General features: G+C 37.6%; 1 protein-coding gene and 1 pseudogene across 1 annotated transcript; both read left to right on the plus strand.

Annotated features, from left to right (window-relative positions):
• The first annotated feature begins 6,797 nt into the window (after positions 1 to 6,797).
• LOC118998861 (keratin, type I cytoskeletal 18-like) lies at positions 6,798 to 7,941 on the plus strand (annotated as a pseudogene).
• Positions 7,942 to 40,500: 32,559 nt separating this feature from the next.
• LEMD3 (LEM domain containing 3) lies at positions 40,501 to 108,442 on the plus strand. The gene is made up of 13 exons (XM_037063083.1): positions 40,501 to 42,078; positions 76,766 to 76,803; positions 81,574 to 81,640; positions 83,712 to 83,779; positions 94,203 to 94,282; positions 94,369 to 94,514; positions 95,461 to 95,562; positions 95,667 to 95,769; positions 96,427 to 96,605; positions 104,792 to 104,873; positions 105,783 to 105,888; positions 105,974 to 106,052; positions 106,265 to 108,442. The coding sequence occupies exons 1-13, from the start codon at positions 40,539 to 40,541 to the stop codon at positions 106,426 to 106,428; spliced, it is 2,754 nt and encodes a 917-aa protein (XP_036918978.1). The 5' UTR covers positions 40,501 to 40,538; the 3' UTR covers positions 106,429 to 108,442.
• The last annotated feature ends 7,576 nt before the right edge of the window (positions 108,443 to 116,018 follow it).

The following is a 116,018-nucleotide window of genomic DNA, read 5'->3' on the forward strand; positions in this document are numbered from 1 at the left end:
TATGCAAATTAAGACTGAGATAACATCTTTAATTTACAAAATCAGAACAGACTTGTTTTTTAAAACTCATATGCAAAGTTAGCAAGAATTCCATCAGATTGGCAGCTTTGCCACTGCTGGTAAAAGTGTGTCTTTGTAAGTTTTTTAAAATGAAAAAGCAACTTGCTGATATGTATTAAAATGCATAAAATTGTTCATGTTTTTGATCCTATAATTCTAAGTTCAGAGATTGAGCTATTCTTCTTTTGCCCCTTCATGTCACACTCCACCCCCCCAGGTCCTGCTATTTCTTATCCATGTGTTGGTTCCCTGGGCTGCCTTGCTTGTTAGCTTCTAGTTGGGTTTAGCCAATGAAGACACTGAAAGAGAGAGAAGGAAGAAGAAGGGAAATTTGGGGACATTTACTTCCCACCTGCCCCCCACCCCCCATTTCCATGGTTTTATGAGTTTGAAACCAGTGGTTCTCAAACTTCAGCCCATCCGAATCACTTGGGGGCTTTGGTTCTGATTTGGTAGGGATGGGGTAGGGCCTGGGAATTTATATCCCTAACAGATTCCCAGGTGTTCTTGATGCTGCTGGTGCAAGGACCACGGTTTGAGAAGCACAGCTGTAAGGCCACAGTGCCCTGTGGGGCAGCCTGTATTGCTCAGCCTGTATTGCTCAGCGGAGGCTTTCTCTGTGCTCCACAAATACTGTGTCCTTCCCCTCTCCACCCCTCACCACCCACACCCTTTCTCCCCTCCTTGTCACACACACCCCTCCTCCCTAAGGTCCAGGAAAGCCCAGGGCTTGTTTGCCAGTCCTGCCCGAGTGCTTCACCATTCCTTGTTGATGTCCCTCAACCCTGCCCACATCACTTGTAATCAGCCCCTTTATTAAAGGAAGAAAGTGCATTAAATTGAATTAAACACTTGGACCTCGCCATCAATTTCCTTCTAAAATCCTGGCTGATGTAGGGATTTATAACGGAAGATACAGACACAGACTAAGGGGCAAGACTCTTCTTTGCAGTATAATTCACAATAGCAAAAACATTAGATAAGATACAAGTTCAACCATCGGGGAAGACAGACTAGCACACGGTTAAAATGACTAACAGCACTGACTAACCTACGGACTGCTAAAGATGCGATGTTTGAGTGAGAATAAGATACAAAACCATAGACAGAGAATGTCTGATTTAGTAATTATGTGTAGTTGTGCTTGGGACAAACTGAGGTTAAAAATTGAGAAGTGAGAGTAGTTCAAGTGACAGTGACCACATACGTAGTTTCTTGGAGGAGGATTTGATTAGCTGGAATATTTCTAGTCTTCTGATAGGACATTTTGAACTACAAGTGTAATTCCAATTTAAGTTCTTCCTCCTTTATTTCTAGTGGGTTTCAGAATTATTACCATGTTTAATATTAGGTAAATATTTGGTATTACACTTAGTTGACAAATTAAAATATGCTTAAATATAAAGGGATAGGAATTATATTCCAGCAATGGAATTAATTCTTCATGTCACAACCACTTTCTACACAAGTCCTTTTAAACACAGACTCAGGTAGATTTCAGCCACAAATATAATGAGTGCCTGCCCTCAAGGAAGTTACAGTCTCAGAGGACACATAAGACACAAATAAAATTACAATGTAGAATAGTAGAAAGGATACAATTTGGAATTTAAACACCAGAGTTTGTCACAATCACAGTTAAGCAGTCCATGAAATCTTCTGCAGGGTATGTAGTTGAACATAAATTATAAAGTCCAATTATATAATCAGGAAATCATGAAGAGGTTTTTCATTAGTCTGAATGCTCTGTGGTTTGCATAACAAGTATGCATTTACCAAGTTGAAGTTAACATTAGTCTATTTTTTAAATAAAGTTTTAAAGATTTATTTACTTATTTATCTTTAGAGAGGAAGGGAAGAAGAGAAATATCAATGTATGGTTGCCTCTCGTGAGTCCCCTGCTGAGAACTGGCCCGAAACCCAGGCATGTGCCCTGACTGGGAATCGAACCGCGATCGTGTGGTTCGCAGGCCCGTGCTCAATCCACTGAGCTACACCAGCCAGGGCAACATTAGTCTATTTTTTTAATTCTCCTCCACTTCAGAACTGACATACACGTTGTTCTCCTGCATATACATCATTACAAAAAACTTTGGTATATTTGTTACACTGAGAATGAAAATGTAAAGACCAAAGCTCATGGTTAAAACAGAGGTGGCATCATTCTCAGAGGGGAAAATAGGTATCTCATCCCTGACTCTTACAATAATTAGAGTAGAAAATAAGAAAGCTCAAAAGGCTGGTTAGGAATCTAACTTACATAAAATAAGCAACAAGTATAAGCAATATTTGTATAAGCAAGAATAAAATGATTAAAAAATTACACAATAGAAAGAAAGACAACCCAATAATGGGCTAATGGCATTAAACTGATAATGACTGTGGCATTCAAATAAAATTTGAATGTTTTAAATTAAGGGAAATAAGCAACTAAGATGCAATGAGAGTTTCAATTCTGACATTTCCTTCTCTGATCACAATATTGCACTGAGCTTAACTGTTTGTCCAATAATAAATTCAGTTCTTTACATTTCTCTGTTCTTTCAGAACATCTACCTTCTGCAACTTCATTTACCTTCCTATCCAGTATAACTCTATAAACAACTTACCAGTGGTGCTCTTGTTTGAACACCATACTGAACTCTCTCATCAGTATATAAACTCGTGCCATAGCCTACTTGCCAGACTTCAAGCTTAGGAAATCTCTAACATCCATTTTCTTTATTTATACTCTGATGCTCCCAAACCCAGCTGTACAGTCACAGAACTACTCTCACTTTGTGTTTAAAATGGTGCAAAGAATACAATTTTATTTTATTTTTTAAATTTAATTCTTATTCAAGTACAGCAAAGAATACAATTTTAAAAAGCCCTTCCAATTAACTAGGATAATATATCAAATAAGGAAAATCTTCTATGAACATATGGTAAAATAAAAAAAATTGTCAGATTCTGTTAAGAAACAAAATAATCCTGCCTATGTGTCTGTGAAGTAGGATTTAAAAATAAAAACCTTGCCTTTGTTCATGACTTGTTGCCACAGAGACTAAAGAAATGGACATTCATTTTTAGGTGTCCAAGGACTCAAAGACCAGATTGCCTTCCCAAATAAATGTCCCAAAGGCCTGTTTCAGAACCCCAACCTATTAATAATAATTTAGATTCAAGAAAACTAGAACAGCAGCCGAAGGGAATGGAGCATAATTAAGTTAACTGTATAGAGGTACATTGAATTTATACAAATAATGTATAAATTTGAAATAAAGTTACTGGAAACAGATGATTTATACTCTTTAACACAAAGACAATGATGCAGTTTATGACTACAGTCTAATTGAAAAAGAAAAAAAAACAGAGAAGAGAAAGGAGAAGCTTCACTAAAGGAAACTGAAGTCCTGGGTTTCACATCCTTCATAAAGGGAAGTAAAGGTCTTATGTTGCTCTCGACTTTAATAATTATATGGAAAAGTCTAAGGATGGTTTATTTGAAACAGGATGCTTTCCTTCTTAATTATTGCAGAGGATAAGAACAGTCCACATCTAAAAAGAGAAAAGGGATTAAAACCTAGGTAGTGTAAAATGAGACCTTTTATTTATGTCACAATTTAATTGGTCATTTACCTCTTTTTCTGCTCAGTATCCCTGCATTTTTCTGAGCCAAGTCTCCCTGCCCCCCACCCCGCCTCTAACCACAGATTCCAAATGGAGATACCATCATTTGACATGATCTTACTCACCTGGTCTAGATTATCTGGTAGCGAGTATCTAAGTTAAGATGCGTCAGACTTAGAACCTCATCCTCCCCACTCCTCACCACCCAGCCTTGGAAACTGGTCTGGAAGACAGGCACACAGACATCCAGCACAAACTGAGCATCATACTCCTCCTCCAGGGTCTGTTCACCTGGACCTGTGTGAAAGTCTTACCTCACTTTGAAGGTGAGGCTAGATGTGTGTGGACCAAAGTAGTCGGAGAGAAGAACAGGGAGGCAGAGCAATGGAACTGTGCTGTCAAGTCTCTCTGGTCAGTAAGTCTCCAGCTGTGCGCTTGCCTTTTCTGATTGCAGGAGCCACTGAATTTGTGTTTTGCCTAAGCTGGTGATTCAAGTTGAGTTTCTACATCCTCCAACCAAATACAAATAAGAATATGATCATAAATGTAGATGAGTTTAATCTCTTAGTAAAAAGTCAAAACTCAGATTGGAATGGAAAAATAAAATCAGGATATTTTTTTAAAAGATACCTAAAATAAAAGAGTAGAGTAGAATAATTTGCAGATAGAAACCAGACAGATATATATAACATATCATCTAAAGCTGAAATCATTTAACAGAAACAATGTCTCTTTGTCTTGATAAATTTCAGAATCTACAGAAAAGACACAGCAGGGCAGTGTATCTGCTCAATAATGTCTTCGAGGGATGTTTGTATTTCTGTCTCATTCTCATCATGTGGCTTTCATTCTGGTCACAAGATGGATGTTTCAGCTTCAGACATCATGTCTGTGTCCCAGTGATTAAAGGGCATATTATAACTCCTTTAACACTTTTTAATTCACATTAAATCTCTATTTTATTAACCGACAACTGGAGGGAATCAGCATCCTCTGAAAAAAACATGAACTTCGATCCTCTTTCCTTATCCCTTCTATGGTCCCCTCCTCACTACTTGACATCTTGAAATCATCTGGAGTCTACTTCTAAAAATTAATTTCTTATACTATGTATTAATGATTAATTAGTCATAATGGTAACTTTTATAGATTCCTTTATTGTGCTAATTGAATGAGCTAAAACATACCAAGTGTTTGGCATGATACTCATTCAGTAGTGTTTGTAATGATGCTGGGGACTATCAATCTCATCATCACCGGGCACAGAGCCCTCTCTCTCCACAAGCTCTTTCAGTGATCTTATCCTCAGCTATCACCGTCGCTGCTACCTGGATGGTTCCCAAACCTGTATCGCCTAATTAAACACTGCTCCTGGATTCCCCTGTTTTATTTTCAATTTCTATTAAAGATTAACACCTAAATATTGCACCAGAGCATCAAGCTCAACACATCTGAGTTAAACTGGCCCCTAATGTCTTAATTTCTCTTAATGGAACAAGCATTCTCCCTGTTCCTTAGTCCGGAAAGCTTTCCCTCTTATCTCTCCTGATTTCCCCAGCAAGATAGTTGAGCCCACTGCCTGTATCATGTAACAGCTCATTCAAAGTTAGTCTTCTTTCTTCTCTTTTAATACATTGCTAAGCCCTGTAGAAACCTTTTAAAACACCGTTTCTATTTACCTTTCTCTTTATGACTCTCTCCTCCCAATGTATTACTTTCATCCAGTATTGAGATATACTCCTCGCTTTTCCTCCTTAGTTTCTGAGGTCTCCTCCCTTCTTGTATTCTCACAGGTGAACTCTCCTTGAACATCATGCCAATCGTGCATGTATTATGTACTACCTCACAGGCTCCTTGCTTTGGATGTAAGTCTAAATCCCTCAGCCCGCTGCTCCAGGCTTTCTAGTGACAGGGGTCTAACTCACCTCACTAACTACCCCCCACTGTGGACAGTATGGATCAGTCAGCCTGGCACACTCATTCCTCCTGAAAACCCCAACCACTCTCTGAACTCTGGTTTCATCCTCCTGCCTAGGAAACTTCCTTGAACCATCTCTGCCTGTCAAAATCCTACCTATCCTTCCTGTCAAAGGCCTCATCAGAAAGCCTTGATTCGCACACCAGTTAGGATTTGTCCTTCCTTTGAGCCACTGTAGCATTTCGTATGCCTTTATAGCAATGAAAGTATTTTTATTTTAAGATTTTCAGGATTCATTATCTTGACTTTCACCAGACTGTAAGATGGTTAAAGGTCAACTTTTAATTTTTTGTCAGACCTTATTAGTGTAGCATATTTCACAGTTTGTCCTCAATTACAATTACTACAGATTGTATCATGTAAGACAAAGAAAAGTTATTCTGAGAGCATAACCAAGATTTCTTAGACTATGTAAAACAAGGACTTGTTCAAGTTCAAAAGGCTATTTTCTGTATATGAATCTTTGTTTAGAGATTGAATTAGCTAAATAAGTCTCCAAATAACACAGAAAAGGCACACACCGTTTTTATGGTGGTAGACCTGAAGGAAACACGTACTTTGCAAGAAAACCAGACCACAGAAACATCTGTGGGATATGAATGGGGTCTTTCTGAATATTTGATGAAGTGCCAGAGGTTTCTCTTTGCGTACAGCTTATTTAAAAACATTTGGCTTTCCATGTTGCTTTTGTTAATACAGAAGTAATAATAACAGCTTTCAACTACTACACTGTACAACGTGAGTAGATATAAGAAAATAATGGAATATAAATCTAGAAACACAGATCAAATCCCAGTTCTGGAGTATCTTGAATGCTAATATTGGGAGTTTAGTTAGTAAGCAGCCCATTGAAATTTTGTTGTTGTTGCTTCTTGCTTGTTTTTAATGCTGTGAGCACCATTGTAGAAATGTGCTTCAGGAAAATTGACTATAGTGCTGCCTGAACCAGAGCCTCGGCTTCTGGCTTTCCACCCTGAACAATAGGAGCTTCAGCACTGGATCCAGCTTCTCCACAAACTAGACCCTGGTCTCTGTGCAGTCATGCAGCCACTGGGCCTGGCCAGCCGGCAGCTTGAGCTCTCAGATCTCAGTGTCCCATTTCACGAGCACGTGGGGCAGCTGTGAATCCAGGGGCCTGGCTATGGGAATGGCAGGGAGTTTGGCAGGCATCGGAAGCATCCAGAGCAAGGAGACAATGCAATGTTTGAATGATCACCTGGCCTCCTACCTGGAGAGGGTAAGAAACCTGGAGGCTGATAATCAGAGACTGGAGAGAAAAATAAGGGAACACCTGGAGAAGAAGGAACCCCAGGTCAGAGACTGGGGACATTATTTCAAGACCATTGAGAACCTGAGAGCTAAAATCTTTGCAAATTCTGTGGACAATGCCCGCATTGTTCTGCAGATTAACAGTGCCCAGTTTGCTGCTGATGACTTCAGAGTCCAGTAAGAGACAGAGCTGGCCATGAGCCAGTGTGTTGAGAATGATATTTGTGGGCTCACTGATGACACCAGTATCACTTGGCTGCAGCTAGAGACAAAGATGAAGGCTTTGAAGGAGGAGCTGCTCTTCATGAAGAAGAACCATGAGGAGGAAACAAATGCTCTACAAAACCAGATTGCCAACTCTGTGCTGACCGTAAAGTTGGATGCCCCCAAATCTCAGCACCTCAGCAAGATCATGGTAAACATCTGGGCCCAGTAAGATGAGCTGGCTCAGAAGAACTGAGAGGAGCTAGACAGGAACTGGTCCCAGCAGAAGGAGGAGAACACCATAGTGGTCACCTCGCAGACTGCTGAGATAAGAGCTGCTGAGATGACACTCACGGAGCTGAGATGTTCAGTCTAGTCGTTGGAGATTGACATGGACTCAATGAGGAATCTGAAGGTCAGTTTGGAGAACAGCCTGAGGGGGGTGGAGCCACACAGTGCCATGCAGATGGAACAGCTCAATGGGATCCTGCTGCACCTGGATTCAGAGCTGGCCCAACCCGGGCAGAGGGGCAGCGCCAGGCCCAGGAGTATGAGGCCCTGCTGAACACCAAGGTCAGGCTGGAGGCTGACCTTGCCACCTACCACTGCCTGCTAAAACAAGGGGAGGACTTCAATCTTGGTGACGCCCTGGACAACAGCCACTCCATACATCTACCTAAAAGACCACCACCTGCAGGACTGTGGATGGCACTGTGGCGTCTGAGGTAATGAAGCCAGAGTTCTGCATCATTAAAAGCAGCAGAAATGGGGCACCTTGGAAGGGGCAGGAGGCCAATAAAAAGTTCATATATCATTGAGCATTTTAAAAAAAAGAAAATTAACTGCAGAGAGGAGAATAGGTTGGGCTGAAAGGAGAACTTAGAGGTAAGGACTTAGCTGGTCTGCTTATAATAAAGTAGAAAGAGGGCAAATGAACTAAAGTTGCAGAAGTAATGAAGAAGAGGGAAGTGATGCTGATGCCAGGACTATTACAAAGGACTTAGCAACTGCCCTGTAAATGATTCTGTTGGTCAGGGTAAGGAAAACCCAAAAATAGCTGCTAAAGTTTTGGCTTGGGGAGAGGAGAGAAACAATAATACTGTGGAGGGAGGGAAGAAGAGAGAGAGAGAGAAAGACTGACTGACTAGGAGTTAAAAGGTTATTCCCTTTACTCCAGTGAAAATGGATTTTGTTCTTATCTTTCTCGTTGTTCCTTCTCAGTCTTATATATTGCTTTCTTTTCCTTTGTTTGCCCCTTTAAAAATTAGCATTTCCACGGCAGGGTGGGATCAGAGGAAGGAGGTAGGGATGGGGGGGGCAGATGGGAGAAAAAGACAGACAACTGTACTTGAACAACAATTAAATTAAAAAAATAAAAAAAGAAGAAGAAGAAAAAATTAGCATTTCAGATAAGCCACTAGTGTCTGGGAAATGCAAGTCACCTAGATACCTCTTTTAGCATAAGGAAATGGAACAACATTTAAAAGGGTTAATCATCTCCAGTGTTATTATCAGTATTGAAAACAACAACAATAAAAGACACAGTTACATGCTCCTGGGAGGGAGTATAAACTGGGAATTAGTTTGAAGAACAGAGGTACATATATTGGATAGTTTGGGATTTTACAGTTTAAATCAACTTGATTGATATATAACTTACGTATAATAAAATATACCCTTTTAGGATGTATTTTAATATGTAAATTATTTAAAAACTGACAGTAAGATTTTTTAATTCTCACCTGAGGATATATTTATTGACTTTAGAGGGAGAGGAAGGGGGGAGAGAGAGAGAGAAACATCAATGTGAGAGAAAAACATCGATTGGTTGCCTCCCATACATGCCTGAACCGGGGCTGAACCCATTACCTAGTTATGTGCCCTGACCAGGAATCCAACCAGCAACCTTTTGGCACACAGGACGATGCTCCAATCGGCTGAGCCACCTGGTCAGAGCAGTAAGCTTTAACAAAAGTATAACTACTAAAGAAAATTTCCGTCACCCAAGAAAATTCACTCACATTCCTTTGCTGTCATTCTCTCTCCATCCCTCACTAGCAGCAAACATTATATCCTATTATAATAAACTGGTAATCTGGTAAGTAAAATGTATTTCTAAGTTCTGTGAATAGCCCTAGAAAATGAATCAAAACCAAGAAGGAGACTGCAGGAACCTCTGATCTATAGCCAGCTGGTCTGTAGCACAAGGTATGGGTGTCCAGGTAGATAGTGTCAGAATTGAGCTGAGTGTTCAGACGCCCTGATGATGCCAGAGAATTGCTTGCTTTGTGAGGGAACTGTGCCCGCCCAAACACACATGCACTTTCGAACTGGGCCCAGGACCCCAAAAGAGTCTTTAAGTCTAGTGTGTAAGACATCCAAGTTTGTGGTGTTTCTTTTAACAATGTCTTGACTATGCAGGTCCTTTGCATTTCCATATATATTTAAAAATCAAATTATTAATGTCTTTTTGAAAACTTGCTAAGATTTTGATTGAACTTGCATTGAATTTAAACATCAATTTGAGGAGGATGTACACCTTAAGAGTAAGTCATCCAATTTGTGAATGTGATGTATCTCTCCATTTAATTAGGTCTTCTTTCAGTTCTCCCTGCAATATTTTATAGTTTTCAGTGCATAAATCTTATGCATGCTTTATAAAATCCATCCCTGAGTATTTCATATTTTCTAAATGGTATTATAAATGGTATTTAAAAATTTAAATTTACCACTGCTCATATAGAGAAATGCAATGAAACTTTTTTATATTGACCTTATATCTGGGACCTCGATAGACATACTTAATTTTTCCAGTTTTTTTGGTAGGTTTCTGATAATTTTCCTTGTACAAATCAAAGGATCTGTGAATAAGAACAGTTTTCTTCCTCCCTTCCTTTCTTTCTGACTATATGACTTATTATTTTTCTTGCTTTGATTGCACTGGTTGGGACTTCCAGTACAACGTGGGCATGGTATATCGAACATGGCACTCGGCACTTACTGGCACTTCCTTTTAGTCTGAGTTTCTGTACTGAAGTAGATGAAAAAGCTAAATACTAAATTTCCCAGGCTTCCTTGCCAAAAGAGTTCTACATTTGATTAAATTCCACTAGCTAGATGCACCTAGTTACATTTGAGAAGATGGAGTTAAAATGGAGGCTTTCTTACTGCAGAATCTGTTTACTGATGACAAACACAGTCGTGGAACTGGGTTTCCTCCAGTCTCCATGGATTTCAAGAGGCAGTTGCAGTGACAGCAGCATTTGCTTTCTGACCTCTGGATCGCAGCTATCATTTCTTTTGTGCAAGAGAGACATCCATCCATTGCTTCTTGCACACCTCCCATCAAGGACTGAACTCACAACCCAGGCATGTGTCCTGACCAGGAATTGAACCAGCAACCTTTCCCTTTGTGGGACAATGCCCAGCCCACTGAGCCACACCAGCCAGGGCTGTTAGTGTGCTTTTAATGTGAACAGCTCTGGTGGCAGACTCCTGATTCCCTACCTTCCTGTTCATGGCAGAGGAGGTAACTTCCCTGGCTGGTCAGTTTCTCATGGCATTTGGGAGTCATTCCTGGACCTTAGTTTATAACCCAATCTTCCAGCCCTTCCAGTGATTTTTGTAATGATCTAATTGCATGGATTAATTTTTTTCTGCTTAAAACACTTCAAGTAGTATTTGTTTCCAGCAGCAAACACTGAAGGATACAGTCAAGACAGACATTTGAGAGAAGGCTTAATTGACAAAAGTGGAGAGGCAGTTCAGGGACAAGGACTTAACTCTGGGGGGACATAGATGTGCCAGACAAAGTCTTCATCACAAGAAAACAGCACAGGACCCTAGTTATGAGGGGACCGAATACCGACATCATGACAAGCTGTGCTGCAACACAGTGTGTGTTGACTTGGTAAACCTCTGTCCTAGAGCTCTGGTGATACCCCTTGTTCCCTAGTCTGGGAACAAATTTGATCCCAAAGTGCAGGACGAGACTGTACCTTTAGCTCAAGGTACAGCTATCTCAGCAATGACAGAGAGGTACAAAGATAGGGGAGTAAGAAAGGGAGTTTAAAATTTAAAAGAATAATTTCAAGGCAAAGAAAAGGCAGAACTACTTCATAAAGTATTTAGTAAGTATATAGTGAAATATAGATATGTGGCTTTAAATGTTTTCTTTATATACTATTAAGAACTATAAGTTGTCAGTCAAGTCATTGAGCCCAGTGGTCATCTAATTTAGGAATATCGCCCCCCCACCAATGTTGCTGACTAATGGTTTCCTAACTCTTGCTTGAACAGTTAGAGTGACAGACATTATTTCACAGACTTGGCTATTTTATTTCTCTGATCATCAGAACATTAACTATCTTTCATATCAACAACATAATTCTGTTGATATACTAATGTATAACAACAGTGATGAGGCTTAACTTATGATTACTGAATAAATCATAAACTCATGATTATATTGTAGCACCAAATTATTTCTATCAATTACTAAGAATACTCATAAAGTGACAAAAATCAGCCCATTATTATAATACTTTAAAAAGCTGGAGTTCTCCTGTGCTTTTATGTTAGTCTTGCTTTCAGCCCACATTCCAATTCTCCTCCAAGTGCCATAGGTATGGTTTTTATGTCCTCCAAGTTTGATTTCAATTACTTTCCCATCAGACCATTTTGAGGTAGGAAGATGTGTCCATCTTTACCCTTGCTGTTCATTTTCTTATTGCATTTTCTGTTTTGTAGTTGTAAAGTACAAGAAGTGATTATAGGAGGAATGGGGATGTGAGGTGGTGGTGGTCATTCAAACTGCTTGGAATTAGTAATTCTAAGTGACTCCTCAAGCATAGTCTTTCTTTATATTCCATATATACAATTTATTTTTAATTTTTGATTTTAGAGAGAGGGGATGAGAGGGAGAAAGAGAGGAAGAGAAACGTCAACGTGAGAAGCATCAGTTGGCTGCCTTCTGTACATAGCCCTGACTGGGAATTGAACCGCAGCCCAAGCATGTACCCTGACCAGGAATTGAATTGGCAACCTTACGGTTTGCAAGATGATGCCAACTGAGCTACACTGGCAAGGGCCTCCCTTTATGTATTTTTTTTAAATTGTGTTGTTTTTACGTAATTGTATAACAAATATAATAGGCTTTGTGTTTTCTGATTTATATTGCTAATTTTATAAAGTTTTAAAAATTCTATAATATTTCTAATAGTTATAAACTTTTTCTCCCTCTCTGACACTGGGTCAAAATGATACGATATTTGAGGGAGAGAGGCATGTTCAAGCTCTTCCTACCCCCACCCACTTCCTCTCTCTACCATTGAAAGATCCACCAACTCGCCCTGGCTGGTGTGGCTCAGTGGATTGAGCACGGGCCTATGAACTAAAGGGTTGCTGGTTCAATTTGCAGTCAGGGCACATGCCTGGGTTGTGGGCCAGGTACCTCATAGGGGGTGTGAGAGAAGCAACCACACAGCTGACGTTTCTCTGCCTCTCCTTCTGCTTCCCTTCCCCTCTCTCTAAAAATAAATAAATAAAATCTTTTTTTTTAAAAAAAAGAAAGAAAGATCTACCAACTGGCACATTCGTCTTCCTGCTCCCATTCCCCTTCCTAACACCATCCATGAGCTCTGTTGCTATCCTCTGAAAACACAAAGATTAAATTAAGTTTAACCTATTTTTTAAAAATAATCTTCTCATCACTTATATGAATATATCTCAAATTCAAAATATATCCAAATTCCAATCATTTCTTTTTTCCTCCACTGCTACCACCCTGGCTCATACAGTATCTGCCCTTGCCTGAATCGTTGCGATAACCTCTTGACTTGTCTCCATGCTTCCACGCTTGCCACACCTCCAAACAGCCTGTTCTTACTGCAGCTCCCGGAATGATGCTTGAACACATGCCAGATACTTTCACTCCTCTCCCTAAGATCTTTCACATGGCTCCCCAACACATTCAGGTACTTGGCAAGTTCTTTGTAGCGAACTAAACCCTATTGGGCACTCAATAAATTTTTGGTTGAGTGCATGAATAAATTTAAAGAACATGTAATTCTCCCAATTTTCAAATTAATACCCTAATTTCTTCAAAAATTCATCTGAAGAAATGGCTTTCAGACTTGCATTCTGGTCATCCTTCTATATAAAACTTAGTTTTTTAATATCTTCTTAACATGTGGCACCAAGATGTGAATATAATGATCCAGCTCTTAAATAATCAGTGAAGTCTACTCCATACATCTTCTATCAGTGCAGCCTGGGAATGCATTAGCTTTTATGGCAGCCATGTCACAACATTGGGTCACATTCTGTTTTCAGTGATCAAAAATTCCCACATCTTACCCCAAAACTGATGTCAATTCAAATCTAGTCATCCTTGTGCAGTTGGTGTTTTGAAACTATGTTAAGGACTGACCAAAAATTTTCTTCTTTCATAGAATTTGATTCTTTTTGTTCAAAGAAATTTGCATCAATGCCTGTAATTGCTCAGTTTTGCTACTATGGCAACACTGTTAGTTACTATTTTTTCTAACATTCCATTTCCCGTCATCAGCTTGTCCCTTTTGTCTTCCAACTGGTGTGTAACACAAAAGTGGGTTGTTTCCCTCTGAGATTATTTTGTTAGATCATTTAAATATTTCTCCTGATATGACTAATTGTAGAAAGACATTAAATAGAATTTGGAAGACCTGGGTACTGTCCTATTTACCAGTTCTGTGAAATTGGAGAAATAACTGAAAATCTATGCCTTGATTTTATCACCTATATAAAAGGAGAATGATGGTAACTTGCATCTGTCATTTAGTAGTGTTATTTTCAAGTTCAGTGAGATCACAAAAGTTTACATGAAAGAAGTATTGATGTGAAGCCAGGAAAATGGCCAGAGGCCCTAAGTCAAGTTATAATCAGATTAGCTTCTCTTATCCTCATTATATTTCTTTCCTTTAAATGATATAGCTCCATGGTATAGAGAGAAGATCTGGAAGGTAGGATACTTGGGTTCTAAAGCATGATTTTCTCACTGGATGAGGCACCTTGGATAAAAAATATAGCCTGATGCCCTGGCTGGTGTAGCTCAGTGGATTGAGCACGGGCCTGTGAAGCAAAGGGCCGCTGGTTCAATTCCCAGTTAGGGCACATGCCTGGGTTGCAGGCCACGTCCCCAATAAGGGACACATGAGAGGCAACCACACATTGATGTTTCTCTCCCACTCTTTGTCTTCCCCTTCTCCTCTCACTAAAAATTATATATATATATAATATATATAACATATATAATTTTTAGTGATATATATAATATATAGCCTGATATATATATATATATATATATATATATAGCCTGATAAGATTCATATGCTTAACCTAAAAAACAATAGAATTTGCCTCCATACATTCTAAGATCCCTCTCACCTTTTTGAATTTTTAAAAATCTGTCATGCTGGCCTACAGTCAGGAGCAACACATCTTATTTGCACATTTGTCTTCATTAAGGTACATGTCTGGTGGCTTTTATGATACTCATACTGCATTTCAAACAGGAGCAGAAGTGCAGTGCCTATAAGAGCCAAAGGCTTTAAACAAGTCCTGAGACACCAAATGGAAATCAATATGATTTAGTTCAAGTCATCAAAGAATGACTTGAGCTAAACTGGAAAAAAAATTCTAGTTACTGAATATGAGTTTCATAACTCATTTCCTCACACAAGCCCAGGGGTATTAAAGACTTTACTGGTAATAACACATCTTTCATAAATAAATATAGTTAATCTTTCTATGTGAGGTTTGAGAGATGCAGACATGAACAGTCAGTTATGTCTTCTTTCCATGAGAAAAAAAGCACCAGTTAAACTTTTACATTAAACTATCAAAATGCTAATGAGAATCTAAACTAATGTGTACAATAGAAAAGAATGACAGGTTGAGACATTAATTCAAAAGTTTTAAATGAAGATTATTTTCAATGAAAACATAATTAAGTATTTAAGATGATTATAATACAGTTAATATTATATTATTATAATCCCACTACCATAATGCAACTTAAAAATTTTATTACCTCTTAACTTATAGGCATATATTTAAATTCCTTAACTTTTCAGAAGTATTCAGCCATAGGTCTTCATGGGAAGAATTCTTATCCTCAGGGAGAGTGTCTGATTGGGGGGAATTGTCTGACATTGGGCTCAGTAGCTTCCAAGATATCACTCTCTTGGTTTTACTCCATTTCCCCATCAGCTTATTTTCAGTCTCCATCGTCATTCTTCAAGGCTCATTTTTCATCTTTTCTCCTTTCTAACCTGCTAATTTCCCTGGCTTTAAATTTTATCTATCTGCTGTTGATGCTCTCACTTAGAACTTGAGCCCAGGGCATCTTTGAACTCCAGACTGGTGTATACAGCCGCTTACCAGTCTCCTTTCCTTACAAGTCCCTGACATAACATATCCAAACAAATCTCTTCACTCTCCCCAAAACTCACCATAGTCCCAGGTCTGCTACATCTTAGTAAATAGCAACTCCTTTCTTCTGGGTACTCAGCCCCAAAATGTTAGAGTCATTTTTGACTCCTTCATCTCATGCAATTTGTAAGCAAATCCCACGTAGCTCTACCTTTAGTATATATTCAGAATCCAAATGCTGTTCACTTCCTCCCACTAGCACTCTGTTCCAAATTATAATCTTTTTACCTAGCTTTTGCAATAGCCTCTTACTTGTCTCTTTTCTTTCCCAATTCTCCTCCTAAAGTCTATTCTCGACACAATGGTTTAAACTAGATCACATTGCTCTTCTCCTCAAAACCCTACAACGGCTTCCTATCTCAGTCAGAGTGAAATCCATGGCCTTACCATGGCCTAAAAGACCCTCCAAGATCTGTACTCCTTCACCCCTGATCAGACTTCATCCCTGCTCCCTACACCAGCTATACCGGCCTCCTCTCTGTTCCAAGCATGATCCCACCTTACACATTCTCAAACTTGATTTTTACTCTTGCCGTTCCCTTCTCCCTTAGATATCGACCTGGTTTACTTCCTCAGTTCCTTCAGATGCCTGTTCATAGGTTACTTTATCAGAAAGGTCTTCCTAAACACCCGTATAAAACAGTATCAGCTATCTGTTGTCTTTACTCTCTATCCTATTTAACTTGATTTGTTTCTTCTTAGCTCCTATCACCGACATGTCATGTGTTACTTGTTTAATGTCTATTTTCTCTTCTAAGCTAAAATGTAAGGTCTATGATGTCTATTTTGTTCATTGTAGTATCTGTATCACTTAGAACATTGTTTGGCCCAGAGTAAGCACTCAATAAATATTTTATGAACAAATCAGGTAGTCCTAATCAAGAGACTTGACAAAATATACATGGCCAACTAAAAAGTAAACATGCAATTCACTGATTGGATACAGTGAAAATGACTGAACTAGAGTAACATATGTCTACATCTCACAAAGAAAATGTTGAACAAAAATGTAGAAAAAAATATAGAAAATGAATGTATATCGTATTTAAAATTTAAAATAACTTAGACATCTTTTATATATTATGTTTATATATATATATAGTATATATGAAGTCTGTCTAGAAGATGTCCAGCTATGTAATATGAAAAGTAGAGACATGTCTTGAAGATAATACAAAATACAAGAAACATTATACATAGGATAGTGATGCCTCAGTCCTCTTCAAAGTAGGCATTTTGGGACCTCACACAGTTCTCCCAATCACCATCAACTGCCCTGTTGTATTTTCCTGAATCTCACTGACAGTCTGAAATCTCTTCTCTTTCAAACATGATTTTAGTTTTGGGAAAAGCCAGAAGTTGCAGGGTGTCAAATCTGGGCTGTAGGGGGCCTGAGTCACTTGGGTCTCTTGATGATTCACCAAAATAGATCTAGTGATCTATTTTGATCTAGTGATCTATGTGATCTAGTTTGGTGTCATCTGCATGACACATGATGCGTGAGCAGGTACATTGTTGTGATAAAGCTGCCAATCACCAGTTGCCCATAGCTGCAGCCTTCTGAATAATCTGAATAGTTACTACAGAGGAATATTCAAGCCTAATGCAAAATTTGATGCAGATTCATTGCTGTACTTGCTCAGTCATTTTGAATATGACAGCCACATAGTATACTTGCTCGCTCAATGGTGTCTACTGCCCCCACTGACTAGTACAGTGAAGTTGTCACTGTTCACACATGTGCATTCCAGTCCACTCTCCTTGGCTGCCACGTTATATTGATGTTGCACAAACCATTCTCATTATATTAATAATAGCTGGACTTTTTCTGGACAGACCTCATATATATCTTAAACTATATCTGTCTATATCTATATCTCTATAGATCAGACTCTATATATCTCTATCTCTATCTCTATAGATATAGATATAGATGGGTATAGGTATAGATATATATGGAGAGAGGAACAGAGAAAGACAGAGAGGAATTAAATGATTTATAACAGTCATAAATATCAAATCCAGATGCCAAAATGGTAGTTATTTGAGGAGGGTAGTATCAGCACAGGTGTTTATGATATTACTCTAATTTTTTGTGTGTTTAAATAAAATTAGTTATGACTATTTAGTCTTATTAGTGGGCTTACTAAAGAATTCTTGGGGGGTGGGTCAAAGGACAGAATTTTTATAATTTATGGACAATACAACCAAATAAAATTCCCATTACATACCACTGTTTTCCTTCAAGAACCTTCTGTACTACCAGACATTGTATTTTGAAAATTTTCAAACACATAAAAAAATAGAGAGAGATTACAGGATTAAACCACCTTTTACTGGGACTTATGTTCCTTGTCAAGATGGAGTAACAATGATTAGATTTATCCTGTAAACTGGAACAACTGAACATAAACTGAAACAATGGTATCATGATAATGGACATCAGGCAACAAAGGACAGTGATTTCTCAAGAAAAGGGGGAATGAAGGAGATGACCCTGAGATATCCCCAGCTCTGTCTGTAGAGAAGTTTGAGGCCTGCAGCAGGGAAACCCAAGGAGGGAAACCCAAGGAGGATTGCTGCTCCTGTGGACCTGTTCTTCAGGGGCTGAACGAACAATGAAAAGCCACACACCCATCAGAAACCCTTCTCTTATGTGGATGGGCAGGAAATGTTCTCACAGAGAGGCAAGCAGCAGAGGTCAGGAGCAAATTCTCAATCCTATCAACAAAAACTAACAGCGGCTCTCTCTTTCTGCTCTCCTCTCTGTCCGTGCTGAAGCTTCTGGGAAGAACAGCCAGGAGACTTGGAAGGATACATACACCAAAGTCTGAAAATACTATAAAACACAAACCTGATGATTCTCTACGTGTTTTTCATACGAAGTTCTCTTACTTCAGATAAAGGGACATTTAAAGAAATGATTACATTGAAAAGAAGGAATAATCATAAAGTGAGGAGTTCAGATCTCTGTTTACGTCATTGGTTATATGATGTGGGACAGGAAATCATTGACATGCTTTTTGCTGCTTTAGTAAGACCAAATCTGTAGAGCAGCCTGGGCCAGGAGCCTCTTTGCAGGTGTATTCTCTAAACTTCCTGCTCAACTTAGACAAGCCTTTTTTCCTATTTTTAAATGTTGTTTATTGTTCTGAGGTGGAGAGATTGGAATTTCTTATTCCACTTATTGATGCATTCATTGGTTGATTCTTGCATGTGCCCTGACTGGGGATCAAACCCCAGACCTTGACATAGCTGGACGATGTTCTAACCTTGCCAGGGCTTTCTCTCCTATTTTGAGATAATCTCACAGGAGTCCTATCCCTAACATATTTCTTGTTTACGTGTCACCATAAAGTCTTCCTAATGCTATTTTGTAACATATGGGGGCAGTTTACTAGTTATTCAACACATTCAGCAATAAGCTAGGAGCTAGAGAAATACAAATTTCTACATGACACAGATCCTTATAGCAAGGAGCATAGAGTATAAAGGGAGAAATAAAGCAAGTGTATAAGTAACTATAATAAAAAGTACAATGATGAATACAATAAGATAGGGCTTTCAGAAAGTTTTGGATTTGTAAGAGATCTTAATGATCAAGTATTCTTACTTCCCCATTTTAGAGATGAAGAAACTAAAAGAAAAAAAGTTAAATGACTCATCCTGTGCAGCACAATCTACCACGTGAAGCATCGTGGGAGGATGGGAAGAACAATGAACTTGGAGTCAGACAACCTAGGAGTAGTTTTGGGATTTCAGATCTAAGTAGCTCTCACACAGGCCAATTGATTGAAAATTTTTAGAGGCTTAGTCTTCTCATTTATAGTTTTATTTATAGAATTTGGATTATAATGATTTCTTTTGGGCTTAGTGTAAAGAGTGAGAAAATGAAAAGGTTTTGTAGGCTATGAGCAACACAAAAATGTAAACTGTTGCTATAATTAATTAATTATAGAACTGGGACTACAACTCAAAACTTCTAACTTTGAAACCCGGTCCATCATGCATAACGTAAAATGTTCCCATGATTTTTAGTATATGATTTAGCAATGTACTTTTTGTGCATAGTTAGAGTTAAATATAATTATCAACCATATGTATGTTGTTTATTTGAATCACATGACTATTCCTTACCTGTTTAAGTTATATACAGAAATATAAAACAGATGCTCTTGCTGTGAAACTTTTTTGGTGAAGAGTCATAGTAGCGTAGGATAAAAATTTTGTCCAACATTTCTCAATACCATGTTGTATTTTCATCCTGTTTATTCTAGCTACTTCTTTAGAAGCAGTGTTAGTGTTGAATAAAATTTTAGCAATTAAAAAGAAAAATAAACATCAAGGAATCTTACAGATTAAAAGTAGTGAATACTTCACCCTGACTGGTATGGCTCTGTTGGTTAGGCTGTATCCTGCAAGGCATAAGGTCACCAGTTCAATTCCTGGTCAGGGCATATGCCTGGGTTGTGGGTTTGGTCTCCTTGGAGTACAAAGGAGAGGCAACCAGTCAATGTTTTTTCTCATCAATTTTTTTATCCCTCTCTTTCTATTTCCCTTTTCCTCCCTCTAAAAATAACTAACTAAATAAATAAATCTTTAAAAATATTTTTAAAAACTAGCAAATACATCATTGAGGCACATTAAGAGAAGTTAAGTGATAACATAATTAAAATATTGTGTTATCTTTTTTTTTGGTATCTCCTAACTCAGATCTATTTCTATCCATCATTCTCACTTATTCCAAGAGTTTCCTACTGGTCTCTTTGCAAATTATGTTTTCTTCACTGTTACTTTTCTGATATGCTAAAAATTAAGTGATATAATCTGCTTTATAGTTCTGAGTTTTCTTTCCAGTTGCTGCATATATCAACAAAACTAAGAAATAGAATAACTGTAAAAACTTTGGTCTTCTTCCTCACTCCATTGTGTACTTTTTCCTCTTAAGCTGGTTGACAAATAAGGGAGCTAAGTTCATTTTTTACACATATTACTGTGTGGTTAAGAAAGGTATTCAAGAGGTAGTATGCTGTAGTGCAAAGAACAACAAATTTGGACTCCAAGGTCATGGATTTCAGTTTCCCATCTGAGTATTTTTTTATTTATTTATCTTTAGAGGGGAAGGGAAGGAGAGAGGGGGAGAAATATCAATGTATGGTTGCCTCTGGTATGTCCCCTGCCAGGAACTGGCCTGCAACCCAGGCACTTGCCCTGACTGGGAATCGAACCGTGATCATGTGGTTCTCAGGCCTGGGCTCAATCCACTGAGCTACACCAGCCAGGGCTTACTTTAAGAGTTATTTTAAAAAGTTTTGCCAGTCAGAGAAAGGTAAATACCATATGATTTCACTCATGTGTAGAATCTAAATAAAAACTGAACCAATAAGCAAAATAAAGACAGATTCCTAGATAGGGAGCCAGATGACAGCTATGGGTGGGGTTAGGGGTAGAGAGATCAGGCAAAAAGAAAAAAGGACTCATAGACATGGACAACAGTGTGGCAATTATACAGGTGGAGAGCAGTAAAAAGGGAATAAGTGGCAGCAGAAAAATACAATAAAAAATGTTTTGGAGATGGAGATCCAGTATGGTGGAGGAGTAAGTGGAAGCTACACTAACCTTCTCCCAGGACCTATGAGGAATTACAACTAAATTATAGAGAAATCATCCTGAATTACCAACTGAACACTAGCTGGAGAGAAGCCTTACAACCATGGACAGACAGAAGAAAATACTTTACCACAAAAAGACCGGTAGGTAGACATGAAAGGGGTGGCTGGGTTTCCACAGGTGGCAGCTGAAGTGCCGGGGATATTTCAGTGGCCACAGGTTCCCCGTGGGAAGTGTAGGGTCTAAACCCCAATGGGGGTTTCCTGGCTTACAGCAGTAGAGCTGGAAAGGAAGCCAGGTAACATCTAGCTATAAAAAAACAACAGAGTTTCTGTCAGCCAGGGAGAGATAGATGAAGATGCAGAAGGTCTCTTAAAGGGCGAATGCACAAAATTTTGTTTTCAGTCATTTACCCTGGGCTCCCACAGAGGCAAGACAGAGTGGGAGAGTGAGGAGAGTCTGGGGCTGGTGGCTCTGGGGAGAAAACTAAAGGAACAGCCATGAGGATCCCTGTGATGAGTCATGTCCCATCCTGCAGAAGCCATCTTTCTCAGACAGAGCACTCCCCTCCTGTAGGAATTACTCTCCCCACCACCCCCACTCTGGAGCTTCAACCAGGCTGCTGATTACAGCTTGATTAATTTAACAACAGATGAGTCCAGCAACTGATTAGTTTAATGACTAAGGCATAAAATAAAAGAAACAGTGAAAATGGGAAGACAAAGAAACAGATCCCAAATGAAAGAACAAGATCCCAATTCTCCAGAAGAAGAACTAGATGAAATGGAGGCAAGCAATTTATTACATAAAGAGTTTAGAGTAATGATTATAAGGATACTCAACAGTATGAGAAATAATATAGAAGACATAAAAAGGACCATTCAGAGATAAAAATGCAATATATGAAATAAATAATATACTGGAAGGAATAAAACAGTGATTTGAAAGACAAGGTGGAAAAAAACACCTAGGCAGAGCAGCCAAAAAAAAAAAAAATTAATGTAAGTGAGGAGAGTATAAGAAACATTCTGGACAACATGAAGCATAACAATATCTACATCATGGGAATACTGGAAAGAGAAGAGAGCAAGCAAGAGATTGCGAGACTATTTGAAGAAATAATGACTGAAAATTTCCCTAATCTGGTAAAGAAAAAAGACACACAAGTCCAGGAAACTCAGAGAGCCCCAAACAATTTAGACCTAAAGAAGCTTGCACTGAGACACAACATAATTAAAGTGACAGGACTTAAAGGACAAGGAGAGAATTCTAAAACCTGCAAGAGAAAAGCAAGTAGTTACCTAAAAGGGAGCATCAATTAGACTGTCATCTGATTACTCAAAAGAAACATTTTAGGCCAAAAAGGAGTGCATGAAATATTCAAGGTGGTGAAAATGAAGGACTTACAACCAAGGCTACTTTACCTAGCAAGGCTATCATTTAAAATGCAAGGAGAAATAAGGAGCTTCCCCCAAAAGAAAAGGCTAAAGGAGTTTGTTAACGCTAAATCAGTACTGCAACAAGTGTTAAAGGACTTGCCAGAAAGAGAATGAGGAGGAGGAAGAGGAGGAGATAAGAAAACAGTCTATCAATAAAATGGCACTACATGTGTATCTGTCAATAATTACCTTAAATGTAAATGGCTTAAGTGCTCCAACCAAAAGACATAGAATAGCTGAATGAATAAGAAAACAAGACCTTTATATATGCTGCCTCCAAGAGACACATCTCGGATCAAAAGATACACACAGACTAAAAGTAAAGGGGTGCAAAGACATTTCATGCAAATGGAAAAGAAAAAAAAGCTGGGGTAGCAGTATCTATATCCAACAAAAATAGACTTTAAAACCAAGGCTATAGGCTATAATAAGAGACAACGAAGGACATTACATAATGACAAAGGGAACGATCCAACAAGAGGATATAACCCTAGTAAACATTTACACACCCAACACAGGAGCACCTAAATATGTAAAGCAAATATTGATGGACATAAAGGGAGAGATTGACAGAAATACAGTCATAGTTGGGAATTTTAACACATCATTGACTTCAATGGACAGATCTTCCAGGCAGAAAATCAACAAACAAACAGCACCCTTAAATGATATCCTTAATTGATATCCTCAGAGCATTTCACACCAAAGCAGCAGAATATACATACTTTTTGAGTGCACATGGAACATTTTCTAGGATAGACCACATGTTAGGACAAAAAACAAGACTCAATAAATTTAAGAAGATTGAAATCATATCAAGCATCTTCTCTGACCACAATGCTATGAAACTAGAAATCAATCACAAGAAGAACACTGAAAAACATGCAAAGACATGGAAGCCAAATAACATGCTCTTAAACAATGAATGGATCAGCAAAAAGATCAAGGAAGAAATCAAAAGATACCTTGAAACAAATGAAAATGTGGACACAATAATCCAAAATCTGTGGGACACTTGGAAAGTAATCTTAAATGCATAGCATTACAGGTGTATCTCAAAGCAAAACAAAACAAAAAAAAACAAGAAAAAGCTGATATAAATGATTAAACTTCACATTTAAGGGAACTTCGAAAAGAAAACAAAGTTAAAAGTGAGTAGAAGCAAGGAAGTAATAAAGATCAGAGCAGAAATAAACAAAATAAAATCTTAAAAAAAAAAAAAAACAGAAAAGATCCAGGAGCTGGTTCTTGTAAACCTTTGTAAATCCAGGAGCTGGTTCTTTGAAAAGAGAAACAGGATTGACAAACCTTTAACCAGACTCATCAAGAGAAAATAGAAGGAACCCAAATAAATAAAATCAGAAATGTGAGAGGAGAAATAACAACTGACACTAAAGGAATACAAAGAACTGTAAAAAATATTATGAACAACTATATGCCAACAAACTGGACAATATGAATGAAATAGATAAATTCCTAGAAACATACAATCTTTCAAAAATACATCAGAAAGAATCAGAGAACCTGAATAGACAGATTACACCTATAAAAATTGAAGCAATAATATAAAAAACTTCCAACAAACAAAAGCCCTGGACTCAATGGCTTTACAGGCAAATTTTACCAAACATTCCAAGAAGAACTAATACCTCTCCATCTCAAACTATTTCATAAAATTCAAGAGAAGGGAACACTCCCAAACTCATTTTAAAAAGCCAGCATTATCCTGATTCCAAAACCAGATGAAGATGTGAGAGGGACTCTGTCCAGGGGAGCTCTTCACAGCTGCCCCAAATGAGAAATAAATTGTCCCAGTCACAGTCTTGCTGTTCTGGTGGGAAAGGGGGTGGCAGTTCTCTCTAGTGGGGAATGCCCCAGGCCTTTCTCCCAAATGGTTTTTGTCGGGAATGGTTTGTGTAGGTGTATACAGCATATATGCATAGCTTATCAATCAATGTCAAAAGCCTATAGTCATACAAAAAGAGATATTATCTATAGATAACAATTGAAGAAACACAGAGATCTGTCATAGGTCAGTGTCTATGAGACATGCTGTCGCCAGATGGTCTTTAAGATGTGTTTCATCAGATAAGGAGTTTACTCCTTATGCATTGAACTTAAACATTCAGTTTATATCAACAGGGTTATGGAAGGCAGAGCAAGCTTCAAAGGACAAAATGTACATTCTTTCTCAAGCCAGATTTGCCCCAGAGGGTCACACATTCCAGTATGAGGCCATAGCTGCCTCTGGCAATGTTTTCAGGCTGAGTCAGGCATGGGGAGCAAAGCAGCCAAGAGATTAGGAGACTTTACAGATAGAATGAGAACTCAGGCTATGACAAAGCTGAGGCATGAGGGTCTTTCTGCCCCTTCTCTATATTCCCTAGGTCCTTCCCTGATGGGCCCTTCACAATTGTGCTTGTCCTAGGTTTTCCTCCCTTGAGGAATCTTACCCATTATTGGCTAACCAGTCATTCACCCAGGCCAAACAGGGGGAAGTGAGGGAGTCAGGGGCTGTGCTCCTGACAGGAGGATATGTTCTGTCTCCTCAGTGGCTCATGGCTCCAAGGCCCTTTCACTCTTTCATCCATTAATGAGGCTACAGTCCCTGAAACCAGGCAGGACAGCTCCCAACATTATCCTAATTCCAAAACCAGATAAAGATACTGCCAAGAAAAAAAATTATAGCCACATAGCCCTGATGAACATAGACACCAAAATCTTCAACAAAATGTTAGCAAACCAAATCCAGTAATTCATCAAAAAGACCATACACCATGATCAAGTGGGACTTATTCTGGGAATGCAAGGTTGGTACAACATTCGCAAATCAATAAATGTGATTCACCATAAGGATCCAGTCAGCAATGCAATGGTAGTTCGTCCCTGGTTTGGAAAACCAGCAGGCGTGAGGTGGCAAACAGGAGCTAGGCCCACAGATCGGCTTTCTCATGGAGAACCAGGCCTGCACTGTACCTAGGTGCCTTGAGGCTTGCTTTTGCAAAAACTTTCTCACCCTGAGTTAAGGCAGAAGATGTTTAATGTATATCTTCAAAGTAACTTCCCAAAGTCTGTGCTAAACCTCCCAAGGATGGAGCATAACCAGTTCAACCACTTTTTCCCAGGCATTTGCAACATCTTTTTCTTTGTTATCTGTAAAGAGTAATCACCTAAAGCAAACCTGTGCATAATGAATGAGGACCTTCCTTGATGTAATGCTCCCAGAAAGGCAATAAAAGCCTGTCCAGGCAAGAGTTGGGGCCCTCTCTCTCTCTCTCTCTCAGAGAGTGGCCATGCCACCCCTTTTAAGACAGGACTTCTGCAGTCCATATGTATTTGTTCATTGCATCCACAATACCACGGACCCTGCTGGTTGGAGTCTGCATCAATTCACCACATAAAGAAATTGAAGGGTAAAAACCACACGATCATATCAATAGATGCAGAAAAAGCATTTATAAAATGCAACACTCCTTTATGATCAAAAGTCCCAGCAAAGTGGGAATAGAGGGAATGTACCTAAACATAATAAAGGCCATATATGACAAACCCACTGCCCGCATCATACTCAACAGGCAAAAACTACAAGAGTTGCCCTTAAAATCAGGAACAAGACAGAAATGTCCACTTTTGAAACTGGAAAGGACACTGGAGTTCAGGCTGCCTGTCACTACCAAACCCAGTAAGCAGAGACAGGGATTGAATCTTTATGGATGCTTTTTCAGACGGCTGGTGATCTGAGAAGATGCTGGGTTTATACCCTAACAAACCACCTTTCTTTTCTTTCCAAGCCAAGGTTTTTATAGCAGGGAATAAACAAGGTGTGGAGAGGGGTTTTGAAAGTCAGGGAAAAGTTAATTGGATTAAAAAAACAACTTCGGCACTCTTGTCCCGGGTGTTGGTCTTAAGCTGTGCCCCAGGCGGTGGTCATCTCACCCTGCAGTATAGTGGCTCAGATACCATCTGGAGTTGCTTGCATTCCTCCTGAGGGCCAAAGGTGGAACTGCTTATGGTCTCCTGGAGTTAGGGTGGGTCATACCTTCAGTTCCTGGAACGAAAGCTTTTACATGCATTGATTATGAAGCTTATAGCTATTACTTAAACTAAAGTTTTCCAACTCTTAAGTCCCTTATCATTCCCCACCATTAGTATTAAAGTATCTCATTTCTGTGAGATCAGCTTCATGTGGAAGTATTCATTTTGTTGTTGGGCATGTAACTTAGCATTGGACTGTCCATTGGGGGGTTTAGGAATGCACCTCATTGCAGCCACACATGAGGAGGCACATTGTATGCAACAGCAAGCTACGATACTGAAGAAAATGACAAGGGTGAAAACAACACATGCCTCTCAGAGACCGGTGATACTTGGCAGCCAGGAGGTTAGTGTAGGCAAGTCAATACCAAAGAATACCTGTCTCTGTTTTATATTGGACACCACATCACTTACTTGCTTTATTCTCTGTGAGCTGTGAACTATCAGTTAGGTTAAAACAGCAGAGCCCTTTCAATTATTCAGGGCTAGAAAAGGAGTAAATCACTGTTGCAATTGGGTATAAGGGAGAGGTCCCGTTGAACCTGGGTCAGGTGGGGCTTCTGAGGCATAAACACTGTCAGTCTTCCCAGAGAGCATGGTCCCCCAGAGCTGTTCGCTGGAACATAGGAATAGACAGTCATTCCACACATCAGAAACCATTCTGTTGCAGTTTAACATGAGCATAGTGTAAGATACATTAGTGGTGGTGGTGTGATTTATCTTCACACCTGCTGAGGACACAAGACAGTTTTTAGTACATTTGACAAAAGTTGCACACTCTCTAGCTGGGGCTACATTAGTGACTTTCAATGAAAACATTTCCCTGTCTTTTATAGTTACCACTGGTCTCCAATTAGAAATATCAGAGTAAGTCATTTTCTGTTCAATATGCTCAAACATGGTATAATTTCTAAGGCTTTCCAAAAGAGTAGACACCCATAAGACATGAAGTGAAAGTTTATTCAACATAAGTTCCTCCTGCAAATCAAAAGTCAAAAATATTCAGAACATCTTTTGCTAAATATACTCAAATATTTTCATCCTATTTGAAGGGAATAAGTTGCCTATAACATGGGGTTAAACAAGACTTAAAGAAAAGAATATAATAAGTCATTGTTTCTGAAAGATGACTTTCAGGTCTCCCTCCAGTGCTTTCTTTATTTTGGTGTGGTGAGCCCAAGGTTTTATTTCTGCCAGCTTTGCCATGGTGGGGTGGTGAAGAGTCCAGTCTACTTTTTTTCTAGTTGGCTCTCTGGAGATGCTGTCATCCAAGTCTTGAGTAGTACCTTGTCTGCGGGCTCAAAGGAATGCAGCAAACCTGTGGGGGACAAGTCTCTAATACAGGCAAGGTCATTAGTTGCAGCTAAGGTCTGACTTAAATGTGGTACATTTTCTTTACTTTCATTTTTTTTCTATATACACATCTCCCACCCCAATTGTGACCTGAAATGGCTGCCCATACACAGTTGCATAAGGACTCAACTGAATCCTGCTTCAAAAAGCCACCCTTAACCCTGAGCAGGGCAATAGGGAAAGCTTGATCCTAATGGAGATGAGTTTCTTGACAGAGCTTGGCCATATTTTTTTCTTCAAGGTATGATTCATCTTCTCTACCTTCCCTGAAGCCTGAGTTCTCCATGCCATGTGGAGTCTCCACATGATCCCTAAAATTTACTGACCTCCTATGTCATTTCTGAAACAAAAGCAGGTCTGTCATCAATCTGGATGCTGCGAGGAAGGCCAAAGTAAGGGATTATCTCCTTCAGTAAAGCTTTCACTTTCCTCCAAGAATTTCTCCATTCTAGTAGGATAAGCTTCTATCCATCCTGAAAAAGGTGTCAACAATGACTAATATTTCCACTGTCAGACCCTTGGCACCTGAGTAAAGTCTATTTGCCAGTCCTGAAGTGGACACTGTCCTTGGTATTGCTTTCTTTCTCCCCTTTGATGGGGATCTGTCTTGGGGGTGACAGGGATCTTCTGGCACACAGCACATCTAGCAGTTACTTTTCTTATGGCTCTAGAAATTCCAGGACCTGGGAGCCACAGTTCGACATAGGTGGTTAATGAGTCTCTTCCATAGTGTGTGGCCTCAAGCAAATGCTTCATGACTGGCTCTACTAAATGTTCAGGAAAACAATATAGCTCCTTTCTCATTCTTTTTCCATCTGCTATCAGGACCATCTTCATCAAAACCCCAACCCTTAGCTTTCTCTAAGTCTGAAGTTGAAATTGTGACAAGTCCAGAACAGGTATCAAAGGGATTATGAACATTCTTTTAGCAGCTTCTTTTGCTTCCCATTCAGCCAGACTGCTTCCTCTAGCCACCTCAGTGTCCTCTTTCTGATACCCTGGGCGGTGCATAACTGCCACCTGTAAAGGTACCTGAACAGTCTCTAATAATTTTAAAATTTCTGTTGCATGCTTAATCTCCTTTTTATTTGGAGGTTAACAGTTCTTTGTCTTCCCAGATGAAACCATGTGCATGCAAAATCAGAAAAGCTTACCTTGAGTCGATACACACATTCACTCTCTTTTCATGCAACAATTCCAGTACCCTCGTCAATGCAATCAGTTCAGCTTTCTGAGCAGAGGTTCCTGGCAGCAAGGCCTTGGCCTCCACTACTTCAAGAGTCACAACTCCATACCCAGCCTTTTTGCTTTCTTTGTCCACATAACTGTTTCCATCTGTATAGAGAGTCTAGTCTGCTTTTTCTAGAAAATAGTCCTGTAAATCAATTCTGCTAGAATACACTTCATCAATTATTTCAGCACTATCATGCATCAGTGCAGCTGAACTGGGCTCTGGGAGAAGAGAGGTAGGATTTAACTTAAGGTTTTTAGAGAGACCTTGGGATTGTCAAGAAGGATGGCTTGGTACCTGCGCACTCTTCCAGCAGTGAGCCATATATTTCCTTTGTGCTCCAGCAAGCTCAACACTTGATGAGGTGCATAAAAGGTGATAGGCTGTCCTAAGGAAAAGTTTTCAGCTTCCTGCAAGAGCTCGCAGGTGGCTGCCACTCTCAAGCAGGCTGGCCACCCCTGGACAGTGTGATCTAATTTCCTTGACAATTATACAATGGGCTGCAAATGTCACTAAACATTTGGGTGAGGAATCCTAGGACAACACCCTGTCTCTCACACACATATTACTGAAAGGGCTTCAGTAGGTTTGGAAGCCCCAAGGCCAGTGCTGAAGCCAGGTGAGCCTTCAGGGACTCAAAAGCCTGAGACTGCTTCATCCACTCTAAAGGGCTATATTCCAGTCCTTTCAAAGCCTCATACAGTGGGGCTTAGCAATGAGCCCAAAGTTTGGAATTCAAATGTGGCAGTTGCTTGCCAACCCCAGGAACCTGTTTACCTGTTTCCTGGTGTTGGGAGGGGTCCTCCGTGGACTTTTGCTTCACGGCCTGCACCATACTCAGACTTTTCTGCTCAGGGACGCCTTTCTCTATTCCCTCAAAGAGGTATCTCCTATAATGCTCTAAGAGAGGAAGGCCATCCCCATCAGGGTCCCAGTTGGACTTGGTTGGAGGTGTTGTCCTGGGATGGCCCAGGACCCCACCTGGATTTTCTTGGTGCAACCTCTGATCCTCTTCATTTGCCTTATCCAACACCAGCTCTGCTCATCCCCTGTAAGCAAAGAATTCAATAAGGCTTGAATTCTAAGACCCAATTGGTCTACCCAATTGGAATGGTGAGTTCCAAAAACTGATGTAACCAAATCAGTCATTTTAACAGGATCAACTCTATAAGAAGGGTTTGAGCTTTTTTAGTTTAACAGATCCGATGTAGAAAACATAGTATGTGCCCAATAATATCCAGCAGGCTGGCCTTCTGGCCCTACTCCCACTGGAAGTCTCTGAAAAGGATGTTGCCCTGCCCTGGCGGGGCTTTTCCTCCACCACATCTGGTTCCATCGCTTCTAGACAGCGAGGCCAGTTCAGGTGCATTTTCCCCATTCCTCTCATCTGAGTAGATCCCCTGGGGCTGTGGGAACTCTGACCAGCTTGCAGCAGTCATGATATCTAGATCTTCCTGGTCCCTCCCCCAGATCTGAGCTTCTGTCTTTCACATGAAAACTGTCTTTTTTTTTTAACCATTAACTTATATCCTTTTAATTTTGCCTCATTATCATGTAATCTCAACAAAACTTCTAGGTAAAGCATTTTGTCCCACTTCCCTAATTTTTGACAAAACAACTCTAGTTACAGTATAATACAGTAATTTAAAGACCCAGTCAGTGACCAGCGCTCTCCTGAGTCTAAATTATACAATACCTAAGCTGAACAGTATTACAATAAAACCACATACACTCTAGATATAAACTTGTAAGTCAACAAATTAGTCAGAACTGGCCCCAAAGGGCTGCTTCCCTCAATGAAGGTTTTTCCTCCCATTCTACCAGAGGGAGCTCCAAACAGAGGGTGCCCAAAACAAATCAAAAGACATCCTTTTCCAGACAGAGCCCCTTCAGACAGAGGGTACTCAAACCAGATCAGACATTCTTTTTTCAGATGGAGCTCTGAAAACCAGAATGGTACCTTTACCAGATGACCTAAGTTGTGACCCGGGGTTTTAACCTGAACCAGAAAGCACAATGATTCAATCAAATGTTGCACAATTATCTCAATCAGATAAACGATGAGAAATGCCGGGAGTTGGGGGAAGAATCCCCAAGTGAAATCACTTGACCGCTGCTTGGGATTCTCCAAATCCAAACCCCCAGGGCCTCTCAGCCTAGGCAGCCAATAGGTCTCCCAGATACCAAATACCCAGACTTACCAGAGACTCCCAAAATCTGTCCCACCAGAGTCACCAAAATATGAAACCAGGAAAGACACTGGAGTTCAGGCTGCCTGTCACTACCAAACCCAATAAGTAGAGACAGGTTTTGTATCTTTATGGACACTTTATTCAGATCGCTGGTGATCTGAGAAGATGGCGGGTTCATACCCTAACAGACCACCTTTCTTTTCTTTCCAAGCCAAGGTTTTTATAGCAGGGAATAAACAAGGTGTGGAGAGGGGTTTTGAAAGTCAGGGAAAAGTTAATTGGATTAAAAAACAACTTCAGCACTCTTGTCCCGGGTGTTGGTCTTAAGCTGTGCCCCAGGCGGTGGTCATCTCACCCTGCAGTACAGTGGCTCAGATACCATCTGGAGTTGCTTGCATTCCTCCTGAGGGCCAAAGGTGGAACTGCTTATGGTCTCCTGGAGTTAGGGTGGGTCATACCTTCAGTTCCTGGAACGAAAGCTTTTACATGCATTGATTATGAAGCTTATAGCTATTACTTAAACTAAAGTTTTCCAACTCTTAAGTCCCCTATCACTTTCATCTCTCTTGTTCAACATAGCACTGGAAGTCCTAGCCACAGCAATCAGACAAGCAGAAGAAATACAAGGTATCCAAATTAGAAAGGAAGAAGTAAAACTGTTTTATTTGCAGATGACATGGTACTTACTGTACATAGAGAACCCCAAATATTCCACCAAAAAGCTACTAGAACTGATCAATAAATTCAATAAAGTAGCAGGATACAAAATTAATATACAGAAATCAATTGCATTTTATATGCCAATAACAAATGAGCAGAAAGGGAAATTAAGAAAACAATGCCATTCACAATTAGTTTACAAAGAATAAAATAGTTCAGAATAAACCTCAGCCAAGATGGAGGCATAGGTGGAAACACTGTACCTCCTTGTACAACCAAGTTTATGAACAACAAATATTTAAAAACCAGAACACAACCAAAACAGAGAAAATTAAACTGTACTGAAGTCCGACAACAACGAACCATTCATCCAGACCTGTGAGAGGGACAGAGTCAGCAGCTGGCAGAGAGGGGTTGCGCAGGAAAAAGTGGCTGGACCAACCCAGGCACCCAGGACAAGGATGGCAGATCCCAGGCATGGGGTGGCAACGGGCAGACCCACTGAGGGTGCAAGGTGGCTGGCTGACCACAGTCACGCATTTGCGCACAGATAAACCAGGCAAAGGAGCGAGCAGTGAGACAGACCACACAAGCCAGGGCCCCAGGGCCCCAGTGCCAGGAGATAAAGCCTAAAAGCACCAAATGGGAAAACAAATGGGTCCACCAGTTGCCGCAGGTGTGGGGTAGCAACTGGTGGACCTAAAGAGGGCGCAAGGCAGCTGACTGACCACAGTCACACAGTTGCGTGCAGATAAACCAGGCAAAAAAACAAGTAGTGAGACAGACTGTGCAAACCAGAGCCCCAGTGCCGGGAGTTAAAGCCTAAAAGCACCTATCGGAGAAACTTTCAGGGATCGAGGTGCCGGGAGAGGCTCCTGGGCTCACAGAAAGTTTGTTCGAGAGATGCACAGGGTTCTGGAGGGTGCACATCTGGGAACTAGCACCAGAAGGGCCCAATTTGCTTGTCGGAAGCAGCAGAGGGGACTGAAATCTGAGAGAGAGCAGAAAAGAACGCCATCGCCCCTCTCTGACCCCACCCCCACATACAGCATCACAACCCAGTCACCTGAGTTGCCCCGCCCTGGTGAACACCTAAGGCTCCACCCCTCATACATAATAGGTGCAAAAAGACCAAAACATTATGGCTCAAAAAGAAGAACAGAGCCCTGGCTGGTGTAGCTCAGTGGATTGAGCGCGGGCCTGTGAACCATACGATCGTGGTTCGATTCCCAGTCAGGGCACATGCCTGGGTTGCAGGCCAGTTCCCAGCAGGGGACTCATGAGAGGCAACCATACATTGATATTTCTCTCCTTCTCTCCTTCCCTTCCTCTCTAAAGATAAATAAATAAAATCTTAAAAAAAAAGAAGAAGAACAGCTCAAAGCCCCAGAGCCAATACTTATAATCGACCAAGAGGTAGCCAACCTATTGGATGCACAGTTCAAAATACTGGTGATCAGGATGCTCACAGAACTGGTTGATTTTAGTCACAAATTAGAGGAACAAATGAAGGCTAAACTAAGTGAAATGAAGCAAAATGCACAGGGAAACAATAGTGATGGAGAGGAAACTGGAACTCAAATCAATGGAGTGGACCAGAAGGAAGAAAGAAACAACCAAATAGAAAAGAAGGAAGAAACAAGAATTCAAAAAAATGAGGAGAGGCTTAGGAACCTCCAGAACTTCTTTAAACGTTCCAACATCCAAATTATAGGGGTACCAGAAGTGGAAAACTTATTTGAACAAACAATAAAGGAGAACTTCCCCAATCTGGCCAAGGAAATAGACTTCCAAGAAGTTCAGGAAGCTCTGAGAGTCCCAAAGAAGGTGGACCCAAGAAGGAACACACCAAGGCACATCATAATTACATTAGCCAAGATTAAAATGAAGGAGAGAATCCTAGAAGCAGCAAGAGATAAGGGACAGTCACCTACAAAGGAGTTCCCATCAGACTGTCAGCTGATTTCTCAAAAGAGACCATCCAGGCAAGAAGGGGCTGGAAAGAAGTATTCCAAGTCATGAAATCCAAAGACCTACAGCCAAGATTGCTCTATCCAACAAAGCTTTCATTTAGAGTGGAAGGGCAGATAAAGTGCTTCTCAGATAGGGTCAAGTTCAAGGAGTTCATCATCACCAAGCCCTTATTATATGAAATGTTAAAGGGACTTATCTAAGAAAAAGAAGATAAAAATATCTTCAATGAAAGAACAGCAAACTCACAGTTATTAACAACCACACCTAAAACAAAAGCAAACTAGGCTAACATCTAGAACAGGAGCGGAGCCACAGAAATGGAGATGACATGGAGGGTTAGAGACAGGGGAGTGGGAGGAGGAGGGGGGGAGAAGGTACAGAGATTAAGTAGTGTAGACAGTAGGTAGAAAATAGGGGGGAGGGCAAGAATAGTATGGGAGATATAGAATCTAAAGAATTTGTGACACATGGACATGAATTAAAGGGCAGGCAATGGGGGGAGTGGGTGTGCAGGGTGGAGGGTAATGAAGGGGGAAAATGGGACAACTTTAATGGCATAATCAATAAAACATATTAGAAAAACAAACAAAAACACACAAACAAAAAGAATAAATTTAACCAAGGATATAAAAGACATATACTTGGAAAATTATAAGATGATGAAGAAAGAAATTGAAGAAGATATCATGGAAACACATACCATGTTCATAATTAGTAAGAATTAATATCATTAAATGTTCATACTACCCAAAGCAATCTAGAGATTCAATGCAATTTCTAGCAAGATTTCAATGACATATTTCAAAGAAGTAGAACAAATATTTCAAAAGTTTATATGGAACCACAAAAGGCTCCACATAGCAACAGTGATCCCAAGAGAGGATAGCAAAGTTGGTGAAATCATGCTACCTAATATCAAACTATACTATAAGGCCATAGTAATCAAAACAGCATGATAATGGCATAAAAAGATACATATATCAATGGAACAGAACAGAGAGCCCCACAATAAACCCACACTTTTATACTCAATTAATATTTGACAGAGGAAGCAAGCACATGCAGTGGGCTAATCAATAAATGGTATTGGGAAAGTTGGACAGATATGTGCAGAAAAATGAAACTAGACCATCTTCTTACACCGCATACAAAATAAAGTCAAAATGGATCAAAGACTTAAATGTTAGACTTGAAACTGTAAAAATCCTAGAAGAAAACATAGCAAAATATGAGGCATTGCTCGTAGTAATTTTTTATCAGATTTATCTCCCCAGGTAAGGAAAACAAAAGAAAAAAAACACAAATGGAATGTACATCAAACTAAAAACTTTTACAAAGCAGAGGAAATCACCAACAAAATAAAAAGACAACCCACAGAATGGGAGAACACATTTGATGATACATCTAATAAGTGGTTAATATCCAAAATTTATAAAATAATTACAAAATTCAACACCAAAAATACAAGCAACCTGATTAAAATGTGGGAAAGAACCTGAATAGACACCCCTCCAAGGAGGACATATGGATGGCCAATAGCCATATGGAAAGATACTCAACATCACTAACTGTGGGGGGAGGGTCTGCAGGCAGAACCTCCCACCCCCTGCCGCCATCCTCCACAGATGAGAATAAGTCGACCAAGACATGATCTGCTTGGGGAGTAAAGGTGGCCCATCTCTCAAAGGAGAAGGACCAGGAGCCTGTTCCTCAATGGGCTTTTATTGGGTTCAGTTTGCACAGGAATACAGGTAAAGCTCATCAATCATTGTCAGGCAGTAGGATCAAACAAAAAATAACACACAAAGAACTATGAGGGATTATTCTATGAGGGTCAGATAGCTAAAGGGCTATAAAACTTTGGGAAACAAACTCATTTCATGCTTGGACCCTTATCAGAAAATTGAGCATTCTTAGCAAAGCAGGTCTCACAGGATTTTATGCATTCTTTCTTAAGCCTGATTGCCCCAGGGATCCTGCCCTTTCCAGCACAGGGCTGCACCCACCTCCAACATTGTTTCAGGCTTAAGTCAGGCAGGGGAAGTAAGGCAGCCAGGAGATTAGGAGACTTCCTGCAGACAGAATGAAGACTCAGGCGATTCAAAGCTGAGGTGGAAGGTTCCATCATCCCCCAAGTCCTTCCCTGAGGGCCTCTTAAAGGCTGTGCCCATCTTAGGTCGCCCCTCCCTTGAGGAATCTTACCCGTCATTGGCTAACCAGTTATCTGCCCTGGGCCAAGCAGGGTGAAGTAAAAGGGGGCAGAATCGGTACCCCTGCCTGGGAGATAAGCTTTGTCTAAACTTTGTCTCTTTAGTGGCTTATGGTCCCAAGATCTCTCACTCAGCCTTAGTCTTGGAGGGTTACAGCTACTGAAACCAGGCAGGGCGTTTCCAATAACTAAACATCAGGGAAATGCAAATTACAACCACCAATGAGAATCTATCTCACACATCAGAATGACTATCATCAATAAATCAACAAACAAGTGGTGGTTAGGATATGGTGGAAAGGGAATTGTTTTGCACTGTTGGTGGGAATGCAGACTGGTGCAGCCACTGTGGGAAGCAATATGGAGATACCTCAAAAAATAAAAAATGGATCTGCCTTTTAACCCAGCAATCCCACTTCTGGGAATATATCTGAAGGAACCTAACACACTAATTCGAAAGAACATAAGTACCCCTATGTTCATTGCAGCATTATTTACAATCATCAAGATATGGAAGCAGCCCAAGTGTCCATCAATAGATGAGTGGATAAAACAACTATTGAACATTAACACAATAGAATACTACTCAACCATAAAAAAGAAGATTTTACCCTTTGCAACAGTATGGATGGACCTGGAGAACCTATGCTAAGGGAAATAAGCCAGTCAGAGAAAGACAAATACCATATGATTTCATTCATATGTGGAATCTAATGAATAAACTGAATTAATAAGGAAAACAGAGACAGACTCATACTGGAGAGCAGATGGCAGCTAATGGTGGATGGGTCTTAGGAGGTAGAATAATTCAGCACAAAAAGAAATGACTCATGGACATAAACAACAGTGTGGTGATTGCTGGGAGGGAGAGAGTATAATGGGGCTAACTGGTAATGGAAACAATACAATAAAGATGAAACAAAAAATGTTTTGAAAATAGAAAGAGGTGATCAGTGCACTGTATTGTAAATGTACTAAAAACCACTGATTGTACACTTTACAATGGTTAATTTTATGTTATGTGAATTTCATGTCCATTAAAAAGTAAATAAAGCAAAAACAAAACAAAAACAAATGAGTTATTTGGAAAAGTACAATTACTTCTAATACTGAGACCAGAAAAGATATTCTTCAAGGAAATGAACACTCAGCAATATCTTTATTTGAACACATTGTTGGGTTTCATAGCATTCTTTAGAAGGTCCTTGCAATATAAGCTGATGTCATGACTATAAAGGGCAACACAAGGAAAGGTATTCTACTAGGAACCAGGGGGAGCTCACAGTTAGTAATGTGGTCCAAGCTATGCTAGTTACTGATAAGCAGTCTTAAAGGCAGAGATAAAATGAAAAACATCTAGAGGGAAAGATGGACTGGCAATTTTTTCTGGAATCCATCATAAATGTTTCCCTTAGTCAAATTTTTGGAAGCAGGAGTGTGCTTGAGATTTCATTTTTTATGAATATGTGGTTGCAGATAGACCACTTACAGTCTTGTGCTCTAAACTTAACAGCCAATCTGGAAGCAGGAGTGAGATCCATTGGTAAATGAGAAGGAAGTTGGAGGTGAGTAGTAATGATGCTGAGACAGTGAATGTTCTCCAAAGTGCCAGGTATGTTCAAACATCCAAATAAAGGGTAATTATAACTTCATATACTTCTGTGGAATAAATCATGCCCTTGGGATCTTTAGAGGTAAAATTTCTTGCAGACTAAATGAGGCCATGCATCTGAAAGCTCATTGTAAAGTGTAAAGTTCATATCAATTGTAGTTTTCATTGTTATTAGTATCTGGCTATAATATGTAAGATGTAAACAACATATTTGAGTAGCATTTTCACAGATGCTGTTCATTCATTGTTCTCAACAAATACTTATTAAATACTAATTGTGTGCCAAAAATGGTAGGCAGTATCAACATTTTAGAAAAGAATAAATTGAGGTTCACAGAGCCTCTGTGATTTGTCATATAACTTGGAGACTTAAGATCTTTGTTTCCTAATTCATTACAAAACTTGCTGCCCCCAAGGGTTAAAATGACCAAGAACTATAGTTTGCAAAGCCTTTCATCATCATTAATTTAGAAATCTGATTATTTAATTCTTTGGGCAAAGTTTCACCATTTTTATTTCTGTCAGTGCAATGGCAGTTTCTTTATCTGCTGTTACAGGGAATTCTCAGGAACTGTGCTACCAAACATACATACGATGCTCAGATTTACATTATTGGCCAATATTTCATGAGTGCACATTGTGTGTTAGGCATGGTGATAAGTATTACGCAGACACACTCTTATTTAATCCTTAAAATAGACTTCTGAGAAAGGCTTATCATTCTTCTTTTGTTCATACAAAATCTAAGGCTCAGAAAGATTACCAGTAAATAACTTGCCCAAATATAGAGGCAGAAATGTAAATGGTCTTACAATCTTTACAGAAGTAAGTACATTTTCAGATTCATGAAAATCAGAGGCTGAGCCAACAGACTTCTACGATTCCTATCTGAAGAGCCAGTATGGCATGGGACAAGTGTTGAACTAAGAATAAAAAGTAAGGGGACAGAGCTGGGTCTATATCCAGTTTTATTGAACACCAAAAGCTCACAGTTTAACCACCCAGCTATTCTGAGACACAGGTCCGGTAAGTTTGTTCTAATTTGATTCCCCACCCAGACAATTATGGTAATAAATTCTGGGTCATTATGATCAGAGTGGCTAAAATTTACTGTGTTGATCACCTTAGAAGTGATTAACAGTAATAGACTCAGAAGCATTGTAAAATTTTAAAGTCTCCTGATAAAGAACAAGGAGGTGACCAGCAACATAAGCTTTTGTTTTGTTTTGTTTTAAGGTAATGGCAAGCATTTGCTAAGAGTAGTTGGGGGCTCAGGTTACTGAGTATTATTCTGCTGTTGGATTCAGGATATTAAAAACCTAGTATCTGAGTTCTTACCTACCACTTTTCTGTACAGATGTGTCTAATGCAATACAGTGAAATAATTCATTCGACCAAAAATTACTTCAGTGTGCCAGACTTTGTGCTAGATGCTGCTGTGTAGCTCCTGGAATTCAAATACTCAAGAAGTGTTAGCTCTGCCCAAGTTTGAGCAAAAGGGAAGCAATCTTTAGGAACTGGGCAGATTTCACCTCTCTGGGATTCATTTCTCATTTTGCAAATGAGAGGGTTGGATATCTAGGTCTTAACTGGTTTTTTTTGGACTTTTTGTGAAGGTTTCCTCTCATCTGCCGCTATTCCCATGTCAGAATATTCACCTCATATTATCTTAGCTTTGCAATCCATTAATTATTTCAAATGTTTATTGAACTTCTAGGCACACAGGGCTGGACTGAGAATTATAAAAGCAATATTTTATTGAAAGACAAAAAATAATTTAAAAAGCATAAAAGTAATCATTAATAGTTATGTAAACAACTATAGGTTGGAGAGGTGCTAAGATAAGTAGAATGGCGTTATGTCTTTTTTTTTTTTTTGGCATAGTATGAAGCAAATGATACTCTCCCTCAATTACAAAAATGACCTATTGAAGTCATTAGATTTTTAAAAGGACGGACACATAATACCTTACAACCAAATAAAGAATAAATAGTCCTTACTCTTAAAATTGTACTGTGACTGGTCTACTCAGTATTTTCTCCCTAGAATAGAGGGAGAGAGGCTTCTCAAAAAGAGCAGCGAGGGAAACGCACTTTTTTTCTCCTTTTTTGTAATTCAAGCAGAAACACAAAATGAAAAGAGAATTTGGAGTCAAGCAGGGAATCACCAATCTATTCCGACCATTTCTTTTCCAGTGTGGCTAGGCTTCCCTCGGCAGAAGGAATCTGGATGAAAAGAAAATTAATGCCAGGAACTTCAGGGGAGATTTTATTTCAATTATTACTGCCTAGTGGCAGGAGCCTGAGAAGAGCAGGTCAAGGTGCGTACCCGAAGAGGCAGCCCCCGGGAAAGGCACTAGAAAGGGGAGGGCAGAGAACAGCTGGGAAAGAAGAGAAGGAGGGGACCAGTGAGCCGGCACCCCCAGGTGAGAACGTACAAAAACTCTGTGACGCGAGAGTCCCGTGGTGCTCAGGTGGCCCTTTCCCGCTCAGGTGAGCTCCTCCCGCGCCTCCTATTGGACCAGGATTCCGTGGCGCTGGGAGGGCGACGCAGCCCGGTCTAGTTCAGGGTCTAGGGCGTCGCGTCACTTCCGGTAGCGCGGAGCTTGTAAAACACCCTAGAGAGAAAATGGCGGCGGCGGCGGCGGCAGCGGCTTCGGCGCCTCAGCAGCTCTCGGATGAAGAGCTTTTCTCTCAGCTCCGCCGTTACGGCCTGTCTCCTGGCCCAGTGACGGAGAGCACCCGCCCGGTCTACCTCAAAAAGCTGAAAAAGCTTCGAGAGGAAGAGCAGCAGCGGCAGCACCAGTCGGGGGGCCGCGGCAACAAGACGCGGAACAGTAATAACAATAACACGGCAGCCGCCACGGTCGCCGCTGCAGGACCGGCTTCGGCGGCCGTCGGCGTGGGGGTCCGGCCGGTCTCCGGAGATCTCTCCCACTTTCGGACTCCTGGGGGCCTGGGCCGAGTCTCGGCCTCCGGCCCGGATGGCCCCTCGGGAGGGCCCGGGGGCGCCTCGGCCGCCCCCTCGGCTGGCAGCAAAGTGCTTCTGGGCTTCAGCTCGGACGAGTCGGACGTGGAGGCCAGTCCTCGGGACCAGGCCGGCGGCGGGAGCGGCAGGAAAGACCGGGCTTCGCTCCAGTACCGCGGACTCAAACCGCCGTCGGCGCCCCTGGCCGCCAGCGAAGTGACTAACAGCACCTTGGCCGAGCGGAGGAAGCCCCACTCCTGGTGGGGGGCCAGGAGGCCGGCGGCCCCCGAGCTGCAGACCCCGTCGGGGAGAGATGGAGCTGCGGAGGACGAGGAAGAGGAGGGCGAAGAGCGGGAGGACAGGGACCCGGAGGCGGAGGAGCCGCTGTGGTCCGGCCGGACGGTGAACGGCAGCCGGCTTCTCTCCTACAGCTGCAGGGAAAACTACTCGGACTCGGAGGAAGAGGAGGACGTCGACGTGGCCTCAGGCAGACAGGTATTAAAGGACGACTCCCTTTCCCGGCATCGGCCCAGACGGAGCCATAGTAAGCCTCTTCCCCTGCCGTCTTCTAAATCGGCCGGCGGCCGGCTGGAGCCCTCGGTTCACGGAGGGGGAGGAATCGGGATGAATGACAGGGCGGCGGCCGCGGGGAGTCTAGACAGGAGTCGAAACCTCGAAGAGCCCGCTGTGGCGGCGGCGGAGCTGGGAGGAGGGTGTGATCAACTGGACTCCAGCCCTATTCCTAGATACCGTGTTAACGCGAAGAAACTGGCCCCCTTTCTGCCCCCGCCACTGACTGACATGGACGCAACCATGGATCCGTCCACAGGCTCTCGTCTTAAAACCAATAATCATATCGGCGGTGGGGCCTTCAGTGTGGACTCCCCCAGGATTTTCTCCAACAGCCTCCCGCCCAGTGCGGCGGTGGCCGGCTCTGCTCCACTCAGGATCAATCACTCCAATCATACGGGCTCCAATCACACCTACCTGAAAAACACATACAGCAAGCCGAAGCTTTCCGAACCTGAGGAAGAACTTCTCCAGCAGTTTAAACGGGAGGAGGTGTCCCCAACCTCGGGTTTCAGTGCCCACTACTTGTCGATGTTTCTCTTAACTGCTGCCTGCTTATTTTTCCTATTATTGGGACTGACTTACCTAGGAATGAGAGGGACAGGAGTATCCGAGGATGGGGCACTCAGCAGTAAGTATTAAACCCCCTGGCTTAGATAACAAAGGGGGTGTTTGTAATTTGCTCTGACTGTGCTGGACATTTTACATGTGGTGACTTCTGTCTTCAAGAACATGGTTTAATAGTGAGTGCAAAAAATTGAGTGCAGTTGGGTCATCTTTCTTTAAGAAAGAACATTATTGCCATTATCAGAATGATAATCCCGTGGCCGATTAAAAGATTTTTGTGAATGACATGTTGGGAAATCCAAAACAAATTTTAAAAAGGATTATTTTACAAACCTGTTAGTAAAATGAATTTATTTAAGTTTTCTTTAGTCTTAAATAACTGTATGTATAGATGCCAATTACTGAATAGTTTTGAAGTAGTATGATTGTTAACAGGCATCATAAATGCAGTGGTTTTTTTTTAACTTTAGTTGTGATTCTGAAAGGCAGTGTAGAATTTCTTGAAATTGCTGTTATTTTGTAGTATTAAGTACGTGTGTAGGTAGTTCTGCAATTTTTAAAAAGTGAGTGAAAATAGAAAGTAGGAAGATACAGTCCTAAGTTAATTTCCCAGCCCAAAGCATCGCTCTTCTCACCACTGAAAAAAGTAGTGGTATCTGGATTGGTTTCTAGGCCCTGCCATTTACTTGTTAAATGACTTTAGGGAAGTCTGTGCATTCATTCACTGAGCTAGCATCATCATCTCTGTGCTGAGCAGTCAGGATACAGTAGTGAAAAGTCAAAGTATTCCTGTCCTTCAACACGAGAAGATGAATACAGATCATTTTGTGTTTATGAAGGAAGTAAGGATGGAGTAATTGGTGTATGCTACTTTAGAGTTGGTAAGAGTAGGTACTGTTTGAGGCAAGACCTGAAGCAGGAGGAGACAGCATTGTCGGGATATAGGGAAACATTCTGGGTGGAGATTTTAAGAGGAAAGGCCTCGAGCTGAGCAAGAGCTTTCCTGTAGATTAGAGTGGTTGGAGCACTTTGAGCCAGGGGGAGTGAGCAAGAATTTGAGCTTCCCTTTTTTAATCTCTAAATGATGCTAATATTGAGTAGAATGATGCTTTGAAGATTAAAAGAAAGTAAATTTAGTGCATGATACACTGCTGAATACGTAATTTCTCAATGTAAGTCTGTTTCCTCACTCCCCCTGAAACTTCCTACCCTTTTCAACCCAACGTGAATTCACTGTATCATATTTTGTATTTCTAAAATTGGCTTAGTATTATTAGATTTATTTCAAAGTAGTGAATGATGCACCTAGACTCAGATAAAGAGTAGAAGTAAAAATAGTGTAAGCTTGGATTTGGATACAGCCAGTTCTAACATAATGAAATGATAGATTTACTATTCAGAATTACTATATTGCTTGAATAGAGGGTTTAGAAGAGGACTGAAATATAGCACTCACTTAATTGGTACCCTGGGAGCAAGTACGATTTATTCTGTCCTGCCCCAAATACTTGGGAGAAAAAAGAATTAAGGTCACCCTAGGAATTAAACCAGTAAAGTTCATGTAAGTTAAATGACATTACCTATCAACAGTACTTAATCTGCATCTGTTTTTTTTGGGGGGGGGGTTGGTCTAACAACAACTTTATGACCTGGACCTAAAGAGCTAAGTGCTTTACACATATTAACTCATTGACTCTTCCCAACAACTCACAGAGGTGGGTAGTGTTTATCCTCATTTTGTAGATGAGAACAGTGAGACCCAAGGAAGTTAAGAAAGGTACCCACAGTTGAACAGCTAATGAATAATATTTTGTTTCAAAATTTTTTCAACTATGAAAAAATAGTCTGTATTCCTAACATTACTTTGGATATCGTTTGTAGAGAGTGTTCTAAATAAGAGGATATTTTAATTTTATTAGGATTAATAAAACAATTGAATATTTGGTAGGATTCCAAACAGAATTGCTGATGAGCACAATTCTCAATTAAGATGACTATCACATCTTTTTCCATACTGTGACGAAAAATGACTAATATTTTCTTAGGTATCAAAAATTTCAAATAGGATAGAAAGGGATAAGACTGGTAAGGTTTTGGTACCCTCTTCACCTTCACCAACGCGGAATTCTGGAAGGAAATTAGAAAGTGTTTTGCCTTTTAATACATAGTGAATGTGAGGTAGCCTGAGGGTCATGAAAGAACAGTGGCTAAGAGGTGTAAGATCTGGGTATAAGGACTTGTGAAAATGACCAAAGTCAGGTTCCTTAATTTTTGAGCTTCATTCTATGTATTAAATGAGCGTAGTAATTTCTGTTGTCTGTGGGGTTGTTAATATCAAATGAGATAATTTGTTGAACATAAATTGGTATTAGCTCAACTCAAAAGTTTAGGTAAAAGTTGTACACCTGGTAAACTATAGTATATACAGTGTCTGGCAGAAGTAAGGCCTGCCTAAGTGTGGTTGGTAGGGTAGTAATATGGGTGTAATAACTTATAGTTTTTTAAAAAAATATTTATTTATTTTTAGAGAGAGGGGACAGGAAGGAGAAAGAGAGGGAGAGAAACATCAATGTGTGGTTGCCTCTCATGTGTCCCCCACTGGGGACCTGGCCCCCAACCCAGGCATGTGCCCTGACTGGGAATCGAACCAGCGATCCTTTGCTTCACTGGCCCGTGCCCAATCCACTGAGCTACACCAGCCAGGGCTAATAACTTATAGTTTTAATTTGAACATTTCACCTAAAATGTCATGTGGTCCACTTGAGTGGGATATTGTTATATTACAGAATTACATGCTTATGATTTTGTAATAAAAGATTTTATAATAAAAAGGGGGCATTATTTCTGCCTGACTCTGTATGTAAAGAGAAATAGTTAAGTCATTTCTGTAAGTGGCATTTAGTGTATTTCTTATCTATTCAACATTTAATTTTTATTAAGTTCCATTAAATACACATTGTAGACATTGATACAGAAATTTGAATCAAAGTGTAATGAATCCTTAAATGTATCATGTCCTTGACTTACACTACACCCTGGTTGAAAGCTGTGCCTGCTAGTTGTTAGTCTGCATACTTAACGGTGAATAATTTTCACTCCCTATATTTATGTATCCTGATCCTTTGTCATATTATAATGGTTAACTGATGCTTAACCATAGGGTTCAAATAGTGTGCTTAAGGGAATAGTTTTACTTTGAGTAATTATTTATGAGAAGATTGTAGGTTATATGTGAGAGTAAGCTTTAGTACGTTTTTATTAGTTATTTAAATTATGTATAACATGTAATAGATTAGCCTTTTAAGTAGTTCTTAATCATTTGGTCTTTGAAAAGTTTTCATCAATGCCTAGTTTTATTAATTAAATTACTGTGAGTTTCTACTTCCTCATCCATAAAACTGTGGGGTTGGATTAGATGATCTTGAAGCTTTTTTTCAATTCTAAGTTTTAAGATTCTAACTTTGAACTGCCCTACCAAAATAACTCAAAGATCAGTCTACAGTCAGATCATGGCAATCCATCCAAAGAAAATAGGCAGAATTTACTATCTTAGGCTCATATGATCATTATTTTAGATACTGGTTTTTAATTACAAAAGACATGATTTTTGTAGGAAATGTGAATAGAGATCTATGGAGCAAAAGATGAATGGGTATTGTATCCCTCTCTTCTTACTCTCATGATCACCTCAATATAAGTTCAAATAATAATCTTTTAAGAAATTTATTAATGTTTTCCAGGTAATGCATACATTTATATATATACATGTGTATACATTTTTATCCAACAACAGAGTGCTTACTATGTGCCAAGCAATATTTTAAGCAGCAGAGAGATGTGTTGAACAAGACAGATGAAATCTCTTCTCATGGAGCTTACTTTCTGATGGAGAAGATGGACAAATAAACAAAAGTTTCAGATAGTGATAGTTGCTAAGACAAAGTAATGATAGTAACTTTGGAGGCTGGGCTAGAGGGAAATGCGCTATTATAAGCAGTTGGGGCAGGCCTCTCTGAGAATTGAGAACTGAATTGTTCAAAGGAACTAGCCAGTCATAGGGAGAAGAGAAATTTAGGCAGAAGTAACAGCAAGTGTGAAGACCCTGATGCAAAAAACAAGTTTACCATGTTGAAGCATCAGAATAGAATGGCCAGTGTGTCTGGGGCATGGCATATGATGATGACGTCAGAAGTAGGCATGGGCTAGGTCATAAATGATGTAAAGGCCGTAGAAAGGAATCTGAATTTTATTTTAAGTGACATACTGTACATATTCTGAAACTTGTTTTTTTTTTACTTAATGGTATATCATTGGTAACTTTCCATGTATTAAGTTTAAGTACAAAAGCAAAATAAAAAATCTCATTCTCTACTAGTTCCTCTCTAAACCTATAAAAATGCTAGAATATCTACCATCCAGAAAATGTTGTTCTTCAACCCTTTATTCTCCTCTTACCAAGATTCACTAACCCTTTTCTCTTCTGCCATTCACTCAACCCCTCTGTAGTTTAGCTTTCTTTACTATCCATTCCTCTCTGCCTCAAGTCATCAACTACTGAGTTGCCTAATCCAAGAAAGACTTCAAGTTCTTATCTTCATCTCTTCCATACTTTTAATACACTGAGAACTCCGTTCTTCACAAAACTCTCCAAATTTCTATATTGCCACTTTCTCCTGCCTCATTTTTGTTTACTCCAGTCCACGTTTGTTTTAAATATAGTAGTTTATTTATATAATAAATAAATAAACCTATTTATTTATTTATTTATTCTGTATTACTTATTTTTGGCTCTGTTCTTTTGTACAGTTTCCCTGGGTAGTTTTATCCATTCTCCAAACTTACACCTTTGAATTTTGTATTTTCACATTAGCTTTTTTCTCTCCTGAGTTCTAGATTTATTTGTTTATTAGATGACTTTTGGATATACCAGAAGTACCAAAAACCATCTGTACTCATCAGCTTTGTATACTTTCACTTCATTTCTCCCCTTGTTACTTGTTTTAGTTTTATTTAATTCATTATGCTATTATATAGTTGTCCCATTTTTTTCCTCCATTTTCTCTGGCTCTGCCCTGCAGCCCCTTCCCACCAGCACCCCCCACCTCCCTTAGGTCATGTCCATAGGTTGAACATGTTAAGTTCTTTGGCTTCTCCATTTCTTATATTAACCTCTCCCTGTCTATTTTGTGCCTACCAATTATGCTGCTTATTCTCTCTTCCTTTCCCCCATTCTTTCCCCCTCGCTGATAACCTCCATATGATCTCCATTTCTGTAATTCTGTTCTAGTTGTTTGCTTAGCTTGTTTTTGTTTTGTTTTTTAGGTTTAGTTGTTGATAGTTGCAAGTGTGTTGTCATTTTAGTGTTCGTAGTTTTGATGTTCTTTTTCTTAGGGAGAAGTCCCTCTAACATTTCATATAATAAGGACTTGGTGATGATGAACTCCTTTAACTTTACCTTACCTGGGAAGTACTTTATCTGCCCTTCCATTCTAATTGAGAGCTTTGCTGAATAGAATAAACTTGAATGTAGGCCCTTGCCTTTCATGACTTCTAGTACTTCATTCCAGCCCCTTCTTGCCTGCAAGGTTTCTTTTGAGAAATCAGCTGACAGTCTTAGGGGAACTCCCTTGTAGGTAACTGTCTCCTTTTCTCTTGCTGCTTTTAAGATTCTGTCCTTATCTTTAATCTTGGGTAATGTAGTTATGATGTGTCTTGGTGTGTTCCTCCTTGGGCCCAATTTCCTTGGGATTTTCTGAGCTTCTTGGTTTCCTGAAAGTCTGTTTCCTTTGCCAAATTGGGAAAGTTCTTCTTCATTACTTTTTCAAGTAAGTTTTCAGTTTCTTGCTGTTTTTCTTCTTTTGGCACCCCTGTGTTCCCACATTGAAACGTTTAAAGTTGTTCCAGAGGTTTGTAAGCCCCTCCTCATCTTTTGAATTCTTGTTTCTTCATTCTGTTCTGGTTGAATGCTTATTTCTTCCAAATCATTGCTTTGAATCCCAATATCCTTTCCTTCACTGTTGGTTCCTTGTATATTTCTCTTTATTTTACTTTGTATAGCCTTCACTTTCTCCTCTATTTTGCAATGATACTCAATCATTTCTGTAAGGATCTGATTACCAGTGTTTTGAATTCTGCAGCTGATAGGTTGGCTCCCCTCATTGCTTAGTACTTTTTATGGAGTTTTGATATGTTTTATTTGGGCCATATTTCTGTGTCTCAGTGAATCTGTTATGTTGTAAGTGGTAGAGCCTTAGGTATTCACCAGGGTAGGTAACCCACTTTGCTAGGTTGTGGCACTGTATGTGGGGGAGGGGTCAGAGAGAATAATGCTGCTTGCTCAGCTCTTGTCCTGCTACCCACAAACAAAGTCGGCCCTTCTGGTGCTGATTTCTGGGTGGGTGGGTTTGTGTACGTTCTAGAACCCTGTAGGTCTCTACAACAGACTCTTCCTGCAAGGCTGGGAGTTTGCCATTTCATTCCCCACAGGTTCTTAAAGCCAGAAGTTTTGAGGCTTTAGTTTCCTGTGCTGGAACCCATGGGTCACGCAGTCTATCTTGCACCCTAGTTGTTCCCTCTGGCTTATCTGCATATGAATGTGCAAGTTCTTGGCCCACCAGCCTCTGTGGCCTTGCCTACTCAGTCTGTGGCCTTGCCACATGTCCTCTCCACCCCTCATACCAGTGTGGATGAATGTTTCTTCTTTAACTCCTTGGTTGTCGAACTTCCATACAATTCCATTTTCTGGCAGTTCTGGTTGTTTTTTGTTTTTAAGTTTGTTGTTGTCCTTTTGATTGTGCAAGGAAGTAAAGTGTATCAGCCTATGCCTCCATCTTGGCTAGAAGTCCTGTTACCTGTTTTAGTTAATGGCACTTCTATCCACCAGTGCCTAAGCTAGAAACCTTGATTTGCTTGGATTTCTTCCTTTCTTTCATCTTCCTACCAAACCTCAAACCTTAATCTAATTGGTTCCTGAGCCCAGTAGTTCCATATCCTGTGATTCTTTTGAATCTGTTTCTCTCAGTCACCACTGCTCTAGGTTAGTCTCTAGTCCAGGGGTGTCAAACTCATTTTCACTGGGGGCCACATCAACCTTGTGGTTGCCTTCAAAGGGCCAAATGTAATTTTAGAACTATAAATGTAACTACTCCTTAACTAGGGGCAAGGAGCTTGGCGCTGCCGCCAGGTAGAAACAAGGTGCTGGGCTGGATAAAACAAAGTGGAGGGCTAGATTTGGCCCATGGGCCTTGTGTTTGCTACCTGTGCTCTAGCCTGAACTGTTTCAGTAGCATTCTAAGAGGTGTTCTTACTTCTAGGATGTAGCTCTTTCAGTCCATTTTTCTGTGCCAGAGGAATATTTCTAAAACATAACTGCAATAATTCACTCTCTTGCTTAAAATTACTCAGTTGCTTTCTCTAATTGGATAAAATCTAAAATCCTTGGCTAAACAACTAACAGTCTGGCTATACCTGCTCTTCTACTTTGATTTCTTACCGATCCCTCTTATATTTTACTTTCTAGAACATTGGAATTTTCTGAAATGCTACTTGGTGTTCACTGAATACAGCGAGAAATTTTGTACCTTTATGCCTTTGCACATTATTCCTTTCTTTGGGATTGTTTCTTCCTATTAACTGCTATTTATTTATTTTGTTTTTTAGAAACTGTCATCTGTACATATCTTTTCTCCCTTCTTTACCCTAGAGTTTACCCATTATTCTTTGCCTAAATAAGATCTTATATGTCATTCCATAGCATTTATTACAGTGTATTACAATTGTGTGTGTCCTTTGTGTCCTTGAAGTAGTATCTCTATAGGAGGAATTGAATGCACTGGCAAAGGGCACAGACTTTTCACAATTTCTGAGTTTGATATTTATTTCTGTCTCTTATACCTGCTCTGTGACTTTACTAGATACTCACTTGCCTCATATTAAACGTGAAGATCATAATACCAGCCTCCAGGTGGCTTTAGGCATTATGTGAGATAATATATGTAACATTTTAGTGTTGTTGCCTAGCATATGGAAATCACTTAATAGGTGGAAGTCACATATATTCTTGGCACAAATTTGTTACTCAGTAAATATTTATTGAACAAATGATCACCTATCAGGTACCCAATATACACGCACTGATTAACTCATTATCTAACTTGGGAATTGGTTAACTGCTCAGTACCTAACTTAATACTCTGTAGTGGGAAGGATACAAAGGAAATATTCCTACAGAATCTTCCACTTCACTAATAATAGTCACAGGAGATGGTTAAGAAACATAGAAGACATTATGCGATATCTTTAAGTGCCACACTTTTAAAAATGAGGAATGTTTGCTGTGAGTTGGATCAATGTTAAATGATCAAAAGCCCTGATTCCAAATTTGGACTTTGTTCTGCAGATTGAGCAATGAGAATCCATGGAAGTTTTAAAGTAGAGGACTAGTATGGTCACATTGATTTTTTTTTTTTTTTAAGAAAGATAAACTGGTGGTGGTATAGGTAATGGAGTGACAGAATTGGAGAGAAGGAATGGGGTGATAGGAACTGGAGGCAGACATGGAGTAATGAAAACCTAAAGGAGGTTTATAACTACAGGGATGGAGTAGGGTCTGTGATTGAGAGAATACATTCAAAGACAGAAATACTTGGTGACTATTTGGATACAGAGAATAAAGGAGAGGAGTCAAAGATTATTCTGTGGTCATGAGCCTGGATGGTTGATAGACTAGGGATACCATTGAGAAGAATTAGAGATGTGGAAAAGAGATTTTGTTTGGGAAAAGGTAGTACAGAGAAAATTATTTGGGGTTTATTTTTTTAATTGTTCGAGTAGAAATATCCAGTAGGCTCTTGCTGATGCTCAATGTGAGTACTACCACTGTTTACTAAAGAAATAGACACCTTGACATTACAAAGGTATGTCATACCTTTGGGGTGCCATAGTATTTTTAAAAGTATATTTTTACTTTTTCAAGTAATTAGACTAAACAGAAGGCCCGGCATTTGGTATCTATAGTTGTGGGGTGGCTCTGCTTGTAGAGCCCCCCACCCCACTCTGTCCACCCGGATGAATATAAATCTACCAAGACATGATCTGCTTGGGAAGGAAAGGTGGCCTATCTCTCAAAGGTGAAGGACCAGGAGCCTTTTCTTCAATGGGCTTTTATTGGGTTCAGTTTGCACAGGAATACAGGTAAAGCTCATCAATCATTGTCAGGAAGTAAGGATCAAACAATAGATAACATACAAAAAACTATGAGGGATTATTCTGAGTCAGGGTCAGATAGCTAAAGAGCCATAAAACTTTGGGGAAACAAACTCATTCTATGCTTGGACCCTTATTATTTATTATTTTTTTCCTTTTTTTAGAAATATATTTTATTGATTATGCCATTACAGTTATCCTATTTCCTCCCTTCATTCCCCTCCACCCTGCACACCCCCTCCCCCACCATTCCCCCCCTTTAGTTTATGTCCATATGTCACAAGTTCTTTAGAGTCTGTATTTCCCCTACTATTCTGGCCCTCCTCCCTATCTATTTTTTACCTACTGTCTATGCTACTTATTCTCTGTACCTTCTCCCCCCTTCTCCTCCCATGCCCCTATTGCTAACCCTCCATGTGATCTCCATTTCTATGGTTTTGTTCCTAATCTAGCTGTCCTCTTAGATTGTTTTTGTTTTAGGTGTGGTTGTTAATAACTGTGTGTTTGCTGTCCTTTCACTGTTCATATTTTTTATCTTCTTTTTCTTAGATAAGTCCCTTTAGCATTTCATATAATACGGGCTTGGTGATGATGAACTCCTTGAATTTGACCTTATCTGAGAAGCACTTTATATCTGCCCTTCCATTCTAAATGAAAGCTTTGCTGGATAAAGCAATCTTGGCTGTAGGTCTTTGGATTTCATGACTTGGAATACTTCTTTCCTGTAAGGTCTCTTTTGGAAAATCAGCTGACAGTCTGATGGGCACTCCTTTGTAGGTGACTGTCCCCTTATCTCTTGCTGCTTCTAGGATTCTCTCCTTCATTTTAATCTTGGCTAATGTAATTATGATGTGCCTTGGTGTGTTCCTTCTTGGGTCCACCTTCTTTGGGACTCTCTGAGCTTCCTGGACTTCCTGGAAGTCTATTTCCTTTGCCAGATTGGGGAAGTTCTCCTTTATTGCTTGTTGAAATAAGTTTTCCACTGATGGCTGTTCCTCTTCTCCTTCTGGTACCCCTATAATGCAGGTGTTGGAATGTTTAAAGATGTCCTGGAGGTTCCTAAGCCTCTCCTCATTTTTCTGAATTCTTGTTTCTTCATTCTTTTCTGTTTGATCATTTTTTTCTTCCTCTGGTCCACTCCCTTGATTTGAGTCCCAGTTTCCTTTTCATCACTATTGGTTTCCTGTGCATTTCCCTTCATTTTAATTAGTTTAGCCTTTATATGTTCCTCTACTTTGTGACTAAAATCAACCAGTTCTGTGAGCAATCTTGATCAGCAGTGTTTTGAACTGTGCATCTGAAAGGTTGGCTCTTTCTTGGTTGCTTAGAATTATAGGCTCTGGGGCTTTGAGCTTGTTCTTGAGCTATAATGTTTTGATCTGTTCACACCTGTTATGTATGAGGGGCGGAGCCTTAGGTGTTCACCAGGGTGGGGTGACCCAGTAGCTGGGTTGTGATTCTGTACATGGGGGCGGTGTCAGAGAGGAAAAAAGTGGCGCTTTGCTCTGCTCTCTCTCAGATTTCTGCCCCCTCTGTGGTTTCCCAAAAGCAAATTGGGCCCTTCTGGTGCTGGTTCCTGGGTGTGTGGGCTTGTGTACCCTCTAGGACCCTGTGGGCCTCTCCAGCTCTCTGTGAGCCTGGGAGCCTCTCCCGACACCTCGACACCTCGACCCCGAAAGTCTTTCCAATTGGTGCTTTCTGGCTCTGATTCCCGTTGCTAGGGCCCTAGCCGGAGCGGTCTGTCTCACTGTTCACTCCTTCACTTGGTTTATCTGCGTGCGAATGTGTGACCATGGTCAGCCAGCCACCCTGCACCCTCACTGGGTCCGCCTGTTGCCACCCCATGCCTGGGATCTGCCAACCACCGCCGCCTACGCTCCTGGGTCTGTCCCACCCAACTATCTTTCCTCCACGACGACCTGGCTCTGCTGCTGACTCCGCCCCTCTTACCCACTGACTCCGCCCTTCTTACTGGTCTGGCTGAATGGTTCGGTTGTTGTCCAACTTCCGTACAGTTCAATTTTCTGTGTTGTGGCTGCATTTCTGTTACTAAAACTTCGTTGTCTTTAAACTTAGTTGTGCGAGGAGGCACAGTGTTTCCACCTACTCCTCCTTGGCCAGAAGTCGGACCCTTATCATTTAAATTGAGGGTGTTAACAAAGCAAGTCTCACAGGATTTTATGCATTCTTTCTTAGGCCTGATTGCCCCAGGGAACCTGTCCTTTCCAGCAGGGGGCTGCACTCACCTCCAACATTGTTTTAGGCTTAAGTCAGGCAGGGGAAGTAAGGGAGCCAGGAGATTAGGAGACTTCCTGCAGACAGAATGAAGACTCAGGCTATGTCAAAGCTGAGGGAGAAGGGTCTATCACCCCCTTTTTCTGTAGCCCCCTCAAGTTCTTCCCTAAGGGCCCCTTGAAGACTGTGCCCATCTTAGGTCACCCCTCCCTTGAGGAATCTTACCCATCATTGGCTAACCAGTCATCTGCCCTGGGCCAAGCAGGGTGAAGTAAAAGGAGGAAGAAGTGGTGCCCCTGCCTGGGAGATATGCTTTGTCTAAGCTTTGTCTCCTTAGTGGCTTATGGTCCTGAGGTCTGTCATTCAGCCTTAGTCTTGGAGGGTTATAGCTTCTGAATCCAGGCAGGGCGGTTCCCTACATATAATGAAATAGACATGAGAATGTTGAGAAATAGGTTATGCTGTCATTCTGGAAGAGTGAAAGCCGACTGTTACATTTGAAATTCCTCAAAGTTGACTACTATGTAAAGAAAGATCCCTGGGAACACCATGGTTTGAATATCCCAGTTTGATGATTTAAGAAATTAAAATTCACTCTTGAAATTTTCATTTGAAAATTATCTTTAGAATAATTTAAAAATCATCAGAGCAGAAACTATGGATTCCCTGTGAGAATATCCATAGAGCTTCTTTTGAGGAAACACAGCTATCAGGATTTAGAGGCAATATTGGCCTCTAAGAACAGAGTTAAGAGAATTAATAAAGTACTTGGCTTTGCACATGAGACATAATAATAATAGTAGCAGCTAACCCTATATAAGCACCCTGTGTGAGATACTAAGAAAAACAACTAAAATTGTTACTTCATCTTCATGAGACCGGTATGTATCCCATTTTGTAGGAATACAGAAACTGAGACATGCAGACAAGTTAAGTAACTTGCCCGCGGTCCTGTGGCTAGTAAGTGTAGAGATGGTATTTGGATTCAGTTGCTCTTAACCACTCCGCTAGATTGATTGCCTTTTAATCTGTGTAAGTACATAAGGACTTTGTACATTCTCTATTGTTATTTTCAAGAAAATTATGAAAGATATGGATGGATGAAACAGATTAATGCACAGTCTCAAATCTGGTGGGGAAAGTAGTCTTCTGGTTTGCATTACCACTTTAAAACTTGTGTTTTTCATTATTAATTCTCAAAATAGTAAAGAATATAGTACATTTTTTCTCCCTTTTTTGCTTGTTTTAAATAAACTTTATATGTATTTTCCCTATACATATATTTGTTTCAATGGGAATGAATTATTATACAATTTCAGGGATCAGGGATACTTAAAAAATTAGATATTTTCATAGTTCCTCAGTAGAGTTGTGCTGTTTTAAAACTAGCTTCTTATTGCTCAATACTTATTCTGTATTAACTTTACCTATCTGAAAAATATTTTTATATAAATAAAAGAACCTCAGTGCAAAGAGATATTTAATCTGGTGTATAAGTAGTTTAAAAATAAAGTATAGTTTAAACTACCAGAAATCTCCAAAATATATGGTAAACTGTAGTAGCAACTTATTTATAAAAATTATATTGCTAATGGTATATCTTTATTCTAATACTGTATTGATTTATTGTACTCTAAGAATTGATGCCGTTTAATCTGAAAACCTAGCCCAATTGTGGAAATTCTTATAACAACTATTGCCTCATAACTTTAGATTTTGACTTTTATACTCAGTTTATTTTGAACAGATTGTAAAGTGAGCCAGCAACAGTATATTTGAATAATCTTTGAATTTCGTTGTTTTAATAATGCATACTTTAACCTGACTCATCCAAGTGATTGGTTAAAATAACATATACCTTTAACAACAGGATTTACTTTTAGTATTTATATATCTAATATTTTATAGTTAAGTTTTACATACTTGCCATCATTCCTTTGTAAATATATTTCTAAGGCCATTAACTTTTTAAAAAGATTATAAAAATTTGTGCTAATGGAGGTAATGTCAAAAAATAGGAAAACATCTATTGTGTGGAAGTCATCATGTATTACTTTTACACTGTCTTAATTTTTGTTTTCCTTAGAGGTATAGAGTTTAAAATTATACTACTTTTGTTTGGGTAACAGATTTATGCTCTATCTATGTCTGTAGACTTTTGTTTAAAATGTTTTTGCAAGATGACTTCTGAATTCATTTTTACAGCCATGTTGATATTAAATGGCAAGCTAACATTTAGGAACAAGGCTTCTATGCAAAGCTATGCAAGAGTTGAGTTCAGCTGTTCTAAACTAATTGAGTGATAAGTGTGCACCAACAATTACTCTCCTGCCCAGAATGTGCTATGAATAGAAAAAAAATCCTTTAGTAGCTATGAGCGTTTTAACATATATCAGAACATTATTTTGTTTTGCACTTAGACTCCTTTTATACATATCAATATATAGGTACAGAAGGAATTTGCTTATGGTGGCTAATTTCCGAAAACATTTTATATGTTTAAAGGAAGCTTTGCTCTGTAGGAATTGACCTAGGTGTAATTTTTAAACTTAGGTATAAGTTTACATAAAGAAAAGGCCATTGAAATTGATTAGGAAGGGGAAATTTTAGAATATCTGTTTCTTCTAGTTCCTGGGCTATGGCTGGAACTAGAGCTTTAGAGCCATGGCCAGCCTTATAATGACTTCTTAGGTTTATAAGGGTTCCTTCTGTGGTATCACAAATGCTTTAGTTTGTTTAGTTCACTTGAAGAAATATTTGTTAAGGTTCTATTTATCTTTATACTCACTCATCATAAATTATTTATTGGGCACTAGCCATGTGCCAAGCAATACTATGAGTATATACTTTCTAGAATGATACGAGTGACACTCTTCCCCCAGACACTGCCTCCCTTCCCTGTACATAGTGGTGTCATTCTATTCATTTAAAAAAATATTTATGCAGTAGCCAGTTTTCAGAATTAAGATTTGGTTACAGTGCAGTGCTATTTCATATTTGTATATTGTGACTTGGGAAACAACTTTAAAGATTAGATTCTGCAAATTTGAGTATGTCCTATGGTACACTCTACCAAATGTGTACTCTACACAAAAGAAGTAGTTTCATTTCTTGGAGGTTTTTGGAAGTAATTATAAAGTAAAAAAGGAAGAGACATGCAGAGTGAGTTTGCCAAAAATTAAAATGTTATCAACATGAAGTGTTTATGATTAGGGTTCAAGAGGTTCTAGAAATATCCTATGTTTATGACAAGAAGTCTTGTTTTGTTTTTTTTAAACCGTCATTTTCAAATGTTCTCTCCTTCAGATTCTAGAGCTTTAAGTGCTAAAAGCATTTGTTGAGAGTTTCTATGTGTGAGCAATTTATCTTAATTTTCATGAGGGAAAAAGTTTATATTATCTTCATGAGAAAACTGAAATATAAAGAGAATAAGATTACAAAATATCTTGTCTGCAGTCACACAGCCATTAAGTTTTAGAGCCAGCACCTGAACCCACAGCGTGACTTCAGAGTTCACAATCTTTTTTTTTTTTTCAAGATTTTATTTATTTATTTTTATAGGGGAAGGGAAGGAGAGAGGGAGAGAAATATCAGTGTATCCTCTTGTNGAGTTTCTATGTGTGAGCAATTTATCTTAATTTTCATGAGGGAAAAAGTTTATATTATCTTCATGAGAAAACTGAAATATAAAGAGAATAAGATTACAAAATGTCTTGTCTGCAGTCACACAGCCATTAAGTTTTAGAGCCAGCACCTGAACCCACAGCGTGACTTCAGAGTTCACAATCTTTTTTTTCTTCAAGATTTTATTTATTTATTTTTATAGGGGAAGGGAAGGAGAGAGGGAGAGAAATATCAATGTATCCTCTTGTGTGTCCCCTGCTGGGAACTGGCCTGCAACCCAGGCATGTGCCCTGACTTGGAATCGAACCGTGATCCTTTGGTTCACAGGCCCTGCACTCAATCCACTGAGCTACACCAGCCAGGGCCAGAGTCCACAATCTTAACCACCAGGCAGCAGTAGATTCTCTTATGTATCTTCTCTCACCTACTAACTTTATTTGGGTAGGTAAGTCACTTCACAATCTCTGGACCTTGGTTTTTGGCATTTGTCAAATGAGGGGATAGAAAAAATCAACCTATTTCTAGCCAGTGACTTTTGTAGGAACTAATGTGATGATAATGTTTATGTAAATGCTTTGGAGGAATTTCAAGTGATATATAACTATATATTTTTCATATTGTAAGTTAGAATTTCTCAGCTATAGTAGTCTCATTTAAGTAACACATGTTCAGCACTCTGGCATGTCCTGTCAGTAATGCTAATAAGTGATAGGAGAGTGGGTTAAATTTATAGTCCTTATCAGTATTTTTACACCTTTTTCTCAAGTTGTTCGAGCGGGTGAAAAGAGTCATCTTTTTATATTACCAGTTGGTGCCTTCTCTCTAGGCACTGAAAAAGAATATTCTTATTTTTTTTCAGTTATATTTATTTAATAGAGTATGATGCACAATTTGAAACTAGATTTTAGCCTCATTGTACACTTGAAGGTAGATTTGCTGATAGGGAAGTCAGAGATGGGATATGTTGCTTTATTCCAAAATACAGTAGTGGATTTGAGACAGGAAAACATTTCTTAGGAACGTGGATGGGTCTTAGAGTAAGCTTGTGTTAACAGTATCTGAAGAACAGGCAGTGCATGCAGCTGGTAGAGAAGGATGGTCTTGTCACATGCTGTTCTTCATTCAGTTAGTTTGTAAGGTAAATAATAGTGCATAAGTACTGTTATTGCTAAAGTGGGAAGATGAAGTGTGTCTCTATGAATAGGCAATCAATTGAATGGAGATAATTGAGAAATTGGGGTATAAAATAATAAAATGGATTTGATAAATGGGATATTAAAAATCATACTTCCTAGGAAGTATAACGAATTTATAGCAGAGTAGGATTTTAGTCTCCTAAACAATTTATACGAAACACATAATGGAATTTTCATCTCATTTTGCATTTGAAACTATCAAATATGTGATTTGTTTAGACCAGAGCTGATAGAAATATAATATAAGCCACTTGTAAATTTAATTTTTCTACTGGCCATATTAAAAACTAAAAAAGAAACAGGTGAAAATAGTTTTATTAATGCATTTGATTTAATCCTGTATATTTAGAATATTATCATTTCAACATCCAGTCGGCATAAAATTATTGTCTGAGACTGATTTAAGGTCAGAATCTTTGTAGCAGAACAAGGATTTAATACTAAGTCTGATTCTAAAATCTTGTCCTGTTCTCTCTACTGTTCTAAAAGCATGGTCACCTAGTATAGGTAGGTGAGTGAGATATTTAGTTCTGCCATTGCTCACCTATTTTTGATTCACTGCAGTGACTTATGATTTAATGACTCCTTATTAAGATACAAAGATCTTCTTAGCTTGAAGTAGAAGTGATATTCCCTAAATTCCCTCTCATATTTTTTATTGGGAATATTCCTTTTTATTCTTTTCACCATTTCCTATTGTAAACTGCTTTGTACAGCTTTTCAAACTAGAATTGTAGGAGGGAGAGATGGCCTTTTGATTCTGGCATGTGATTGTCCTGGGAGATTAAGGAAAAATCAGCTCCTTTTGAGAAAAATGAAAACAGAAAACTTTTTTGGACATAAAATAAAAATTTTAAGGGTTTCAATACCTCCCTTTGAGAAAGATTTTGAGATACTTTTATTTATCACAGACTTTGAATTAAAAAATTATGTGTGGGTTGTTTTTTTTTGTTTTTTGTTTGCAAGATGTTGATTTGTGGTGGTTTTGTGAATGTTTGTGCACAAAGACAGGCTATTTGCTTCCAAAAGGAAAATGAGCAGTCCTTAATTTCTGAATAGGTTGTCTTAGTCTAGATCACATATAAAATAGTTGTTTGAACTTACAACGTGTTTAACTCACTGTTTTTAAGTTTAAGTTCAAGTTCCTAGACTAGCCCATAGAAGCCTATTTTAGCATTAATGTAGTATTGGTTTAAGTTTTGGATCCTAAGAGCAGTGGATCATGTTCTGTGGAAGTTGGGTGAGGAGGAAGCAAGTTTATTTTTAGCTCTTTATGTTTGTTTGTTATACTTCTTCATTTCTTAATTCCTGTCTGTATACTGGGCTAAGTTTTTTACTGTTCTATGATCTTGGCCAAACATCTAGGTGCTCAATAATTCATTTTTTAAAAATTGAGATTTAACTAACATAAACATTGTATTAATTTTAGCTGCTTAGTGATTTGATATATGTGTATATTGTGAAATGATTACCACAATAAATTTTAGTTAACATCTATCACTATACTTTATTACAGTTATTTTTCTCGTGCCAAGAACTTTTAAGATCTATTCTCTTGGCAACTTTCAGATATACAGTATAGCATGTATTAACTATAATCACCATACATTACATCTCCAGGAACTTATTTATTTTATAACTGGAAGTTTGTACCTTTTGACCACCTTCACTCATTCCATACAACCCTCTACCCCACCTCTGGCAAACAATAGTCTTTTCTCTGAACCTATGAGTTCATTTTTGTTTTGTTTTTTTAGATTCCACATGTAAGTGAGATAATTATTTTTTTTCTCTGACTTACTTCACTTAGCATAGTGCCCTGTAAATAGTAGGTCTGATTATTGGGTGCTTGGCAAATGTAAATATCTTGTCATCTTAAGCATTTTTTACGTCATTTTACAATTGAGGGGTTTTAATGGAGGATGAGATTAATCACTTTGTCCAAGGTTACAGATCCGAGAGGGGAGTTACGGGGTTGTGTTGACAGAATGACTTGGAAGCCCATCCTCTAATGATTATACTAGACTGCGTTCCACTTTCATACACTTCCCCCTTTACCAAATCAACTCCGTTTATTACTTCAGCTACTTTTAGTTAAATATTAAGGAAGGCCACTTGAATTAGTTGTAGAATCCTGATAATACAATTATAATTTTATAGTAAAATTTGATAAAATGTGATTATCTTTAGTAAGGACTGAGCCAATGGAATCAGTTTAGCCTGGTTTCTTTAAATTATCTTTCATCCTTGTATGTGTAGTAGTTGAGTTGCCTACATTTTTCAGTTAGAATTTATGTCAGTAGTTCTTAACTTACAGGCTAAGAACATTGTGGGGAAGTGCATTACAAAGTATTGTCTGAGGCGCTAACAAATGATTTGCCCTTTTCATTTTGCACTAGTATTTTTCAACTGCATATTAATATTGCTATAATTATATAAAAATTATATTTATGGTAGGATTTTGTCATATTTTCTTAGTAAATTAATATACAATATTGTGGGGATATTAATGAAGGGGTCCTTTTACTTAAAGAGTAGAGAACCAGTAATTTCAGCATGCTGTAAGGAGAATATATGTATTGTTCATATTTTAAAATTTGTTTTCAGAACATTCATAGTGAATGTCAGGGGATCAGTTATAATATTTAAATGAGTGACCAAACTACCAAATGGTAAAAGCCCCTTAATCTTAGAGATGATTGTACTTTAAGTATAAGATCTTTATTAACTGACATTCTGTCTTTGATTACTGAAATTTTTGGCATTTTGTGAAAATTAAGGCATTATAAAAGATTTTTTTGGCAGGAGCCTTGCTTTGGGGTTTTCCTTTTCATCTCTTAGGATCCCAGCTCACAGATTTTCTAAGAACCCTGTCATTTCTCCTCAGTACCTCTATGCCGGAGACAAATGAAGAATGGAGTAGTGATAATGTTGTGTTAATTTGTAAACTGAATGCCTCTTTTTTACATGCTAGGATTGGAAAGAGAAGGAAAAGCTAAGATTTACTAATTCCTTTCTCATATTGCTGTGCAGAGTCACAAAACATCCCATTTTATATTAGGTTATTAGAGGCTCAGAAAAGGCAACTTGCATAAGATCATGAGGCATAAATCTTTGCTCCAGAGATGTTTTTTCATTTTACCTCACAGCCTTTCAGTGTGGAGGGATACTTTTCAGTTATCTAAATGATGTAACTTCAAGAGTAAAGATTACTTAGAGGAAAATTTGTACTTTATTTAAACTTAAAAAATTTCACTAGGTTGAAATCAATACAAAACTGGTGTGAATTACACTTATATTCTGCCATCCAGGAAGGAAAAAGGAAATGTCACTCGATTACTTGAAAAACATTTGATACCTTTTTGAAACTGCTGTAACTTAGGGGCTGGAAAGTGAGAGAAATTATGGTAATATAGTGTCCTCGCCTGGATTTTGTCTTAGGCAGAATATCAGTTCAAATGCAGGTTTTAAAAGTCAGAGTGTAACATTCTGTTGGGTTGGTTTAGATTGCTAATTTTATTTATTTTTTTCAAGCAACCATGTCCTATCTTCTTTAAAGTTTTTTTGGTTAAATTTTGTTGGGATTATAATGTAGTAAAAGACAGATTCATCAGTAGTTGCTTAGTGATGAAGAACTATAGTGTAACTACTGTAGTTAAATAAAAACCTATACATGTGTTTAAAGAGCAAGAATTGCTCTTTAGTAGGGTATACAGTTTGAGGGGAGAAAAGAATAAAGACCTTAAATAGTAAATCAAAATTCTGGTAAATTAATCTGCTAGCTAGAGCATGAATGTAAATGAGTAAGTTACTTTGTGCTTTGATTTACAAGATTTTTTCTTCTAATTGACTACAGGGTTGTTGCCATACTTTTTGTCTATTTTTGGTAAAGAATCTTGGTTCTGAAGGAAGGGAGGTCACACTACATGAATAAAAGCAGATAAAGTTAAAGTCAACATTTTTGGCATATAAAATCATCAGAATTAAAGGAGTTTTAGAAGTCACTTGCTACTTTGGCCAATGGAGTTTGAGAAAAGATGCTTTAGCTGGTGGATGCTCTTTTGATCATAAAGACAGTTTTAAACTGATGGTTTACTCTGGGGGTGTATGGTGTATGTGGACTGGGACTAGAAAGACTTCAGGAATCAATGCAACTCAAGGGACTCTAGGTCTGTTCTCAGAACTGTGCTAAATTTTGCATGCATGCTTTCATTTCTTAAACAGTCCTGAGAGCAATGGGGGGAAAATCGGGACAATTGTAATTGAACAACAATAAACAAACTAACGAACAAAAAAACAGTCCTAAGAGCCAGGTAAGTTATCATTCCCTTTAGATGAGGAAACAGAGACTTAGGGAGGTGAAGAAACTTGTCCAGCCAAGATTTGAATGCAGATAATCTGACTCCCAACACAGATATTTGTTTCTATAGAATATTGTCTACATGGTTTATATTAACTCAGTATATTTGTTTTGGCTTTCTTTTGAAATTATCCCACCTCTCCATTTAAAAAAAGTCTTATATTTTACTGGACCAAGATTTCTTAATCCCAATGCCCCACGACTCTTAAAGAAGCTATAAATGGACTCCAGGTGGATAGGAACTCCTTGAAATTACATGCACATTTCTTAATGTATATGCAGATTTCTGGGGAGAGAATCAAAATCTAAAAATGGTCTGTGATCCTCCAAAGTAGTGATGATCACTCCACTATTAAGCTGCTCTAGGGAAGATACAATGAATTTGCATCTTGTATTCCTTAGCACCTTATTGTGTGGAATTTAACGAGAGGTGTTATATGGGGAAATTAGTAATAATTTGGGAGTTTTAAGATGCCTTGAATATTTACTAAGTGGGTATTATTAAAACATCAGTTTTATTTACTTGGTTTAGAAAATGTTTTTGTTACTGACTGGTTCAGATTTCCAACTTTATAGTAGTTCTACAAAGTTAGGTTTTTGAAGTCAGAGCATAAAGCAAAAACTAAGCATAGTCACAAATGTCATTAAGTCTCCTAGACTTAGAGCTGCCATATGGTTTCTCATAAAGACCAGGGTTTTTTTGCCTTCCATTTTAAGAATAGACTGTTTTAGTACCTAATGAAGTATTAAGGCCCATAGATGTTAAAGATTGTAACATCTTTAAATGTTACAATTATACTAAGTGTTTGAAGCGTTTACAGTATAAGTGTTTGAAGCGTTTACAGTACAGTGACAGTATAAGAGGCACAGGGAAACTGAGAGTAGGTGAGGGAATAGCATCATCATTTCTCTCATTTCAGGTTTTGTCAGGGGCATATGCTTATTTATTGACCATAATAGCCAATAGTATGTGGGGAATTGCACACATTATTTTTTAGCATTCATTCACACATATTTGTTCTGTTACAAGTAAAATTTGTGAAGTTAGATATAGACAGGTGAAAATCTGATATGATTTCAGTGCATGTTGTACTTTCTGGCTGTTGTGTTTACGTGGAAGCATGGGTTTCACTGTTAAGGTTCCATGTATTGTAACTAACAAAAGTCTTATTTAGCCTAGTTTAGTTTACTGAATGTAATGACTGCTCACATTTTGTTTTATTCAGTGGTTTTATTTGTACCTAATGATGACTTACTTAAATTCTATTTCTCAAGTGACTTTTCATTTCTGTCTGGTTTCTTCCCAAGTGAAAAGTCAAGATAGATCTTTTAAGCACCTTGCTCATAAAGTCAGTGATGGGGATTTCCTTTTTACCTTCAAATTCAGTGTATATTTATTTCAATCTGTGTGCTTTGTCTATATCTGTAATGCCATTTTCCCTTTTATCAGACCTGTGCTCCTCATCACCATTTGATGAAGGGAATGAGCACTCTTATCATCAAAAAAAATATTTTACTTCTATTTGCCTTTACATTGCACTGCAGGTTTTTTCTCTCCACTTTTTTTATTTGCAGATTGTCTTTGTATTACACAAAACTATACTGGTAGTATTTATTATCTCTAGTCATTAAAAATGTTATACACATGTATTTTGATTGAGAATGTTACTAAGTAGAAGACCTCTTGTATTTAATTGTATTGGACATGCATGTTGCTTTATTACATTGATAGGTTGTACAGTGTGTCACAGATCCTTTTTGGATCTCCAAATTCTCATTTAGTAGTAGTCTTTCAGAATAGACCTTGTTATAATAGAGTTTCATTCGTATTATTTGCCATGTAAACCTTGAGGAAGTGTTACAGTCAGTCTCTAGTATGTTTAACAGTTAATGTTTAAAATCTCTTAATACAGTGAGCTGTCACCATGTTTAATAAATTACAATATTGCGTTAGCATAAATTCCTTTGGGTGCCAAGTTATCTATTATTTCACAGATGCTTGGTTTTATTTATGGGTTTGTGTCTAAACTTTGTGGGTTGTCCTGCTTTTATTTTTTTATTCACTTGTCACTATGCAGTAGCATAATTCTTTAAGTGGCATATGTGTAAAAATAGTTTTCAAGAGTTCTTTGAAAGTATTGAAAAAGTAGATCCATCAAACCTCTGAACTTTAAGCAGTGGAATAAGATAAAGCTCCCATAATTTATGTGGACACACTAGTTTGTTTATATTTGAATGGAATGCGTTCTTATACTACGTTTCATCCCCAACATTGGGGAAACTATAGGAGTACCTTTAGCTGACAAAATTAGATGGAGGTAGCAGCCTTATTGTTTTCCTCTGAAGTTTTGAACCACTAAAGACAAGAGAAGTGTGTACGTGTTGGGGAGGGATTCATTATTAACTTTATATTCTGTTTTAGAGTAAGCTGTTGATACTTCGTAAAGTCTTCTCTTGTATTAAACATTTTTTTGAATGGGAACTTTAATTTTAGTTACTAGTTGGATTCAGTAATCAATAGTTGTATCAAATATTTTTTGAGTCTTGGGGGCTCTATTAAAGTATCAGAATTTATTTTTGGAAAGGATAAACTATCATTGAAGTCTTTTAAATGTGAATATATATATATATATATATATATATATTCTTGATTTGCTAGTGATCTAATTTTCTACTTTATTAATAATTTTATTTTAAGTAAGTGAAGCCAGTATTGTTACATTATTGTTATGCAGATTGCCTCCAACTCCATAGGTCAAGCTTTAAGAAAGTAATTTTGAAAATTTTTAAAAAGTAAAAGCAAACATTTACTTTTTATTTTTTATAGCTTTAAAAAAAAAGATTTTATTTATTTATTTATCTTTAGAGGGTAAGGAGAGAGGGAGAGAAACATCAATGTATGGTTGCCTTTCGTGCGTCCCCTGCTGGGAGTTGGCCTGCAGGGAACTGGCCTGCAACCCAGGCATGTGCCCTAACTGGGAATTGAACCGTGATCCTCTGGTTCGGAGGCCTGTGCTCAATCCACTGAGCTACGGCAGCCAGGGCAACATTTACTTTTTAAAAATTATTAGACATAAGCTTGTATATTTTGGCTGTTTTTCTATGTGCCAGGTTTCTGACATTATTTTAGTAAGAAAGATAACTTAAAATCTTATTTGTAGATGTAAATTGTATGAATTTAAAAAATAAGATTATATAGGTCTTTCTAAAGTAAAACAAAAGCTTACATCACAATAACTTCTAGTTTTGGGGGGGGTTGCTTTGTTCTTTTGCTAAAAACAGGGAAATTTTTGATTTGTCAAGAATCTAGATTGAAGTGAAAGGATGTTTTTTTCTTATACAATAAGCTGCAGCTCTTCAAAACAAATTTTTTTTACTCCAACATACTCAAGTATTGAAGTTATCTTTCACTGGTTCTCTTGATAGGATTTTAATACCACCAACAAATATTTTTGTTTTGTTCTTTATTCTTTTTTTTCTCTAGCATTTTACTATAAAAATTTTCAAATCAAAAATTGAAAGAATTGTGTTGTGAGCACTGATATACCCACACCTAGATTCTATAGTTAACATGTTCTTTATTTGATTTATTATATACCTTATCCATCACTCTACCCATTATTCCCTCTTGTTAAAAAATGTATTTCAGCCCTGGCTGGCGTAGCTCAGTGGGTTGAGCGCGGGCCTACAAATCAAGGGATTGCGGTTTGATTCCCAGTCAGGGCACATGCCTGGGTTGCAGGCCAGTTCCCAGCAGGGGATGCATGAGAAGCAACCATACATTAATATTTCTCTCCCTCTCTCCTTCCCTTCCCCTCCAAATATAAATAAATAAAATCTTTAAAAAATGTATTTCAGAGTAAGTTGAGTATATTAGGATAATTTTTTCTTACGTATTTCATACATGGTATTAACTAGAGTGAGGTGTGTTTTTTTTACTGCATATCTTTATTTCTTAAATTTATTATGTATTATTTTTTTACTTTTTTAAATATATTTTATTGATTATACCATTAGAGTTGTTCTATTCCCCCCCTTCATTCCCCTCTACCCCTGCACACCCCCTCCCCCACCATTGCCCCCCTTTGGTTTATGACCACGTATCTCAAGTTCTTTAGATTCTATATTTCCCCCACTATTCTCACCCTCCCCCCTATTTTCTACCTACTGTCTATGCTATTTTCTGTACCTTCTCCCCCCTTCTCCTCCTCCCACTCCCCAGTTGCTAACCCTCCATGTGTTCTTCATTTCTATGGTTCCACTCCTGATCTAGCTGTCCTCTTGCTTTGCTTTGCTTTTGTTTTAGGTGTGGTTGTTAATAACTGTGTGTTTGCTGTCCTTTCACTGTTCATATTTTTCATCTTCTTTTTCTTATATAAGTCCCTTTAGCATTTCATATAATAAGGGCTTGGTGATGATGAACTCCTTGAACTTGACCTTATCTGAGAAGCACTTTATCTGTCCTTCCATTCTAAATGAAAGTTTTGCTGGATAAAGCAATCTTGGCTGTAGGTCTTTGGATTTCATGACTTGGAATACTTCTTTCCAGCCCCTTCTTGCCTGGCAGGTCTCTTTTGAGAAATCAGCTGACAGTCTGATGGGTACTCCTTTGTAGGTGACTGTCCCTTATCTCTTGCTGCTTCTAGGATTCTTTCCTTCATTTTAGTCTTGGGTAATGTCATTATGATGTGCCTTGGTGTGTTCCTTCTTGGGTCCAACTTCTTTGGGACTCTCTGAGCTTCCTGGACTTCCTGGAAGTCTCTTTCCTTTGCCAGACTGGGGAAGTGTCCTCCTTTATTATTTGTTCAAATACGTTTTCCACCTGTGGCTGTTTCTTTTACCCTTCTGATACCCCTATAATCCGGATGTTGGAGCATTTAAAGATGTCCTGGAGGTTCCTAAGCCTCTCCTCATTTCTTCGAATTCTCATTTCTTCATTCCTTTCTGGTCGAATGTTTTGTTCTTCCTTCTGGTCCATTCCATTGATTTGAGTCCTGGTTTCCTTTCCATCACTATTGGTTTCCTGTGCATTTCCCTTCATTTCAATTAGTTTAGCCTTCATATGTTCCTCTAATTTATGACTATAATCAACCACTTCTGTGAGCATCCCAATCAGCAGTTTTGAACTGTGCATCTGATAGGTTGGCTATTTCTTGGTTGCTTAGAGTTATTGGCTCTGGGGCTGTGAGTTCTTCTTGAGCCATATTTTGGACTGTTCATGCCTGTTACGTATGAGGAGTGGGGCCCTAGGTGTTCACCAGAGCGGGGCAACTTAGTCACAGGGTTGTGACACTGTATGTGGGTGCAGGGTCGAAGAGGAGCAATGGTGGTCTCGTCTGCCTCCTCCCGCAGCAGCCGCTGCCACTGTCCTCGGGGCTCGCGCGTTCAGTCCCACTGCTCGCGAATGTGCTACCATGGTCAGCCCTCTGATGCTGGGTTTGCCTACTGGGGCCTGCGAGGTCCGTCTCACTGCTCACTGTGCTGGTTTATCTGTGCGCGAATGTGTGACTGAGGTCAGTCTGTCCCACGCCCTCACTGAGTCCTCACTGCTACCCCAGCTGCCTTTGTGCCTTGGTCGGGGTATCTTTCCTCCCCAACCCTGCTCTGCTTCTGGCTCCGCCCCTCTTACCAGTCCCAGTTGAATGGTTCTTTGTTGTCGGACTTCCGTATAGTTTAGTTTTCTGTTCTTTGGCTGTGTCTTTGTTTATTAAACCTTTGTTGTATTCAAACTTGATTGTGGGAGAAGGCACAGTGTTTCCACCTACACCTCCATCTTGGTGGCAGTCCGTTACTGCATCAGGTTTTTTTTTTTTTTTTTAGGTAAACTTTGCATAGAGTCAGGTGCATAAATCTTTAATGTACCATCAGATTAGTTTTGACAAATCATCCAGCTGTGTAACTTAAATCTCTACAGATATAGAACATTACATTCAACTCCAAAAACTTCCACGTCCAGTCAGTACTCATCACCTCATTACTATTCTGATTCTTTTCACCATTGATTAGTTTTGCCTGTTCTAAACCTTCATATAATTGGATTCACCAAATACTCTTGTATAAAGCTTTTTTCATGCAGCATGATATTTTTAAGATTCATCAATTTTTGACTTTCCAGTTGTTCATTTCATTTTTATTACTTACTCTTGGTTTATTTTTAGGGCTCAAATGTATTGTAGATAGAAATTATTTGCTCTTTCCTGATTCTTAAAGTACACTATACTAAACTCCAAAGGTGGTATTGATTACATTATATATCTTTGCTTCTTGTTCATCTCCCCCACTCTTAAAGAAGCATGCTCTCAGAACATAGTAGAATATGCTGCATCAATATTTGTTGGCCAGTTTGTGATTAGAAGTCTTTCTCACAGCTTTTGTTACAGAGATTCCAAACATGGGATACAACTATAAATGTAATTAGCATTTGAATAAAGACAAATTTCTATCCTTTTTTTCTTCACTAGGTAGGGAATCTTCATTTTTACAGTGAGTAAATGTGAAACTTAAATGACTACAAAGTTGAAAAAGATTATATAATGTTCTTTATCATATAGAGAGATGAAGACTAAGAACCAACCATATATTCAGTTGGCCAAAAAGTCCGTGTGTTTTTTTTCCATAAAATAAAATGCATGTTTTCCACTTTACCAATAATTTTATTGATTTGGATATTTTGAGAATGTTGGCTATCTCCTGCGTGGTATAATGTTGATTCATTTAATTCCTCAATTTGATCACTATCCACTTCAACTGCTTTACACAACTGTGGAGCATTGTCCAGTGAGAAACCTCCAGGACGAAACTTGCAAACCACTTTTGACATGTTTGATCAGTCACACCACCTTCTCCAAAACTGCACAAATCTTTTTTGTGTTTCAGTTGTGTTTTCACCTTTCTTGAAATAAAGCATATGCGAAATGATTATTTTCTTCCACCTTCATTATTAAAATGGCTACACAAAAATTCACCAGTTTTGATTACTTTTTTTAAAAAATGCATGCTGATATGATTGGTGTCACAGTACAGTCTAACAGAATTGTTTCAAATACAGTTAAAGACAATTAAGCACTACTAGAGCTATCTTATGAAAAAAATCAAAAGTGCTTTTTGGCCAACCTAATAATAAAGCTGTTCACAAACTAATTGTGTTTTGACCCTTTATTCTCTTAGACACATTTCATTTTTCGTTATGTCCTTAGTACTTTGATGTCCAAATTTAAAGCCCTTTTATTTTTATTTTATAGAACCTGTGTGTTTCTGTCATTATAAAAAATTCAAATAGAAAATTGAAAGAATTTTACTGTGAGCACTTATTCTTTAAGAATAACTTATTCGGAAGTAGCACAGAATTATTGCCTCTCATAAAACATGGCAACTAGAAAGTTGGGAGTCTTATCAGGTAAGAGAAGTGGAGGAGCTTTTGAGTTTTTGGTCTCCTTTTTGTTTCATTCATTATCTCTATGTATGTCTTTACCTCTGCAAATCCAGATAGATTGGTAGGGTTAAAATGGAAAAGTTATTTATGAGTAGAACAGGGTGGTACAAGAGTTTTACATTAGGCAAGCTTTAGTAGACAGTCTTATCCACAAAACTTTTGTTTGTTTTGATTGTTGATTTCATGTCAGTATTCACAGTAATATATTAAATATGGTTGAAGTGAATAGTTCCTGTCTTTCAGAATGACCATATATTTAATAGAGCCATGAAACAGTCTGAGAACTTTCAGAGAACAAATGTGCAATGTGCTCTGTGGCAAAAGAATGTTCACCCTGTCCCGTTTTTAGATTAGTCTGGCTGATGGTGAAATGCAAAAGTGTCTGCCACACAGGTGCAGTGTTCTGCAGCTGTTGGAAACATTTGTCCCCCACCCGCTACCACCTCCTACTTCTTCATGTATAATTATGCTCTGTTTAAACAATTAATGCCAGAAGATGGGATTTCAGAATTTGAATATCTGCTTGCAAAAAGGTACAACTTAGAGAGATAATTGGTCATTTAGGCAGCTGAATTTAACTGCCCAGATGACTTGAATTTTCCAAAGACTAAAACCTAGGTTTAAGGTCATGGAATTACAAAATTACAAGAGACTGCCTGTGAAAGCATATGTCTGCAGAGTTACTGCCATGAAGACTGAAGATGAAGTTAGAATGTTGTTTAGATGTAGTATGGTACTTAACAGAAAAATTATGATTTTTTTAAAGAAAACGATGCCTTGTGGTAAGTTTTATCACAGTATTATGAAAAAGTACCATGGAAGCAGAGAGAAGGGGAGGGACTGATGCTATCCCGTGGTCACGGGATACTTTCTATTTTGATATATCATGAAAAATCTTTTCCGAACTACTGTTAGAGAACTTGGTTTTGAACTTTTCCTCACCCAACTACAATAGTATATTCTCCAACAGCAGTGTCTTTCCTCCTTATACCCATTTTGGGCATTTTTCATATATTACATCATGAGAGTAAAGTTCCATGATTCCAGATCTGAAGGTTCTAGAGAAGAATGCTTTCCTTAAACCAAATATTTTTTTCTCCTGTAGTTTTTTTATAATGAAAAGAATGTAAGCTTTGGAGTCATACATAGATTTAAATCCCATCTTTTTGAAGCCCAGCTCTGAAAACTACAATTACATTAAGGAAGCAACTTAACTTTGTCATGCATCAGATTTCTCTGTCCATGGCTTGTTGCCTCTGCTCCCCTGGGTTCTGTTCAAATGCAGTCTTTTTAGTGTGGTCTTCTCTGATTATCTTATTTACTATTGCTTCCCTTCCTCACATGTCAAGCACCATCCTTACTGTTTTATTTTTAAGGGAGTAGAAGCATTTGACATAACTATACATTTAAAAAAATGTATTTATTCATTGTCTCTTCCAACTCCTCTAGAACAAAAGCTCCTTGAGGGTAGGGATATTTTTTATTTTGGTCACTGCCATATTTCTGGTACCTAGCACAAAAAGTACCTTATAAATATTTGCTAAATGTTTTTTTTTCTTTGTGAGTTATAAAAGAACAGGTCACCACAGACTTTTCTTCCATTTACTGCCACCAGGTGTGCAAAATGGAGCTTTTCTGAGGAGAACAATCTGCTTAGTTGATTCACATATTTTGTGAATATATTTATTGGTTTATACACTTCATTTCCCCCATTTATCTGAGAATTCATAATGGTTGATTAATTTGATCTTATACTAATAGAATTTTTTAAAAGTTTACATATAACAAAAAGAATCAGTAAAACTAGTAACATTTTTAGAATTGATGAGACAGAAAAAGAGAGGTTTGGAGAAGAGTTAATATGTCTTAGACTTCTGCCAAGATGGAGGCATAGGTGGAAACACTGTGCCTTCTCCCACAACCAAGTTTGAATACAACAAAGGTTTGGAGAACAAAGACACAGCCAAAGCCCAGAAAATTGAATTATATGGAAGTCCGACAACGACGAACCGTTCAACCAGGACGGCAAGAGGGGCGGAGCCACCAGCGGAGCAGGGTCAGGCAGGAAAGATCCCCCGACCTAGGTGAGCAGGCAGCCTGGAACCATTTGGGGTGTGGGGCAGACTGACCATGGTCGCACATTCGTGCACAGTGAGATGGACCACGCAGGCCCCAGGGGGTGAGGGCTGACGTCGGTGGCACACTCGTGTGCAGTGGGACGAAACTCGTGGGCTCGGTGACGGTGGCAGCTGCAGCACCTGTGGGGGCCGCGGCAGCAGGCGGCAGACGGGATGCCATTGTTCCTCTTTGACCCCGCCCCCACATACAACGTCACAACCCAGCGACTGAGTTGCCCTGCTCTGGTGAACACCTAGGGCCCCACTCCTCATACGTAACAGGCACGAACAGCCCGAAAGATGGCGAAAGAAGAACTCAAAGTCCCAGAGCCCATAACTCTCAGCGACCAAGAAATTGCCAGCCTCTCAGAAGCACAATTCAAGACACTATTTATCAGGATGCTCACAGAACTGGTTGATTATAGTCACAAATTAGAGGAACATATGAAGGCTAAACTAATTGAAATGAAGGGAAATACACAGGAAACCAATAGTGATGGAAAGGAAACCAGGACTCAAATCAATGGAATGGACCAGAAGGAAGAACAAAACATTCGACCAGAAAGGAATGAAGAAATGAGAATTCGAAGAAATGAGAATTCAAAAAATGAGGAGAGGCTTAGGAACCTCCAGGACATCTTTAAACATTCCAACATCCAGATTATAGGGGTACCAGAAGGGGGAAAGAAACAGCCACGAGTGGAAAACGTATTTGAACAAATAATAAAGGAGAACTTCCCCAGTCTGGCAAAGGAAATAGACTTCCAGGAAATCCAGGAAGCTCAGAGAGTGCCAAAGAAGTTGGACCCAAGAAGGAACACACCAAGGCACATCATAATTACATTAGCCAAGACCAAAATGAAGGAGAGAATCCTAGAAGCATCAAGGGATAAGGGGACAGTCACCTACAAAGGAGTACCCATCAGACTGTCAGCGGATTTCTCAAAAGAGACCTTCCAGGCAAGAAGGGGCTGGAAAGAAGTATTCCAAGTCATGAAATCCAAAGACCTACAGCCAAGATTGCTTTATCCAGCAAAACTTTCATTTAGAATGGAAGGACAGATAAAGTGCTTCTCAGATAAGGTCAAGTTCAAGGAGTTCATCATCACCAAGCCCTTATTATATGAAATGCTAAAGGGACTTATCTAAGAAAAAGAAGATAAAAAATATGAACAGTGAAAGGACAGCAAACTCACAGTTATTAACAACCACACCTAAAACAAAAGCAAAGCAAGAGGACAGCTAGATCAGGAGTGGAACCATAGAAATGAAGAACACATGGAGGGTTAGAAACAGGGGGGTGGGAGGAGGGGAAGGGGGGAGAAGGCACAGAAAATAGCATAGACAGTAGGTAGAAAATAGGGGGGAGGGTGAGAATAGTGGGGGAAATACAGAATCTAAAGAACTTGAGACGTGGTTGTAAACTAAGGGGGACGAGAATGGTGGTGGAGGGGGATGAGGGGGGGGAATAGAACAACTGTAATGGTATAATCAATAAGATATATTTTTAAAAAAAGAGTTAATATGTCTTGCAAGTCAGTATGAAAGTATCGCAAGATTAGAATTAGTTCCTTGACGCAAAATATGATGGGAAGTCACTGGACAATTTTGAGGACTCTACTTGTATAATTAAAGGAACATTTTTGGAAGCTTGACCTCTCCAGTCATTAGGATGGTTTAAATGAAAGATAAGTCGAAATATTAAGGACATTTACAAAAAAAAGTTGGTGTATTTGAGGTTTGAAATAATCTGAATGAGAAAGTTAAAGGAGAAATGGTCAAAGGGGAGAATTTGAGAAAAAGCAATAATGTTGCTGGTATAGAGTATAAAAGAGAACAGTAACCGGTCTACAAACACTTAAAGGTTGTGCCTTTTGGGGGTGGAAGAGTCAAGTTTGAAGTAGCAACTTGGAATTATCATTGCCTTAGGATAAAGAATAAGAACTATAATTTACTCTCAGGTCCACTCCTAGAAAAGAGACTAATAAATAAGGAGGAATAAATGAAGTTTTGTGGTGGGATGATTTTGGAATATCATTTCTCCTCTGCTGTTGCCTGATAAGCAGAGGAGGAAGGAATATTTCATTAGGAACATGGGAACATATGTTGTTCCCATTAAAGTTTTAGGTAATTTGGTTGAGATAAAAGATACTGATGTAGTTTTAGAAATACTAAAATAATTTGGCAGAATTAAAATTAGATGTATAAAGCTACTTCTTTTAGAAATGAGGGCTTTGGTTTGTTAGAATTGCTATTTTTAGATGTAATTTTCTTTCTAAAAGTTAACCATAAGGCTACATTTTGCTTCTATAATTCCGTAAAATTCTATAGGTCTGTCTGTTAATTTAATAGGAGACCATTGTCATAGGAGATTGGGGGGAATTTTTTTAACAGAAAATGTGTAGGATGGAAAGTATATTGTTGGCTTTTTATACGTGTTTCACTCTAGGGTATTTTTAGCCCATTAGATAAGAGGCAGAAATCTAGAAAGGTACAGAGGACAGCTTAATGTTTTTCAACAGAATTATTGTTCTGCTCTTTGGCTTTCTCTTTGTTATCTTATCCCCCCTCTCCATTCCCACTTGTCCAGAACATAGCCTTCTCCAACTTCCTGCAGAATTTAACACTTTCCCTTCAGTGTTAACACAGAGTAGAATAAAGAAGAGTGGATTTCACTTAGGTAGCACTAGCAGTACTTTTCAAGCCCCAGTGCTTAGCGCTAGGCATACAGGACACATGGTCCCTGTCATGAGAAACTCAACTGCAGAGCAGTCTAGTAGGAGAACATCTACAATCCATAGCAATACTTTCATAGTGATACTGGAGCTAGTTTTCCATTTAATAATCTGGGCAAAAAACCGTTTTGTATATAGTAAAAAATAATGCATAGCTTTTTTTATAGACACTAAAACCTGTGTTTTAGAACTGAATGTTTTAGTATATTTTAGAACTATTCTTGTAAAGAGCATGTAAAAGATCTGTTTTTTAGTATTATTTGACCAATTTTTTAACCAGAGTTTTGTTTTAACTAGATTGACAGGGCATCTTTTGGCAGTATATTTAACTAAATATAGCTTAATTTTAAATTGCTCAAATTTTACTTAATAAAAATTAATGTTATTAAAAAATGTCTTTTTAGTCTGAGCATGTTTCAGTTCTTAACATTTTATTTAATCTTCAAGTTACATCATTCTTTCTATTCCCCTATTGAGTCCTTTTGATCTTCTTCAAAAATTTTTTTTTCCCAGCATTAAAACCCTATAGAAAAATATTGTCTAAAAATCCATTAGCAAATCCCTTTAGATGATGGCAGGAGACATTTTTTTCCTTGCTTTTTTTAATTGTACCTTGTTAAACTGGTCTCACACATGAACTTTCTTACAATCGGGCAGTTCCTGGTTCCTATGGGACTTCCTGTTTTCTCAAATAAAAATAGAAAAGCACCTCAGAAAGGAAACCTGGTGAGTGTGAAGTACTTTGTAGGCTCAGTTTTCATTGTGACCTGCATTATAGGGATCCAGGTATCAGTGATTTAAATATTTTCACATGTGACTTAAAAATAGATGATAAGGATGATATTCTAAGTAATAATCATGAGAGGTGCTACATAATTCAGCCATAAACTTGTATGTATCTTTTGGGGAGGTGTATAGGGAGGTTGGAGAGAAGGTGGTAAATCCTCTTTATAATATATATTGGAAATCCAAAGTTGTTTAATACTGAAACTTAATTCTCAGCTGCTTTGATCTATATATTTGTTTCTTGCTACTTTTCCAGATAGTAGCAATGCTTAGGAAGATTTTCTTTAGTTCTTAGAAATCAGAGTTCTAAATAAATTATTCATTGTTTTAAAAATGTTTATTTATTTTTAGAGAGGGGTGAGGGAGAAGAAGACTGAGAGAAACATCAATGTGTGAGGGATGACCTGAAACCTAGGCATGTGCTCTGACTGGGAATCAAACCAGCAACCCTTAAGTCTGCAGGCTGATGCTCAATCCACTGAGCCACATCAATCAGAACATGAATTACTCGTTTTTAAAGCATGTTATAGACCGCACAAGTAGACACTACTCTTAGAAGTTTTTTGAAGAGAAACTAAGGTGGAAACAAATGATATAGTTATTAATAGTAACAACAGTTGGTAACATGTATTAAGTGTTTGAGGCAAAGCCAAGAATTTTTAATGATCTATCTCATTTAATCCTCATAACAATACGAGGTAGGTGTCATTGTTACATTCTTCCTTTATAGAAGAGGAAACTATAACTTAGAGTGGCAACGTAGATATTGGTTCATGTTGCTAGTAAGTGATGGAACTGGGACTTGAACCCAGCAGCTCTGACATCAGAGCACCTTCTCTCAATTACTACAGAGAGTACTACAAATTCAAAGTAAGACTTGGAAGTGTAGTAAGTTTGAAAAAATACTTTCCCAGATGTTACTGTTATCAGTTTGTTTTATTTGCATGTTTATATTCAGTTTTAGCAAAGTACGTGCTGCCATGTCAGAGGACTTTTTTAGGGGGGTTCTAATTCTCATTTTTAAATGATGCTAATAGTTCTCTCTTTTTTTTTTCTTGATAGTGAAAAACCCCTTTGATGAAACATTTGGAAAAATACAAGTAAGTAAAAGATTATAATGCTGATACTTTGTTTCATATTTTATGAGATAAAAGTTTTAGGGTGACTATCAACTAAAAATAGTAATTTAAAAAGATTCTTTTAGGGTGAAGCAATACGTTTTCTTATTTTGAATATTCCTTAACTGTAGTATAATTAAATCTGACACAGATTTTTCCCCCAAGTGCAGAACTGTTTATCATGTTAAGGTAAAAACCACTGTCCAGTAAAATGACAGTGGAATGTCATCTGGGGACCTCGCCCTACTTTTGGAGGTATGGATGCTCTCATAAGTTATTGAATACCCTAGTAGTTTTCGTAGGTTTTGACCTCATCCTTTCCCTTTGGATTTTTTGCTCATTGGTATGTATGCCTGTTCAACCAGCACGAAGACAAAGGATTTAGAAAGAAACACTCCTTGGGGTGCCCTTCTATGATTCCTTTTTTTTAAAGGATCTATAATGTTTATTTTAACCTAAATTTTATTCGCATGAAAATATTAGTTGCATACCATCATTTATAGACACTTCACATCTTAAGATATTTGAGTTTTAACACACCATTCCTAATTTTTTATTTGTAGGATCTGATAGCAATATACTATGTATAGAACACATTATTTGTTGTGATAAGTAATAATATATACTCAGATCTACAGAATATTGCTTTAGATTAGATTGTAAGAGTGAGGCTTTATTTTTAATAGTAGTATTTTGTCATGTTTGTTTTAAAAGAATTGACTTTTAAAACACTGCTACTGGCATAGTAATTTAAATTTGTACAAAGTAGTCATCGAACATGGATTATGCAAGACTTTATTTTCTTCTGTATAGTTTTCCCCATTAGGGAAACTGAAGTTCTGAACTTCTAAATAACAGTATAATTATAATGAAGATGATGGTAGTTCACTTATATTACATACTTATTCTGTGCCAGGTACCATGCTGTGTTTAAAATCCATTATCATGATTTAAACAGATACATGAGACAAACAGTTGAAAATATTTTTGAGGAGAAAAATTGTCCGAGGATAGAAAAGGGAAATATTTAAAGGTGACAAATATGAGAAAATTTGGTAGAATCTTTTTACAGTTTATTTTTTCCTCCCAAAAATAAGAACTTTGCTTTAGAGAATAGGTGTTACTCGAAGAAAATCTGGACCTTACCAAACAATTAGAAGGTAGCTATATGAAATTGTACAATTATTTTCATTTAATGAAAGGTTACATGAAAGCTTTCTTTAAATATTAACTTATGGGTAGATCTTCAACTTGTTTTCAGGGTGATTAGGGAAGCCACTAGTTAGATACAATCCAAGCTGAATATTAGGAGAGACCATTTGAAAAGCAGTCAGAATGTAAGAAGACTATAATGAAGCTGTAAGCCAATATGTTTTTTTATAAAGAAAGTAGCTTTAATATTTGATTTACACACTTTTCAGATTTACTTTTAATTTAGCATACTGGTGCTAAACATAATTGAACCAAAGCCTTTCTCAAAATTGATTTGTTCACTTTGATAACGTAGTTTTACATCGTAACTTATTTGATCATTTGGATGGCACTTAAAATTCTTACTGTATAGAAACGTTTATTTTGAATAAGTTGTCATTGGAAAAAATAATTCTTGAAAAATATAATTGAGCTTTTTGCTTAAATGTAACAGTATATATGTTACCCAGTATGAGCTCCAGTTATATCTAATTATATTTTGTTATTCTTCTTGTCTAGTCCAGTGTGAATATTATGATTACATCATAATAGATATAATCACACAGGAGGGGGCAAGTATCAGATTTTTGGATTTAGTTTTATTTTCAAAAGGGGTTTTGAAAATAGATTTGATCAGGATATATGAAACAAAAAGGAAATCAGTCACTTTTCTAGGTAAGGGAGGAAACAAACTACAAACTCTCAGCTGCTTTAATGTCAGCCTGATCAGACTTACCTTAGTTTTATGTAACAGGTTCACAAGCTACACTATAATTGGAGTTCCTTCTCATTGTATTATAATGAACATATTTATTAACGACAATTTTGTGGCTTAATGTATCACAAATGCATAGTTTTCAGAATCCTGGATTTCAGCCCCTGCAGTTATTTTTTGATGTCAGATATTTTGCAGTTTGGATTTTTAGGCTAATGTAAAGATAAAGACTGGCTTGATTCAGAATCTGGTTGAGATAAAGTTGAAGGTAGGGAAAGCAAATGGATGGAAAGGCAAGTAATTGTCTCTATCAACCAGCTCACATAAAACTGAGGACTCTGATAGTAGGATCATGGAGCCCTTGGTGAGTTTTCACTAAAGAGTGGCATTTGTTAAAGCTGCATTGACAAAAAGCATGCCACTTGTAGTGTCCAACCTTTTCTTCGGTCTCTGAACATATAGCATGAAAATAAATGATGAGGTTGCATGTTCATGGCATATAATGCCTTCCTCAGCTTTTTATATCTGGTCTAAATTTGTTCTTGGTCATATTCTTCCAAGTAATCCTCTTTTGTTAGACACTTCAGGAAGAAAGGAAATAATAAAAACACAGCTCCCTCATGAGTCATGAATTTATTTCAAATAGTATGATAGGCTGTTATTACGCCCTCTCCTAACCTACCCTTCTCCATTGTTTATATTGGTCTCTCTTCATTGCTCTTAAGTTGGGGGGGGGGTCTCATTGCTTTAAACTAGTTGGCCGAGTACATAGACATTTCAATAGTCTATTCTCTGTTTTTCTTTTATATGGTCAGAGTAATTGTCCTGATGCATGAGTCTGTTTTACTTTGGTCCTTGCCTTTCAGAATGAAATTCAACTCTTTGTACTGGTACCTAGGGCTCTCTAGCTCTTCATTCCATTCTTTTTTTTTTTTTTTCTCTTCTTCTTCATTCCATTCTGCTTTTCCAGTAGGTTGCTGAGTCAAAATAGGTGCTGATTATTATGTAAGGTATATAACAATGATTTTATGCCTTCATGCCTTTGTCCATGCTGTTTCTTCTGCTTGGCATGCTAGTCAGTTTTATTCTTCCTGTGAAGCTCAACTCAAATATCCTCTGTTCTGTAACCAGATCTCCTTCTGTCTTCTGTATTTACATTATTTTTTGTTTGCAACTGTACTATAACCCTTACTATGTTTTTTACCCTTGAGAACAGGAGCTACCTTGTTCATTAGGTCTCGCTTTGCTGAGAATAGTCTTTAACTCTTAGTAGATACTCATTAAATGCATGTTTTACTTTAATGGTTCATAAATTTATACAGGGCCACTTTGGGAACCTAAGAGAGGTTGAGGGTCAATCAGATTGTCAATACTCAATTCCCTTATTTTCTGGTTGAGTCAGATTAAACAAAACCTGAAGGCAGCCTGGAAGAAAACAGTGTCATAAAAAACAATATATGTGAGCATGCAATTGTATGGGGCAGGGGAAGATATGGGAGCATTGCTTTGGTGGTTGGGGGAATTGGTTGTGTATGAGACCTTTTTTAGCACTAACCTTATAGTGCTAATTTCCTGATCATCCTCATCAAACTAAAAAGGTTTTGCACAGTAAAGGAAATCATCAACAAAATAAAAAGACAACCCACAGAATGGGGGAATGTGTTCACCAATACATCCGATAAGGGGCTAATATACAAAATTTATAAAATACTTACAAACTCAACACCAAAAAAACAAACAATGCAATTAAAAAATGGGCAAAGGGCCTGAATAGATACTTCTCCAAAGAGGACATATACGTGGCCAATAGACATGAAAGGATGCTTATTGTTACTGATCATCAGAAATGCAAATTGCAGCCATCAATGAGATATCATCTCACACCTGTCAGAATGGCTGTCATCAATAAATCAACAAATAAGAAGTGTCGGTGAGGATGTGGAGAAAGGGAATCCTAGTACAGTGTTGGTGGGAACGCAGACTGGTGCAGCCGCTCTGGAAAGCAGTACAGAGACAACCTCAAAAAATTAAAAATGAATCTGCCTTTTCAGTGAGAGATCCCACTTCTGGGGATATATCCAAAAGAACCCAAAACTCTAATTTGAAAGAACATAAGCACTCCTATGTTCATTGAAGCGTTATTTACAGTCACCAAGTAATGGAAGCAGCCCAAGAGTCCATCAGTAGATGAGTGGATAAAACAACTATGGGACATTTACATAATGGAATACATATTACTTGGCCATAAAAAGAAGAAAATTTTACCCTTTGCAGCAGTATGGGTGGACCTTGGGGACATTATGCTAAGTGAATAAGCCAGTCAGACAAATACCATATGATTTCACTCTATGTGGAATTTAATGAACAAACTAACTAATAAGCAAGATAGAGAACAGGATGACAGCTAAGGTGGGTGGTGGGGGGACTGAGTAAAAAGGAAAAAAGACTAATGGACAACAGTGTGGTGATTGTTGGGGGGAGGGGATATAAAGGGACTAAATGATAATGAGAGAAAAATACAATTAAAATATTTTTAAATAATGTAAAATAACAATGTTTATTTTGATTACATGTTGAAATGATAATATTTTGGGTATGTTAAGTTAAAAGGAATATATTATCCAGAAATAAAATATTTAAAGTGATAATTTAGATTTTTAGGTTTAGATTTCTTTAAAATATGGTAGCTATTGTTTAAATATGAATTTGGCCTTTAGATTGTGTAGCTTCTATGATTTTAAATTTACTTATGTTTTATTGAGTAAGATTGTTACTTGGTATGTATGTTTCTTTTGGAGTTATAAATAAATTCATACAGGGACATAATAATTTCTTTTAATTTTTAGGAAAGTGAAAGAAATCTTATAATGAACACTTTATACAAGCTTCATGATCGATTGGCACAGCTTGCAGGTAATTTTAACAATCATATATACTAAAAATGTTTTGAAAATTAATTTGCATGCTGTAGCAGTAGAAATAGTTTTTCTCAGGTTTAGTGTTCTGTTTGTGAAATATTTTTTCTTTAGAAGTTTTTAGCTATAAAAACTTGTAAAGTTTTTTACCTATACAGGTAAGGTTATGACCTGTAAAGTTATTACCTATACAGAGTGGATTTTTATTCTTGTAGATATATTGTCTTTTTTTCTGCTTACAACATATACTAGATGAAATATATATGTGTATACTATAATTCCAAAGTCAGATTTCTTTTCTGCATTAATTAATAGTAACAAAATTCTGAAAGCTTAAGTATCAGTTGAATTGGGTAAGTGATGACTTAACTAAAATCCTAGATTAAATATAAAAATGAGGTTTCCCTTAAGTGGTTGTGTAGTTAACATTTTTATTCTTATTACACATAATCCTAAAGAAGAGGCTTTGTATTTTCTTCTTAGAAACAGTTACAAGAAAAGAAAAATTTAGTCGTTCAAACTTTTGATGTAGCAGATCCTTCTGTAGAAATCAAGTCATTTGTAGAAGCCTAGTGGATAAATGTGGAACTTCTCAGATCACATGCAGGCATTTATGATCCTGACAGTTCCCCATCCTCTCACCCATCTTTTTTCTTTTTTTCCCCAGTTTGGATCCTTAATTCTGGTCAGTTTTTTAGGCTCATAATTCTGTGCATTTCACTGAAAGTCTTCTTTGCATTAACTGATAAACTGTCGTATTTCTACACCACAAGCTAATAACATTTATTTGATATGCTATAGCATACAGAAAAAAGTTAAGTAGACTTTAGCCAGGAATTCCAGACATTGTACCACCATAAGCTTCTATACCATTGTTTTATGAAGTGTGCTATGTCAGCAAAATCTGAATTGCTTTTAAAGATAAAGATTCCTTCCTCTAGAATTCCCTCTAGGGATTGGCAAACTTTTTTCTGTAAAAGGGCCAGGTAGTACAATTTTTTAAGGCTTTGTGGGCTAGACGATCTTTGTTGCAAGTACTCGATTCTGCCATTATAGCATGGAAGCAGCGGTGGAGAATACATAAATGAATGAGTGTGACTGTGTTCCAATAAAACTTGATGTATAAAGACCAGAGGCAGGCCAGATTTGGTCTGTGCATTGTAGTTTGTTGACTTCTGCTGTAGATCTGTGGTATCTGAATCTCTGAGGACACATTATAAAGTTTGGAGAGTTACTTGTTTATCTAATGGGTATTTCTTTTCTTTTTACAACTCCAACCACTAAAATCTAGCCACTTGAACAAAAACTAGAAACAGGATTGTAGTTTCTTCAATGATAGAAGTATTTACCAAGGACTTTGCTTTAATTATTATACTTTTATGTTAACTTAAATACAATTTACTTGAAAGAAACAGGCCAGGAAAAACTTAAATTTGAAGTTCAGTGTGAATATAATTGATTTCTAATAACCACAGATAGCCTGAAAGAGAAGGTTTTGGATTCTCTTACAATTAGTTACAAGAAAAGGAAAATGTCGTTTTCTATATAAACCAGATCATAGCTAGAAATGTCTATCTAATTTCCCTTATTGATGTGTTATAATAATTTTTAAGGCATGTATACCCCTTGCTAAAGATTGGCTTTGTTATATTCTGAACATGTATGTTTCAAAGCTTATTTGAACATTTAGATTATTAATTTTAGTGATAGGTACATTAGCATAATGAATTTTCCCCCTTGGAAAATAATATGCCTATGAAGGTTCTTCTCTGTGCCATGATCTATAGATAGGCATAGTGTGATATGGTTCCTACCCTGTATAACAATTTAGTCTGGAGTATAAGATGAAGGCATGCTCTTATCTAGACTGAAATGCATTTTAATGGTTGTGGTTTATGTAAAGGTAATTGTTTATTTATATTACTTGAGTTTTCCCCAGAAAATATGTATGTTCATATTTCTCTACTACTAATATAACTATAACTGTAATTTGTGAAATATTTTAATATTTGTTTTCTTCTATTGAATATAATACTGGTTCAAAATGAATAATATGCTCATCTTTCCAGGAGATCATGAGTGTGGCAGTGCGAGTCAGAGAACCCTTTCTGTCCAAGATGCAGCTGCATATTTAAAAGTAAGCAGTGAAATTATAATTTTAATTAGCTATATTCTTGAAGTTTATATAAATCATTACAGCTTATATCCAAAATACCATGTGTTTGACTTATTGCACTGTTAAAAGCTTGGGCCGGCTGTTTTGGTGTAATGTCAGCAGATAGAAGAAGCAGAATTACTTAACATTGTTTTTGTTTAGTTTGCTTACATCCTCTTTGAGAGAATGCACGTTAATTTGTAAAGGAAACCAACAACAGTGGTGAGAGAGAAATTGAGGTTGGTATGTAACATGGAAAAAAGCAAGTATGCATCTAATCATTGTCACTTATTTCAGATCTTCTGTCCCACATTAATTTCATATCAGGGTTCTAAAAGAAATTACAGATGGATTTTATAAACCACTGTAAGTAATCTTTAAGAAATCCTGGATGAAAGGAAGGGTTAAGATGGACAGTTGTCCTTCTGATTTCCAAAAAGAAAGTGGATTTTGAAAATCATACTGGTGAGATTAAATTCTATAAATATAATTCCATAAGGGTGTAAGTACTTAAATATGGAAATGCTGGTTTCTAGAAGTTAGCATGGTTCATTACAAATAAGTCATGTCATAAATTTCAATTTCGCCTTTGCTTATTATGTTACAAAAAAAAACCCCAGACCATGAGGTCTACCCTGTAAACATTTTAAGTGCACAGTATAGTATTGTTAAGTATATGCACATCAGTGTACTTAAGTCTCTAGAACTTTTCATCTTGCCTGACAGAATCTCTATCCCCATTTCACAACAGCTATTCATTTCCCTCTCCTCCCAATCCCTGACCACCAGGGATTCACTTTGTGTCTCTCTGAGTTTGACTATAATATATACCTCATATAAATGGAATTATGCAGTATTTATCTTTTTGTGACTGGCTAAACTTCACTTAACATAATGTCCTTAAGATTCATCTATGCTATAACATGACAGGATTTTTGTTTTTTAAGGCTGAATGCTATTCCATTTTGTGTGTGTGTATATGTGGGTACCACATGTTCTTTGTCTCATTGATCTGTTAATGGAAATTTATGTTCTTTCCACTTCTTGGCTGTTGTGAATAATACCACAGTGAACATAGAGATGCAGATATCTCTTAGATCCTGTTTTTAATTCATAATCAGTTTCTTTAGGGTCAGTTTCTGGAGGTTTATTATGTTCATTTAGTCTGGCCGTATTTCCTTGTTTCCTTTGTGTGCCTTGCTACTTTGGGTTGGCAGCCGTATGCATTTGAAAACAGCCACATATCCCATTCTTTGTGCATGGGAAAACCTCCAACAATGAACTCAGAGATTCTGGGGTCATCTGAAATCTTTTCTGTGGTTGCATGGACTTGTGGGTATAAATTTCCAATGAGAGAGGTTTTGCAAGTTTCTTTTTTCCAGAGCTTGTAATTTCTTGCTCCCTCTGGTGTGTGTCTGCTGTACTGCAGGTCCTCTGGAGTAGCAGCAAGCTGTTCAGTTTTTTGTTCTCAGCAGCCTCCACCCATCTAGACTGTGTCAGGTCTTGTCAGTACTCTGAGACAGATGCTACAGATGCCAGTCCCTTGGGCAGCTCCCTGAGAAACTGGGACATGGAACACATGCTTCAGCTCTTTCCCTGCTCAGGGGGGAGCCATGAGTTTGGGGTTTTCTTCCATTCACTCTATACTGAGCGCTGGAGAAAGTGGTGAGTGAGCACGTGCTAGTACAGACAGTTGCCTTTGTTCTTGGTGGGCCCCAGCTTGGTGCCGTTACCTGTCAATGCCTAGATTCAGGCACGACTGAAACCAGTCTCTCTGGAACCCCTCTGAAAATTAGGTATATGTCCAGTCTTCTCTTTTTGCCCTTAAGGAGAATCCAGGAGTTGGGAATTTTCTTCTGGCTGCACCATGCTGTGCCAGGAGAAGGGGCTCTGGTGAATGAGTGCTGTAGATTTTCCTCCTGATTCTATGCAGCTGGTTTCTTTGGGGGTCTGTTTGGGTGCAGGAGCCTCCTAACTGGTTTTTGGATTTATTACAAAGGGAATTGGTCTGTATATTGTTGAATTTCTGTCTCCTGGGTGAAGAGGGACTGGGACTTCCTATTCTGCCATCTTGCTGATGTCATCCCCACTTAAAAAAAATTTACAGTGTAATATACTTCTAGGGCTTCCATCAAGGTTTGTTGACAATCCCTCTTGATATACTTGCCAAAACATTTTAATTTATTTAATTACTTACATGTAGATAGCCAACAAATGTTAAGACAATATAATAGGATAGAGATTAGATGTGGGTTCAGATTATAGCACTGTCACATTAGAAGTTGTGTGTCTTGGTAAAGTCCCTTCACTTTTCTGTACCCGTTTCTCAGTGTGAAAGTAGAAATCATTAATATCTGTCAGAAGTACTGTCACTTGGAGAGGTTTCAAATAAGATGCTACCGAATTCGCCTCAGCCTTAGTCTTATCTTCATTTTCAGTTTTAATCTAGATGACAGGCAAATTTGTTGATAGCATCCAATTAGCTATTACAATAGCTAATATAATAGCTATTGTAGTAGCTAAAGAATCAGTATCCCAAAAGATCTTAAATAAGGAGGAGTATGATTATGAGGTTCCGTCTTAGGGTATGGAAGAAGAATTACAAGATAGATTTTGGAGCTGGGGGCAAAGAAGGGATTAAGTGGAGTAGGCTAAAGGGGACATAGAATGAAATATTCCAAGAAGAGGGCATAGCATGTGGGAATACAAAGCAAGCAACTGATACCTTATGAGGTATTTTGAAGTGTTTTTACTTCTGACAGTGGGAAAAACTTATCCTAACCATTGCTTCCTTCCTGCTCTTTCTTTTTTTCCAGTTACATCTTTTTTTAGTAATGGCACAGATATGTGTTGGTAGTAAATATCTGCAGTAAGATTCATAAACATTTCTGTAACTCTTAAAATCTACTGAGTACTATATTTGAAGGACTAAAGGGATGGGACCCAGGGCCTGGGGACAGCATAGGGCTTGATCCAGTAGTTAAGCTGGAGCTGAGGAAGAGGAAAGGGTTAATGTGGAAGGATGACTAATCTCTTCTCTTTCCTCTCTCCCAATCATTAGATTGCAGCTGTGAGTCAGCAATAGGATGTGGTAAAGAAGAGAGGACCCAGAACCAGGGTTAAGACAAGTCAGAATCGAAGCCAGGCAGCAGTAGGGGGATAAGAGAGTTCTTCTACTTAAGACAGGCAGCAAAGGAATTGCTGAAAGCACCCATGCATGAGTTGAGTTAGAACTGCTTGTATTGAATTTTAAGAACAAATTCATACTAAGGAACTTCAGTCTTAAAAGATTTTCATCTTTTCCCTGGAGTTATTTTATGTTTCTGATTAGGTTTATTTATTTATTTAGATTCAGTTGAATTTCTTATGCATATATTTATAAACCATTTTGGATGGATCAGTTTCATTTCTTAGTTAAATGAAATTATTTAGAAATGGCATTATCCTTTTATGTTTAGATATGTTTTCTTGAGAATCCCATTTTAAGTTTTTAATACAAGATCGGGCATGTTCAGGGTGGTATGGCTGTAGACCATTTTCAGTTTTTCAAGTACATGTATTTGCCCTGTGGTTTTTCACCAGCAACACAGTTAAGTTACTGTATTCATTCAGGAGTAAATAAACCGAAGAATGTGTAGAACTCCTATAAGTATAAGCTAATTCTCTCCCAACTTATGGTCCATTATAAGCACAGTATTAGTAAATGTTTAATGGAGTAAAATGAGTGAGAAGTAAGCCTCAGTAAAATTTTATTTTCTTGAATTTATTCTATACATTGTTTTTATTTTTCTCACTTTGTCTCTCAGAGGAATTTAAATAAATGTAAGTTAATTTAAATAATTTAATCCCTCTTTTTAAAGTATATTTTATTGATTATGCTATTACAGTTTTCTAAATTTTTCCCCTTTTACCCTTCCTCCATCCTGTACACCCCAACCCTCCAGCATTCCACCCACTTAGTTCCTGTCCATGGGTTGTACATTAAGTTCTTTTTCTTTTTGAGTTGTCTGTTTCCTATACCATTTTTGATTTCTCCCCGTCTATTTCATGCCTACCAATTAATTATGCTTCTTCTTCCCTGTACCTTTCACCCCCATTCCTCCCTTCCCCCTCCCCACTGAAATCCCTCCATGTAATGTCCATTTCTCTGATTCTGTTCCTGTTCTAGTTGTTAGGGTAGTTTTTGTTTTCATTATTTTTTTTTCTTTTAGGTTCATTTGTTGATAGTTGTGAGTTTGTTGTCATTTTACTGTTCATTTTTTAATCTTCTTAGATAAGTCCCTTTAACATTTCATATAATAATGGCTTGGTGATGGTGAACTCCTTTAACTTGACCTTATCTGGGAAGCACTTTATTTAGAATGTCCTTCCATTCTAAATGAAAGCTTTGCTGGATGGAGTAATCTTGGGTGTAGGTCCTTGTTTTTCATGACTTCTAATACTTCTTTCCAGCCCCTTCTTGCCTGCAAGGTTTCTTTTGAGAAATCAGCTGACAGTCTTGTGGGAACTCCATTGAGAATAACAGTCTCCTTTTCTCTTGCTGCTTTTAGGATTCTCTCTTTATCTTTAATCTTGGGTAACTTAATGATGATGTGCCTTGGTGTGTTCCTCTTTGCGTCCAACTTCTTTGGGACTCTGAGTTTCCTGGACTTCCTGAAAGTCTATTTTCTTTGCCATATTGGGGAGATTTTCCTTCATTATTTGTTCAAATAAGTTTTCAGTTTCTTGCTTCTGTTTTCCTTCTGGCACCCCTATAATTCAGACATTGGAACGTTTCAGGTTGTCCCAGAGGTTCCTAAATCTCTTTACTTTTTTCAGTTCTTGTTTGTTCATTCTGTTCCAGTTGGATGTATATTTCTTCTTTTTGTTCCAAATTGTTGCTTTGAGTCCTGTTTTCTTCCTGTCGTTGTTGATTCCCTGAATATTTTGCTTTATTTCATTTTGGATATCTTTCATTTGTTTTTTTTCATTTTTCAACCACGCTCAATCAGTTCTGTGAGCATTTTGATTACCAGGGCTTTAAATTCTCCATTAGATAGGTTGGCCGTCTCCTCCTCACTTAGTTCTCTTTCTGAAGTTTTGCTCTGTCCTTTTATTTGGGCCATGTTTCTTTGTCTCAGTGCGCCTGCGGTCTGGTTGTTCCGGTTGACTTTTTCTGTAGTTTCTTGGTTGTCAGAGTTCCATGCAGTTTGATTTTGTGGCACTTCTGGTTGTTTACTGATTTTAGATTGGTTGTTATCTTCCTTTTGGTTGTGTGAGGAAGTAAAGGGTTTCTACCTATACCTCTGTCTTGGCCAGAACTCCCCTCTTTTTTTAACTCTCTAATTTCTTGAGCATTGTATTCTTCATATTTGAGATTTAAAGCTTCTTTTTGAGATTTAAAGCTTTTTTTGCTTTATGAAAAGTTAAGAGGTCCCTCTGGTGGAACATTTAGGAAATACATAGCATTATATTAATGAAGAGATCAAGATTGGATTTTTTGTTTTCCCTCCTGCTCCTTCTCTCTGCCAATACCTTCCAATTTTGTTTTCAAAAAGAGAACTCCAGGATAATCAGGGCAGACTCATAGATTTACTGATATAGATTGGTTTTTAAGGTAAAGGGTGGGAGCTTTGTGTGATACCTTTCCAATAGAAAGATGTAATGAATGGGTGATTCATTTCCTAGGTCACTTTCAAAGCTTATTTAAATCTTTAAAACAATGACTGTGTTTAAGATTTGTGGGGGAAAGAAAGAGGAAAGAAGATAGCTACAAATGTACCAAATTATGGGGCTGAATAGACTTTTATGGCCTAGTTTTGAATGCTAATCACTGTTAATAAAATTGTGTTTTTGTAGAAGAGTAATTGTTCTTGGAAATTAAATAAGGGAGAAGTTTTATAATAATTACACTTTGTCTAGTACAGCAAGTCCTTGAATATTGTTATTTAGTTACAAAGTTGAGATGACATAGGAACTTAACTTTTATTAATGGTAAAATTGGTTTTGTTACACGTCATTTCACTTAAGTTGCAACATCTATTCACGACATTAAGTGAGGACTTACTGTGCAGTTAGTTTATCTCAGTACTTTCTTTGTGTTTCTTCTGGTATCACAGTGATCCAGAAGGGTAGATAGTATCAGACCGACTTCATAATGAAACTAACACTTTGAGGGATTTAATGATTAGGTCATCTAGCTAGTAAGTGATACAACTTGGAAATTTATTTGTTTTAACACTATTTGAAACTTGTGTTTATAGGCTGTAGGCTAGCCTTAAATTCTATGTAGTAGTGCCACATAGTAATGCCAATATAGAAATGTCATAATCTGCATATTGTAGTAATACAAGCTAGAGCACATTTATTACAAAGAAGAATCAACGAACACAACATTTCCAGCTCTATGGATAACCCATATTAATCTTGGTTCATGGATTTTCAAAGTCCTATATACAGTAGTCATTCCTTATCTGAAGGGGATACATTCCACAAACCGCAGTGACTGCCTAAATATCTCAGGTAGTATTAAACCCTATAAATGCGATGGTTTTTCTTAAACATGCATGACTGATAAAGTTAACTTATAAATCAAAGATAAGAGGTTAACTATGATTACTAGTAATAAAATAATTATAAAAATGTACTGTAATAAAAGTTATGTAAATGTGGTTACTCTTTTCAGAGGGTCACTTGCTGAAGTTTTCATATAGGCTCAGTGCTTTTTGGCACAACATGTTGCCATAGAGATATGATCCTTAGATCAGAACAGGTTTTCTGTTCATGTCTTCCACCCACAAATTTAATGCCTTTTCCATCTTACTAAGCACTTATTATACACCGTGGCCATAATTTTTGCAGTTTGGAGTGTGACAGCAAAATTAGTATGAATTTTTTTCCTCTTTCATACTTTTCACGTCTAGACAATCATTCATATTGTAGATCTTTGCAACCTCAGCATATAATTTTTCCTTCTTAATTAAATCAAGAACTTTCACCTTTTCACTTGAAGGAAGCACTTTAAGGCTTCTGTTTGGCGTATCAAAATTGCTAGCCTCACTGCTGTAGTACTTTGGGGCCATTATTAAGTAAATGGTTTTACTTGAGTACAAGTACTGCAATACCACGACAGTTGAGCTACTAACTGAAAAAGCTACTAACTCTTAGTGGCAGGAAACTTATTGGGTTTGTCAAAAAGTTGGTTTGTTTTTTTCTGTAAAATAGCTGTAGTAGCACTTAGTTGTCTTTTAACTTCATTTGAAACAATTTTATTAGATGGTGTTATGGCAGCTGTCATATCAGCGTGCATTTTTTAAAAAACTTCTCAAAATTGATGAATTTATGGTAGTCATTTTAATTTTGAAGCTGGAAGAAAATATGCAACATTTTGGCATATTCTTCGTTATTTCAAGAAAAGTAGAAATCCATTTGAAATGCAAGAAAAGATTGGTGCAGTGTATGGAGAAGGTGCTGTGACTGATGATACATGTCAAAAGTGGTTTGTGAAGTCTCATGCTGGAGTATTCTCTTTGGATGATGCTCCATGGTCGGGGTGGACCAGTTGAAGTTGATAGCAATCAAATCAAGACATTGAGAACAATCAATATTATACCACAGGGGGGTAACCGATACACTAGAAATAACCAAATCAGTAAAGTTATTGGTGGAAATGAAAACTGTCTTATTTTTGGAAAAAACTAAGGAGCAAAACTGAGGATAAAGGGGTATTGCTATAGCTTGTGCTTTGTCTAATCCTGATCCATGCAGTCTAATTAGATGTATGTTCTCCTGATGCTGCTTCATCAAGTTTTTTTCCTTTAGTGGTAGAGGAATGATTACAAAATTTTTGTTTGGTTTTCAGTCATACACAAGAGATTTTTAGTAGCATGTTTATAACAAAACAGTAATTGTCTGAAATTACTTTTGCACAATTTTATTGTATAACATTTTAAAGCAATATTAAAACTTAAAAATTACTTCTTTATTTTATAGTTTTTACTCATGAGTACATAATGTCAGTTATAAATATATGTAAATTGAATGTTATAGTTTTATTATTTTAAGCATATAGCTATTTAGCTCTCATCATGATTATTTCTTAATTTATAATATCCAACTGAAATTATTTCATATATAAAATATTTTTAATTTATTAAATATTTACATTGGCTGTAATTTTTAAAATATTTCTAAATAAAACTGTGAAATGATTATATTTTTTTGAATGATAGATGGCCTATAGTTATCTTTACCATCTGAACAATACTGGTATTAGTTACACATAAGTAGTAATGCCTGGCAAGGTTAGTTTTGCTTATAAAACATTTTATTAAATTTTCAAATTTTATATGTTAAAATTACCAATTTTATATTCAGAAGTAAACTTCATCGATCACATGAAAACCTTGTGATTGCCATTGTAATTGAAGAATCTGTTCATAAATGTAATAGCTTGTACTTATAAATTTCCTTTTTTAAAAAGGGATTTTAAAAACTGACTACTTATTTCTACTTTTATAAGTTCATTCTCTGTACTTCAAAAAGTAAATAAAACCATAATTTTGAATAGAACATAAGCTTCGTGAGCATAGGAAATTTTGATTGTTTTCTTTAGTGCTCTATCTCTAGGTCCTAGAACAGTACTTCACATAGTGAGTCCTCAATAAATATCAAGAGTAATTTCAAGGATGTTTAGTACAGTACTATTTGGTATATTAAAATAACTGAAAACACTCTAAGTGGACATTAATAAAGGGTTGGTGGACTAAGGTATACAGTAACTGTGTAATGGAATACCATTTTGTTGGAAAACTTGGGGTGGTTCCCTTTGTACTGACACTGACACAATAGCTCATTCTGTGGGAAAAGCAAGTGAAAAACACATATATTATACCGCCTTTGTTTTTAATAACTTGATTTTAAAAATACACAATCCACCTATGTACAGCAGTTTTAAACTCTGGTTTCAGGATCCTTTTGTACTCCTAAAATCACTGAAGACTCTAAATGGTTTTTGTTTGTGGGATGTAATATTTATTTATTTATCTACTTACTTACATATAGATACATCACTACCATATTAAAAGTTAAAACAAAAATATATTTACTTATTTGTTTAAAATAAGAATAATGAAGTATTACACGTTACATATTTTTATGAAAAATATCTACATTTTCCAAAATAAAAAATTTTGTGAGAAGTGCCATTATTCTATGTTTTTTGCAAATCTTTTTAAAGTCTAGCTTAATAAAAGGCAACTGGATTCTCATATCTGCTTTTGCATTCAGTCGGTTGTGATGTTCTTTTGGTCGAAGTACATCAAGAAAATCTAGCCTGCTCTGGCTGGAATGGCTCAGTTGGGTGTCATTCCACAAACCAAAAGGTCACAGGTTTAGTTCCCAGTCAGGGCACCTGCCTGGGTTGCAGTTCTGCCCTAGTCAGGGCGCATGTGTTTCTAGTCCATGTTTCTCTCTCACATAGGCGTTTCTATTCTCCTCTTCCCCTCTTTCTGAAAATCAATATGTATGTTCTCAGGTGAGTATTAAAAAAAGAAAAAGAAAACAAAAAAAAATGTAGCCTTACACAGATATGTAGTAAAAACAGGAAAAGTATTTTAATACTCTTTTCAGATAATTATAGATATTCTTTGATACCACATTACTACTAGTAGTTTCTTAACAGTTTCATTGTGAAGTTTGAAACCATATCTGAACTTTTTCATACTTAGTCTTTAAAGTCTAATGGTCCATTTTGCACTGGAATGGATCTTTTACCTGTGTAAAATTTTATAATTCATGCATTCGTCATTTAGAAAATACTGGCTTACTGGTTACCTAGATCTTCCAGATGTTGACACATTTTATTATGCCCTACCCAAAAGTTAATCATTAATATCACACCAGTTTCATTGTAAGGGGTTTTGAATATTGTGAAGCTGTTAAGCTCATAGTTATGGATACAAGTGTTTTAGAATTATACTTATTGTTTGAAAGCTTGAATTTTAGCATTAGTACTATATAGTCATTTGTTTTCTTGAGTTGTCAGACTTTATTCACTTGTTGAGAAAATGTCTGTGAAAACAGCCAAGTCTGAATACTTTGTCATTTGTTCATTTAAAGATAATATTTCATTTTTTTAAAGTGACTGATTCACTCTTTTGATGATACTTAAAAAAAGAAAGTTACTAAAAAAATAAAACACCAAATCTATAAATATAAAAAGCAAAAATGAAACATAGCAAAATATTAACAGCGGTTACTTAGGGTGGTAGGGAAATGGTCATTTTTTCCCTTTTCTGTAATAATAATACATTTTGTTATGCTATATAGTTTTAAGTGTTATAGAGATTATATTATAGGACAGTTTACACATAGAGTCAAATGAATGGGAATTATTAATTACTATGATCTCTGTGTTTCTTATTAGGATTTAGGTCCTGAATATGAAGATACATTTAACATCTCATTACAGTGGATTTTTGAAAATGGAAAAGATGTTGGAATAAGGTAAAGGATTTGACTTTCACTTTGATCATTTTGTAGTGTAAGAAGTGATTTTGCTTCTAAACTTTCCCTTAATTATTTTTAAATAGGTGTGTTGGTTATGGCCCAGAGGAGCAGTTGACAAATGTAACCGATGTGCAGTTTTTGCAGTCCACAAGACCACTGATGTCTTTTTGGTGTCGTTTTCGACGTGCTTTTGTTACTGTCACTCACAGGTTGCTGTTGTTATGTTTAGGTAAGTTGTTAGGGTGAGAAAGAAATACCTTGTGTTGTAGAATTTTTGTGTTTGTGTTTCACCAAATGCCAGGTTTGAGAATTTATTTCGGTGGTAGTTGCCATTATAAATCACATCCAACAGTCTTTGCTAAGATATAAAAAATTGAGCTTTTTAATAATAATGTTAGCATCTGTTTTGAAAGCAGTACTTATTAGGGGAAGTTGGAATTAAACTTTGTCATACGAATGTGAAAGAAAAAGCAGGTATAGTGCATAGATGAAAATCTACTTTAAAAAATAGAGTAGGAAAATATAAGATTAAGTTTAATTTTAAATAAAATATTATCAATTAAGTTTATTAAAGTTATTTTTAATTTTAAATATATCATTTACCTGAATGAAAATTTCATTAAGATTCCTAGAACAATTTAAAAAATGTAAAGATTCTTAGATTTTGTGTTACTATTTTGATTGATAATAAGAGTTTAGGAGTTCCTTTTTTGTTGTTCAATGCCTTTAAAAATATTTTACCTAAAAAGTAAGGTGTGGTATGTTTAGTCTCAGTAGATTCATTTTTCTAGTAATTTAAAGCTGTAAAGGAAAAGTATGCGAAACATAGTTATGTTATTTTGTTTTCAAAAATTAATAGAATTTAACTGTTCAGTTGTCATAATTGACACAACAAAATTTTTAAAAACTTAAAAATTGAAAAAAGTTCAGTTGTCAATCTAATGTAAGAAGTGAGATTAAGATAAACTGGACTATATTTAATATAAATTTTTTCTATGTAGTTTTAATGATGTACCAGATTGAACCCACTATTAAAGGCTCAGTCCATTATCCCATATGGCAGTTAAAATAATTTCTGTAGAAACTGTCATAAGTTTTCTTTTTTCTTTTGCAATAAGTGTTATTGAATGCTACTGGCCACAATTTTTAAAATTCAAAATATATGAATATTGCAGGAGTAGTGATGGTTTGTGTTGTTCTGCGTTACATGAAATACCGCTGGACAAAAGAGGAAGAGGAAACAAGGCAGATGTATGATATCGTGGTGAAGATTATAGGTATAGTATTTTTAAAAATTAATTTCTAGAATGTCATTATGTAGTAAACTATAACATGATGACCTGATTGGATTCATTTGTAAATGTGTTTTATTTCTTTTCAGATGTTTTACGAAGTCATAATGAAGCTTGCCAGGAAAACAAAGATTTACAACCTTTCATACCTATTCCACATGTGCGAGATTCCTTAATACAGCCTCATGACAGGTGTGTTCAGAGCATTATGAAGTGAAGTAAATAGGAGCATTCATGTTTTCTCTGGTTGTGAAAGTTACATTGAGAGTTACGACTCTTCTCAGCTAGATCTGTTTTACTCTACAGGCTTTATTTTTGTGCTTGAAACTTTCTGAATTCTTTTCTGTTACCTTCCTGATTTTGAGTTCCAAAATGGGCAACTTGATTTCTAAATCATTCTCACTCTAATAGATTTAATTCTTGTTGTCAATCTCTATCTTCCTTTACTTTCATCTTGATTTAAAAAAAAACAAGCGACAGTAGCCAGTGATGTTTTATTACTAATGTTTTCAAATACTTTATTTTGTTAACAAAGCTTTTTAATTAGAAGAACAAATAACTTCTTGAAAATAAAAGATGATGCCATATGCTAAAGCAGCGTTCTTAACCCTAGTAACACACTGGGGTAACCAGCAGAAATTTGGTGGGGGGAATAATTGATGCTGTGCTCCACCTCTAGAGATTGAAATTCAGGAACTCTCAGGTGAGGTTCCAGTGTCTAAATCTTTTTTGAGAAACTCCATAAGCAGTGATAAAAACAACTAGAGTTAACAATAATCACTACCTTATTTTACTAATATCTGAAAAAGATGACAAGCCAAGATGATAGTCATTTTGTTCGCATAATAGGAAAAAAATGAAGAAAGTCTGGGATAGAGCTGTTGACTTCCTTGCTGCTAACGAGTCTAGAGTTCGCACAGAAACACGAAGAATAGGTGGTGCAGATTTTCTAGTTTGGCGGTGGATCCAGCCTTCTGCATCCTGTGAAAAAATAGTAGTAATGCCTTCTAAAGTATGGCAAGGTCAAGGTATGTATTGTTAAACAACAAAAAGTACAAGTGTAAATTTTATGTTATTTTTCAATTACAAAAGTCTTATGTTGTTTAAAATAGTTCAGTTGAACAAGATATGAAAGTAAAGCTCCCCTTCCAGTTTCATCCCATAGAAGGAATTAGTGTTAGCTTTTTCTATATCCTTCTACTTTCTCCTGGCTGATAAAAATTTAAATGGTTTGTCTTTATTGTAATAGAATACTATATACAGTTCTTTGATTTTTTTTCTCTTTTCACTTAACAGAACAACTTACTTATTACAGATTTAATTGCACTCCTCTCTAATATTCTATGCAAATAAGACATATAACTTGTGTTTTATACATGTATAGTCTGTCCAGAAGGTATCCAGCCATGTAATATGAAAAATAGAGACATTTATTAGAGAAGATACAAAAAACATCGTACGTAGGACAATAATGCCTCAGTCCCCTTTAAAGTAGGCACCTCGGGACCTCACACAGTTCTCCCAGTTGCAATCAGCTACACTGTCATATTTCCCTGAATCTTATCGATATTCTGAAATATTTCCCCTTCCAAAGATAATTTCAGTTTTGGGAAAAGCTGGAAGTCACAGGGCACCAAATCTGGGCTATAGTGGGGCTGAGTCACCTGGGTAAATTGATGTTCCACTAAAAACTCTGCATGAGATGCACGAGCTGGTGCATTGTTGTAATGATGTTTCCCATAGTTTTGGCCTTCTGAATTGTCCAGATAGTTTCCAGGGAAGAATGTTGACGCTTAATGCAAAGTGTGATGCAGATTCGCTGCTGTAGTTGCTCAGTCATTTTGTATGTGATGGCCACACAGTCAGTACACATGCTCACTCAATGGGTATCTACTGCCCCCATGGGCTAGGACAGTGAGGTCATCATTGTTTCTATATGTACATTCCAGCCCACTCTCCTTGGCCGCTGGGTTATATGGATGTCAAGCAAACCATTCTCGTTACATTAACAGTGGCTGGACTTTTTCTGGACAGACCTCGTATATGTGTGTGTGTACAGTAATGTAAAACATATAAGTGGAGTAACAAGTCTTTAACTGCCCTTTTTTCCAATTTTGCTTGCCTACCTCTTTTCCCTTCTACCTGTACATCCCCTGTGCCAAATAGCTTTTACGGGAATCTTTGCTTATAATTTTTTTAAGTGTTTGTATCGTTGCATAAAGCATGTATATGTAAGTGTATAGGAGGGTTTAGTGATTGGTTTCTTATGTAACCAAATCTCTACTAGTGATGAGTGTTACCTCACTTGAACTTTTTGTATCCTAACGGTTAGTAGAAAGGTAAAATCTCATGGTTAGTTTAATTTGCATTTTAGGACTAGCAGTGAGTTGAGTTTCTTTTCTTCTTCTTGTCAGATAAAAACATATTTATCAATGTTTGCTAAGTAGAGCATGTATAGGAAAGGTTAGTAAATTATTTTGAAATGATAAAAAATGTAATCTCTCCCTTTTTTAAAATTTTCACTTTCAAACAGCTTCAATAATAAGCTTACATAGTCATGGCAAAAGTATGAAACTTTGATGTTGCCAAAAAGTACACTAAACAGTATACTATTTGCTTTTAACGGTGCATGTAGAAGGGCCCCTTGACTTGGGAACAGAGAATTCAAAGCCAGTTCATATCTGATTGCCATAACCCCTGGTTATGAGGGGTGTGGAGTTTTAGCCTGCTCCCTTCATAGGGCCAGCAGTTGGTACTCATGTATGCATTTGAAGTTCTAGAAAAGACCATATTTAGTTCATAGGAATTTTTTAATCATTATAGTTTGTCTTTCTTATTTTTGAAGTGGGAGACTTTTTAAGACAAATCTGAAGACAATTTCTTGACCAAATAATAATCCATCTTGTTTTTATATATTAGCGGTATGATTTATTAAATGTGTTAAATTGGATGTTCTATAAATTCTAGGATTTAAAACCACAGACTGTTACTTTTACTTTGTCAGTTTCTGTAGCCAGGACTGTACAAGTGTGATATAATACAAGTTTGTCAGTTATAGTAGTGGTAATATTAACATAAACTGATAGAAGATTTTAAAAGTGTCATACTACTTTTTATATTAGTATTTTATCAAGGTTCCAGTTCCAGTGTATTAAATGTTCATAAACTAAATGCCAAGTTCTGAACTATCTTAATTACAATATTTCTATATGGGCTATGTAAAGAATTGTACATTTAACCTCCTTTTACTTAACAGCCTTTGATAAAGTTACAGGGATTAGGGCTTTGGACCCTAGAAAGGAATTGAGAGTAAAGCAAGATACCTGTTACTGAGTTAGTTCCTGAAGGTAGGAAATCGTGAGGTAGAACCTAGTAGCTATTTGTTTGAAGTATACCCGTTCAGTTTTTAGATAGTTATGATGATAAAAAGGTCTATAGACTTTGTAGCAAGAGAGATTGGAAATCTTTTAAGAATTTTTTAAAATATATTTTATTGAGTATGCCATTAGTTGTCCTATTTCCCCCCCTCATTCTCCTCTACCCTGCACACCCACTCCCCCACTATTTCCCCCCTTTAGTTTATGTCCACATATCTCAAGTTACTTAGATTCTATATTTCCCTCACTATTCCTGCCCTCCCCCCCACATATTTCCTACCTACCGTCTACGGTACTTATTCTCTGTACCTTCTCCCCTCTTCTCCTCCTCCCACTCCCCTGTTGCTAACCCTCCATGTGATCTTCATTTCTATGGTTCTGCTCCTGATCTAGCTGTCCTCTTAGTTTGCTTTTGTTTTAGGTGTGGTTGTTAATAACTGTGAGTTTGCTGTCCTTTCACTGTTCATATTTTTTATCTTCTTTTTCTTAGATAAGTCCCTTTAACATTTCATATAATAAGAACTTGGTGATGAAGAACTCCATGAACTTGATCTTGTCTGAGAAGCACTTTATCTGTCCTTCCATTCTAAATGAAAGTTTTGCTGGATAGAGCAGTCTTGGTTGTAGGTCTTTGGATTTCATGACTTGGAATACTTCTTTCCAGCCCCTTCTTGCCTGTAAGGTCTCTTTTGGAAAATCAACTGACAGTCTGATGGGCACTCCTTTGTAGGTGACTGTCCCTCATCTCTTGCTGCTTCTAGGATTCTCTCTTTCATTTTAATCTTGGCTAATGTCATTATGATGTGCCTTGGTGTGTTCCTTCTTGGGTCCAACTTGTTTGGGACTCTCTGAGCTTCTTGGACTTCCTGGAAGTCTATTTCCTTTGCCAGATTGGGGAAGTTCTCCTTTATTGTTTGTTGAAATAAGTTTTCCACTGATGGCTGTTCCTCTTCTCCTTCTGGTACCCCTATAATGTGGATGTTGGAACGTTTAAAGATGTCCTGGAGGTTCCTAAGCCTCTCCTCATTTTTTTGAATTCTTGTTTCTTCACTCTTTTCTGTTTGGTTATTTCTTTCTTCCTTCTGGTCTACTCCCTTGATTTGAGTCCCAGTTTCCTTTCCATCACTATTGGTTTCGTGTACATTTCCCTTTATTTCAATTAATTTAGCCTTCATTTTTTCCTCTAATTTGTGACTAAAACCGACCAGTTCTGTGAGCAATCCTGATCACTAATGTTTTGAACTGTGCATCTGAGAGGCTGGCAATTTCTTGGTCGCTTAGAGTTACTGGCTTTGGGGCTTTGAGCTGTTCTTGAGCCATAATGGTTTGGTCTGGTTGCACCTATTATGTATGAGGGGCAGAGCCCTAGGTGTTCACCAGGGTGGGGCAGCCCAGGTCACTGGGTTGTGATGCTGTATGTGGGGGTGGGATCAAAGAGGGGCAATGGTGGTCTCTCTGCTGCTTCCCACCACTGGGGCCTGTGTGGCCTGTCTCACTGCTTGCTCCTTCACCTGATTTATCTGAGCTCAAATGTGTGACCGTGGTCAGCCTGTGGCCTTGCGCCCTCCCTGAGTCTGCCATTTGCAGCCCCAGGCCTGGGATCTGCCAACCACCACCCATGTGCCTGGGTTGGTCCGGCTGCTTTTTCCTGTGCAACCCACTCAGCCAGTTGCTGGCTCCGCCTCTCTTATCTGTCTGGTCAAATGATTCGTTGTTGTTGGACTTCTGTATAGTTCAATTTTCTATGTTTTGGTTGCGTTTTTGTTACTAAAACTTTCTTGTCTTTAAACTTGGTTGTGCGAGGAGGCACAGTGTTTCCATCTACGCCTCCATTTTGGTCGGAAGTCCTCTTTTAAGAATTTTATCATAATAAAAATTGTTATAGGAAGCTAATAAGAAGGTGGCATATTCCTTAATGATAGCTGTATATCTTTTGCCCCATTTTAAGAACATACAACTCTAATGTAGAGAATTTAGTTTCAGCATTATATTTTGTCATTAAGTGTATAGCCTAAATATAGCTGGCTCTGAGGTAGCTTTTTAAAAAATTTATACATAAAATGAATCCAGCTTTTGTTTAAATATATCTGAACACAAATGTTATGCTCCATTAAATATGGTTGTATACTGAGAGTTTTTGGTAGTTTATGTAAAAAGATAGTTTAATTTAGGAATAAGTTTAATGTTTCTCCCCCTCTAAATGCCATTTAATTAAAACGTACATGGTTGGAGGGTTGGTAATTACAGTAGTCTTATGAATTCACTACCATTAGAAGCTGTTGTCATTTAGTAGTATTTTTCCCTAGTAATTGTTAAATAACTGATGTTATTGAATTAGTTCAGTTTCTGAAAGATAGTTATATATAAATTGGATTATTATACAGTATTAGTATCTCTAAAGGTATTTTAAAGCACCAGTTAAAAATCATACAATACCAGCTGAGGAGCCAGAGAACTATTTGTGCTCTGACAGGTGTTGTGTTTGGAACAAGCAGCATTGGAAGAATCTGAGGTGGTTCCTGCGGTATTTGAGATATATCATTCGGTAATTGTAGTACCCCTGCTTGGCCCAGGAGGTGATTACAGTGTATGTAGTTCGGGCCCAAAGCATCTAAAATCAGTTTGATCTTTAGAACTACTTTCTGACTAGAAGTGAGCAGCTCTGTTATTTTGTGTAAACTTGGGTCTAAGCTAGCATAATGGTGGTATGAGTTTTTTTCCTCTGGTTCATCCCCTGCTTTCTCAGGCTACTATTGAAATTTCGAGGAAGTCAGATTGTCTGCAACTAAAAGGTCACCTAAGAACAGAACCTATACACTCTTAGAAAAGTCTGAAAGGTACTAGTGGTTCACAGACTTTCTTAATCTGTGGTTTGGCAAGGATTTTTCATATCCAGTGATGTTTCCTCCCCCCATGTCAGGTATTGCCGAAGACATTACACCCCCAAATATTTCTTATCACTAGATACTTCTGAAGTCTTTAATTGATACACTCTTGTTTTTAACCATAAACTCATCCATTCAACTTTCCTGCTTTATATAGTTGGTTTTTTGAACTCCTCAGAATCTCATTTCTTTCATGTCTCTACTTTCTCCAGTTCTTCATCCTTCTTCCTATCTTTACTTCTTTTTCTGTTCATTTTAGCTTCCATGATTCATCTTTCTATCACTGTCTAGCTAGTCACTGCTCGTCCTTCATCTTACGCTGCTAAATTCCGACTAAGAATGAAACTTTTTGTTTCTGCTTGTCTCTGTGCAAGTGACTGAGCACAGCAGGGGAAAAATCATACAACTTGGCTAACTAGCACCTTCCTAAACAGTTAACTTCGATTAGTCCTTCAGCACTACCAGACTTCATTGTTCTTACCATATTTTACTACTCACTTCACTTTCCTCCTCTATTCAATAACAATTTTGGATTTCTTCCCCTCTTCAAACTTTTTCCCGTTTTTCCTCTCTTGATTCTCATTTGATGACTCATGTAGAAGCTGTGATTTGTATTTACCTCAGATTTCCATCACCAAATCCATAAAATTACCAGAATCCGTACTCATCCTCACTTTATATTGAAATTGAGGAGCTGTCTTATTTAACAGAGACCCTAGTCATTCCCTTGTCTTCTCAAGTACAGGGTCCAGCAGAAGTAATGCCTGCTTGAGTGTGGTTGGTAGAGTGATAATACAGGTGTAATAACTTAAAGTTTTAATTTGAACATTTCACCTAAAATGTAATGGTGTACTTGAGTGTGGTATTGTTATGTTACAGAACTACATGCTTATGATTTTGTAATAAAGGGGCATTAATTTGTGCTGGACCCTGTATCTTCCCTTACTGTTTATATTCCTGCTTTCATTGGATTTTTTAAAAAAATTTAATCCTCTTCTGAGGATACAACTGTTGATTAAGAGGGAGAAAGAGAAACATAGATTGGTTGCCTCCCATATGCTCCCTGACTGGGAATTGAACCTGTAAGCCAGATATGTACCCTGACTGGGATCAAACCTACAGCCTTTGGTTTTCTGAATGTTGCCCAAACCAACTAAGCCACTAGGCCAGGGCATTGGTGGATATTTTCATCAGCACTGAAACAGGCTGTGGTCTCTCTCATCTTTAAAATGGTGGTGTTGAACTTTACATTTTCCCGTAGCTATTACCCTGTCTCACCTACTTACAGCCAAGTAGCATTATACAGTTTACTCACAAACTTTACTATTTCACCTATCAGTTATTCTTCAGCTGACTCCAGTATGTTTTCCATCTTCATCATTCTAAAGAAACAGCTCTCAAACTTCCATATTGGTAAATCCAGTGGATTTTTTTTCTGTCCTTATTTTACCGAGAACTGTTAACAATTTAGCCTGCCTAGAAACTTTCTTCTTTTGGTTTTGGGGCTGCCACTTTTTTTGGTTTCCTTGTAATCATTTCTTCAGCCTTCTTTTCCTGGACCTCTAGGTATTAAGTTTCTCAAGATTATCTTCTTTTCTCATTCTTCCTGTCTTCCTAGATGATCTCATGCTGTGGCTTCATTTACCGTGTATATGTTGATGAGTCCCAAATTTATACCTTGAACTAAGTCTTCTGTTCCAGTTTTCAGATTCTTAAACGTAGCTATATACTTAACTTTCTTCACTAGGGGAGGGGCACCACAGATTCAACATGTGTGTCAACTCAGTATCTTTTATCTGCAAACTGACCTTTCCTGCAGTGTTCCTGTGTGGTTAATGATACCTCTCCTTAGCTGGTTCTGCCATAAATCTGGGCATCACCCATAACCTCTCTTTCAGCCACTTCCATTTGCAGTTCTTTAAATGAATCACATCAGATATACTCCAAAACGTTCCAATTCTATCCACTTATTTCCACAAGCAAGGTTGGCCTGTCTTATCCAAATTATTATCATTTCCCTCTTAGACAACTCTAATAACCTGCTAACTGGTCTCCATGTGTTCACTTTTGCTTATACCTACGTGATTCTCCACATGGCAGACTATTTTTAAAATCGGTAACTTTAAAAAACAGATTTGCCCTGGCTTATGGAGCTCAGTGGATTGAGTGTGGGCTGTGAACCAAAGGGTTGCGGTTCGATTCCCGGTCAGGGCATATGCCTGGGTTGCAGGCCAAGTTCCCCAGTGGGGGCCAAGTGAAAGGCAACCACACATTGATCTTTTTCTCCCTCTCTAAAAATAAATAAATAAATAATTTGATAAAAAGTATGCTTAAAGGACAGATTTCATCTGTCTGTTATTATTTACTTCTGTCCTGAAAATGTTTGAGTGGTTTTCTGTTGCCCTTATGGTAATGTCTCAATACTTTAATGTGGTCTGCATGGTCCCGAACAATCTGGTATCTCTCTCTTCAGGTTTACCTTTCTATTGTTCTTATTGTGACAACAATGGCTTTTAATGACTTGAATAGACCAAGCTTCTACTTGCTTCATGGTGGTGTACCAGCTATAATATATCTTCCCTTGAAATGTCCTTTACACCTCACCTCACTCTGCCTATTTTTATTCATTCTTTAGTCCCAGCATAAATTTCACTGCCTAGATGAAGTATTATTTGATACTTTCAGACTTAAGCTTAAGTTACTTAGCTTTCTGTACTGCTCTTTCTTAGAATTTACCACAATTATGATTTCTTTGGTGACACTGTTTCATTTCTCCCCCTCTAAACTGTAGATTGTGTGAGAGCAACAATTCTGTCTTATTTGCCTTAACATCCAGGGGTCTGCCTCACAGTAAGAGTACACAGTGGATATTTTTGAATGAACTGAATGAGTGATTACCTTTTCAATAAAATAGAATAAAGGCAAATAGTAAAACTAATTTGTTTTTTGTAGCATTTCATTTAGATAGAAGAAATTCACCACCAAACAGTCTGACACCATGTCTCAAGATTCGAAATATGTTTGATCCAGTTATGTAAGTATTATGATCAGGGGTATATGTAATTTTTATGTGGAATATTTGGCCGAAAAATCGGTATTATGCTATGTCTGTAATTGAAAGATGTCTTTTTTCCCCCTCATTCTCTAACTAAAAGCATGGTACATTTTTCTTTTGTTTTATTCCAAGCAAAGGTTTGGCCAGAAGGCACAGATATAAAATGATTTGTAAAACTCTTGTAGATTTTTGTATTCACTGATACAGTGCTCAAGTTGAATTAATGACACACGTAGAGACAATACTCTATTAGATAGAGTATTAGTATTCTATAAAGAGTACTCTTTATAAAGTCATTTTGTTCAATCTCATTTTGCTGCAGTGTTGTTGAGATTTGTAGTAACTTTAACTCCTGTATATATCAGTTAGCTTCTGGTAAAATTGATTGTTGTACATCATTTCACTTAAAGTCACAGTACCTATCAATGATGTTAAGTGAGGACTTACTGTATTTACCAAGAATTTTCCTTAAGTTTGGGGCTTTGAAAATGTCATTGAAAATAAAATAATATTCAGCATTTACCAGACCACTCCAACTCATTAAAGTACGTATTAACCCTTCTGTAGAAAGAAAAAAGAAATGACTGTAGGTATGTAGGATTTTAAACATAAAAATGATAGCACATTTGTGCTATCATGGGCTAATCCTTTATTGTCTCGGCTCTGTGTATTCTTACACTGGAAGGTGAGAAAAGGGCTGAGCTTCTGAATGCTAATATTTTTCAAATCTACCTACTACTAGTGCCAGGCATTTATTTCCTACTATCTTTAACAATATGTAGTTTTTAAACTATCCCTGTTCTAGTAAGATATATATGTTTTACGAGACAAATGACTCCTTACTGAGTAGGAATATGGTTGCTGATTTTTGTTTTCGTTAATTTTTAGGGAAATAGGGGATCAGTGGCATTTGGCAATTCAAGAAGCAATTTTAGAAAAATGCAGTGATAATGATGGCATTGTTCATATTGCAGTAGACAAAAATTCACGTGAGGTAAAGAAACTTTCACTGTTGAATTCTATCTGTGTTTTGAGTCTGTTGCTGTTAAAACTAAGACTTCTTTTTTTAAATATTACAGGGTTGTGTATATGTTAAATGTCTGTCTCCAGAATATGCTGGAAAAGCTTTTAAGGCTTTGCATGGCTCTTGGTTTGATGGTAAGAAATTTGAGTATTATAAACATTTTGAAGAGATAGATTATGGCTTACTATTTAAATTATACCAGATTTTAAATGTAAGAATTTCAAGTTAGCGTTTTTAGAGTAATAACTTTGGATCATTTTATTTGTTTGTTTTTTTACCACAATTTTAAAAATAAATATAGAGCACATTTTTACAGATCTAAAATATTATTTTTATCTTACAACAGGAAAATTGGTTACAGTAAAATATTTACGACTAGACAGATACCACCATCGCTTTCCCCATGCTCTTACTTGCAACACGCCCTTGAAGCCATCGAACAAACACATGAACTCTATGTCCCATCTTCGTCTGCGGACTGGCCTAACCAATTCTCAAGGAGGTTCCTGAAAGGACTTTCTTCCACTCCTGGGACTGTTACTTACAATAGGAAAATTCGAAAATTCCTGTTTGGCTTCCTGTCTTCCTTTTAAAATGCTTTTTGTATGTAATATTTTTATTGAATACAGCTCTGTTTGAACGTTCCAGAAATCTTAAGGTTCCAAAGGGACTTAGCAGTGACGCAGCAATGCTGAGTAGGTAAATAATGGTTTCATTCAGTTTTTGGAGCTCATTTAAGCCAATGCATTTAAAGTTTTGCATGAGGAACATTGACTTTATTATGTATTTTCAGATGTGGTGGTGGTATTTTTGCACCAAGAAGTGTTTTGATAACCATACAAAAGCATGGTGAAGAGGCTTCTTGTATTTCCATAATTTCCTGTGAACTAATGTTGTAAATTCTTACATACAGTAACCTGCATAGTTCCTTACAGGCTAATGTGGTAAAAGTATTCATTTCCCAATTTAACCTTAGGTTTCTGTTGCTTGTGAGAGAGTCATTTGCAACAGCTGGAATATGGGAAAACTAATTTGGGTTTAGTGGTTACATATAAGTGGATGTACATGTACTTAAACTGACTTTTGTATATATGTATAAATGCTGGTGGTGGAGAAAGTAGTCTTGTTTTGTGAGGATGTCTGCATTAAAGCAGTAAAATAAGCTTCTTATTTTATTCATAATCTAATGTGTATATATGTGTGTGTATATATGTGTGTATGTGTATATATATATATATGTATGTGTGTATGTGTATATATACACACACACATATATATATATGGCTGTACTATCACATAGATCAAACAGCCAAACACCTGGAAGTGTTAGATACAAGTTTCAAATATCTTTTATAGGTTTTATATAAAAATGTTTTGAGTATGATTTTGTGTGAAAGTTTCGATACCAGTTGTAATGGATTCAAATTTATGTGAGCACTAAAGAAGCAATTGGCAGATATTGGAAAAGTATTTTGTGAAAAGCTGTATTTATTATAAATACTAGGGCTATGATATAGTATCATTGGGATTAAGTAATCTTCCCAATCTATTTATAATTTAATAAAATGTTAGCTCCCCTGTTGTATGTCAAGGTTAAAGCAGGGCACATTGTTTAGCAAAATGTGTATTTGAAAAATCATATTTACAATTTTGGGTCATGGAAGTTTGCAATATAGTAAATGCACGAGTGACCATTGCTTTGTGTCTCAGTATTTACTTTGTTTCAGTAAAGTTACTTTATTATGGTTTTTGATTTCAGATTAAAATAGTTAGGGAGCAAAGTTTACTTGTAATGTCATAACTTAAAAAAAATACAACCCATTGATCTATCATTGTCAGTTCAAATGAATATGTGAAGCAGCTGAAATTGTACCAATTTTGGTTTTGTTTAAAGCTCAGTTTTCTGTTTGGTTTTAATATTATGTGTGTTGGGTTTGCAGCATGAACTTGCACAGATAATGCACGTTTCCTGGTTAAGTAAACATGATGCACACTGTTCTGTAACAGAAAACCCTATTGTGCCTTACCTGTGTGCTTTTGTGGGCACCATGTTTATGAGAAATAAAAAATGACTTGTTATCTGAAGAGAATAAATTTTAAATTCTCGGTTTATGTCTCAGATGCTAAAATGTGAAGATATAAATATATATAATATATAAAATAACCGTTTTATGTGCATCATAGTGATTTATCTGAGCTTAGTGACCCCATCTTGTGACCTGTTGCAAGAATGAATGTAAAAAATAGTTGTGGCATTTTGAAAGGTCGCCTTTTGATGCAGATGCATCTCTATCTTGCTTCTAAAACATATTTCATGTAAACATTGTACATTTATTATTGTAATATATACTATTATGCAGCCTATTTTACCTGAAACTGTTAAACTGACCAAGATCCTTCCCTGCAAGACAGATGGGAATGTGTATAATAACTAGACATTTGAGGCGTTCTGAAGTTTGATGTAATCTGTTACTTGTCCTGTTACAAAAAAGGAAAAAATTAAAAATTTATTAGGTTTTTTTAATGCGTCTCGGCTTTTAAAAAACTTTTTAAGTGACCTGTGTCTTTATTTTTTTAATCAGTGAAAATAGGTGCTTTTATTTTAATTTTGGGGGGGATCTGTAAGTGTATGTGTCTTGTAAAAATGGATAAAGACCCTAAAGTTCATTTTAACCATCCATTCCTCAGTGTTTTGCTTTTCATTAAGAAAAGTGTCTTTTTAAACTCTTCAGTGTTTGGGTCCAAAGTGAGGCAAGAACATAAATCAGTTGCATCACTAAAATACCTTTTAATTTAGCTAGACATTTTTTTTTCATAGCAAGACTTTCTCAGAAAAAAGAAAACCATTCTTTTACACATTCTGGTTCAAACTCTTTATCATAAACAAATAGCTTATGGGCTGGCCACTTTTGAGTAGCATTGGTTTAGGTTTTTTTGATGATTTTATCAAGTACAAGGAAGACTCGGACCTTGGCTGGGGGGCTCAGTTGTTTGGAATGTCATCCCATGTACCAGAAGGGTAGGGGTTTGATTCCCTCTCTGGGCATGTGGTGGGTTTAGGGCTCAATTGATGTTTCTCTTCCACATCAATGTTTCTCTCTCTCTCTCTCTCTCTCTCTCTCTCTCTCTCTCCCCCCCTCCCTCTGTCCCCCTCTACACACACGCGCACACACACATGCACACCCCTCTTCCTCTCTCCAAAATCAGTAAATGTATCCTCAGGTGAGGATTTTAAAAAAGAGACAATGACTTGATATGTCAGTGAATTGGTAGACCTAGTAGCATGTTATATATTAGGTATGCAAAGATGAAAAAAGACACTTCTCAGGATGGTTACATCCTAGAGAAAGAACATTGGGCAGATAGGTTTAAAATATAGAATGGAAAATATAGTGAGAGAAAAGAGCAGAAGAGATTTTGAGGGAGCAGAGAGGCACCTATGCTCTTAAATAAAGAAGACATCCAAGTCATATTTTCATTCAATTCAACATTAAACTCTCTTTAGTATAGATACAATAAGTCTCTTTTACCTTGAGTTCCCAGGAGAGCTTCTGTTCTTATGATGAGCACATCAAAATTAATGTATGGAACCTGAGTTATTAACAATCCATTTTCATACTCATTGGTCTATGGATTCCTGAATGAATATCTTGTGAATATTGAGGCCTGATAAAAACAGACTTTGTTATATTTTCCTTATATGGTGTTCAGTGGCAGAGGATGCTAAATCAAGCAGAATTTTGGCAGCCGGTTTTAGAAAGGATGTTTAGGAACAGGTAACCCAATAAATTTAACAATAAAAAGAGTGAAAATAGGAACCAGAAGTTGTGGTTTAAAGAAACAATGTCAAGGATACTCATTTTCTTGGTCTAGTATGCATGACTGGCTAACTGCCTCTAAGCCCCACTGGAGAATATTGATGACTGCAACTGGATCCTGATGGTAGACCAAGATGCTTTGGTCCACCCCTGAGATCCTTTACTGCGCGATAGACTCATTGTGTTGATTCTTAGACTTTACAACCAGTAGCATCTCTGTGTGCTTAGATTTACTTTTTCTTTCATGGGTGGGCACTTGAGACTCATTCCCCTGAAATTGGAGAGGCAGCTGTCTAGGCACAGAGGGTCACATTAAAAAGGATAGATCGATGAGAAACAACCTAGTGCATTTATAAACTACAAGCAGTTTTTATGACTGAGTTACTGAGTACAAGACAAGAAAAATAGGCAATAATCAGATCATTGAAGGCTTCGTAGATCACATGAAGTTTGGATATTGGTTGGTAAAGGGAGAGTTTAGGTGAGAGTTTGTTGGGATGAGAAAGAAAGGGTTTGAGGAATATCTAAGACAAAATGGGAAGGATTTGAGTAGTTGGATATTGAGAGACAGATTTTCCAATTTTCTATTGTGGGAACTCTGACAATCCCAACATTTGAAGTATAGGTGATAAGTAACAAATTGGATGGGAAAGATGATAAATTGAATTTTTGGACATTTTGAGATTGGGATGCCAATGGAATATTCAAATGGATGTTTTTTAGCAGTTGCGTTGGATTTCTAATTCTGAGGTATTTTGAGAGATCTGAGCTAGAGACACAATTTGGGAGTTAAAAACCACACAAGTAAGCCCTGGCTGGCGTAGCTCAGTATATTGAGTGTGGGCCTGCGAACCAGAGGATTGCTGTTCAATTCTGGGTTGCAGGCCAGTTCCTAGTGGTGGACACACGAGAGGTAACCACATAATGATATTTCTCTCCCTCTCTCCTTCCCTTCCCTTCTAAAGATAAATAAATAAAATCTTTAAAAATATATTAAAAAACCACACAAGTAAATTAAGTGAGCCAGAGAGTCCCAGTAGAGAGTAAAATTTAAGTCCTATTCTACTATATTTACCTGTGTGTCCCTTAGGTGGGGGTTAGGAATGGGGTGAAATATTAAGGAAAATTTGAGACGAATTAGGGAGGTGGAATTTGAAGAGGTCTTTAAGTGGAGTAAAATCGAAGTGAAATTTTAGTACACTGTATTTTTCAAACCATAAGACACCTAGGTTTTAGAGGAGGAAAATTAAAAAAAAATTGAAGCAAAAAATGTAAAATATTTAATGACATAAATAACGCAATATTTCACCAATGTAAATGTAAACAGAACTCAACGGCAGCATTAACCATTATTCCTCCCAAATTTGGGCGGTGGAGGGGGAGGTGTGGCAGAGTGCGTCTTTTTTTTTTTTTTTTTAAGATTTTATTTATTTATTTATCTTTACAGGGGGAGGAGAGAGGGAGAGAAACATCAATGTATGGTTGCCTTTTGTGCATCCCCTGCTAGGAGTTGGCCTGCAACCCAGGCACGTGCCCTGACTGGGAATTGAACCTCGATCCTCTGGTTCGCAGGCCTGTGCTCAATCCACTGAGCTATGCCAGCCAGGGCTCCAGAGTGCGTCTTATAGTCTGAAAAATATGGTAATTATTTCTGGTTTGGGCAGCTGGTATTAGATGGTGACATTTTTACTGGTTTGTGGAAAAACTAGATGTTGAGAGCTGTTGCTGTCAAAAGAAGGGATAAATGCAAAAATTGGTCAAAATATGAATTTATAAATGTTTTGCCGTACACCCAAAATTAGAAACTTTGTTCAAAAGTTGTTATTGTACAGCCATTGTAAACTAGTCAAATGTAACAGGCCCAGAAACCTTTTTTTTGTTGTTGGGAGGGCAGGGCGGGTAACTTTATTTCTACTTTAATTCATTGTTAATTTTAAGTTTTAACCTTTGTAGGGCAGGCTTATTTTTTTTCCAAATGCAGTATTTTCTTTTATCATAAACTACTAATGTGTACAATGTTAACTTTTAGTGGCTTGCTATTTACTGTTGAACAAAAGTAAAACTTGATGTTCAAGGCCTTGCCTTTACCTAGACCAATGCTGTTTAATATATATAATGTCAGCCATGTGTAATTTAAAATTTTATATGGCCACATTAAAAAGAACAGCTGAAATGAACTTGCATACATTTTACTTAACCTTATATATCCAGGATGTTATCATCATGTAATCAAAATTTTATTTTATATGCACTGAAATCTAGTATATATTATACTTACAGCAAGGATTATCTGGGGTTATGTGAGCTTCATTGCTAAAACTGGTACAGCTGGTCACCTTATTTGTAGCCCGTCTCAATTCGGATGCTATATTTTTATTGAAAATACTTGATTTATATTTAGAGTCCGTAAAATCTATAGTTGGGAAAAAGTAGATTCACATATCCCCCAAATTTTTCCAAACATACTTAAAAGTTTTTCTGTAATTGAATCAGTTACCAATTTAAAATTAAATTTTAAAGTGCTCAATAGCCACATGTAGCCTGGGGCTACCGTATTGCAGAGCAGATCTAGACCAGCCCATGCCTTTTTTGTGAGGTCCGAGTCCTCATGCAGCCGCAGTGTCCCAGCAAAGCTGCTCCGCTTGCCTTTTCCGTGCATGTCTAACTTGCGCTTGAGTCTGCTTTTGCTGTCACTGTTAATATTGGGGTTTATGGATTTGTTCATTCATTTGCCTGAAACGTCCTTCATTTCCCGTTTCTGTATACCCAAATCTATACAAATGCTTCCTCCGGGAAGTGTTGATTGTCCCTGACTGGAAGTAATTTCTACCACGTGCATTCCTGAAATACTTGATTTGCATTTCCCCCTGATTTGTATTTGGGTAGCATTGTCCGTATTTCTGTATTATATACAGTGTTCTCAGTCTGCCCTGGTTTAGCTTTTGTTACCACTCCTCTGAAATTGTTCTTCTAGAGATTACCAGAAAACTTATTCTTGCCAAACTCAAGAATCGTTTCTGTGTCCTTTCTTGAACTCTCAGTACCACCTGCCATAGCTGATCATTACTTTCTTACGTCAGACTTTTTGTTAGGAAGTAATTCACGCATATGAGGTTATATGTATAAAGCATATACTTGCATTTTGAAGTACACCAATTGGAGTATCCAACCTTTTGGCATCTGTGGGCCACACTGGAGGAAGAGTTGTCATCTTGGGGCACAAATTAAATACATTGTGGCACGTAATCACAAAAAAAATCTAATAACTAAATTTATGATTTTGTGCTGGGCCGCCTTCATAGCCATCCTGAGCTGCGTGTGGTGCGCGGGCTGCAGGCTGGACGCCCGTTACGTTAACTTTGCAGCACCTCTGCATTCCCTTCTCAGATGCTTCTCCTTCTCAACTCCCAGATAACCACTATCTTGAATTGTGTTAGTAGTTATTAGAGTTTTACCACATATGTGTCTCTACCACGTAGTTTAATTGTTTCTGCTGTTTTGAGCTCTTTTATTTCTATCTGCCTACCTATCCACCTGCCTGCCTACTGACCTACCCATCTACTTACCTATCTCTTCAATCTACCCATTCTTTTGACACCATCATATCTAGCCTGGATTGCTGCAGAAACCTAAGCTGGTCTCTTTTTCCCTTGCCCAGTTGAGTTATTTTTGGTCTTTTAATGAATAGTCAAATTATTTGTATACTTCAGTGACTTTTTTTGCTCGCCAGTGTTTTTGGTATTCATCTGTATAGATGCATGTAGCCATCACTTACTGTCATGGCTGCACAGTACTGTATTTTGCTGTGTATAATATGCTCACGTGTATAATGCACACCCGTGTTTTAGTGCTAATTCCCATGTATAATGTACATCCTTATTTTTCCCTCAAAAATGTGGGCAAAAAAGTGCGTTATACATGCAAAAAATGGTATTATCAAATATATTGCAGTTTATTTGTTCAACTATCTATGGACATTTGGATTATTTTCAGTTTTTTACTATTATAAACAAGGTAACTGTGAACATTCCTTCTTGAACTCATTTGCTGGTATACATATTCAAGTTTCTCTAGGTCAGTGTTATTCAAAAAGTAAGGTTCTCAATTCAGCATCACATCGCCTGGGAATTTGTTAATCCAAGGAAATTATTGGGCCCCACCCCAGATTTGCTGAATTAGGAACTTTGGAGTTGGAGGTTACTAATCTGTGTTTTAACAAATTCTCCAGGTGGTCCTCACGTACTGTCTCAAGTGTGAGAATCGCTGGCATAAAGATTCCTCTTGTGAGAATAATTTGTGTCTCCCAAACGTAATCTTTGGTTTTCATACCATTCTTGACCTACTTTAAAAACTATGTATGAGCAAGACTTACTGTTCCTAAACTGTCTGCAGTTTGTTCCCTCTGTTTTCTCACCTCTTTCACATTTTTTAGTTTATATACATATATATATATATATGATACATATATATATATGTATCTTATTTATTTATGTTTAGAGAGAGGGTAAGGGAGGGAGAAAGAGGGAGAGAAACATCGACTGCCACTTGTATATGCCCCAGCTGAGGATGGAACCTGGAACCCAGGTATGTGTCCTGACGGGAAGTCAAGCTGGGAGCCGGTGACCTTTTGGTTTGCAAACAACGCCCAACCAACTGAGCCACACTGGTCAGAGCACATTTTTTGGCTCTGATCTTTTTTCTTTGATGAGTTGTTGACTGTCTATTTCACGTGACTCAGTTGGCATGCAGGTAACTAAATATCTCTGATTTCTGTTATACACCACAATCTCATTTTTCCTATTAACTGGTTGCTTCTTTTTAGCCTCTTTTGCCAGCCCCTCCCCCATTGCTCAGTCTCATATGAGAGTGCCTTGGGCCTTAGTCTGCGCTCCTGTGCTGTTACCTACCTGGATGTTTTCTGTAGGTGATCTTACCTAGGTCTAATGAATGGCCCCAAATATTTATCTCCAGCCTTGACTCCTCCCTTAGGTTCGGACTTAACATACATTCAGCTTGCTACTTGGTATCTCCATTTGGATGACTAAAAGGTTTTCAAATTTTATATACCAAAACAAAACTCTGGTTTCCATGTCTCTTTGCCTCCAAACTCATTCTTCCTCTAGTTAATTGTATACCACATGTCAGTTGCTTAAGCTGAAAACCTAGAAGTTACTACTTCCCTCTTTTCCTCAGTTCCTACATTCAATTAGTAAAGGCTTTTCAGCTCTTTTATTTTTATTTATCTCCCTACCTTCCTGTCTCTTCAACTCTTGACACCACCATGTCTTGCATGGATTGCTGTAGAAACCACCTCAGCTGGTCTCCTTGTTCCTTGTCCAGCTGCAATTGGTTTTCCATGCAGCAATCAAATTTGCCTTCAAAAACGTATAAGAACATGTCACTCCCTAAAAGAAAATTCTACAATGATTCCCAGTGCACTTCAAATGAAGTTCCAATTTCTTGTCTTGGCCTTCAAGTCCCCCTGTGAACTGGCTGAAACCCATGTGTTTAAGATTTTTTTCAATTGTGCCTTTTTCATTTATATTTCTCTAGCCACCCTGGTTTACTTTTTGTTTGTCCACATACACTGCTTCCCACCATAGGGTCCTCATACTTTTTCTCTCTGGGAATATTGTTCCTGGGGCTTAGGCCTTTGCATTTGATGGAGTCCAATTTATTTATTTACTCATTTTTGTTGGTTGTATTCTTGGTGTCTAAGAAACCATTGCCTAGTCCAAGATCACGATTTATTGTTTTTCCTGTTGCATTTAGGTTGTCGATCCATGTTGATTTATATATAAGGAGGAACACCCCTCCCCAAATTATTTATTAAAAATTGTGTATTCTGCCCTGGCTGGTGTAGCTTAGTGGATTGAGCACGGGCTTGCGAACCAGAGAATCACGGTTTGATTCCCTGTCAGGGCACATGCCTGGGTTGCAGGCTAGTTCCCAGCGGGGGACGTATGAGAGGCAACCATACATTGATATTTCTCTCCCTCTCTTCTTCCCCATCTAAAGATAAATAAATAAAATCTTTTAAAAAATTGTGTGTTCTTATATGTTTAAACTTATCACATTCAAAGTACTCTCCATTTGGTGAAATGCACCTATTGAGATGTTTTTTCCACTGCTCAAAACAGCTTTTGAACTTGTCAATTTTGATGCCTTTTAGTGCTTCCGCTGTTTTGGTATTTCTTCCAAATCAGCAAAATGTTTCCCTTTGAAGACTTTTTTCATTCGGGGGTGTTGGGGGAAACAGTTGCTTGGAGTAAGATAGGGTGA

Source organism: Sturnira hondurensis, unplaced genomic scaffold (assembly GCF_014824575.4).
Source record: "Sturnira hondurensis isolate 20B ecotype Veracruz unplaced genomic scaffold, ASM1482457v3 Scaffold0014384, whole genome shotgun sequence".
NCBI lineage: Eukaryota > Metazoa > Chordata > Mammalia > Chiroptera > Phyllostomidae > Sturnira > Sturnira hondurensis.

Coding starts and splice junctions, on each gene's coding strand:
- LEMD3 (XM_037063083.1), top strand. CDS start 40,539: ATGGCGGCGGCGGCGGCGGCAGCGGCTTCGGCGCCTCAGCAGCTCTCG. Junction 76,804..81,573: donor AAACATTTGGAAAAATACAA/GTAAGTAAAAGA, acceptor TTTAATTTTTAG/GAAAGTGAAAGAAATCTTAT. Junction 94,515..95,460: donor GTTGCTGTTGTTATGTTTAG/GTAAGTTGTTAG, acceptor TGAATATTGCAG/GAGTAGTGATGGTTTGTGTT.